General features: G+C 51.1%; 5 protein-coding genes and 2 long non-coding RNA genes across 28 annotated transcripts in view; 2 read left to right on the forward strand and 5 right to left on the reverse strand.

The window, feature by feature from the left end:
• Positions 1-11,021: 11,021 nt before the first annotated feature.
• LOC103562964 (zinc finger protein 709-like) lies at positions 11,022-23,090 on the reverse strand. Of its 3 annotated transcripts, none has more exons than XM_070622472.1 (4): positions 22,405-23,090; positions 17,016-17,142; positions 15,799-15,979; positions 11,022-15,381 (listed from the first exon to the last, which is right to left on the reverse strand). In XM_070622472.1, exons 1-4 carry the CDS (start codon positions 22,405-22,407, stop codon positions 12,924-12,926), a joined length of 2,769 nt encoding a protein of 922 aa, XP_070478573.1. In that variant the 5' UTR covers positions 22,408-23,090; the 3' UTR covers positions 11,022-12,923. The 3 variants fall into 3 exon arrangements, with proteins under 3 accessions (XP_070478573.1, XP_070478574.1, XP_070478575.1); XM_070622473.1 differs by lacking the exon at positions 22,405-23,090 and adding an exon at positions 19,231-19,504; XM_070622474.1 differs by lacking the exons at positions 15,799-15,979; positions 22,405-23,090 and having other exon boundaries at positions 17,016-17,143.
• Positions 22,901-29,611, forward strand: LOC103562959 (uncharacterized). 2 transcript variants are annotated; one of them, XR_011540702.1, is made up of 3 exons: positions 22,901-23,039; positions 24,501-24,634; positions 26,614-29,611. It is a non-coding gene; the product is annotated as an uncharacterized lncRNA (long non-coding RNA). The 2 variants fall into 2 exon arrangements; XR_011540701.1 differs by having other exon boundaries at positions 22,954-23,091.
• LOC103562960 (zinc finger protein 77-like) lies at positions 28,115-47,916 on the reverse strand. 4 transcript variants are annotated; one of them, XM_070622482.1, is made up of 5 exons: positions 47,740-47,815; positions 38,594-38,656; positions 32,411-32,537; positions 31,189-31,369; positions 28,115-30,801 (listed from the first exon to the last, which is right to left on the reverse strand). In XM_070622482.1, exons 2-5 carry the CDS (start codon positions 38,594-38,596, stop codon positions 29,601-29,603), a joined length of 1,512 nt encoding a protein of 503 aa, XP_070478583.1. In that variant the 5' UTR covers positions 38,597-38,656; positions 47,740-47,815; the 3' UTR covers positions 28,115-29,600. The 4 variants fall into 4 exon arrangements, with proteins under 4 accessions (XP_070478583.1, XP_070478582.1, XP_070478584.1 ...); XM_070622481.1 differs by lacking the exon at positions 38,594-38,656 and having other exon boundaries at positions 47,740-47,916; XM_070622483.1 differs by lacking the exons at positions 38,594-38,656; positions 47,740-47,815 and adding an exon at positions 47,431-47,567.
• Positions 47,917-68,536: 20,620 nt separating this feature from the next.
• Positions 68,537-79,472, reverse strand: LOC103542730 (zinc finger protein 77-like). The gene is made up of 4 exons (XM_070622484.1): positions 79,306-79,472; positions 73,219-73,345; positions 72,003-72,183; positions 68,537-71,610 (listed from the first exon to the last, which is right to left on the reverse strand). Exons 1-4 carry the CDS (start codon positions 79,306-79,308, stop codon positions 70,491-70,493), a joined length of 1,431 nt encoding a protein of 476 aa, XP_070478585.1. The 5' UTR covers positions 79,309-79,472; the 3' UTR covers positions 68,537-70,490.
• Positions 79,473-110,539: 31,067 nt separating this feature from the next.
• Positions 110,540-121,072, forward strand: TLE6 (TLE family member 6, subcortical maternal complex member). Of its 6 annotated transcripts, XM_070622490.1 has the most exons (17): positions 110,540-110,635; positions 111,179-111,262; positions 111,762-111,817; positions 112,159-112,204; positions 113,173-113,214; positions 116,931-116,993; positions 117,080-117,392; positions 117,497-117,519; positions 117,808-117,862; positions 117,946-118,049; positions 118,146-118,183; positions 118,769-119,021; positions 119,129-119,379; positions 119,664-119,805; positions 120,185-120,335; positions 120,573-120,649; positions 120,802-121,072. In XM_070622490.1, the coding sequence occupies exons 2-17, from the start codon at positions 111,215-111,217 to the stop codon at positions 120,904-120,906; spliced, it is 1,767 nt and encodes a 588-aa protein (XP_070478591.1). In that variant the 5' UTR covers positions 110,540-110,635; positions 111,179-111,214; the 3' UTR covers positions 120,907-121,072. The 6 variants fall into 6 exon arrangements, 5 of the variants coding, with proteins under 5 accessions (XP_070478591.1, XP_070478589.1, XP_070478593.1 ...); XR_011540707.1 differs by lacking the exon at positions 120,185-120,335; XM_070622488.1 differs by having other exon boundaries at positions 120,185-120,649.
• Positions 121,073-122,713: 1,641 nt separating this feature from the next.
• The window catches only part of TLE2 (TLE family member 2, transcriptional corepressor), a 19,513-nt gene continuing 1,913 nt past the window's right edge, over positions 122,714-140,313 (reverse strand). For 2 of the 11 annotated variants that reach the window (XM_070622499.1, XM_070622494.1), the window contains 17 exons: positions 138,910-138,972; positions 137,869-137,973; positions 137,486-137,669; positions 137,137-137,156; positions 134,931-135,038; positions 133,714-133,758; positions 133,009-133,158; positions 131,453-131,591; positions 130,646-130,806; positions 129,674-129,750; positions 128,642-128,891; positions 127,258-127,505; positions 126,970-127,117; positions 125,244-125,394; positions 125,049-125,154; positions 123,569-123,645; positions 122,714-122,982 (listed from right to left, as the gene is read on the reverse strand). In XM_070622499.1, coding sequence (XP_070478600.1) covers positions 122,936-122,982; positions 123,569-123,645; positions 125,049-125,154; positions 125,244-125,394; positions 126,970-127,117; positions 127,258-127,505; positions 128,642-128,891; positions 129,674-129,750; positions 130,646-130,806; positions 131,453-131,591; positions 133,009-133,158; positions 133,714-133,758; positions 134,931-135,038; positions 137,137-137,156; positions 137,486-137,669; positions 137,869-137,973; positions 138,910-138,972 — 2,079 coding nt within the window. In that variant the 3' untranslated portion in view covers positions 122,714-122,935. The remainder of the gene's footprint in view (positions 122,983-123,568; positions 123,646-125,048; positions 125,155-125,243; positions 125,395-126,969; positions 127,118-127,257; positions 127,506-128,641; positions 128,892-129,673; positions 129,751-130,645; positions 130,807-131,452; positions 131,592-133,008; positions 133,159-133,713; positions 133,759-134,930; positions 135,039-137,136; positions 137,157-137,485; positions 137,670-137,868; positions 137,974-138,909; positions 138,973-140,313) is intronic. The other 9 variants (XM_070622502.1, XM_070622496.1, XM_070622495.1 and 6 more) reach the window with 8 other exon arrangements.
• Positions 123,969-124,389, reverse strand: LOC139083780 (uncharacterized). The gene is made up of 3 exons (XR_011540708.1): positions 124,360-124,389; positions 124,160-124,250; positions 123,969-124,092 (listed from the first exon to the last, which is right to left on the reverse strand). It is a non-coding gene; the product is annotated as an uncharacterized lncRNA (long non-coding RNA).

Below are 140,313 nucleotides of genomic sequence, written 5' to 3' on the forward strand. Positions count from 1 at the left end.
GCTATTACACGGAGTATCACAAGTTTGATTGGTTTGTTCCCAACATAGAGTGGCCTTTTGACTGAGGTGACCACTAGTAGGAGTGAGCCAAATATATTCGTCCCAAATTTGCTATAGTCCATCCTGTGTGTATCGATGGGTGGGGGCTTTACCTTAGGAATTCGTCTATGATCCCTCTGCGACCAGGCGAGTCTAGTTAGTATGTGGGCAGTAGAGTTGAAGGAAAAGGTTTGATTGTGACCAGGGAGTTCCCAGGTGACAGAGACGGATGGCAACAAGGAGACAATATGATTAGTAACAGATGAATCTTGTAGAAGAGAAGAGCTAGAAATACCTTGTGTAGTGAAGAGAAGCATTGCACGCCAGTCAGTGCCCAAGAGGGGAGTGACCCACCGGGGGAGGCCGGAGGTCCTAGACAGAGGCAAGGGTCCACAAACCCAACACGTGGTTTGGTTACGGAGCTCAGCATAATGTTGAGCCCATTTTAAAATGTCTCTGTGCAGGTGTTTGAGGACCCAAGGCCCATTTAGTCTGTTTTCTGCATGTGCCTGGGGCTGACTGACTAATGAAGTGATGTTTACACCAGCTCTCCTTTCCAGAGAAGAAGGGTCTACATTAGTGTCTGTTCAAACGGCTTCAGCTAATCTCCCTTGAAAAGTGGCAGGGTTTTCCTCTGTTCCCTGAGTTATTTCCTGGAGTATGCGAAAATTCACTGGCTTTGTAAATCCCTTCCTCGCCCCCTCTATTAAACAATAATCACGAGATTTCAGTAGGGGCTGTAAGGGCCTTAGGAAGAGGTCTGACAAGGCAGCCATCATCTAATCTGCCAGGGGTGGGTTTTTCTACTGTAGTCGGGGAGCCAGACACATGCGACAAGCCGCTCTGAGTCCAGGATCTTCATTTAGGGCTGTGGATGTTTGAATATAAGGGATTTCAGACCATTTTCCCAGGTGGCACCGAAATAAGTCTAGTTGAAAAATAGTATTAAAATTTAGGGTGCCATTCATGGGCCATTTTTCCTCATTCAGAGTATATTGAGGCGAGACAATATTACAGTAAAAGATGTGTCTTTTTCTTTAGCTCTTTTAGATCAAATTTTGCCCAGATATTTCAAAGGCAACCCCAGTGGATTCCTTAACAGAATTAGAAGCTCCCATGGTCCTAGGAAGCAAAAAGACAAAAGAAGAGAGAGGAGAGAAAAGGGTCTGTTGCCTTGGAATTCCCCCCTGAACCTAGACCACGTCCTACCCGTTGTTCTGCCTGTGGGGTTCCTATAGCAAGGGGCGATGGGGACGTCCCCCGGCATTGCACCCCTTGTATGTCTTCCCTATTATGCCTGGCGATAACAGGGGCCTGGTGAATGGTCCCAGAAATGAGAGAAGAATAGAGAAAACACTGAAGCATTTTCCGCCAGTCTGGGGGACATTCTACCCAATTGCATCCTGAGCCCTTCTCCCAAGAAGGGGTTCCCATACTCAACCAAAGGTTAGAGTTGGGTACTTTCCTTGAACCGGAGTCCCAGTTGGGACTTTCCCGTGGTTCGGAGTGTGGGCAGGACCCACAGGGAGGGATACCAATCCAGCCTTAGGAAAAGAAACCTGCCACGGGAGTCTTGGAGATTGGCAACTGTCCTAATGACTTGAGTGGTCGACCCGCGCCCATGTAAAATTTATATATTAGAGATAGGATTCAGAGGGAATGGGTTAATTCATTCTTCAGCACCCTCAGGCTTAAGGTGCTGATTCTCTTTGAGCTGAATGCCATGGTTTGCCCCATGGAGTAGCCATGGGCAGCAACCATGGATTCATACAGCTGTCCAAGAAGGTTCCCAATGGAGAAGTGAATTTAGATGCATCCTTGAAAGAGGAAGGCACAAGGAAGAAATGCGCACTTACCAGAACTTGAGGTCACAAGCTGGTGAAGCAAGATCGCCATACAGACCCCCAGAGGAAGTGATGTGGGCTTGGCAGGCCGAGGAGTCAAAAGAAGGATTTCTTGGACTCTCAAGGTCTGGCAATAGTGCTCTTTTATTCAGAGAATAGCATGGGGCATGGGGACAGGACCCATGGGCGGTGAAGAGCTGCAATGTGTTCAGGGTAGGGTTAAATTTATAAGGCACAGGTATGTGAGTTATTTTTTACTAGACCAAGGAAAGATCATGTAGAAAGGTCGTTAAAATGGTGTCAGTGCAGGTGCGGCCTGGTTATCGCATGATCGTGTGACGTTAGACACGAGTCAGGTCAGCGTGTCCTACACTTCCTGGTGGGTGATGTAGATTGCCTTGGCCTTCTCTCCGGGGCAGCCTTGATCCACGTCAACATTGCTCCATTCTTCTGTCAGCTGGAATGGATCCTTGTAGGTGTGTTTCCCGCTTGTGGTCAGCCCGTTCCAAAGTTTTAATTTATCACGCTATTGGGGAGAACGCACATAAGGGGCCATAAATCAGGAGAGCATGTGGATCTTTTCAGAGTCCGTGCAGAGCAGCGAGCAGTCACACAGGGGAGGGGCTGGGCCATTTAGTGTAACAAGATGGCCGCACTTCTGCTCACTTCCACACCCACCCCCACCTCTGGGCTTTGAGGTCAGCACTAGCGGCTTTGGGTCCTTTGCCCCATGGGAAGTGAGACCCCACGGCCGCAGCCTGCGCACAGGACTCGTCTCAGCACCGCCACGGTGTGAGATGTTAGAATCCTCACATGCACATTTTACTGCAAGGAAATTTATATCAGATCATGGCTTTAGTCAGTCCTGTTAGCTTAAAAATAGTCCAGAGGAGACGCAGAGAGGCATTGAATTTGGGATCAAAGAATTGCTCTTCGGGGCGCACAGATTGAGGGAGCGACACAAACTGTGTCCTGCGGGGAGAAGGCGGCGCGGCCTCGTAAAGACCAGAGAGGAACCTCTCTGCATCACAGAATGTTCTCTGGAGTTGGCCCCAGAAAGCGGGTCTTGGCTGGTCCTAATTGGTGGCTCAGGCAGCTCCAGGGAGGCAGCAGGCCCTCAGTGGGAGGAGCCGCAGCTTTCTGGCGGAGTTCTCAGAATAATTCTGTCTTCACTCAGTTTGAAAGCTTATGTCCTGCCTGAGGAGGACGTGCACGACTCTCCTTCCTTAATGGCTCCCGCCTCCATTTTAAAGCCCTTCGACAGAAGTGACCTTGTTTTCTTTAAAATTTAACCCTCTTGATGGAGAATTTTTGCAGAAAGCATTGCTGATCAAGTGTAGATTTGTTTAGTCCCACGTTGCTGGTGTTGATGCAAATAATCCTTAGTCAATCTTTTTTTTTTTTTTTTTTGAGGAAGATTTGCCCTGAGCTAACTACTGCCAATCCTCCTCTTTTTGCTGAGGAAGACTGGCCCTGAGCTCACATCCGTGCCCATCTTCCTCTACTTTATATGTGGGATGCCTACCACAGCATGGCTTGCCAAGCGGTGCCATGTCCACACCTGGGATCCGAACCGGTGAACCCAGGGCCGCTGAAGCAGAACGTGTGACCGTAACTGCTGCGCCACTGGGCCTGCCCTCTAGAATGTTTTTATCTCATTCATTGTGTTCTTCATTTCAGCAGTTCTGTTTGGTGTGTTTTTTAGTGTTTCTACCTCTTTTGTGAAGAATTCCTTTGGCTCCTTAATTTCCTTCCTGAGTTCATTGAACTGGCTGAATTTTCTTGTAACTCACTGAGTTTCTCTATAACTATTTGGAATTCATCATTTACATTGAAAACTTCTCTGACTTCAAGATTGGTCTCTGGAGACTTTCCGTTTTCCATCTGGTCCGGAGTGTTAATGTATTTCTTCAGGGTGTTTGATGAAGTGGACCTTTGCCGGCACATAGTGGTGTTATCTGGTCACAGATTCCACCTGCCACCACTGAGAGGGGCAGGAGCTGTGTTTTCTGAACACGCTGAATCTGCTAGAAGTTGTGCCTCTCTGCAAGAAGCTGTGCTGATAGGGCCCATCTGCGTCTGCCCACCTGATCCACTCTGGTGTGGATACACTGCCCTGGCTGACAAGCCAGACCTGGGTGCAAGGCAGGAAGGGATAGGAAGGGCACCCTCTATCACACACGAGGCTGCTGTGCCCTCACTGGTGGTCCACTTGGGCTGCTGGGCTTGAGGGGGGTCCCATGCAGTGGCTGAGCCACCTCAATGTAGAGCACCCCTATTGGCTGGGATGTGACCATGAAAGTGACAGCATTCACAAGGAGGCCCACCTGCTCCCCTGCCTCCTCACGGAGTCATGTGCCGGCCATTATGTGTGGACTTGCAACCTAGATCCAAGCCAATGATGAGGAGGACATCCACTCACCTCCTCCCACTGCTTCCTGGGGGTCCAGTACTCCCACCTTCAGACGTATGGCTGTGTGCATCTCTCAGACATCCTATTGTGCTGTGTGGGTATCTTCTGTTGCTTAATGTCCTTTTGGTTGTATGCTGGGGAGAGACTAAAGGAACAGCCCACTTGGCCAAGATGCTGACAGCACTAAGGAGAAGTCTTTTTCATATGAGAAATGTGAATCCACGAGTCTGTGCCTTTTAATTTTGCAGCACATGGGTTGGTGAAAAGTACCTGGTATGGTCCTTTTAATGGAGCTGCAAAGAGTCTTTTATCTGGTGCCTTTTCCAATAAAAGAAATCTCCAGGTTGAAGTCAATGATTCTTAAGGTCTTAACCTCCTGGAGCTCACCGTGAAAAGAATCAGCTACCAACCTTTCATCCCTTTTAAGTGTCTCAATGAGACCCTGACAGTAATGTAAGATGTCTCCTTTAGGCAAAGTCAGTTCATATATTCCCTCACGTAATTGCACGCGTAGGTTGTTCTGTTATTACTTCAAAAGGAGACAGAAGTTTGCCAAAGGGTACAGATCTAAGATGGAGGAGCACTAGTGGAAGAGCTTTTGGCCATGAGAGATTAAACGCTTCTGAAACTTTCCCCGATTTAGTTTTGAGTGTGCCATTTCTTTCCAGCAATCATGAGGCTTGGGGATAGTAAGCATAGTGGAAATGCTGATAGTTATCAAGCCAAGTTCTGAGGACATGAAACAAGCTTAGTAAGATTTTGCTAGGGGATTTGGTCAATGTTTACAGCTTCCGGGACCATAGTTTTTAAGCGGGGGTGTCAAAGAGTGCCATGCTTGACTCTAGAAATTAAAGGTCCTATTTCTGGTCTTAAAACTGTGGTTCTCAGATCTAGTGCACAAAAAATACACATATTTTGAGAGTCCGAAAGTGTCCCTAAATTGGCACTCTAATTGAGAACTGTCTTTGGTATTGTCAGTCCACTGGGACAAAAATTTACAAGAAAGGACTGGACTTCTCAAACATGAAACCAGTTGGAGCTTCGAGGGTGCAGCCTCAGAAGACTTAGAAAAAGAAATTCCCATAATGACGAAAAGTGTGTAGGCAGAAACAGAGTCCTCACTCACCAAGGAAACCCCTCGAGCATCAAGAGCCGCACCCAGCACGAGGGCAGGTGCACCCCAGCTCCCAAGGAAGGCGAGGACCTCGACCCACAGGAGGGAAGTTGAAGCCTGAGAGGGCTCACAGTCAGGGAGACAGCAGGGAGCACAAAAGGGCTTGCGTGGGCATCTCAGCGATTCTAGGGGATGGCAGTGCGGGATCACGAGGTCATTTCAGATCCTGCTTCTGCCACCAGGAATCTCAACCTCAAAGCAGGAAACGAGTTCAAGAGGAAAAGATTCATTTGGGATCAAAGATTTTCAATTTGGGGTACATAGAATTGGGTGGCAGTCCAAATAGTGCCACACCAGGGAGCAAAAATCAGGGGATTTAAGATAAAAAGGGAATGTTTGCATAATTTGTTTACAAAGAATCTTGATTGGTGTTGGTGGCAGAAAACAAATGAGGGCTGAAGACGCTCAGGCCCTCACCAAGCAAAGCTCCATTCCTGCAGCAAGTCGCAGGAGCTCCTGCAGAGTCCTCGGGGCATTTGCAGTGTGGCCCAGCCCAGAAGTTCCTGCTTCCACTCAGTGAGGACTTGCATCAAGCACACTTCCTTCATGGCCTCCCAGCTCCATTTCAGAATCCTTCACAAAAGTGACTCTGTGTTATTTAACCTTCCACACATCCTTTTTGAATTTTTTAAATTGTAGTAAAATCTAGTAACATCCTTATACGTCAAGAAATTCTGATGGCTCTAACTTCAGATTATATCAGGGCTCCAACCTGGCACATCAGTGTCACAGGTACCAGCCCACTCTGACCCCAGCCTTGAATGACAGTATCATCCCAGTGTCTGTTCTCAAGGTACACAGGGATCTGGTGAAGCTGCCTCATCAGGCCACTTGTAGGCTCGAAGTCACTCACAGCCAGCGTCAGACTCCCATGGCCAGCGAATCATGACACCATGTGAGCACCCCCCCCCCATCACGCTCCTCTGCTGTTCTCCTCCTCTCCCTGCTCCAGGCGCACTGGCCTCTGGCTGTCCCCCTAATATCCAAGGCCCACGCCCTCCTTAGGAACTGTACTAGTCGGCTCGGAACAAAGTCCACAGACTGGGGGGCTGAAACAACAGGAACCTTGGTAAGGGTGTAAAGGAAGGAGTATATTCTGCCTGGCTGTGTAGCCCATTGATAAGCTGGAGGGGCCCTCCAACTTCCCCATTGAGTCAAGTTTCCTATGCCGGGCTTTTCATTTGTTCTTGCTTTTTATTCCAATGCCTCCAAGCTGGGACTTGCTGAAGTCAAAGAGAATGTGAGATTTATTCCAGATGTGTGTGTGTATATGCATATGTGTGTGTTTATATAAATACGTATGTTACTAGTTTCCTAGGGCCACCAATAACAAAGTCCACAGAGCGGGGGGGCTGAAACAACAGGAAGTGATTCCCTCACAGTTCTGGAGGCGGCATTCTGAAATCAGGTTGTCAGCAGGCTGGTTCCCTCTGGAGGTTCAGAGGGAGCATCTGTTCCAGCCACTCGCAGCTTCTGGTTGTTGCCAAGAATCCTTTACCTTCCTTGACTGTAGGCAGGTCACGCCAACCTCTGCCTCTGTCTTCACACGGTGAAGACACGTCTGCTGTGCAGCCCTCTGTGTCCAGATTTCCCTCTTTTTATAGGGATACGGACCATTGGGTTAAGACCTGCTCTAATCTAGCATGAACTCATCTTGACATCTGCAAAGATCTTATTTCCTAATAAGGTCATAATCTGAGGTTCCAGGTGGACATGAAACTCGAAGGGATGCTGCTCAACTCAGTATATGTGTATACAGGTATATATTTTATAATCAATTTAGATATTAACTTCCAGGGTTACATAAAATAGTTATCCTACTGTTCCATTATTCCCTGGAATCAGATATATACTTGCACGTCCATATAAAAAATCTCCATCTCCATCTCCATCTCCCTCTCACCTCCTCACTGTGCTACATTTTCCCATGTTTGATGAAAGGTCAATGAAATCTACAGGTCGATGAGGTTCTGCTGAATGGTGTCATTTCATTATTGGTAAGGCACGGAGATATATGTCCCAGAATCCCTGTCTTCATGATTCTGGGTTAGAATTCACCAACAGCCTCATTCACATCACATTTGAAAGGTGCACATGAAGCAGCCGTTACTCTCAGGGTCTGGACCATACACATGGAGCAATGCACAGCGGCTTGATGGGCAATAGCTTCCAGCTTATTTTTCTGATCACCGGGCCAGTCAGTCAAGTATGTACCCAAACCAGACACCAAATTTTCCTTTCCATTTTCTTAGAGGCCCTGGCCTCCACACATGTGCTCCTGTTCTCTGCAATTGTGGATCAGATTCTAGGGTCAGAGACCCACAGGTGTGGGCTGTGCAAAGCCCCGGTGTGCCCTCCAGGCCCCTGATGGAGGCTGTCACGGTGGTTGAGCTTGACTGACGCTGACTCCCCTCTTCTGGATCTTGCATTATGTGTACCAGATGTTACTTGTACAGTGAACACCCATTCTCTTTGAGAAGATGTGGGGTCTAATTCCCCAACGGACACAGCAGTGTAGCCAAACGGGGGCCTTGTTTCCCTGCTGCACCGTTGAGTGGCTGCACTGCCTGTCCTTCCGCGTGAGAAGTGAGCACCTTCCTCATGTGTCAGGGACATGGTGGGAGTGTCCTGAACTCGGGGCTGAGAACAGGCCCTCAGGATGTGTTCAGTTATCATACTTATGTGTGAATAAAACACTTGTGTACTCAGAAGATTCCACACGTTTCCCAGGAAAGTACTACTAATGCTGTTTTCAAATCAGTTGTATATTAACAAGTGTCACTCTCTAATTTTCCTGGGCTGAGAGATTATGTTAAAATGTCTGCATTTACGGGTTGTCCAGTCAGAATTGCAATTTTCTCAATTTAATTCTTAGCATTCTCATGCATTCTTAGTCCATACGTATACCACGTGCATATGCATTTAAGCATATTTTCAGGCAAATTTTTTACTCTTATATACACAAAACTTTTGTCATTAAACGAACCTATAATTCGTTAATAAGAGTAAGATAATGATTGTGCCAATGCTCACTAGCCAAAGAACAGCAGGATCACACTTGCAGTCACAGATAGTGGGGTGCACTGACTTAGAGCACTGGGGGTGCACACACCGTGCAGGACTGTGGGAATGTCAGTAGGAGGGAATATGACACATGTGACGTGAGGACATATTTGGACAAGAATCTGTCACACGTTCAGCCTTGTGTGAGATGATTGGAGTAAGTGTTCCAGCAAGTGTTCCTTCGCTCTGATTTGATGCTGTCAGGAGGTGAAGGTAATGTGGTCACTGGAGATCTCAACAGTTCTTGTGTAGAAAGCAGAAAGAGTGCAGCGCTGCTAAAACTAGTTGATAAACAGGCAGCCATCACATTAGAAGGAAGTGGAGAAAGTTTGGTCACTAGTGTGCTTTGGCTTCCGTTCCACATGTCGCCTTTTTGTGGACCTGATTATAACTTGTTCTTCCTTTTTTTTTCTTTTTCCTAAAGATTGGCACCTGGGCTAACAACTGTTGCCAATCTTTTTTTTTTTCCTGCTTTATCTCCCCAAACCGCCTCCCCCACCATACACAGTTGTATATCGTAGCTGCAGGTCCCTCTAGTTGTGGGATGTGGGATGCTGCCTCAACGTGGCCTGACGAGTGGTGCCATGTCCACACCCAGGATTCGAACCCTGGGCCGCTGCAGTGGAGTGCGTGAACTTAAACATTCGGCCACGGAGCTGGACCCACTCGTTCTTCCTTTCGTCTCAACCCATCACAGTCACAGATTTCCCCCATCTGATGACAGAGCCGGTGAAACTTTCTGCTCAATGTGAGGAAGCCACAACCCAGCAGTGTCAGGCCAGCTTCCAGGTGTCTGAGGCTGCCTTTGCCATTCTCATTGGCTACGTGAACACTGATATATTTCTTTCTGTGCACGGGGACTGTTTCAAATGTTTTCTGTAAAGTGACTAAGGTAGCATATAAACCTAGCTCCTCCTCGGCAAACTCTGTAAGGTAGACACGTTTGTTGTCTCCTTGGATGAGTTCACTGAGACTATGAACACAGGTGATTTACCAGAGGCCACCCAGGATCAGATAGGAAGGAAGCCGCCCAGGATCATGACACAAACCCCGCCTTCCTTTCTCACAGTCCATCCTCTTACTCTGGTGCTAAACGTTGAGCATCCCTCATAGCCGCACTCGAGGCTCAAACAGTTAGTCTCTACAGTACTCTAGGCCCTGCAGACACTTGCCCATCTGTCCTCCTGCTCCCTGCCACCTTCTCAGGAGCACCTGCTCCCTTGACACTCCCCCAGTATCTCCCCATCTTGGGCTGGAGTGGCTCTGCCTCTCTACGACCTGTGTATAATAAACTACTTTCCTGAGCCTTCCTCTGCCCCCTCTCTGGCCATATATGACAGGCCATCCTCTCAAGGGACAGAGAACATGTGCAGAGTGACAGCCCCCAAACAACATTCAGTGGGCATCTTGCCAAACTTCAGAGTCAGATCCTGAGAGCACAAGAAACAACAGGACCACAACTTGATGAGGGAAACACTCTCTGGGGGTTTAGAAGGGTAGCTATCTGTAGGAAATGTTTGATTCAAGAACCTCATGGTTCTGATAGGAAAAGGCAAGAATAGTCCCATGGAAAATGTCCATTATGAGCTCTGTCCACTGGTGGGGAAATGGCACAGTGTGCTTGTGACCCACACTTTTCATACTGGTACAGTTTAGTGCACCTACAACAGCCTCATCAGTGTGTTGGGGTCCCCATAAGCACTGGTCATGTCGACTGGCGAGTTGACACCAGAGAGGAGAGTCCATCCTGACAAGGGTTGGAAGCCCTTAGGTACAGGCTTCCTCTCGGGAAAGGCTGTAAAGATACCTTTACTGATTGTTTCCTCTCTAAGTCCCTGGGGGCCTAGTCACCTTATACATCCTCTGAGACATGAACCCCTACAAGGTCCATTCAAACTACAAGACGTCCACCATGCCCAGGGCCAGAGAAGGATCCCTGGAGACCATCTGACACAGGGCGAGAAACTGACCTTTGTTCCTGGAGGCAGAGCAAAAAAATTGTAAGTGGTCAGAATGAAGAGACAACGTATGGTCCATTTCTCATCTAGTGGAAACAACACAAGAGAACATTCCTGGACAGGAGCATCATCAATAAATTACCTACCTGTCAGACAGACAAATGGCCAGCGGATATTCAGCACAATTTCTAAAAACAATAAGACAGGGAGAAGATATTTCAACTCCTGTATCAACTTTATGTTAAACCACTGAGTTATTTGGAGAACAAACATTTAGCAGCAGCATTTCCAGGAATCAGTGGTTTACTCAAGTTAGTTATATCTGTAAACTGGAGCTCCCTCTCCTAACTCATTCCCATCACAACTAAGTGCTCACCTCACCAAGAACGCTGGTGGTTCTACTTGTCCACAGAGAACTAGAGAAGAGATGTGTCCAGTTCTGCCTCCCACACTGCTCATCTGCAGGAGCCTGACTCCTGGGGACCTGTAGCTGGAGACCACTGACATAAGCAATATTTAGGTTTTCACTATTAGGAATGAAGAAGTGATTTTAATGAAAACACGTTGGTAGCTGCATACGAAGTAAAGAAAAACACACGAAAGAGAAAAATGTCAAAAGGCACACGTACTTAGTACTATGATCCCAGGATATATACAGAAGAACAGGGACAATTACAAGAATAAATTATCCTCCAGAATGGGAAAGTTTAACATAACCTCAAATTTAATAAAACATAACACTTGTAAGCATACAACAGACTTGAAAACCTAGGGAATGAGCTTTCGAAGAAACAACGTAGCGAGCCATTAAAAAAAAAATTCACATTGTTGTGCATTTACCTGTTGTAAAGCACACATAAAAAATGAAAAAAGTAAGCACTCGGAAATTACATAGAAAAATGGAAAGAAATTAAACATGCAGAGTTTAACATTTAGTTAGCACTCAGCTATAAGAAAAAACTCACAAACTGTCAAATACATTTGTAAATGCTGTTTTCAATCATGGAAGTATCCAGAAAGAAGAAATGCCGGATTATTGCAGCCTTGCAACAATGCAACCAGGGAATTTTATGCTATATGTGGGTACAGCATTGAGTCTGTCACGATGGAGGCAGGAAACAGATCCACTATTAGAGAACAAGATGCTCCCCACAGAATTCATGTCATCAGGAGAAGCAATGGAGATGGAGGGGTTCAAGAATGAGAGACTGCCACAAAGTGTGACAGCCTGAAGTGGCCTGATGGACACCAACGAGCTGCAGGAAAATGCAAGTAAATGTGTGAACCTGCAAACCAAAGAGGGTCCATGATGGGGGAGCTTGTGGGCAAATCTGTGGAACCTGCTGTCTAAGAAGGAGCTGATGTCAAACATGGTGTTTGGTTGGGGCTGTTCCAGACAGGCAGCGCCAGAAGTCAAAAAAGTGTGCTGTGACGCAGGCCTCCTAGGGTCCCAGGCACCTCTGTCTCCTGACGGGACAGGAGAACTGACAATCATGTCTTCTTCACTTCTGCTTTCCAAACCTCATGCGTCTTCCTCTGCTCGTGAACTTTAACTGAGAGCGACAAACAGAAGGACTTTCAGATAGTGCCCCACCTTCCGCAAGGTGACAGCACAATTCAGTAGAAGCCTCTGGACACCAGCTCCATCTTCCTGCCATGAAGTCTCTCATGTGAACTCAAAGCATCGTGATAATTTCCAACCAAGATCAAGGACAATGACCACAGGTCAAAGTATGAGCATAATCAAATGGGACTGTCCTCTTCCAAAACCTTTCCATAATACTACTTCGTGCAAGGAACACAGATGTGGTATTCACTAAGAAGGACAAAATGTGGACTATACATCTTTCCATAAGAAAGATTACAGAGGCGAGTAGATATTCAGTCAGAAAAGCTGCAACAGTTGACCAGAAGTGAAATTTCAAGAATACAAGTGTCACATCATGAATGTATACCAGGAACATAAAGAAAAGTGAGAATCAAAAAACTTTCATCTAAAATTATACCAATTTGCACGACTATACAAAAAACAAAAACCACTTATCCCTGGGTCCAAAACATGTTGTAATATAAATAAGACGAGTGTACACAACTGTACAATTATTTAAGGTCCAAGGTGATGAAATATGTAGTACAGATTATGCATAAATAGATGGATATTTATTATTTTCAGTGTTCATATCAGCAACATGACCTGCGAATTGGTACACTGGGGGTCCCTAGTAAAGATGAGACACTTATAAAGATGAAGCCACACATAACAATTAAAAGGTCTCTTTCCTGCCCTGAGTTTTCATGAAGAAAATAAGTGAACTACTACACTTGAACGCTGCCCCACAGTCTTTCCAGTCCTAAGTGATCTCTCCAGTGTGTTTGCTCACATTTACCATGAGGTTTCAAGCAGAATAAAGGCTTTCCCTCACTCCGTGGATTCAGATTTTACTCTCCAGTGGGTCCTCACAGGAATCCAAGATATTTCTGAGCTTTCCCACATTACTGACATTAATACCCCTCTGCCCATCATGGGTTCTGAGATGACGTTGAAACTGTTGAGGCTGCATGAAAGCTTTCCTACATTGCTGACATTCATAGGGTGTCTCCCCACTGTGGGTTCTGGCATGTAGTTGGAGGCCAGTGTGACGACTAAAAGCTTTCCCACATTGTTGACATTCATAAGGTCTCTCCACACTGTGGCTTCTGGCATGTACTTGTAGGTTGGAGTGACGACTGAAGGCTTTCCCACATTGCTGACACTCATAGGGCCTCTCTCCACTGTGGGTTCTGGCGTGTAGTTGAAGGCCAGTGTGACGAGTGAAGGCTTTCCCACATTCCTTGCATGCATAGGGCCTCTCCCCACTGTGCATCCTCACATGCACCTGCAGGGATGAGGAATGTCTGAAGGCTTTGCCACATTCCTTACATTCATAGCGTTTCTCTCCGGTGTGAGTCCTCCCATGGATTCGAAGTGTTGAGGAACAACTAAAGGCTTTCCCGCATTCCTTACATTCATAAGGTTTCATACCACTGTGAATTCTCACATGTCTTTCAAAGTGCTGAGGCTTCTTGAAGGCTTTCCCACATTGCTGACATTCATAGGGTCTCTCCTCACTGTGGCTTCTCTCATGTGCTTGAAGGGAGGAGCGACGACTGTAGGCTTTCCCACATTCCATACATTCATAGGGTTTTACACCACTGTGCATTCTCACATGACTTTGAAAATGTTGACGTCTCTTGAAGGCTTTTCCACATTGCTGACATTCATAGGGTCTCTCCCCACTGTGGATTCTGACATGCACTTGAAGGTTTGCTGGATATCTGAAGGCTCTGCCACACTCCTTGCATTCATAGGGTCTCTCTTTGCTGTGACTTCTCACATGTATCCAAAGTGATGAGGAACAACTGAAGGCTTTCCCACATTCCCTACACTCATAGGGTTTCACACCGCTGTGCATTCTCATGTGGGCCTGAAAATGTTGAGGCCTCCTGAAGGCTTTCCCACAGTGCTGGCACTCATAGGGTCTCTCCTCTGTGTGTGTTCTCACATGTACTCGAAGGCTAGCCGGATAACTGAAGGCTTTCCCACATGGCTTACATTCATAGGGTCTGTCCCCACTGTGTACCCTCACATGGACTTGAAGGTAGGAGTGATGAATGAAAGTTTTCCCACAGTGCTGACACGCGTAGGGTCTCTCCCCACTGTGCCTTCTCACGTGTACTTCCAAGGACGCAGAATACTTGAAGGCTTTGCCACACTGCTTACACTCATGGGGTTTCTCTTCACTGTGAGTTCTCACATGTCTTCGACGTGAGGAGGAACACCTGAAGGTTTTCCCACACACCTTACATTCATAGGGTTTCTCACCACTGTGAATTCTCATATGCCTTTGAAAACTCTGAGGCATCTTGAAAGCTTTCCCACATTGCTCACATTCATAAGGTCTCTCCTCGGTGTGTGTTCTCATATGTCGTCGGCAGGAGGAGTGACAAGTGAAGGCTTTCCCACAGTGCTGACACTCATAGGGCCTCTCCCCAGTGTGTGTCCTCACATGTTCTCGGAGGGATGAGGAATAACTGAAGGCTTTCCCGCATTCCTTACATTCATAGGGTTTCTCACCACTGTGAATTCTCACATGCCTTTGAAAATGCTGAGACTCCCTGAAAGCTTTCCCGCAGTGCTGACATTCATAGGGTCTCTCCCCGGTGTGTGTTCTCATATGTCCTCGAAGGGAGGACTGAAAGGTGAAGGCTTTCCCACACTGCTGGCACTGGAAGGGTCTCTCCCCACTGTGCATCCTCACGTGTGCTCTGAGAGATGAGGAACTAGTGAATGCTTTCCCACACTCCTTACATTCATAGGGTTTCTCTTCACTGTGTGTCCTCTTATGTACTCGAAGGGATGAGGAAAAACGGAAAGCTTTCCCACACTCCGTACATTCGTAGCATTCCACTCCACTGTGCAATTTCATGTGTTTTATAAAGTTACTGGGACAACAGAAGGCTTGCCCACATTGCTCACAGACAGAAGGTTTCTCTGTACTGTGCGTTCTCATGTGTCGCTGAAGGCAGGAGTAACAACTGAAGCCTTTCTGACATTCCTTACATTCATAGGGTTTCTCCACAAGGTCCGTTGGCACATGAGTGCTTAGGCACGAGACACAACTACAGGCCTGCCCACATTCCTCACATGGATGAGGTTTGTGTCCAGTGTCAGATCGTTGCTGATTCTTAAGGAAGGATAAATCCATGAGGGCTTCTCCACACTCTGTGCACTCTTCCGGTGTAACTCCAGTCGGACACCTCTCAGGCACAGGAAGGTTTGTAATCTGGCTCAGGGTTTCTCCACAGTGACCACCTTCACTGCTTCCGTGGAGACTCTCCAGCAAAGGACTCCTGTTCAAAATAGGAAGCACACTGTGAGGGATTGATGGTTATAACTGATTTCTTAATGATGACTTATTTACAGTTCTTGATTATTTTGACTATTTGTCATTTTCAGTAAATACGTATGTTCTCAGCATTGTCTATAGTTTCACAAAGTAACACAGGCTCAATGCCCAGGCTGAGGACTCAAATAAAGCCAGAACTTTCAGTGTCTATTACACTGGGGCTTCCTGATTATTCTTTCATGAGACGGTCAATATATTATTCTTTTATGAGACGCTCAATATCTACATCCCGTTGACGGAAATTTTGTCTTGTGAAAGTTTTGAGGACACATCTGTCTAGCTAGGTTTCTAATTTTTCCTTAACTTCAAGTCAGTCAGACATTCTGCTGAGACCCCTTCCTCCTGCAGGAATGCCACTCACCTCAAACAACTCTCCTGGGTTTGGTGCTGATCTTCAACGCTATGAAATGGCCAGTTTTCTCCAAAACCAGACCAGGAATCACTTCCTCTGAATCTTACTATTTTCTCCTTACTGAATAATTTATGCTTCAAAATATCCTGCTGAGGACTTGATCCGCTGGCTTTAACTTGAGTGAAACAATCTGCAACAATTCGTAGCATAATTTAATCTCTTGGGAAAGGAATGTTGGGATGAAGAAAAGACAAGAGACCATATGTGGAGTTCCTGCCATAAAGTGATCCAAAAACCCGACCAAATGTTAGAAGACAGAATGGAGAGGTGAAAAAAGAAAAACTCTGAGGACCTCGGATATCAGGGACCTTGGCAGAGTAGAGAAATGAGTCAAAATGGCGGACTGTTCACTAAGAAATACTTCAAAACAGATGGAGAGGGATATGGAGATAAATATTATCAGAAGAGCAAAGTACGAAGGAACTGGGCAAAGGCAGACCCCCCCAATGCTCCCTGTATAAGAGGAGATACAGACGGGGGGCGAGAAGGGATGACAAGTCAGCAGGGAAGCCAGGTAAGTGACAAACGTCACCCGTCTCAAACAGTGCCTGAGTCTCATTTCCAATGGACGTATCCAAACATCATTCCCACCTCCAGAGCCTGTTCCTCCCGAGGGTGGCTGCTCCCCTGGTGTGCGCAGGCACACGGACCCAGATGGAGCCTGTTTCCACTGCCCCAGCTGCCATGGGAGATGGATGGTGTGTGCGGCTGCTGACAGCTCAGGGGGAAGAGCTGACCGAGAGGGAGGACGGAGGGGAACAAATAGTCCATGAGACGGGGCCATACGTTGGTCTTCAAGGCCAGTGAGGATGGATAAGTACCAGGTTAACTACAGCAAAATGACCATGTCAACTGTGTATTAACACAGTGTAACTGACACAGGGGTGGAAACCATAGAGCTGCACCAAAGGGACACCGGAGACTATATTTATGCTTATAATATTAGGACACCTCCACCTTTGGTTCAGGAGTAATAAAAAATCCATTTAATCCATGAAACCTTGTCTTTGTGGAAAAGCTATTTGACTCTAGGTGGTTCCATGGAGGCTTGGACTGTGTCTCTCTTTTTTCCAACATGTTCTCATTTCCTGGCCCAATAAAAAAGGACAAGTGAAAGAAACACCTGTTCCCTCCCAGACTCAGTGAAGGCGTGAAGCCGTCCTCACCCACGGAGGCCAGGTTCCTGCAGGTCTCCAGCATCACGTCTCTGTAGAGCTTCCTCTGAGCACCATCCAGCAGAGCCCACTCCTCCGGGGTGAAGTTCACAGCCACGTCCTCAAAGACCAGCGAGTCCTGAAACAGCCCACACGTTCTACTTCAGCCAGGCCCCATCTTCACCAAGGGGTGTGGGAGGGTGACAGCCAGGGACCCGGACTCAACTCCTAGGACTCCTGAGCTCACACTCTCATGGGAAATGACAATGAATGAGCAACTCAAATGCAGCATGCTCAGCGATGGCAAGTGCTGATGGGAAGCTGCAGCAAAGTGCAACCATGACAAGTGATACAGACTTTACAAACTCCTGGTTCTAAGAAGTATTCTTCCTGAGACACAGCGGATTCTGAGGTAAGGTAAAGACTGAAAAATGAAGTCATCTTTCAGATACCATGGAAATGGATAATGGATTGATCACAAGTTACGTCCTTGTCAGCTGCAGAACTGGAACCAGAACGTCAGGATGTTCTGAACCCTGAGACCTGCAGTGCAGCTTGAGCTGAACACTCTCTCCTTGAAGGGAACGGCATTGAGGGGCTTGGACTGCTCCCTACATGGCAACAGAGCCAGAGGCACGACCCCCTCCCAGGATGAGGTGGACACTGTGGGCAGAGGCGTGGGCCAGGGCTCAGGGGTTGGCACACTTGTTGGGTAAGAGGAGAGCCTGTTCCTGAGGAATCTGTGAAGTCAGCAGGGGCTCTCAAATAATTCCTCGAGTCTCTAGAATTCAAGGAAAATGGTCACACAAGAGTCACTCAAGGATCGAAAAGCAATAGAGCTAAATGTGCCTTTAACTGAGAGGAAAAAAATACCTATATAACAACTTCAGAACACTACATGCTAACACCACACACATGAAATAAGGAGCACTAAAAAATCTAAAGAAAAAAGTCCCAACTACATCAGCTGCAGAGAAGGCCAGGTCACCTCACCTGGGGTAGCCACTGGGGTTTGCCCCACACACCTGATAGGACACTCGTATTCTCACGGTATTTAAAAAAAATCATATAACAACGAAAAATAAAAACAATATAAATAAAATAATAAATGGGCAAGAAATGTGAGGAGACCCATCTCCAAAGAAGAAATAAAAATGGCCAATAAGACATGAACAGATGCTGGCCCTCAGCCAGCAAGAAAATGTAAAACAAAGCTCCAAGCAGACCCCTGTTCACTGACTACAGAAATGGAGCAAGTGCTGGCGGGATGTGAGCAAGGGGGAAGCTCATCCATCGTTCACGGGCATGTAAATGGTGCAGGCACTTTGGAAGACAGTCTGGTGGGTCTCAAAAATGATGAACCCAGAATTCGAATATAACAGCTGCGACTCTCCCTACACCTCCATCTGTTCACCAACCCGGGAGCTCTCCAAACCCCACCCTATTGGGACTTTTACGGAGGCTTCATCACGTACACATCATCAATCATTAAACTCAGTTTCAGGTGTTCTCCCCTCTCAAGACAGTGGGGGCAGGACTAAAAATCCCAAGCTTCTACTCATGGCTTCATCTTTCCAGTGACAAATCCTCCTCCAGGAGCCTCATCAGAACAAAGGACGCTCCTATTGCCCAGGAAATTCCAAGGGTGTCAGGAGCTGGGGGCCGACAACAATGCATGTTTTCTATTATCTCACAAGCCTTTCAACACAACTGGCTCTAAAGAGGATGAATGGCGCCCGGACTTGGAGACAAGGAAAGAACGTCCTTTAAAGAGTAAAGTGATTCAAAATCCTTCATGACTGTTTCCTAGTGGGGAGGGGGCTTTCTATGAAACACTATTCTTGGGATGTCTCTCAGGTAAGAAATGCTGTAAGCTGACAGTTCATGGAGAGATGTGGTGTATTGAATTATTTTCACAAACCTACATTCACAAAAGGTGAACATGTTGTGTGTGAGTGTACTTTATGAAGGCTGCTGAGCTCTCAAAATGGACAAACATGAGGAGTAATTGATAATCAGCACTAATTTATAAGACCTTACTCTAGTGCATGTGATAATGTTTCAAGGTGTATGACTCCTCAAATTATCATGCCAATGGAGGAAAATACTGAGTGAATAATTATTCCACTGCATGCCTCATATTAACAGACTTCTCTTCTTAACTCATCTTCATCTCATCTTTCTCTCTGATACTGAAACAGAAATTGCTTCCTAGACATTTAAATACCTGTACTGGATATTTATACGAAATCCTCCTGGCGTTCCATCTTATTTTTCAAAGGTGAAAATTCCTCCTTAGTACACATATATCTGTTTACACTTGTCTCTTGGTGGGGACAAGAGGTGCTTGGTCATAAGCTCTCTCAGTGGCATGTGGAAGAGGAGGATATCGAGATGAATGTGCCCAGTGACTGAGGACAAGTGCTGGCTCCTGTTGGAAAGATGTGTCTCTGCTGCACACACCAGGCTGGGAGGAGAGCATGCCTTCAGGTGTCAGTTTTCTGTTGTTGGAGACAATGAGTTTAATAAATTCCTATTAAAATAGTTTACACACCAAAAAAAGAAAGAAAGAAAAGAAATTCCTATTAGTCTCCTATTCTGTGTTCTTAGTTGTTTGAGTTTAATAACTAAGGTCTTCTGGATGGTTTAACATAAAAACACATTCAAAGTCTGGTTTCTTTTCAGAGTGTTTTCAAGTTTCTGTTGGCGGAGGTCATCAAGGAGACATAATTGGGGCTGACCCTGGACCTAAACCCAGGCACCTGGGGGCTCCCCGCCCCGTCCTCTGTGCTCGGAATGTGTGCTCCACTTCTCTTCCCAGCTCTGGGAAGATGCCCCAAGGACACAGCCTTGGGATACTGATGTGCTCTTGAGACCATCTGGACAGTATATGTGACAGAGCACAGTTAAGGCCTCAAATAAACGTTAAGATTTGGTGGGTGGGAGCAGAAAATTTACTCATCTTTTGGCTGCATAAGACAAGCCTCTTAAGCTTCCATGCTCGTTAAAACTGCCACGTAAAATCTGGAGTGGTCTGCCCCTTTCTTAGGTCTCTCCCCGTCCTACACACATGGGGACCAATTTCAGTTTCTATCTGGGAAGCTCCTGAGGGTGGGACCCTCAGTATGCAAATGTGTTCCTCACCATGAGCTCTCGGCAATGACAGACAGAGAAACCTCTCCAATGCTGACCTGCCGTACAGGCTAGATCTCTAAAAAATCATGAATAGAGGAAACTAATGCTGTCGTTTTCCCAGGAAAAAATGTTGTAACAAAGGAAAAACTTCCCCTTTATTCATAGCACAATGAATGTGCATGCCACACACAAAAGAATATGAAGATAATCACAGAATCAGATGTTGAGAAAGCTTCCAGAATTCAAATTCAGAAAAAGTGTATTTTGAATCCTACAAACAAGCAGTTCAACAGCAACTTTTTAAAATGAACTTTGTAAATATAGACTTTTGAAACTAATTATTATTACAACTAATTTTATTTAAGTCCTAAAATACATATAATGCAGGATACAAACAGATTTCATATTTCAGGAGTTCACGTATCAGACACCTATGCAGCCCCAACTGGTGGTTTGCTGGTCTCCACCGGCCTTGGCTGGACAGGGGTTGAGTCAGTTCCTGAAAAGTAACTCTGGCTTCTGTTACCATGGTGACCCAGGTGTCAGGGAGATGTTATCTGTGGGAACCTAGTGGGCGTCTGATAATAGATTGCCTAAAGGATAACAGACAGAACAACTAAGGATAGGCAGGCAAACACTAAAAGCTACAATTAGTAGCTGCTAAAAAAACCCAAGTCACTGGCCATGCCATCAGTAACGGCTAACTGTCCACTGGTTTCAAAATGTTACATGAGAAATGCTCAGCCCCAAGGGGAATCAGTACAAACCAATATGGAATCAAAAGGAGATCGATTTCACAAACTCGAGATGGACAAAAGTTAGTTAACTGCAAGTGCTGGGGATGATGTGGAATAAACACGCGTGTCCAACAGTAAGACAGTCGATGCGCACCCTCCTCCACCAGCGTTTCCGAGTAAATGTGAAGTCGTCCATAATCTACAACCCTGAAATTTTTCTGCAACATGTAGACATTTACAACGCATTTGAACTTGGAGATAAAAACAAGGCAGCACTGTGGCAGCACTGCCAACAAAAGGAAAAAATAAACTAGAAATGACCCAGGCCTCACAAGGACTAGAGTGGATAAGGGAACGCAGTGCCTCGAGCCTCAGACGACGCCAGCACGTGTGACACAGACTGGGGCTGAGGAAGCACAGAGAGGCCCTCCATGTGACATGGATGCTGTGTTCCTGGTGATATTCACTCCCTGCAAATTCAGCAGAGGCGGAACCACACACGCCTGGTTGGTGAGGGAACACAGACGGAAAGCCACAAAGAGAAACACAAAGAAGCAGGACGGTGGTCACCCGGGGGAGCAGCACGCTGGAAGATGCCACCACCCAACCAAGAAAATAAAAGCCTTACACCTTCATGTGACACAACAAAAGTCCAGGCGCTGGGGCGCCCTGGGGTCACAGGGCGCAGATCCCGTCAAGGACACACCAGGAGGAGCAGCGCGGTGGGAGCCAGCGCAGGGCAGCACCTGCTCCACAGCGACAAGGACACGGAAGGCAGGAGGTGGAACCTGGTCCTGAGCTGGGCGGGGTCGCCCCGCGGGGAGGTGGGCAGGCGGCCCCTCCCAGGGCGGGAGGGACAGAACCCAGGGCTGCGCTCAGCCCGGCTCCCTCCTCAGGGCGGACGCGCCCCTCCTCCCGGGCCTCCTTCTCAGCAAAGAGGAGCCGCTCCGAGCTCCCGCTCCGCCCCGTATAGACGCTCCTTTCACAGACCCTCTCACCAGCAGGGACCCCCGGGAGCCCGCCCCACGTGTGACCTTCACAGACTCACTCAGCGCGCGGCACACTCGGCTCCACCGACCCCACGCGCGATGCCGCCCGCCTGCCTGCTCCCCTCCTGCCCGGCAGAGGAAAGCCCTTTGCTGGGGGGTTCGGGGCTGGAGGACCTGAGAGCCGCCCTCGGCCCCGTCCCACCGTCTTCGGAACCGAGTCTCCGGCCCCCAGTCCGGACGGGGCTCAGCGTCAGGTCAGGCAGGCCCACCCCGCGGCCGCCCCGCCGCCCCGCCGCCCCAGCCCTGACCGCCAGCCGGGGTCGTCCCGCCCCCTCGGACCCCGCCCGGACAAGGACTTGGGTGGGACCGGGACGCCCACGCGGAGCCGGGACGGGACGCCGGGACCCACCCCGCGGCCGAGGGCGGGGAGTCGGGGGGACCCCGGGGGGCGCAGGGAGACCCCGGCCCGCGGCCGCTTCCAGCCGGTTCCCGCCGGTTCGAACCAGCCTTTCCCGGTCTCGGCCCGGCCCGCGCACTCACCATCTCCGCCCGCTCCGGACTCTCCGCACGTCCTCCCCGCGGCCCCGGCAGGTGACAGCGACGGGACGGGACACCTGGGGCCGCGCGGGGCAGGTGCGCCCCGGGAGGCCAACTGCAGAGAGCGACTCCCACGCGGTTGCGAGAGTGCCCGCCCCGCGCTCTGATTGGGCGGTGCTCCAGCCTGCTGCATTTTGATTGGGCCGTATTTCAGGCGCTCACCCTGCTGGGAAGTCTGATTGGACAATGTTCTGGCATGTCACAGGGCCCTCATTGGACAGTTCTCCAAGACCCTCCTCTGTGCCTTGATTGAGCGATCCCGGTCCCGCCCCAGCACCGCTGCCTCACTCCGCGCGTCGTCGTCCCTGATTGGACAGCGTTCCCGTCGCTAGCGTGAGTGATGGGCGGGGCGGAGGTCACGTGGCTGAGGGAGGCGGGCACGGCGGTGACGCGCCTCAGCGCTCCCTGCCTCGCCTCCTCAGGGACGCGGACCGCCAGCCCGAGTGGCGCTGTCGGAGCACAGGCTCCTGGCGGGGACCTCCTGCCTCTGCCTGCGACTCCGCAGCCCCTCCTCCTCCTCCTCCCGGAACGGGCAGTCCTCAGTTTCCCTGGAGCGCCCCTCCTCAGGACTCGGACCGGTGGGACAGGGGGCGCGGTCACTTGGGTGCTCGGCCCAGGGCGGGACTCCCGGTGGGTTTGTGACCTGGTTTAAGAACAAAGACCCCTGACAGTGACGTCCCCGCGGGCGAGGCTGGGTGGGCTGGGTGTGGCGGTGACCTCTGACGCGGCCCCCTTTGGGGCTGCGAGTCCGCAGCCCGCGGTCCGGGTCCGCCGCCCCGTGGGGAGGGGGCCCGCGCGCAGGACTGTCGCGGCCGCCCGGGTGGGACCGAGCTGCGGGGCTCGCTGTCCGGGCTCGTGGTCGCCGCTCCGCCCGGCGCCGCGGGAGAAGGCGGGGCTGTCGCTGCGCAGCGGGCGAGGGAGCGGCGCGGGCGCCGTGGTCCCAGCTCCCGACGGCGACAGGCGCGACGAGCGCGGGGCCACCCGGGGCTGCAGGAGGGGGAGGGGCCTGCGGCCGTGGGGCTGAGGGGTCAGCGCCGTCTGCGCAGGCGCGCCTGCCCGCGTGTTTCCTCGTGGCCGCGCGTGTGAACTGGGGGGCTGTCGTGTGGCGCGGGCGGTGGGGTTCAGTCCGTGACCCTAAAGGCGGCCGTCGGTCCGGTTGGTGCTCAGCGGGGCGGCGGGGGCGCCGTCAGCGGGCTGCTCGCGTCCGCGTCCCTGCGGCTCTGCCAACGAGCCCGGACACGATGCTCGCGGTGCTCGCGCCTCCCGCCGTGGGCGCCGCCCGGCCCACCCTCATCCGGGGAAGGCTCGCTCCTCCCCCGCGGGTCCAGCGCGAGGCGTTAGGACGCTCAGGGCCGCGTTCACTGTGGGGAGTCGATGGCGGGTCAGGTTCTCGGTCCTGTTACACGGGGTCCAAGTGAGACGCAGAGAGGCCGTGACTCTGGGGTCAGAGAACTGCCGTTCGGGGCGCAGAGATCGAGGGAGCCACACAAACCGTGTCCTGCGGGGAGGAGGCGGGGGCTCGTAAAGACCAGAGAGGGGCCTCTGCATCACGGAATGTTCTCTGGACTTGGCCCCAGAAAGCGGGTCTTGGCTGGTCCGAATCGGTGGCTCAGGCAGCTCCAGGGAGGCAGCAGGCCCTCAGTGGGAGGAGCCGCAGCTTTCTGGCGGAGTTCTCAGAATACTTGTCTTCACTCAGCTCAGAGGTCTATGTCCTGCCTGAGGAGGACGTGCACGACTCTCCTTCCTTAATGGTTCCCGGCTCCATTTTAAAGCCCTTCGACAGAAGTGACACTGTTTTCTTTCACGTGTCACATTTGACCCATTCGATGGAGAATTCTTTCTGAGAGCATTGCTGGTCCAGCATAGAGTTTAGTCCCGTGTGGCTGGGATGCACCTGTCACAGAGAGTCATGACCCACAGGAGGGAGAAACTGCTTTTTCCCTTTTCCTGATGGTAATTCTGAGGAGTCACTTTGTAACCAGGGGGCTGGTTCTAACTGGCCCTATCATATCACTAACAGACTGCGAATTATCTTGCAGGGGCAGGGAGGCGACACTGCCAGTCCTGGAGCTGACGCATGTGCAGACAGGAGGATTTGGACCTAGAATAACGCTCAGAACCAAAGTCGCTCCCCCAAAACAGATCCAAGGACCAGGACAGGACCAGATGCCAGGTGGGGACTTCTTCACTGTGAGATTTCTCCAATGCTCAGTGCCTTCTAGCTCTAGGCAGAGTCAGTGGTCAGGAGACCTTCAGGAGGGCCTTTCCAATGGGGCTCGAGGGCCGTCTTCCTTTGAGGAACCTTCCAGATGACCAGTCCCCAGGCTCTAGACTGTGACTAACAGGATCCTTTAAACTGGAATCTGGGAGAGCTGCTTTAACCTGTTGGTGACAGGCTGGAGTATAAGACATTGGAGACCTACAGTAGCTGTCATATGAGACAATGGGGCATCAGCAGAAGGTCATGTACCAATAGGCATTGTTCTGCAGGCCAGCTCCTGTGGGTGAGTTTGTTTTCCAAACGGGGCACTGCGAACAGTCGGCAAGACCCAGAGCGATACCTTAGGCCAGAGTCCAGTCTGCAGGAATAGAGCAAAACCTCAAATACCAGCAACGGGGCCAGACTCTAATGTCTACAAAGGTGCAAACATGATTCTCCCTACAATGACTCCCATTTTTCTTTTACCAAAGATAGTCACAGGTAAGGTAACTTCTTTGTATTAAAATTTGGCCTGATTATTTATATAAGGGAGAGTTTCTGAATTTTGGAGAGATCAGGTAGAGAGAAAAATGAAATAGTTTATCTTTGTTCACAAATGTATCTTACTAAAGAGAAAAGATTTCTTTAAATCTGTGGAAAACAAAACATTATACACCCCCCCACCCCTCAGTTTATGCCGTCCCATGGAATTAATACTTGTCCTGCTTGAATCCAGCTTTTCCGTTAGTGTCCTCAACTCTGCCCGACGATTGAGGGGGACAGGGACAGGGTTCCAAGGTGGTGTCAAGGTTTTCATTAAGGCTCGTATGATTTGCCCAGTGAAGTGGGTGCTCCATCACTGGAAACTGGCAGATATGACCCACGTGGGAAAGACATTTTCAGACAGTTTCTTTGCCGCTGTGAGGGCATCGGCCTGGTGGCAGGGGAAGGCTCTACCCCATCTGGAGAACATAATCCAGGAACAAGAGCACGTTGACAACCCATATTAAGTCTCAGTTGAATGAAATCCAGCTGCAGATGCTCCAAGGGCTCAGCGGGAGGAGGTCTGAGGCCTCCAGGGCAGGAAGAGCTGTTTTTAATGCACTATAATGGGTGAAGGAATGCAAAAACTGAAAAATGGCGGTTTCCCAGGTCAGCAGGAAGAAACAAGAGGCTGTCTTGAACTTCCAATGGACCTAACTGTTCATTGAACTTACAGCCAGTGTCTGCCCACCTTCATTTCTCTGATCCAGGAGCAGACTGCTGCCATGGTACAAGGACATCACAATGGCAAAAGTCTGGCCACGAGGGGCTCTTCTTTGCAGGGGCAGAATGGACTTTGTCCACATGTGCCACTATCTTTATAGATTGTGCTGTTGCTGCCTTTGCATGAAAGTGAGCCAGGCTTTCTCCTGCTGCTCAGGCTCAGTCCTTTTAGTGTGAGCCTCAACTTTGCTGAAACTCAGTTTCCTTTTATGAGTTTCCTTTCTAAGAAGCACTTTTGCAAAAGCATCAGAGTAAGTATCAATGGCAAAGGACTTCAAAATGGTGCGTTATAATGCAACTGACAAATTTGGTTATTTCTGTGACATGCAACATTTTAAAATATTAACTAGAGTGGTGACTGATAATGTTATATCAAGACATATCAGATTTTTAGGAATTTCAGATAATTTATAGAATATTTATATACCTGTGCAAACACAACAAGAAGGCGGCTTAATGTTACTTCTTATTTCACAATGTTTCCTATAACATGTCAAATAAGCCTAATTAGTTTAGCAAATCTTTTGGAATGTTCCAACTCAAAAAAGACGTCATTTAGCTTATGGTTTGGGGAAGTCTATCAAAAAAAACTTTTGAAAAAGTATATAAAATACTTGGCCATAAATTTTACCCTTTTGGTGGACATGATTATAATGTGCTGTTTCTTTTCTCTTGACCCATCGCAGTCATAGATTTGCCTCATCTGATGACAGAGCTGGTGAAAGTGTTTCTGCTCAACGTGAGGAAGCCCCAGCCCAGCAGTGAGTGTCAGGCCAGCTTCCAGGTGTCTGGGGTTGCCTTTGCGATTCTCATTGGCTATGTAAACACTGACGTATTTCTATGTATGGGGCACTGTTTGAAGTGTTTTCCATACAGTGACTAAGTTACCATATATAAATCAACTTCTTCCTCAGCAAACTTTATGAGGTAGCCACTTTATCATTTCCTTGGGTGAGTTAACTCAAACTGTGAATACAGGTGATTTGCCAGAGGTCACCAAGCTAGGAAAGAACCAACCCAGGATCGTGACAAAACCCTACCCTCTCTGAGTCCATACTCATTGTCTGGTGCCAAATATTGAGTATTCCTCATATGTCATGCACTCTAGGCTCAAAACAGAGTTATTTTCCACACTAATGTAAGCTGTGCAGGCACTTGCCCACAGATCCTCAAGCTCTCTGCTCCCAACCTGCTCAGACACACCCACTCCCTCGGCACTCCACCGGTGTCATCCCTTCTTAGGGTGCAGTGATGGTCTCTCTAGGATTTAGGTATAATAACTGTTTTCCTAAGTCTTCCTGTGCCTCCTCTGTGGCTGCACATGACTAGCGATCCCCTGCTGAGTCAATGACACTTGAGAGGCAAGTTCATCCTGACACTGGTTGGAATCCCTTAGGTACAGGCATCATCTCTGGAAAGGCTGTACAGACACCTTTACTGATCGTTTCTTCTCTAAGTGCCTGGGGGCCTAGTCACCTTATACATCCTCTGAGACATGAACCCCTACAAGGTCCACTCAAAATACAACAAGACGTCCACCATGGCCAGGGCCAGAGAAGGATCCCTAGAGGCCATCTGACACAGAGGGAGGAAGTGACCTTTGTCAATGGAGGCAGAGCAACAGAACTGTAAGTGGTCAGAATGAAGAGAAAAAGCAGGGTCCACTGTCATACAGTGGAAACAACACAAGGGAACATCGCTGGGCAGGAGCATCAGCAATCAGTTACCCATCTGTAGGCAAATGGCCCGTGGATATTCAGCACAATTACCAGCAACAAGAAGACTGAGAAGATGTCTCTATTCTTGTATTGCTTTCACATTAAGCCACTGAGAGCTCTGTGGAGAACAAACATTTAGAAGCAGCATTTCCAGGAATCAGTAGTTCACTCAAGTTGGTTATGTCTGTAAACTGGAGCTCCCTCTCCTAATTCATTCCCACCGCAACTAAGTGCTCACCTCACCAAGAACGCTGGTGGTTCTACTTGTCCACAGGGAACTAGGGAAGATGTGTGTCCAATTCTGCCTCCCACGCTGCTCATCTGCAGGAGCCTGACTCCTGGGGATCTCTGCCTGGAGACTACTGACATGAGGAACATTTAGGTTTTCGCTATTAGGAATGAATAAGACAGTGTAATGAAAAAAAGTTTGTAGCTGCATAGGAAGTTAAGAAAAACATACCAGAACAAAAAAAGTTCAAAAGTTATATATTTAATACTATTATCCCAGAATATATATAGAAAATTTGACACAATTACAAAAATAACTTAATTTTATAACCAATCCTCCATTAATGAAACATAGAACAGCACTTTCTGAGTTTGTGGGTGGCATCCCACATAAAGTACAGAAGACTGGCAGAGATGTTAGCTCAGGTACAATCTTTATCCCACAAAAATGTCAAAGACCTAAACACTGGGTAATCACATATAAAAATGGAAAGTAACTAAACATACTGCATTTATCATTTAGAGAGCAGTCAGATGTAAGAGAAAACGCTCACAAATTGCCAGATACATTCACAAATGCTGCTTTCAATCATGGAAATATCCAGAAAGAAGAAATGGAAGATTACTGCAGCCTCGCAACAATGCAACCAGGGAAGGAAGTTTCCTGCATTTGTGGCTGCAGCATTAAATCTGTGAGGGTGGAGGCAGGAAACAGATCCACTAGTAGAGAACAAGATACTCCCTACAGAATTCATGTCATTAGGAGAAGCATTGGAGATGAAGGGGGTCAAGGATGAGAGAAGGTCACTGTGTGACAGCATGAACAAGTGGCCTGATAGTCACCAAAGAGCTTCAGGAAAATGCAAGGAATTGTGTGAACCTACAAACGAAAGAGGATCAATGATTGGGGAGCTTGTGGGAAAGTCTGTGGAACCTACTGCTTAGGAGGGAACTGACGTCAAACATGGTGCTTGACTGGGGGCTGTTCCAGATAGGCAGAGCCAGGAGTCAGAAAAGTGTGCTGTGACACAGGCCCCTAGGTTCCCACACACCTCTGTCTCCTGATGGGACAGGAGAACTGACAATCATGGCTTCTGCACTTCCACTTTCCAAACCTCATGTGTCTTCCTCTGCTCGGGCACTTCAACTCAGAACCACAAACAGAAGGACTCTGGGATACATGGTTTCCCACCTTCCCCAAAGTGACAGCACAGTTCAGTAGAAGCATCTGGACACCAGCTCCATCTTCATGCCACAACTCTCTCTTCTGAACTCAAAGCATCGTGACAATTTCCAACCAAGATCAAGGACAATGAGAAGAGTCCAATTATGAACATAACCAGATGGCACTTTCCAGATCTTTCCCCAGTTACTAATGTCTGTGAGAAACAGAGATGTGGTACCCACTAGCAACAAACAAGTGTAGAGACACATCTTTCAATAATAAAGACTACAAGGGAAGGTGGATATGGAGTTGGAAGATTCCAGTATCTGCCACAGTGGACCAGAAAAGAAATTTCAACAATACAGGTCTCACATCATCACCACATAGTAGGATCATAATGGAAAGAATCAAAACTTTTTATCTAAAATTATATCAAGTTGCACACGGAAAAAAAAAAAGCAAAAACACATTACCCCTGGGTCCAAAAGATGTTGTACTAGAAAGGAGACAAGTGTTAGAGTAAGTGTACAATTATTTATAGTCTGAGATAAAATATATGTCTTTATATTGAGAGTTTCTCTCCAGTGTGTGTTCTTACATGTGCGCGCAGGGACCCAAGGTGACGGAAACCTTTCCCACAGTGCTGACACACATAGGGTGTCTCCTCACTGTGCGTTCTCATGTGTCCTCGCAGAGAGACGAGATGCCTGAAAGCTTTCCCGCAGTCCTGACATTCATAGGGCTTCTCCCCACTGTGCGTTCGCTCATGTCCTCGCAGGGACGAGAGGTACTTAAAGGCTTTCCCACAATGCTGACACTCATAAGGCTTCTCCTCACTGTGCATTCTCACATGCTCTCGAAGGGATGAGGAACAAATGAAGGCTTTCCCACATTCCGTACATTCATAGGGTTTCACTCCACTGTGCGTTTTCACGTGTTTTTTACAGTATTTAGGACAACTGAAGGCTTTCCCGCATAAATTACAGACGAAAGGTTTCTCTCCAGTGTGCTTTCTCATGTGTCCTCGCAGGCACTTGAGATACCTGAAGGCCTTCCCACACTGCCTGCATTCATAGGGTTTGTCTCCGCTGTGAGTTCTCGTGTGTTCTCGAAGGTATGAGTACCAACGGAAAGCTTTCCCGCAGTGCTCACACTCATAGGGCTTCTCTCCAGTGTGCAGTCGCACATGCTCTCTAAAGTATGAGGGGCGACTGAAGGCCTTCCCACACTCCTGACATTGATAGGGTTTCTCTCCAGTGTGCGTTCTCATGTGTCGTGTCAGGTAGGAGTAATATATAAAGGCTTTCCCACACACTTTACATGTGTGGCTTTTTTCTCCAGTGTGAACTCTCAGATGTCCCCAGAAAGATGAGGCACAAGTGTAAACTTTCCCACATTCGTTACACTCGAAAGATTTTTTACCACGGAGACTCTTCACATGTCTCTTAGATGCTCTCCTAGTATCCTGCCGTCCTTTACAGGGCTTCTCTACAATGTCTGTTTCCACATGAGTGCTTAGGCACGAGACACAACTGCAGGCCCGCCCACATTCCTCACATGGATGAGGTTTGTGTCCAGTGTGAGGTCTTTGCCGATTCTTAAGGAGAGAACAATCCCTGAGGGCTTTTCCACACTTCGTGCATTCACCGGGTTTAACTCCAGCTGGACACCTCTCATGCACAGGAAGGTCTGTAATCTGCTTTAGGGTTTCTCCACAGCCATCACCTCCATTACATCCATGGAGACTCTCCAGCAAATGGCTCCTGTTCAAAATGGGAGGCACACTGTGAGGGATTGATTATAAGTGATTTCTTTATTAATGACTTTACTTACAGTTGATTATTTTGAGTATTTCTCATTTTCAGTGAATGGGTATGTTCTCAGTATTGTCTGTATTTTAACAAAGTAAAACAGGCTCAATGCTCAGGCTGACAACTCAAGTATAGCCATAGCTTTCAGTATCTTACGCATGGGGTTTCCTGATTATTGTTTCACGAGACGCTCCATATCTACATCACATTGATGAAAATCTTATCTTGTGAAAATTCTCTGGGGACACAACTTTTTAGCTAGGTTTCTAATTTTTCCGTAACTTCAAGTCAGTCTAACTGTCTCCTCCAATCCCTTCCTCCTGCGGGAATGCCACTCACCTCAAACAACTCTCCTGGGTTTGGCACTGATCTTCAATGCTATGAAATGCCCAGTTTTCTCCAAAAACAGACCAGGGATCACTTCTTGTGAACATTACTATTTTCTCTTTACTGAATATTTTATTCTTGAAAACATCCTGCTGAGGACTTGATCCGTTGGTTTTAACTTGAGTGCAACAATCTGCAAGAATTGGTAAAATAATTTAATTTCTTGGGAAAGAAATGGTGGGATAAAGGCAAAAAATAAGAGCATACGTGGATTTCTTTTCATACGCTCATCCAAAAATATGAACAAATGTTACAAGGAAAAATGGAGATGAGAAAAAAGAGCAATAGTAAGGACCTCAGCTACCTGGGACCTTGGCAGAGTAGGGAAATAAGTCAAAATGGTGGACTGTACACTAAGAAATACCTCAAAACAATTGGAGAGGGATGTGGAGATTAAATATCAGAAAAGCAAAGTACAAAGGAATTGGGCAATGGCAGACCCCCAAATGCTCCCTTAGTAAGAGGAGATACAGAAGGTCTTCCCAGCGGGCGAGGAGCGATGAAAAGTCAGCAGGGAAGCCCGGTAAGTGATAAACGTCACCCGTCTCAAACAGTGACAGAGTCACATTTCTAATGGACGTGTCCAAACATCATTCCCTCCTCCAGAGCCTGTTCCTCCCGAGGGTGGCTGCTTTCCTGGTGTGTGCAGGCACACGGACCCAGAGGGAGCCTGTGTCTACTGCCTCAGCTGCCATGGGAGATGGATGGCGTGTGCGGCTGCTGACAGCTCATGGGAAAGAGCTAACCGTGAGGGAGGACGGAGGGGAACAAACAGCCCATGAGACGGGGCCATACTTTGGTCTTAAAAGCCAGTGAGGATGGATGAGTGTGGGGTTAGTTACAGCAAAACCACCATGTCACCTGTGTATTAACCAGTGTAACTGGCACAGGGGTGGAAACCATAAAGCTGCCCTCAGTGCCCCAAAGGGACACTGGAGCTGATGCTCACACCTAGAAAATTAGGGGGACTTTTGTTCAAAAGAAATAAAAAGTCCATTTAATCCATGAAACTTTGTTTTTCTGGAAAAGCTATTTGACTGTGGGTGATTCCATGGAGGCTTGGACTGTGTCTCTCTTTTTTCAAACAAATTCCCCTTTCTTGGCCCCAATAAGGACAAGTGCAAGAAACACCTGTTCCCTCCCAGACTCAGTGAAGGCGTGAAGCCGTCCTCACCCACGGAGGCCAGGTTCCTGCAGGTCTCCAGCATCACGTCTCTGTAGAGCTTCCTCTGAGCACCATCCAGCAGAGCCCACTCCTCCGGGGTGAAGTTCACAGCCACGTCCTCAAAGACCAGCGAGTCCTGAAACAGCCCACACGTTCTACTTCAGGCAGGCCCCATCTGCACCAAGGGGTGTGGGAGGGTGACAGTCGGGAACCTGGACTCAACTCCTAGGACTCCTGAGCTCACACTCTCGTTGGAAATGACAATGAACGAGCAACTCAAATGCAGTCTGCTCAGTGGTGCTAAGTGCCCGTGAAGCTGCAGCAAAGTGCGCCCACAACAACTGATGTCAACCTATCCACACCCATGGTTATGAGAGTATTTCCTGACACAGAGCAGACTCTGAGGTAAGGTGAAGACTGAAAAGTGAAATCACCTTTCAGAGAACGTGGAAATGGATACGTGGCTTGATCAAAAGTCATGTCCCTGTCAGCTCCAAGAACTGGAACCAGAACATCAGCATGTTGTCAACACTGTGATTTCCAGTGCTGCCTGAGCTGAGCCATCTCTCCTTAGAGGCAATGATTTCAAGGAGCCTGGATTTGTCCATACATTCCCACAAAGGCAGAGACACGACCTCCTCCCAGATCCTGGGACATATGACAGCTAAGAGAAGAGCCTGGCGTCTGAGGAATTTGTGAAGCCGGCAGAGCCTCTCAAATAAAGAACCAAGTGCCAGAAATTAGAGGAACATGGGCCCCACAAAGAAGAGATGCTGAAGGATATGACGGTGATAGAGCCAAAAGTGCCTTTTACAGAAGAAAAAAAAGCATACCTATTTAATATCTTTAGAGCAATATGTATGACACCACACCAATGCAATAAAGAGCAAACAATTATGAAAACAAATCAGAGATTGCTTAAACAAAAAATATGTTCTCAAAACCTAAAACAAAAAAATCCCAACTACATCAGCTACAGAGAAGGTCAGGCCACGTCACCTGGGACAGCAACTGGGGTTTGCCAACCACACACCTGATAGGGGACTCGTATTCTCACGTATTTCAAAAGTCAGGTGACAACGATAAAAAGTGCCAGCCAGCCATATAAAGACAAATAATAGAATTAAATAATGAGCAAAGAATGTGAGTAGACATGACTCCAAGAAAGAAATACAGGTGGCCAACAACCCCATGAAAAGATACTCAACATCACTTATCATTAGAGATCCACATACAAAATTCAGTATTGAGGAGACACTTGCCAACCCATTCTACGAGGCTGGTATTACCCTGGCCTCTTATCAGAACCAGACAAAGACATCACAACTAAAGAGATCTAGAGACCAATATCCTTCATAAACATAGACAAGAAATTCCCCAACAAAATCCTAGGAAACCAAACCCAGTGAAATATATGTAAAAGGATTCTACACCATGACCAAGGGGGATTCATCCCAGGAATAAAAAAAGGTTGGTTCAGCAGACGAAATATCCATGTCATGTACCTTATTATTAGAATAAGAACAAAAACCACAGATCACCTCAAAACACAAGAAAAAATCTCCTGAAAAAACCCAATGCCCATTCACGATAAAAATACTCAGCAAACTGGGAACTTCCCCAACCAGATAAAGGGCATCCAGGAAAACCCCACACCTAACATTACAACAGACCACCAAAGAAGAAATACAAGTGGCCATGAGCACATGAAAAGATGCCAGACATCACTCACCAGGGAAATGCCAATCAAAACCACAAGCAGACCCTCCTCACGCCCTCCAGGATGGCTATAAGATGGACAAACAAGCACTGGTGGGATGTGAGGAAGGTGGAAGCTCATCCATTGCTGACGGGAACGTAAACGGTGCAGCCACTTTGGAAGACAGTCTGGCGGGTCCTCAAGGATGAACACAGAGCTACCACATAACACAGCAATTCCATGCTAGGTATCCATCTCCCCAAGAGAAGCAACAACAAACATCAACATATAAACTAATACACAGATATTTGCAGCAGCATCAGTCATAATAGCCAAAACGTGAGAAAAACTCAAAAGTCCATCGAGTGATTGTATAAGCAAACTGTGGAATATTGATACAACGGAGCATGATGTGGCAATAAGAGGAATGAAGTACTGGCCCATGGCACCAAATCAGTGAACGTTGAGAACATGAACAGGCTTCAGAAAAGACCACACAGAGCATGTTGTCATGTACATGAAATGTACAGAATAAACCAACGTATACAGATAGAAAATAGAGTAATAAATTGTCTATAATCCAGGGAGGGGGTGGACTGGAATGCGGAGTGACTGGCAATAGGTGCAGTTTTCTTTTGGGGTGATAAAAATGTTCCAGAATCTCTAGAATCAGAATAGCTGATGGCGGCTTAGGAAGATCCTGAACTCACCTGCTCCCACAGAAACAACAAATCTACAGCTCCACGTGGAATGGTTCACTCGGAAAACACCTCAAAACCCACTGCACAGCTCCTCCACAAGAAAGGAGAAAAGGGCCGATGCAGATGTTAAAGAGGAAGAGACGGGATCTTTCCAGAAGCCCACCCCCTGCGTGGTGGCCCACCATCAGGAGGCAAACAGTAGAATTTTCAGGAGGGATCTGGCAAATACAGAGTTTCTCCCCAAGGAGCAAGGGTGGTACCCCACATCAGGCACCCCAATCCTTGAGACCTGCAATGGAGAGATGAGCCCTCAAAATGTTTGGATTTGAAAACCTATGGGGCTGACGTCCAGGAGAACCGCAACGCTGTAGGGAATGAAGATTCCAGTCTTAAAGGGCTCATGTGCAGACTCACTGGCCCCAGGACCAGCACAAAAGCAGCAGTGTGAAAAGTGCCCAGACCACATGTGAAGGATGATCATTTACTCATCTTAAAGCATCTGCCAGAAGAGCAGGAGTCGGCTCGGACTCTCTGGAGAAGGAGGTGCTGGAGGGCACCATTTTCACATTCTCCCTCTATCCCACTAGCACAGGTGGGCATGTCCCTTCATGACTCCCCCAGCCCTCCAAAGCTAGCTGACCAGCGCAGCCCACACAGGGAACACCCCTTGAGCACCTGTATCCAGTGGGGAGGGGCGATTGCGTCTCTGGGTACTATGGATCTGGAACAATCAGCCAGTTCTTGGTGGGCTACTGTCCCCTGGGCACTACACAGTGGACTGAAACACACTCCCAGTCTTCTTGTGAAAAAGGCCTCACTGCTTGTCACAGAGCTTCAGCCTGAGGAGCAGCTTCAGGTTCATCTCACGTCTAGAGGCTGTGTATGTGATCTCAGGGAACAGGCCAAGGGACAGACCTTTGCACTCTCCCTTGGACTCAGCACAGCTCACCAGTGCCTCCCAGAAGGAGCCCATGCACTCATCTGGGGCCCTAAATTGTTTGCAACTACTGCCAGTGGGGACGGCTCCAGATCCTCTGGTCTGGAGGCCAGCAGGCTCTACAACGGCAGGCCCGGAGGACTGTCTATATTTGCATTCCTTACAAGCTGCTGCCTGAGGGTCTGGCTCCCATCAGCCTGAACCCAGGAGCTGGCTGAGATCCCTCCCCTGGAACACTCACAGGTCTCAGCAGACCCCACTAGCTGGGACCCATTGAGGACACATCGGGCTGCTCTGACAATCACCAAGGTCCCAGAGACAACCAAGAGCTAGGACAGGTCAAGTGATAAGGCTCATCTCCCACAGAAGACCACTCCTTCCAGACTCGGAGACAAAGCTTTTCACCTAATACATAGAAACAGACACAGAGTCAAGCAAAATGAGGAAATAATGGAATATGTATCCCAAAAAAAATGATAAAACCCTAGAAAGAGGCCATAATAAAATGGAGACAAGTCATTTACCCGATAAAGAGGTCAAGCTAATGGTCATAAAGATGCTCAATGAACTCAGGAGGAGATTGGATGCACATAGAGATAACTTCAACAAAGAGATGCAAAATATAAGAAAATACCAAATAAAAGAGAGCTGAAGAATACAATAACTGAAGTGAAAAAATACACCAGACAGATTCAACAGCAGACCAGATGGAGCAGAAAAAACAGTGATCTGGAAGAAAGGGCAGAGGAACTCACCCAAACAGAGCTGCAAAAAGGAAAATAAATTTTAAGTGAAGACAGCTCAAGGACTTAAGGAACAACATCAAGCGGAATAATATTCACATTGTAGGGGTCCCAGAAGGAGAAGAGAGAGAAAAGGGGCCAGAAAACTTATCTGAAGAACTAATGGCTGAAAACTTTTCTATCCTGTGGAAGGAAAAAATAGTATCAAGATGCAGGAAGCCTACAGAGTTCCAAAGAAGATGAACCCAAAGAGATCCAGATGAAGACACATTACAATTAAAGTGTCAAAAGTTAAAGAGAGAATCTTAAATGCAGCAAGAGAAAACCAACCTGGTCCATACGAGGGAACCCCCATAAGACTATCAGCAGATTTTTCAGCAGAAACTTTGCAGGCCAGAAGGGAATGGCATGATATAGTCAAAGTGCTAACAGGAAAAGACTTCCAACCAAGAATGCCCTACCTAGAAGACATTCAGAATACAAGGAAAAGTAAAGAGTTTTCCAGACAAGCAAAAGCTAAAAGACTTCACCACTAAACTGACCTTATAAGAAATATTAAAGGAACTTCTTTAAGCTGAAAAGAAAGAATGCTAATTAATAACAGGAAAACATATGAAAGTAAGAATCTCATTAGAAAAGATAAATATATAATAAAAATAAATTAATCACTTACAAAGCTAGTAAGAAGATTAAAGACAAATGTAGGAAAAAGAAAACTAAAATAATTAGTTAAGAGATATACCAAATAAAACGATGTAAAACGTGACATCAAAACCATAAAACATGGGGCCGGCCCCATGGCCAAGTGGTTAAGTTCGCACACTCTGCTGCAGTGGCCCAGGGTTTCACCAGTTCAGATCCTGGGCGTGGACACGGCACCACTCATCAACCCACATTCAGGCGGCATGCCACATGCCACAACTAGAAGGACCCACAACTAAAAAAAAAAAAACAACTATGTATTGGGGGGTTTTGGGGAAAAAAAGGAAAAATTAAAAAAAAATTTTTAAACCATAAAACGTGGAGGGTAAAACTGTAGAGATTTAGAATCTGTTTAAACTTAACTTGATATCAACTTAAAATAGACTGATAAACATACACATATAAGCTATTATACGTGAGCCTCATGGTAACCACAAAGCAAACACCTAAAGTAGATACACAAAAGATAATGAGAAAGAAAGCTAAGTATACCCCTACAGAAAGTCATCAAACACAAGGGAAGAAAGCGAGAGAAGAAGAGAGAAACAGAGAACTGCAAAACAGCCAGAAAACAATTAACAAAATGACAATAAGTACAGCCTATCAATAATTGCTTTAAATGTAAATGGACTAAATTATCTGATCAAAAGACAGAGTGGCTGAGTGAATAACAAAACATCTATATGCTGCCTATAGGATACTGACTTCAGATGTGAGGACACACACAATGAAGGTGAAGGAATGAAAAAAGATGTTTCATGCAAATGGAAACCAAAAGAAACCTGGGGTAGCTATTTTCATATCACACAAAATAGACTTTAAAACAAAGACTGTAGAAAGAGACAAAGAGATTCATCATTACATATGATAAAAGGGTCAATCTAAGAAGATATAACATCTCTAAGTATTTATGTACCCAACAGAGGAGCTCATAAATACATCAAACATCTATTAAGAGGGAAAGTGACAGCAATACAATACTAGCTGGGGACTTTAATACCCCCACTTACATCGATGGATAAAGCATCCACACAGAAAAGCAATAAGGACACACTGGCCTTAAATGACATATTAGAATAGATGGACTTAGTAGATATATATAGCACGTTCCATCCAAAAGCAGCAGAACACACAGTCTTCTCATGTGCACATGGAACATTCTCCAGGACAGACCATATGTTAGGCCACAAAACAAGTCTCAATAAATTTAAGAAACTTAAAATCATATCAAGCATCTTCTCTACCCATAACTGTATGAAACCAGAAACGAATTACAGGAAGAAAAATGGAAAAATCACAAATATGTGGAGATTAAACAGCATGCTACCAAAAAACCAATGGGTCAAAGAAGAAATCAGAAAAATAAATACAAAATACATGGAGACAAATGAAAATGGAAATATGACATACCATAATCTATGAGGTGCAGCAGAAGCAGTTCTAAAAGGGAAGATGATGGCCATACAGGTAAACCTGAAGGAACAAGAAAAATCACAAACAATCCAATTTTACACCTAAAGGAACTAGAAAAAAGAAGAACAAATGAGGCCCAGAGTTAGTAGACAGAAGGAAATAATAAAGGTCAGAGTGGAAACAAATCATAGAGAGACTAAAATGACAATAGAAATCAGCAATGAAACTAAGAGTTGGCTCTTTGAAAAGATGAACAAAATTGATTAACCTTTAGCTAGACTAGAAAAAAAGGGAGGAGGGCTCAAATAAATAAAATCAGGAATGAAAGAGAAGTTACAACTGAAACCAATGAAATACAAAGGATGACAACAGACTACTCTGAACAACTGTATGTCAACAAATTGGGTAACTGAGAAGAAATGGCTAAATTCCTAGAAATATACAACCTACCAAAACTGAATCATGAAGAAACAGAAAATCTGATTAGACAGGTTACTAGAAAGGAGATTGAATCAGTAATCAAAAAACCCTCAACAAACAAAAGTCCAAGATCAGATGCCTTCACTGGTGAATTCTACACTCAAAGAAAATGTAATACTTATCCTTCTCAAACTCTTCCAAAAAATTCAAAAGGTGGGAACCCTTCTACACTCATTTTATGAGGCCAGCGTTACCCTGCTACCAAAACCAGACAAGGACACCACAAAAAAAGAAAACTACAGGCTAATATCCCTGATGAATATAGATATAAAAATCCTTAAAAAATATTAGCAAACCAAATTCAACAACACTTTACAGGATCACACATCACGGTCAAGGGGGACTTATCCTAGGGACGCAAAGATGGTTCAACACCTGCAAATCAATCCATGTGATAGACCACATTGACAACATGAAAGACAGAAATGATATGATCATCTCAACAGATGCAGAGAAAGCATTTGATAAAATTCAACATCCCACATTTATGATAAAATCTCTCAACAAAGTGGGTACAGAGGGAACATACCCCAACATAATAAAGGCCACATATGAGAAGCCCACATCATCCTCAACAGTGAAAAGCTGGAAGCTTCTCCTCTAGGATCAGGAACAAGACAAGGATGCCCACTCTCACCACATTCAACCTAGTATTGGAAATCGTAGACAGAGCAATTAACCAGGAAAAAAAAATAAAAGGCCTCCAAACTGGAGAGGATTTTGGATGACGGTTAGTGGATGACTTCATTTTATATCTAGAAACCCTAAACAATCCACTAAAAAACTGAAGTGATAAATTCAGTAAGGTCGCAGGGTACAAAATCAATATACAAAAACTGGTTGCGTTTTTATATGCTAACGACAAACTATCAGAGAAATTAAGAAAACAATCCCATTTGTAATGGTGTGAGAAAGGATAAAATACCTAGGAACAAATTTAACCAAGGAGGTGAAACACCCGTACGCTGAAAACTCTAAGACATTGATGAAAGAAACTGAAGAAGACACAAATAAATGGAAAGCTAGTCCATGCTCGTGGAGTGCAAGAATTAATACTGTTAAAATGAACATAGTACCTAAAGCAATCTACAGATTCATTCAGTGCAATCCCTATCAAAACACCAATGACAATGCTCACAGAAACAGAACGAACAATCCTAAAATTTGTATGGAACCACAGAAGATCCCATATAGCCAAAGCAATCTTGAGAAAGGAGAACAAAGCGGGAGGCATCGTGCTCCCTGATTTCAAACTATATTAGAAAGCTAAAGTAATCAAAACAATATAGTATTGGCATAAAAACACATAGATCAATGGAACAGAATAGAGAGCCCAGAAATAAACCCCCATGACAAGGAGGCAAAAACATACAATGGGGAAAGGACAGTCTCTTCAATAAATGGTGTTGGGAAAACTAGACAGCCACATGCAAGAGAATGAAACTGGCCCACTGTTACACCATACACAAAAATTAACTCAAAATGGATTGAAGACTTGAATGTAAGACCTGAAACCATAAACCTCCAAGATGAAAATGTAAGCAGTAAGTTCCTTGACATGGGTCTTGGCGATGATTTCTTGGATCTGACTCCAAAGGCAAGGGCCACAAAAGCAAAAATAAACAAATGGGCCTACGCCAGACTAAAAAGCCCCTGCACAGTGAAGGAAACCATGAACAACATGAAGAGAGAATCTACTGAACAGGAGAAGATATTTCCTAATCATATATACAGTAAAGGGTTAACATCCACAATATATAAAGATCTCATACAACTCAATAACAAAATCCAATTAAAAGGTGGGCAGAGGATCTGAAGAGACATTTATTTGCAAAGAAGTCATACAGATGGCCAACAGGCACATGAAAGGATGCTCAGCATCACTCATCATCAGGGAAATGCAAGTCAAAACCACAGTGAGACACCACCTCACACCTGTTAGAATGGCCATCATCAAAAAGACAAGAAGTAAGTGTTGGCAAGGATGTGAAGACAGGGAAACCCTCCTGCACTGTTGGTGGGAATGTAAACTGGTGCAGCCACTGTGGAAAACAGTATAGAGTTTCTTCAAAAAAGTAAAACTAGAACTCCCATATGATCCAGCTATCCCACTTCTGGGTATTTATCCAACAAAAATGAAACAGTATAGCATTATTTACAATGGACAAGATATGGAAACATGTCCATCGATGGATGAATGGATAGCGAAAATGTAGTACATACACACACACATACACACGCAGTGGCATCTACTCAGCCATAAAAATGGAGGAAATCTTTCCATTTCCGACAACAAGGATGGACCTTGAGGGCATTATGTTACGTGAAGTCAGTCAGACAAAGACAAATACCGTATGATCTCACTTATATGTGGAATCTAAAAAACAGAACAAACAAAAAATAAAACCAAACTCATAGATACAGAGAACAGATTAGTGGCTGCCAGAGGAGAGGGCGATAGGGGGTGGGCAAAATGGGGAACGGGGACCAAGAGGTACCAAGTCCCAGTTATAAAAGAAGAAAGTCATAGAGATAGAATGTGCAGCATGGTGTCTACAGCCAATAATCCATCAGGGCCTCCAGCAGCAGGACGCAGATGGCCTGTCCCATTCCCAGCTCCCCAAGGAAACCTGTGCCTCCTCCACAGTCCAGTCCGGAAAGGATCTGGGGCCAGATCGCCCCAGGTGAGGCCCCAGGTGGAGCTCACTGTTCATTGGTCCTCCAGAAAGCAACAGAAGGTGACAGCCCTAGGGGACACTGGAAGCGGTAAGCTTGCCACTCCCATGAAGGGGGTCACTGTCCAACAAGATAAATGGCCTGGGGGCCCAGGAGGCAGGAGAAACCATCCAGAACTGCACCGAGTGGGTCCTGTGTGCCCCGCCCAGTGCCTTCAACAGCCCGGGATGGCACCTAGAAGCCAGATAACTCATGGCGGATGACGGCGGACTGCGGAGACTCAGGGTGTTCCCATCCCTGTGGCTGTGCCCAACAGCGCCACCCTCTTGGAGACCTTGGCCACGGGCCTAGGAGGGTACCAGGCTTTCTTCAGGACCCCCAGCCACTGAGCCCCCACGTCCATTTGCCTTCACGTGCCAGGGGCAACAACAGACTTTTCGAGTGCTTCCCCAAGGCTCCCTGCCCAGCCCCCCACGGGTCACGGGATGGAAGCCCAATACCTGTCCCTCCTCTGTTCCCCGAGTCAGTAAAATGGGCCCGTCTCATTGAGGAGACCGTGCTGGCACGTGGAGACGGCCTCGCTGCAGGACACTGTGCAGGCTCTACTGGGTCATCTCGAGGGAGACGACAGGAGGTGCACCCGCTGGAAGCTCACGGTCCCAGCCCCGCAGTAAGGTTTGTGGAGTCGGGAAAGATGTGCCTTGTCCCAGAAGCTGTGACTGCCCACCCAACTGAGAATGTGAGAGGGGCGGGTCCTGGAGGGCTTGGGGTGGGGGGACTTCTACTGCCCTCCTGGCACGGCCTACGCTCTCAAACCACTTGGTAAACAAACGCAGGTGTGGGGCGGGGCTCAGAGTGCAGGGTGCCACAGAGAAGCAAAGACACTAATGTAACAGAGGAGAGCTCAGCGCGGCCCCAAGCTGGCGGTGATGTGTCTCTGACCCCAGAGGATGGGGGGCAGGCCTGGGGGCAGCACAGGAGGAGAGAGGAACTTCTCCAGGCAGTGTACACAGTGCTCCCCTGAGGAGGGCCTCTCATACCGCAGCCAGCGGGCTGAACTCCGAGCGGTCGGGCTGGAGGTCACTCATGAGCCCGGACGTCAACCCTCTGCACCGACGGGCCAGGTGGGCTGTTCTAAAGGGATGAACCTGTGGCTCGGACAACCGGAAGCCGAGGGTGGATGATGACGATGAGTGGGCCCTGTGGGCTCAGGACGGGACGTTGGGGATGTTGGGTTCACCTGTGAGAGCCTGAGGCGGTCCTCACTGTCTTCTACATCCGGGCTTCTAAGACACTGACCGCCCCCCCCAACCCGGCAATCAGGAAGCCAATGCCCCAGCCCGGGTGCAGCCCCACCAACTGCCCCTTCAGGAGACACAGCAGATCGGGTGCCCAGGAAGAGCAGCCACCGCTGTGCCGGGTGGCATGGCACACTGCCAAGGATGCCGGATTGCCCTTGAAGTACAGTGACTTGGTTAATGCAGCAGCCACAGCGTGTCCTCTGTGTTCTAAACCACGCCCAGGGCAGCTGCCAAAGGAATCCCGGGGCCATTCACCGGAGGTCCCACCAGTGGCAGATTCGCACATCCTTTCTATTGGCCCCTCCCCGGAGGGCGGCTCTAAATAGGCCCTGGTCTGTGCGGACACTGCGTCTGGCCTAACCCAGGCTTTCCTGTCACCATGCAAACCAGGCTGCCACCATTATGCACTCAGAGAAGCTGAGCACATGTACAGGTGCCCTGGTTGAATACACAGTGATTGGGGTCACATTTCAAAGGTCACGATGTGCAAGACTGGGCAGAAGAACATGACACTGGGTGGAGGTCCCACAGGCTGCAGCGTGGGGACAAAGGAAAAGTGGAAGTTCAAGCAGCAGATTAAATTATTAACAGGTGGAACCACCTGGGCCGGGTGCACTGAGGGCCTGTCCTGGGCTTTAACAGACTCGAATCATCGACCAGTAGGGCCTGCTGCCCCGGTGCCAGACTGCGGACCCCCGCTGAAACACCCCTCTGTAAAGGTACAGAAGTCGAGGGACGCAGCCACGGCCCTGACTCTCACTGTGGATCCACGCGCTGCGCTGCCAGAACCCCAAGCCCCTCCGGCCTGGGGGAGGCCTCATCTCCTGGAACGTGCAGTGGGACACCCCCTGGGAAGGCTGTGACATTGCGCCCCTGGGTGAGGGGTACTCCTCAGCCTCCACTGAGACGGCACTCTCCTGCTGCCGGCTGGACCTGTGGACACTCGCTCCCCCTGGCCTGGGACACGCACACAGAGAGGGGAGGAGGCGGGTCCTGCACTGGCACATCCGCCCCCAGTCCCGCTCCTCACCCGGGCAGTGCTGCCTCCCCGGCCAGCGTGTGCGGTGTGACAGCTCAGTCGAGTCCCTGAAGCCGCCCACCTCCCTATCCTCAAGGCCAGGCGGGCACGTCCTTCTCCCACTGGGACCATCATCTGGCCACCGTCTTTGTCCCCTCCGTTGGCCTAGAGGAGGTTATAGCACACAGACAGTGCTCACTAAACTCAGCCAACAAGCTTAAGTGACAGCCAGGAAAGCCTGTCCTCACTGACAGCAGACAGGTCACTGAGAAAGGCTGTCCCAGGGCGACGCTGGACAGCATCACTGCCTCCCAGGAGGCGCCAGCACCAGGACCCCAACAGCAGGCTGTGTGCTCACCCCTGAGGAGCCTGCTAATGTGGCACTTTCACTAACTTACCCAAGGACACACGGGAGCACCCCCGCACTCCAACACCGGCCCAGGGGACCTGAGCCATCGGGGGTTTGGATCCCGGGCTCTTTGGGAGAAAGCTGTCGCTGACTTTGCGAGTCGCTGTCTTAAGCTGTGTTTCCTCCTGCATGGAGCTGTGCTGTTGCTGTGACAGTGGCCTCCGATGCAGCCAGACGGCCACCTCCAGGCCAGGGAACCCCTCTGTGACGTCTCATGCACATTCGGGAAGAGGGGGCGTGTGGGACTGTAAGAGCCACTCAGGAGGGTGGAGTGTAGCAGGAGGTCATCCAGACGATGGGACCGCCCCTTGACCCCTGAGCTAGACCCGGGCAACTGTGGGAGCCAGCTCAGAGCAGCACCTGCTCCCACAGCGACAAGGACACGGAAGGCAGGAGGTGGAACCTGCTCCTGAGCTGGGCGGGGTCCCCCTGCGGGGAGGTGGGCAGGCGGCCCCTCCCAGGGCAGGAGGGACAGAACCCGGGGCTGTGCTCAGCCCCTGCTTCCTCCTCAGGGCGGACGCGCCCCTCCTCCCGGGCCTCCTTCTCAGCAAAGAGGAGCCGCTCCGAGCTCCCGCTCCGCCCCGTATAGACGCTCCTTTCACAGACCCTCTCACCAGCAGGGACCCCCGGGAGCCCGCCCCACGTCTGACCCTCACAGACTCACTCAGCGCGCAGCACACTCAGCTCCACCCACTCCATGCACGATGCGGCGCCGACCCCCAGGAAGCAGCCCCAGGGCCGCCCCACGCCCCCAGCACACCCGCAGGGGCATCTCCCCACCCTGCTCTGTGGCTCCTCTCAGCATCTGCAGCTCCTCCCGCCCTGGGTCTGGGGCTGGAGTCACCGCAGGGGGACATCCCGCTGCTCCCTCCGTCCCCTCCCACGCAGGCCCAGCTTTAGGCCAGCGTGTCCCCAGCCCAGGACACGCACCTGCTCCCAGCACCGTGGGACTTTAAAATGGGACCGAGACCCCGTCCCAGTGTGTGAACGGGAACCGCAGAGTCACTGCTCCCCTGCGTCAAGGACAAAGCAGGGGAGGGAAGCTCCGGGGCACTTTATGGTTTAAGTAACTGGTCACTGCTCATCCCTCTCAGAGAACAGACACGAGGTCACTATCGTCCTCATGACGACAAACTCTAAGTCAAGGAATCAGCACTCAACACGTCTTGGTCACAGGTCACATGTCACAGAATCTGCATTAACCTCTGACGACCAGCTATTAACAGGAAGTGAGACAGGATCACAGTGTCACAAACTGCCCCCTGCATGGCAGTTTCTGTACGATTTTCATGAACCTCTTTACCCCGTGACTCCACCTCCCACAGGAAGGAGAGGAACCGCGTGCACTGTCCCCGCAGTTCTCCTGGAAGAGAGGACGTGCTCTGCAGGGACACACTGTCCCCAGCGGTGTCTCTGGTTCAGTCTCAGAACAACACAAGTCAGCAAAACAGGGCAGAGACCTGATCCCTGACGCCCACATGACAGGGAAGAAAGGAGGGAAAACGGGTCCAGTCCCTTCACCGCTGCTGGAGCTGAGGAAGGAACGGGAGAAACTGTGGGTGCTGGAGGGTCACAGAGGGGGAGCCCACGGGGTCAGGTGGCAACGCTGAATCCTCCCGGAGCCATCGGAAAACATCCATCAAAGGTGAATGGAACCCCACCCCCCACCCTTTTGTGTTCTGAAAACTTACATGCTGCCTGCAGGAAACCCTTCTTCCCCATGGGACTTCCATGAGATGCACAGGAAGCCCCCGTTTATCCCGGACAAGACCAAACAAGGACTCGCCCGAGATCCCCACTCTGGGCCTCAGCAATGATGAGCCCAACCGCTGGGCCCCACCGACGAGCAGAACCAACTCGTGTCGGCCACGCAGCTTCAGCCTCTCCTCCGCAGACGGCCCCTCCGAGGACGGGCTGCTCTCGGGGACCTGCCATCAGCCCCACACCCGGCCTCCTGCTCCGTCCACTCCAGACAAACGCCGCCCAGCTCCTGCGGGTCCTCCGGCCACAGCGCCCCCTCCCGCGGAGCCCCTGCCCCGGGCGCGTCCCTCCTCCCGCCCCTGCGGTCCCTCTCCGGCAGGAAAGTGTGCTCACTGAGCTCGGATGCTTCGTCTCCACCGCCTGACCCCTGCGCACCATCGCCCCCTCCTTCCCAGACGCTCTCGGCCTCCGCGCGCCCCGCAGGCCCGACCCCCGCCCGTCGGAACGAGCGCTGAGATGCGGACGGGCCTGGACCCGAGCCCGCGCTGCGCGACCACGGGGCGGGGGTCCTGAGACCCGTCTTCCTGCTCCCCTCCTGCCCGGCAGAGGAAAGCCCTTTTCCGGTGAGTTCCGGGCTGCGGCATCTGAGACCCGCCCTCGGCCCCGTCCCACCGTCTCCGGATCAGCGTCTCCGGCCCCCAGTCCGGACGGAACCCCACGATCCTCGGCCCTGACTGCCCAGCTGGGGTCCACCCATCCCCCTCTGACGCCTGCCCAGCCAAGGACTGGGGTGGGACCCAGCGCCCCCGACAAGGGGCTGGGATAAGATGTCAGGACCCACCCCACGACCTGGGCGGTGATAAATAAGTGGGGAGCGGTAGGCTATACTGGCGGACACGAGGAAGCCACTTGTAAAACTAATTCGGCCTCACCTTGTTTCCCAAAGCGCCTGCCGTGCCCACGGAGCACGCCCTGTATTTCTGCCCTCACCATCTTCTCCGTCCAGAGACGAGAACAATGCCCTTGAAGATGAAGGAAGATGTAACCTCCCCCTCGGATAAGCGTCTCTCCCCAGGCCAGGAACTGCTTGCTGCGCCCACCCTGCGACCCCCCAGCTGGAGACCACAGACCTGCTCCCTGCTGTGCGATCGCTCTGCCAGCTGGGCGACCTGGTGACCGCTGTAAAAGGGACATTCCGATCATCTGTGACACCTGCTCTCTGACGTATATGACCACTGTGCACACTCACTTCTTTGGTGTCCGTCCTTCGTGGGGACGCAGGGCCCCAGGCCGGTCCTCAGATCTGGGTGACAAACTCACCCCAGCTTTGATCTATGGATCCCTTACGAATTGTTTGCGCCGAAAGTGGGGACTCAGGTGGGACCAGGACCCCCACGTGGGGCCGCATCAGGCCGCCGGGACCCACCGTGCGGCCCGAGCTTGGGGACTCGGGGGGACCCCGGGCCGCGCACGGAGACCTGGGCCGGCCGCAGCTTCCAGCCAGTTCCGGCCGGTTAGGACCTGCCCCTCCCGGTCTCCGCCCGGCCCGCGAACTCACCATCTCCGCCCGCTCCGGACCCTCCGGGTGTCCTCCTCGCGGCCCCGCGGCCCCAGCAGGTGAGAGCGGAGACGGGACTCCTGGCGCCACGCGGGGCCGGTGCGCGCGCGGACGGCACTGGAGGACAGCGACAACCGGGAAGACACGAGCTCCCCCGCCCACATGTCACGTGGACGCAGCTCCAGGCTCCTTTGTGGTGATTGGATGGAATTTTCGTCACTCATCCTGCCACGCACTCTGATTGGACAGGGTTCTGGCACGCACCGGGTCCTGAATGGACAGATGTCCAAGACCCTGTCCCTTGATGGAGCGGCTCCCGGGTCGCGGCAGCGCTCCCGATGGTCCCGCCCCCGTCCTCCCTGATTGGACAGCGTTACAATCCAGGGCGTGCCTGACAGGCGCTGGCGCTGGTCACGTGGTAGGGCCGGGCGGAAGCCTGGGCTCTCGGCCTCGGCGGCTTCCTGCCCGGCTTCCTCCCCGGACTGGGACCGCCCGCTCGGGTCGTGGGCTCCAAGCAGAAGCCGCTGCCGGCTGGCGGACCTGGCCTCATCCTGCAGCTCATCCTTATGTTGGACCGGGAAGTCCTGACTCAGTTTCCCTGGAGTGCCCCCATCTGGAGCTGGGACAGGGGGCCTGGTGAGCTCCGGGGTCAGACGTCCATCTGGGGCTGGAGTCACCGTGGATCGGTGCCATTTAAAAACAGACGCGGAACAGTGATGTCACCACATACGAGCCTGGGTCGTGCTCGGATTGCCTGTGTGACCGCTGACGCTGGGACACCCGCCCCCTACCTGATACTGAGCAACGGGCTCGCTCTGCTCTCCGCGATCTGAGCCAATTAATCCCAATGAGTTAGATGGAGAAAGGAAGTTTAGTTAGATTAGATTAGGGGGCTATTCGGAAGACGGGTCACTAACTCTCAAAGACTCCTCTTCAAGGATTACGGAATCTCGAGGCAGCTGTGTAGGGAAAGGGGGCGATGAGGAGGGGCTCAGGGATGTGGGCTCCAGGCATCACATTTGATGCGAGCTCAGTGAGCCCAGGAGTCAGGGAGATTTCTGGGACTCTCAAGGTCTGGTGTCATGTTCTTTTACCCAGAGAGTACCATGGGGACAGGCCCCTGGGCAGGGAAGAGCTGCAATGGGTTGAGGATAGGGGTAAATTTATAAGGCACAGGCAAGTGCGTTCTTTTTTAAGAGACAAAGGTAAGATCATGTTTAAAAAGCTGTTAAAATGGTGTCAGTGCAGGTGGGGTCTGGTTATCGTGTGGTCGTATAACGTTAGATATGAATGAGGTCAGGACGCCCTATACTTCCCAGAGGCTCGTTTCAATTGGCATGTGGGCCAGGATGCCTTGGGCTTCTCTCCCTGGGGAGCCTTGATCCACATCATAAAATTCCCCTTGAGCCCATTTGCCCCTGAAATCTTTTGGGGACAGAGAGGGTGGTCAATCTTCTGTGACTACTTCCAGCTGTACGAGGTCGCAGAGCTGTCCCTAAATGGGGCCACAGGGGTACAGGCAGGAAGTTCAGTGGACTGGAAGGTTGTGCCCATGGAGTCTAAGGCAGACAAGGTATGCAGATGCTCTGGAGACGGGAGAATCATTTGATGAGAAGTGCTTCAGGAGGCGAAATTTTGTTGACATGCGCAAGACAAACAATGAAATAGAAAACAAATTATGATAAGAAATACAAGCAGTATGATCAACCCAGTGAATAAGGCTTTGATAGTAGTCCAGGGGCCTGGACCTGACCAGGAGTCCAACCAATCGTTTGGGGATGGGGTGGGTCGGGCATGGATTTAATTTGGTGGCTCATCTCAGATAGGAAGCCAGAGATATTTTGATGGTAGTCAGGGATATAGACAACATTCGATTTTTATAATGGCACAAGTGCCCCCCTGTGCTGCTGTCAAGACCTCCAGTGCCATTGGGTTTTGCAGGACCCCCTTACACATTTGGGATACTTCTAAATCCAGCAGCGAAGGGCTATGTTGTGTATCATTCAATGCCTTTGTGGTAAATTTGTTTAGGGCTTCCAGGTGCCAGATGACACTTTTGATTCCTAATTGGGGAAGGAAAATTGACGCAACGTGGTCATCCCAGTGGAAGCCAGAGCGGGTCCAGCGCTGTTGCAGGGTGGGTAGGTCAGCAGGGGAGATATAGTAAATGGAGTTCTTCCTTGCATCCAGATGAAGCCTAGGGTGCATCGTCCAGTCCATCCAGGAGGCAGCCAAGGCCATAAGTTGGAGCCACATAACCACCGAGTGCCGTTAGGGGGTAGCCAACGTGTGCTGGGCCGTTCTGTCCCAGTCGGTCCCAAACCAATCAGCATTTTTTAAGGCTATGATATGAGAATACACATAACGGGGAATTTGTCCCATAGGTCGGGTGCTATTACACGAAGTATCACAAGTCTGATTGGTTTGTTCCCAACACAGAGTGGCCTTTTGACTGAGGTGACCACTAGTAAGAGTGAGCCAAGTATATTCGTCCCAAATTTGCTATAGTCCATCCTGTGTGTATCGATGGGTGGGGGATTTACCTTCAGAACTCGTCTATGATCCCCCTGCGACCAGGCAAGTCTAGTTAGTATGTGGGCAGTAGAGTTGAAGGAAAAGGTTTGATTGTGGCCAGGGAGCTCCCAGGTGACAGAGACGGATGGCCCCAAGGAGACATTATGATTAGTAACAGATGAATCTTGTAGAAGAGAAGAGCTAGAAATACCTTGTGTAGTGAAGAGAAGCATTGCACGCCAGTCAGTGCCCTGGAGGGGAGAGACCCACCAGGGGAGGCCAGAAGCCCTAGACAGAGGCAAGGGTCTGCAAACCCAACACGTGGTTTGGCTACGGAGCTCAGCATAATGTTGAGCCCGTTTTTAAAGAGAATTGTCTGTCATTACAAAAGGAGATAAGAGGAAAATAATCGAGATAGGGCTCGTTTTGTTCTAAAAAGTAGTTCTAAATCACCGGTTTTTTCACAAGAGTAGTCCGGTTGAACAGCAGGATCTGGATCAGCTTTGTCCTATAAAGAAGTCATATTGGGAAATATGAGTCCAAGAAGTATGCTCTGTTAACTCTACAGCTGTGAGGGTCCTTAGAATGACTTGAGGTGCCCGCCGGCAGCCTGAGCGGTTGAGTTCACGCGCTCTGCTTTGGCGGCCCAGGGTTTCCCCAGTTCGGATCCTGGGTGTGCACATGGCACCGCTCATCAGGCCATGTTGAGGTGGCGTCCCACATGCCACAACTAGAAGGACCCACAACTAAACATTTACAACTATGTGCCAGGGGACTTGGGAGAGAGAAAGGAAAAGTAAAATCGTAAAAAAAATAAAAAGTTAAAAAAAAAGAAGGACTTGATAAGGTCCTTTCCATTTTGGGTTCAGCCCATCAGCATGTGTTTTCCAATCCTTTAAATACACCATGTCTCTAATACCGGCTCAACACAAGGTTGACATGAGGGAAGGCATATTGTAGAAAAGAAACCATATTGTAACTTTAACGGACCGCTGACTCACTAGCCCAGATGTGCTCGGTAGATTTGGTGGCCCCTCCCAGTGGCTTTAAGATAACTTTGTTCTTTTGAGCTCTCTGGGAATGTCATGACCTCTGGGCAGAGAGCCATGCTGATAGCCATCATCAATGACAACTGAAAGAGCAGAGTATAGGGCATTGCTCCACTCTCTGCTGCATATCCGGAGAAACAAAGGACTCTCAGGAACTGGGACCAGATGTCTGCCCCACCCAGGGCCCAGCCACCTCCCCCACCTGGAGACCAGCCCCGTATATAACTCACCTGTAGTCTCTGTTCTGGGAGATGGTTATTTTGGACATGAGTCAGCCATCTTCCTTCTTGCTAGTGTAGGGGAGGAAGACATTCCCTCTTCCCAAATGGGGGTTCGTCTGGCCAGAGAACGAATTAGATTCACATGAGAAAATTAAACAAAGATTTATGAGGAACCATGGCCCGGGGCCTTTCTTCCTGAAGGAAGAAAGGGCACCAAAGAAGTGGGGTGCACATAGTGGTTATATACCCCCAAACAGGGTGTTTCACATGTGATTGAAATGTCCCTCCCACAATAGTCAGAAGACTGCCCTGTCGGCACAGCACTTGATGGACACAGCAGGTAGTGGTCTGCTATCTCGGTGGGCGTAGCAGGAGGCAAGTCTATTGTCTGGAGCTGGGTGGTCACAGGTGAGCACAGCAATCAGTTCCTAGCCTAAGAAAAGATGCTTAATCCTTAAAGAAATGCCAAGGTTGGGAGGGGGAGGGAAGTCAGTTACAGGAGGTTACCAGAGAAGCACAATAAAATGCAGATTTAAGTCCTTGCCTTTGGTATTGATCAAGAGTTTCTAGAGAGAAGATCATCTCCTTTCTTCTTCCTGGTACAGAGAGGGAGGCACCTTTACAGATAGAGATTTACCTTACAAATGTAAATGTGTCCTAACAAAGGGCAAGTTCCATTCCTCAAAGCCTCCTTTCCTGTTCCAGTTTATCAAAAGCAATCAGCCTCAAACAATCCTGATGCCAAAGAGACATATCTTGGGGTGGCCAATTTCAGGTCCCTACACTAGCAAGCCGTAATGAAGTCCTCTCTGTCCTGCCACCTTGCCTCCTGACTATTGTCATGTCTTGTGGTGAGCAGACGAGCCCACTTGGCTGGTAACATCTCTAGGATTTACCTGGCACGGTCTATCGGCAGACTGGTTCCGCCTTGGGTACACGATTATCAACACATTCATCCAGTTCCTTTCGTATGAGGCCGGCCTCAGTGGAATATCGGGCCAGCTGGTGGTAATCAGAGTCCAATACTATGTCGGTGGATGGGAAGGATTTCCTAAGGACCTAACCCCAACCTGTTCTGAGGGGCCGTTTTCGTCCGTGGGAGGCCAGTAGGTCAGAGTGTAATCCAAGTTTCCCGGGTTTCGAGACTTAATTTGGAGAGATGTTGTTTAGAGTGTGGTTTGCCTTCTCCACTTTCCCAGAGGATTGTGGCTGCCAGGCTGAATGCAAAGAGTATTTAATTTGTAAAGCTGAAGAGACGCGTTGTGTTATTTGAGCTACAAAGAGGGACGCTGTCACTCTGTAAGGTCCGGGGGAAGGCAAAGCGTGGGACGATCTCCCTCAGAAGGGCCTTTGTTACTGCGATTGCCCGTTCACTTCGACAAGGAAAGGCTGAAGTCCAGCCTGTAAAGGTATCGACACACACCGAAAGATGTTTATGGCCATGACGTGGAGGCACTTGAGTAAAGTCCACTTGCCAGTCTTGCCCGGATAGGGGCCCCGGCGTCGTACAGGCCGTAACAGAGGAGGTGCTCTAGCTGCCCGCTCTGGATTGACTTGAGCAGAAGTGGCGCAAGAGCGGCAGAGCTGCCTAATGGTGGCCTGGAGAGTATTGCCAACGAAGGATTTGGAAAGTGGTTGAGTCAAAGATCGTTTGCGGAAATGGGCAGCCTGATGAATTCCATTAACTGATGTCCATTGGAGGCTTTTAGGTGAGAAAATTTTCCCTGATCGTTAATTAGCCAAGACTGCTTTGTTTCCTGGGTATTTCCCTTTTCTTGAGCCAGGGTTATTTCTCCATTTGTACAAATAGGACTAATGAGGCCCAAAGCAGGGGGAATGGGGAGTCAGCTTAAAAGACTACTTTGTTTAGCTGCCTGTTTAGTTTCCCAGTCAGTGAAGTTATTCCCCTTGCTCTCAAGGGCTAAGTCCTTCCGGTGTCCCCAGCAATGGACAGAGCCACTTGCTCTGGAAGAAGCACAGAGTTTAAAGGAGCCAAAGGGCTGGCCCCGTGGCGGAGTGGTTAAGTTAGCGCGCTCCGCTGCAGGCAGCCCAGTGTTTCGCTGGTTCGAATCCTGGGCGTGGACATGGCACTGCTCATCAAACCACGCTGAGGCAGCGTCCCACATGCCACAACTAGAAGGACCCACAACGAAGAATATAGAACTATGTACCAGGGGGCTTTGGGGAGAAAAAGGAAAAAAATAAAATCTTTAGAAAAAATAAAAAAAATAAATAAAAGAGCCGAAACCTCTGCTCCATGTTCGATAGGGGAGGTCTTTGTGTTGAGTAAACCCCTTTCCTTCCATGTGGCCCCGTGTGCATGCAGCCCCAAGAAGGCATGTTGTGAGTCAGTGTAAATATTAAGAACCATGTCCTTCGCCAGGCAAAGAGCTCGGGTGAGAGCGGTGAGTTCAGCCTCTTGGGCGGACGAATTGGCCGGAAGGGCTTGTGCCTCGAGGACGGGAAGGCATTTACTATGGCGCAGCCTGCCTCACGGGTACCCTGTTCTGCGAAGCTACTGCTGTCTACACAGCAGGTGTCATCCACGTTATCCATGGGGGAGTCCAGCAGTCAGGCCTGCTAGAGTACCCTTGTCCTATGACTTCAGAGCATGTGCTCGAATCCTGGGCAGGGTAATCAGGACCGGGCACAATGTCTGCCAGATTAATCTTGACAGACCCTAAGGATGGCGTCAGGGGAGTCTAGGAGGATGGCCCGATATTTAGTTAGACGTCCTCCAGTCATCCATTGATGTCCCTTAGTTTGTAAGACGGCTTGTACCTGATGGGGAGTCGTGACTGTTCGAGCTTGTCCCATAGTTAATTGAGAGGCCTCCTCAACTAACGGAGCTGTAGCTGCCACGGCCCTGAAGCAGCTTTGGGCCAGCCCAAAGCCACTGAGTCTCGAGTTCTTGAGAAATAGCCAACAATTCGGGTCTCTAGGCCTGGTCCTTGAGTGAGGGTACCGAGGGCCTGGCCCTGCTTTTCACTAGGCAGAGCTGGGGCTGGGGCAGAAGACAGTTGTTGAACGGACTAAAAGACCTTGTCCTCCTTTCGTGTCCATTCCAGAGGTTCCCTATCATGTCCCCTGGTTGATTCATGTAAGGACTTTGCTGTTACCTTGAACTGAGGAAGCCATGAACGAGAGAGTCCTGCCACACCCAGGAAAGTGCCAAGTTGTCTTGTTGTCTTTGGTGGTCCGAGTTCGAGGATAGTCGTTTTCCTATTTACAGAAAGTGCCCCATGTGCTGGGGTTAAATCGTAGCCCAAATAGGACACCTGCTGTTGTGAAATTTGTGTGTTCGTGGGGACACTCGATATCCCCGTTGGGCTAAGAAATTAAGGACAAGGACAGTGTTGTGATCAGAATCCGCCTTTGCGGGACTACAAACAAGAACACCATCAACATATTGTATGAAGGCACCAGCAGGGAGTTCAGCATCCCGCAGCTCCTTGCCTGGGGCACTTCCAAACAAATGGGGGCCACCCCGAAAACCTTGCCGGAGGGCTGTCCTGTCAACTGGGTGGGAAGAGCTTCATTAGGAAACTTCCATTCAAAGGCGAATAAAGGTTGGGAAGTTGCATCCAGAGGAATCCAGAGGAAAGCATCCTTTAAGTCCAGGACTTAAAGCAATCAGAGATTTCTGGGAGCTGGGAAAGTGTAGTGTCTGGGGTAGGCTCGATGGGGGGACAGGAACAGTGGCCTCATTCATTATGCGGAGGTCCTGGACCAAACGATAATCTCCAGTTGGCTTCTTCACAGGCAAGACAGGAGTGTTACAGGGAGATTGATGTCACTGAAGGAGGCCGTGACTGAGGAATTTTAATAAGAGGGGTTGTGATCCTTCGATTGCCTCTGGTTTTAAAGGTTGTTGTCTCTTCTGGGGAGAAGAGAAGAGTCCCGCAGAGTGATAGAGACCGGCTGTGCTGTTAGAGCCCTTCCTGGAAGGGAGCAGTCCCAAACCTGGGGATCAGCTGCTTCCCATATATGGGGTGCAATATTAGAGGGGATCTGGGAAACAACAGAGCTGAAACACACTCCCAGTCTTCTTGTGAAAAAGGCCTCACTGCTTGTCACAGAGCTTCAGCCTGAGGGGCAGCTTCAGGTTCATCTCACGTCTAGAGGCTGCGTACGTGATCTCAGGGAACAGGCCATGGGACACACCTTTGCAGTCTCCCTTGGCCTCAGCACAGCTCACCAGTGCCTCCCAGGAGGAGCCCATGCACTCATCTGGGGCCCTGAATTGTTTGCAACTACTGCCAGTGGGGACGGCTCCAGATCACCTGGTCTGGAGGCCAGCAGGCTCTACAACGGCAGGCCCAGAGTACTGTCTATATTTTCATTCCTTACAAGCTGCTGCCTGAGGGCTGGCTCCCATCAGCCTGAACCCAGGAGCTGGCTGAGATCCCTCCCCAGAACACTCACAGGTCTCAGCAGACCCCACCAGCTGGGACCCACTGAGGACACATCGGGCTGCTCTGACAACCACCAAGGTCCCAGAGACAACCAAGAGCTAGGACAGGTCAAGTGATAAGGCTCATCTCCCACAGAAGGCCACTCCTTCCAGACTGGGAGACAAAGCTTTTCACCTAATACATAGAAACAGAGTCAAGCAAAATGAGGAAGCAAAGGAATACGTATAACACAAAATAACAGGATAAAACCCTAGAAAGAGGCCACAATAAAATGGAGACAAGTAATTTACCCAATAAAGAGATCAAGCTAATGGTCATAACGATGCTCAATGAGCTCAGAAGAAGATTGGATGCACGGACAGAACATCAACAAGGAGATGGGAACTATAAGAAAGTACCAAATAGAAGTGACAGAGCTGAAGAATACAATACAAGGACTAAAAGAACACGAGCAGGGTTCAACGGGCAGAGCAGATGGAGCAGAGGAAACAGTGATCTGGAAGACAGGGCAGAGGAGCTCACCCACACGGAGCTGCAAAAAAACAACAATAAATCTTTTGAAGTGATGATAGCTTAAGGGACTTCTGGAAAATCAAGTGCAATAATACTCACATTGTTTGGGTCCCAGACAGGGAAGAGACACAGAAGGGGGAAGAAAACTTATCTGAGGAAATAATGGTTGAAAACTTTTCTAACCTGTGGAAGGAAAGAAATCCAGATCCAGGAAGCCCAGAGAGTTCCAAACAAGATGAACCCAAAGAGATCCATACCAAGACACATTACAATTAAAGTGTCAAAAGTTAAAGAGAGAATCTTAAACACAGCTAGAGAAAATAACTTGTTATGTACAAGGCAACCCCCATAAGATTATCAGCAGATTTCTCAGCAGAAACCTTGCAGGCCAGAAGGGAATGGCGTGACATATTCAAAGTGCTGAAAGGAAAGAACTTCCAAGCAAGAATACTCTATCTAGCAAAGTTACTTGGAATTGAAGGAGAGCTTTCCAGATGAGCAGAAGCTAAAGGATGTCATCACTAGATAACCGGGTTACAAGAAACGTTAAAGGGACTTCTTTAAGCTGAAAAAAAAGGACACTAATTGGTAACTGAAAGACATACGAGAGTAAGAAGCTCACTGGTAAAGACAAGTATACAGTAAAAATAGTGGGTTAACCATTTACAAAGCTACTATGAAGTGTAAAAGACAAAAATAGTAAAGAAAAATACAATAGTTATGGGATACAAAAATGAAATGATGTAAAATGTGACATCAAAAACATAAGACGTGGGGGGGTAAAAATGTAGAGATTTAAAAATTAACTATGATTACCATGTTATGTTAGATGATAAGGGAATAAGAGAGAAGAAAAGCAAAAATATTTGGTTAATATATATACAAACATAAAATAAGGAAGAAATATTCAAAAAAAAAAGTAGAGATTTATAAGGTATTTAAACTTAACTTGCTACCAACTTAATATAAACTGATCCCTATATTGGCTGCTATACATGAGCCTCGTGGTAACCACAGAGCAACCACCTATCGTAGATACACAGAAAATAATGAGAGGGGGCCAGCTCCATGGCCGAATGGTTAAGTTCGCGCGCTCCACTGCGGCAGCCCAGGGTTCAGATCCTGGGCACAGACATGGCACCACTCATCAGGCCACGTTGAGGCGGCATCCCACATCCCACAACTAGAAGGACCTGCAACTAAGATATACAACTATGTATCAGGGGGGTTTGGGAAATAAAGCAGAAAAAAAAAAAAAAAGATTGGCAACAGTTGTTAGCCCAGGTGCCAATCCTTAAAAAAAAAAAAAGAAGATTGGCAACAGTTGTTAGCCTAGGTGCCAATCTTAAAAAAAAAAAAGAAAAGAATAAAAAGAAAGAAAGAAAATAATGAGAAAGGAATCTCAGGATCCCACTAAAGAAATTCGTCAAACCACAGGAGAGGGAGAAAGGAACAACCCTCTGCACCGATGGGCAAGGTGGGCTGTTCTAAAGGGATGAACCTGTGGCTCGGACAGCGGGAAGCCGAGGGTGGATGATGACGAGTGGGCCCTGTGGGCTCAGGACGGGACGTGGGGGACGTTGGGATCACCTGGGAGAGCCTGAGGCGGTCCTCACTGTCTTCCACATCCGGGCTCCTAAGACACTGACCCCCGACCCCGCAATCAGGAAGCCGATGCCCCAGCCCGGGTGCAGCCCCACCAACTGCCCCTTCAGGAGACACAGCAGATCGGGTGCCCAGGAAGAGCGGCCACCGCTGTGCCGGGCGGGATGACACATTGCCAAGGATGCCGGATTGCCCTTGAAGTACAGTGACTTGGTTAATGCAGCCACAGCGTGTCCTGTGTGTTCTAAACCACACCCAGGGCAGCTGCCAAAGGAATCCCAGGGCCATTCACCAGAGGTCCCACCAGTGGATTCGCACATCCTTTCTATTGGCCCCTCCCCGGAGGGCGGCTCTAAATAGGCCCTGGTCTGTGCGGACACTGGTCTGGCCTAACCCAGGCTTTCCTGTCACCGTGTAAACACGGCTGCCACCATTATGCACTCAGAGAAGCTGAGCACATGTACAGGTGCACTGGTTGAATACACAGTGATCGGGGTCACATTTCAAAGGTCACGATGTGCAAGACTGGGCAGAAGAACATGACATTGGGTGGAGGAGATACAAGGGTGGGAATACAGGCCTAGTCTGGGGTCTTGGGACCACTGTCTAGAACAGATGCCACCTTCTCATCCTGGTTTGCAGATATTTGCATTGGTCAAAGTTGGTTGTCAGACATGCGAGTTGAAACTCACTGAGGTGAAGAAGGCTTTTGTTAGAAAGTTACTTTATTGAGGTCATAATGGTTTATAACATTATGAAATTTCAGGTGTACATTATTATTTATCACTCTGTATAGACACTGTCGTGCTCACTACCAGTAGCCTAATTTTTACCTATCACTGTACATATGTGTCCCTTTACTATTTTCGCCCACCCTCCAACCAACCCCCTTGCCCTCTGGTAACCACTAGTCTGTTCTCTTTGGCCTTGTGTTTGTTTATCACCAACATATGAATGAAATCACGTGGTGTTTGTCTCTCTCTGTCTGGCTTATTTTGCTTAACATAATACGCTCAAGGTCCATCCATGTTGTTGCAAATGGGACAGGTTCACCTTTTTCTCTGGCTGAGTAGTATTCCATTGTGTGTACACCACATCTTCTTTATCCAATCATCAGTTGATGGGCACTTGGGTTGCTTCCATGTCTTGGCTATTGTGAATAGTGCCACATAGTGAACATAGGGGTGCCTAAATCTCTTTGAATTGTTGATCTGGAGTTCTTTGTATAAATACCTAGTAGCTGGGTAGGTGGGTCATATGGTATTTCTATTTTTCATTTTTTTGGAAATCTCCATACTGTTTTCCATAGTGGCTGCACCAGTTTGCATTCCCACCAGCAGTGTATGAGGGTTCCCTTTTCTCCACACCCTCTCCAACACTTGTCACTTCTTGTCTTGGTCATTATAGCCATTCTAACAGGCGTAAGGTGATAGTGTTTTGATTTGCATTTCCCTAATTACTGATGTTGAGCATTTTTCCATGTGCCCATTGCCCATCTGTGTATGTTCTTTGGAAAAATGTCTGTTCATATCCTTTGCCCATTTTTTGATCGAGTTGTCTTTCTGCTTTTGAGTTATATGAGTTATTTATATACTTTGGAGATTAACCCCTTGTCGGATATATGATTTGCAAATATCTTCTTCTGGTTGGTGGGTTTTCTTTTGGTTTTGCTCTGGTTTCCTTTGCCTTGCAAAAGCTCTTTAGTCTCATGTAGTCCCATTTGTTTATTTTTACTTTTCTTTCCCTTGCCTGAGTAGACATGGTCTTCAAAAGATGCTGCTAAGACTGATGTCGAAGAGTGCCCTGCCTATATTTTCTTCTAGGAATTTTATGTCTTCAGGTCTTATCTTCAAGTCTTTAATCCATTTTGAGTTAATTTTTGTGTATGGTGTAAGAAAATGTTCTACTTTCATTCTTTTGCATGTGGCTGTCCAGTTTCCCCAACACCATTTAGTGAAGAGACTTTCCTTTCTCAATTGAAAGTTCTTGGCTCCTTTGTCAAAGGTTAGCTGTCCATACATGTGTGGTTTTACTTCGGGCTTTCACTTATGTTCCATTGATCCGTGTGTCTGTTTTTGTGCCAAGACCATGCTGTTTTGATTACCATAGCTTTGTAGTATATTATGAATTCAGCAATTTTTATACTTCCAGTTTTATTCTTTTTTCTCAGGACTGATTTTGCTATTTGGGGTCGTCTGTGGTTCCATATAAATTTTAGGATTCTTTGCTCTATTTCTGTGAAGAATGTCATTGGGATTCTGATTGGGATTGCATTGAATCTGTAGATTGCTTTAGGTACTATGGACATTTTAACTATATTTATTCTTCCAATCCATGAGCGTGGAACATCTTTCCATTTCTTTACATCTTCTTCAATTTTTTTCAATAATGTCTTATAGTTTTCAGGGTATAGGTCTTTCATCTCCTTGGTTAGATTTGTGCCTAGATATTTTGTTCTCTTTGTTTTGATGGTAAATATAATTGTATTCTTGAGTTCTATTTCTGCTAGTTCGTTATTAGTGTATAGAAATGCAACTGATTTTTGTAAGTTGATTTTGTACCCAGCCACTTTCCTGTAGTTGTTACTATTTCTAATAGTTTTCTGATGGATTCTTTAGGGTTTTCTATCTACTGACTCATGTCATCTGCAAACAGTGAGTGTTTCATTTCTTTCTTTCCAACTTCAATACCTTTTGTTTCTTTTTCTTGCTTAATTGCTCTGGCCAAAACCTTCAGGACTATGTTGAATAAGAGTAGCAAGAGTGGGCACCCTTGTCTTTTCCCTGTTCTCAGAAGGATGGCTTTCAGTTTTTCCCCGTTGAGCATGATGTTAGCTCTGGGCTTGCCATATATTTGCTTCATTATGTTAAGGCACTTTCCTTCTATAATGATTTTATTGAGAGTTTTTATCATAAATGGATGTTGGATCTTGTCAAATGCTTTCTCTGCATCTATTGACATGATCATATGGTTTTATTCCTCCTTTTCTTGATGTGGTATATCACATTGATTGATTTGTGGATGTTGATCCATCTTTGTGTCCCTGGTAAAAACCCCACTTCATCCTGGTGTATGATCCTTCTAATGTGTTGCTGTATTTGGTTCGCCAATATGTTGTAGAGGATTTTCGCATCTATGTTCATCAGCAATATTGGCATGTAATTTTCCTTCTTTGTGTTTTTCTTGTCTGGATTTGGGATCAGGGTGATGTTGGCATCATAAAATGAGTTAGCAAGCGTACCCTCTTCTTGAATTTTCTGGAATACTTTGAGGATAGCTATTAAATCTCCTTCGAATGTTTGGTAGAATTCTCCAGAGAAGCCATCTGGTCCCAGACTTCTGTTTTTTGGAAAGTTTTTGATTACTGTTTCAATCTCTTTACTTGTGATTGGTCTATTCAGATTCTCTACTTCTCCTTGATTCCACTTTGGGAAGTTGTATGAGTCTAAGAATGTCTCCATTTCCTGTAGATTGTCCAATTTGTTGGTATATAGTTTTTCATACTCTTCTCTTATAATCCTTTCTATTTCTGTGGTATCCACTGTAATTTCTCCTCTTTCATTTCTAATTTTATTGAATTGAGCCTTCTCTCTTTTTTCCTTAATAAGCCTGGCTAAGGCTTTGTCAGTTTTGTTTACCTTCTCAAAGAACCAGAACTTAGTTTCTCTTTGGATGATCTATCCATTGATGTAAGTGGGGTGTTGAGGTCTCCTACTATTATTGTGTTGCTGTTAATTTCCTGGTTGATGTCTGTTAATATTTCTTTATGTACCTTGGTGCTCCTGTGTTAAGTGCATATATATTCACAAGTGTTATGTCCTCTTGGTGGAATGTCCCTTTTATCATTACCCACTGCCCATCTTTGTCTCTCACTGCCTTTTTATCTTGAAGCGTGCATTGTCTGATATAAGTATGGCAACACCTGCTTTATTTGATTGCCATTTACTTGGGAGTATCACCTTCCACCCCTTCCCTCTGAGCCTGTGTTTCTCTTTAGCGCTGAGATGTGTTTCCTGGAGGCAGCGTATTTTGGGGGGTCTTGTTTTTTAATCCAGCCAGCCACTCTGTGTCTTTTGATTGGAGAATTCAATCCAGTTACATTTAGAGTGATTATTGATATATGAGGGCCTAATACTGCCATTTTATGTCTTGTTTTCCAGTTGCTCTGTATTTCCCTTATTTCTCATCCCAAGTATTTCTGATTGCCATTTCAGTTTGGTGATTTTCTCTGATGGTTTTCTCATTATTTATCAGGTTGTGCTGTTATTATTACATTTCTCCTAGTGTTCAATGTAACTTTAAATTATCCCTGTCCATCTTAGTCCTGTAACAAGATTTTACAGGACCTAGGGCCATAATTTTTAAATATAAACCCAGCTGGGGTAACGGAAGCTGGGTGATCAGCAGAAGCTTCACACGTTGAGCTTGTGTGAAGTTGATCTTTCACAATGGGAACCTGCCACTGAAAAACCTTACTTGCTGCGACAAGAATAGGAATAGGTGGTGGGCGTCCAGACAACCATATTGGACTCCTCAACCCTTTAGTGAGGGACCCCTCAGGCAAAAGGCTTTCCCAGACTCTGCCTGAAAGCACGGGAAGTCCTGGATCTGGGAAGACTGATACACATGTCTCTAAACACCGTCGAGGAGCAACTGAGCTCAAGGGCTCCTGCAGGTGGTGAGGTGTTGGTCCTGGACGGTGCAGGAAATGGTCCCTGAGTCACTTCAGATCCCAGTTCTGACACCATGGAATGTAGACAGAAATATCTGCAAAGAGCAACTTTGTCAAAGGAAGGCTTTATTGCATTTGCATGGAGAGTTTGCAAACTGGGAGATGCAGTGTTTGGGGCAAATGGAAAGCACGCCCTGAAGAGGGGGAGGCACCGTGAGGGTTTTCAAAGCTGAAACGGGTGAAGCCACAGGCCCATTCCGCAGTTCCTATGCTGGCTCAGCCTCACCCGGAAACCATGTCCTGTGCTCACTGGCTGCTGGGTTAAGGGGAGGCTGTACTGGGCTGAGTGACCCGGATACAGAAGGAAACACTGGGTTTCAGCACAACTTGATGTTTTCCTGAGAACAGAACATTTGACTGCACCTCCTGGAATGGCCACTTGACTCTGTTTTGTTTTTAGGTCCCAGTTAGCCACACAGAATCCATTTCACTTCTCTGGATTGTTGTTTCTGGAGGTTTCTGATTTTACCTCATTACACACACTGTAGCTACAAGTGGAGTTCAGCCCGCATTTCTGTCCGGCCATATTTTGGGGCCCCAACCTGACGGTTATCGAGCCAAGCTCTCAGGACATGAAACAAGCTTAGTAAGATTTTGCTGGGGTTTTTGGTCAATGTTTACAGCTTCCGGGACCATAGTTTTTAAGGGGGGGTGTCAGAGTGCCATGCCTGACTCTTTAGAAATTAAAGTCCTATGTCTGGTCTTAAAACTGTGGTTCTCAGATCTAGTGCACAAAAAATACACATATTTTGAGAGTCCGAAAGTGTCCCTAAATGGGCACTCTAATTCTGAACTGTCTTTGGTATTGTCAGTCCACCGGGACAAAAATTTACAAGAAAGGACTGGACTCCTCAAACATAAAACCGGTTGGAGCCTCGAGGGAGCAGCCTCAGAAGACTTAGAAAAAGAAATTCCCATAACGACGAAAAGTGTGTAGGCAGAAACAGAATCCTCACCCACTAAGGAAACCCCTCGAGCATCAAGAGCTGCACCCAGCACCAGGGCAGGTGCACCCCAGCTCCCAAGGAAGGCGAGGACCTCGACCCACAGGAAGGAAGTCAAAGCCTGACAGGGCTCACAGTCAGGGAGACAGCAGGGAGCACAAAAGGGCTCGCGTGGGCATCTCAGCGATTCCAGGGGACAGCAGTATGGGATCACGAGGTCATTTAAGATCCCATTTCTGGCACCAGGAATCTCAACCTCAAAGCAAGAAACCAGTTCAAGAGGAAAAGATTCATTTGGGATCAAAGATTTTCAATTTGGGGTACACAGAATTGGGTGGCAGTCCAAATAGTGCCACACCAGGGAGCAAAAGTCAGGGGTTTTTAAGACAAAAAGGGGACATTTGCATAATTTGTTTACAAAGAATCTTGATTGGTGTTGGCGGCAGAAAACGAATGAGGGCTGAAGACGCTCAGGCCCTCACCAAGCAAAGCTCCGTTCCTGCCGCAAGTTCCTGCACCTTGAATGACAGCATCATCCCCGTGTCTGTTCTCAAGGTACAGAGGATCCAGTGAACCTGCCTCATCAGGCCACTATTAGGCCAGTGTCAGTCTCCTGTGGCCAGCGAATCATGGCAGGACGTGACCACCACCCCATCACGCTCCTCTGCTGTTCTCCTCCTCTCTCTGCTCCAGGCACACGGGCCTCTGGCTCTCCTCCTAATATCCAAGGCCCACGCCCTCCTTAGGAATGGCACTGGTCTGCTCGGAACAACGTGCCACAGACCAGGGGGCTGAAACAACAGGAAGTGATTCCCTCAGGGTTCCGGAGGCGGCATTCTGAAATCAGGTTGTCAGCAGGCTGGTTCCCTCTGGAGGTTCAGAGGGAGCATCTGTTCCAGCCACTCGCAGCTTCTGGTGGTTGCCAAGAATCCTTTACCTTCCTTGATTGTAGGCAGGTCACGCCAACCTCTGCCTCTGTCTTCACACGGTGAAGACATGTCTGCTGTGCAGCCCTCTGTATCCAGATTTCCCTCTTTTTATAGGGATACTCACCATTGGCTTAAGACCTGCTCTAATCTACTATGAACGCATCTTGATGACATCTGCAAAGATCTTATTTCCTAATAAGGTCATATTCTGAGGTTCCAGGTGGACATGAAATTCGAAGAGATGCTGCTGAACTCTGTATATGTGTATACAGGTATATATTTTATAATCAATTTAGATATTAACTTCCAGCATTACATAAAATAATTATCTCACTGTTCTACTATTTCCTGGAATCAGATATATATCTGCATACCCATTAAAAAATCTCCAACTCCATCTCCCTCTCATCCCCTCACTGTGCTACTTTTCCCATGTTCGATGAAAGGTCAATGAAATCTACAGGTCGATGAGGTTCTGCTGAATGGTGTCATTTCATTGTTGTTAAGGCACTAAGGTACATGTCCCAGAATCCCTGTCTTCATGATTCTGGGTTAGAATTCACCAATAGCCTCATTCACATCACATTTGAAAGGTGCACATGAAGCAGCCGTTACTCTCAGGGTCTGGACCATAGACATGGAGCAATGCACAGCAGCTTGACAGGCAATAGCTTCCAGCTTATTTTTCTGATCACCAGCCCAGACACTCAAGCATGTACCCAAACCAAACACCAAATTCCCCTTTCCATTTTCTTAGAGGCCCTGGCCTCCAAACATGTGCTCCTGTTCTCTGTAATTGTGGATCAGATTCTAGGGTCAGAGACCCACAGGTGTGGGCTGTGCAAAGCCCCGGTGTGCCCTCCAGGCCCCTGATGGAGGCTGTCACGGTGGTTGAGCTTGACTGACGCTGACTCCCCTCTCTTCTGGATCTTGCCTTATTTGTACCAGATGTTACTTGTACAGTGAACACCCATTCCCTTTATGTTGACAAGATCTGGGGCCTAATTCCACGACGGACACAGCAGTGCAGCCAAAGAAAACGGGGCCTTGTTTCCCTGCTGCACCGTTGAGTGGCTGCACTGCCTGTCCTTCCACATGAGAAGTGAGCACCTTCCTCATGTGTCAGGGACATGGTGGGAGTGTCCTGAACTCGGGGCTGAGAACAGGCCCTCAGGATGTGTTCAGTTATCATATTTATGCATAAATAAAACACTTGTGCACTCAGAAGATTTCACATGTTTCCCAGGAAAGTCCTATTAACGCTGTTTTCAAATCAGTTGTATATTAACAAGTGTCACTCTCTGCTTTTCCTGGGCTGAGAGATTATGTTAAAATGTCTGCATTTACAAGTTGTCCAGTCAGAATTGCAATTTTCTCAACTTAATTCCTAGCATTCTCATGCATTCTTAGTCCATACGTATACCATGTGCATATGCATTTAAATATATTTTCAGGCAAATTTTTTGCTCTTATATACCTAAAACTTTTGTCATTAAACTAACCTATAATTCATTAATAAAAGTAAGATAATGATTGTGCCAAAGCTCACTAGCCAAAGAACAGCAGGATCACACCTGCAGTCACAGAAAGTGGGGTGCACTGACTTAGAGCACTGGGGGTGCACACACCGTGCAGGACTGTGGGAGTGTCAGTAGGAGGGAATATGACACATGGGACCTGAGGACATATTTGGACAGGAATCTATCACACGTTCAGCCTTGTGTGAGATGAGTGGAGTAAGTGTTCCAGCAAGAGTTCCTTCGCTCTGATTTGATGCTGTCAGGAGGTGAAGGTAATGTGGTCACTGGAGATCTCAACAGTTCTTGTCTAGAAAGCAGAAGGAGTGGAGCGCAGCTAAAAGTAGTTGGTGAACAGGCAGCCATCACATTAGAAGGAAATGGAGAAAGTTTGGTCAGTAGCGTGGTTTGGCTTCCATTCCATTTGTCGCCTTTTTGTGGACCTGATTATAACTTGTTCTTCCTTTTGTCTCAACCCATCACAGTCACAGATTTCCCCCATCTGATGACAGAGCCGGTGAAACTTTCTGCTCAATGTGAGGAAGCCACAGCCCAGCAGTGTCAGGCCAGCTTCCAGGTGTCCGAGGCTGCCTTTGCCATTCTCATTGGCTACGTGAACACTGATATATTTCTTTCTGTGCACGGGGACTGTTTCAAATGTCTTCTGTAAAGTGACTAAGGTAACATATAAACCTAGTTCCTCCTCAGCAAACTCTATAAGGTAGACACGTTTATTATCTCCCGGGATGAGTTAACTGAGACTATGAACATAGGTGATTTATCAGAGGCCACCCAGGATCAGATAGGAAGGAAGCTGCCCAGGATCATGACGCAAACCCCGCCTTCCTTTCTCACAGTCCATCCTCTTCCTCTGGTGCTAAATGTTGAGCATCCCTCATAGCCACACACGCGAGGCTCAAAACAGTTAGTCTCTACACTAATCTGGGCACTGCAGGCACTTGCCCATCTGTCTTCCTGCTCTCTGCGACCTTCTCAGAAGCACCTGCTCCCTTGACACTCCCCCAGTGTCACCCCGCCCTGGGCTGGAGTGACTCTGCCAGTCTAGGACCTGTGTATAATAAACTACTTTCCTGAGCCTTCCTCTGCCCCCTCTCTGGCCATACATGACAGGCCATCCTCTCAAGGGACAGAGAACAGGTGCAGAGTGACAGCCCACAAACAGCATTCAGTGGGCATCCTGCCAAACTTCAGAGTCAGATCCTGAGAGCACAAGAAACAACAGGACCACAACTTGATGAGGGAAACACTCTCTGGGTATTCAGAAGGGTAGCTATCTGTAGGAAATGTTTGATTCAAGAATCTCATGGTTCTGATAGGAAAAGGCAAGAGTCCCATGGAAAATGTCAAGTATGAGCTCTGTCCACTGGTGGGGAAATGGCACAGTGTGCTTGTGACCCACACTTTTCATGCTGGTACAGTTTAGTGCAGCTGTCCTGAGCCTCATCAGTGTGTTGGGGTCCCCATAAGCACTGGTCATGTCGACTGGTGAGTTGATGACACCAGAGAGGAGAGTCCATCCTGACAAGGGTTGGAAGCCCTTAGGTACAGGCTTCCTCTCTGGAAAGGCTGTAAAGATACCTTTACTGACCATTTCCTCTCTCAGGTCCCTGGAGGAGTAGTCACCTTAAACATCCTCTGAGACATAGAGCCCCAGCCAGGCCCGCACAAAATACAGGACATCCACCATGCCCAGGGCCAGAGAAGGATCCCTGGAGACCATCTGACTCAGGAGAAACTGACCTTTGTCCCTGGAGGCACAGCAACAAAATTGTAAGTGGTCAGAATGAAGAGAAAACGCATGGTCCATTTCTCATCTAGTGGGAACAACACAAGAGAACATTCCTGGGCAGGAGCATCATCAATCAATTACCCACCTGTCAGACAGACAAATGGCCAGCAGATATTCAGCACAATTTCTAAAAACAATAAGACAGGGAGAAGATGTTTCCACTCCAGTATCAACTACCATTAAACCACTGAGTTATTTGGAGAACAAACATTTAGAAGCAGCATTTCCAGGAATTAGTAGTTTACTCAAGTTGGTTATGCCCGTAAACTGGAGGTCCCTCTCCTAACTCATTCCCACCCAAACTAAGTGCTCACCTCACCAAGAACGCTGGTGGTTCTACTTGTCCACAGACAACTAGGGAAGATGTGTGTTCAGTTCTGCCTCCCACACTGCTCATCTGCAGGAGCCTGACTCCTGGGGACCTCTGGCTGGAGACCACTGACATGAGGAACATTTGGGTTTTCACCATTAGGAATGAAGAAATGATTTTAATGAAAAGACGTTGGTAGCAGCATACGAAGTTAAGAAAAACAAACCAAAAAGAAAAATATCAAAAGGCATATGTATTTAGCACTATTATCCCAGGATATATACAGAAGAACAGGCACAATTACAAGAATAAATTATCCTCCAGAATGGGATAGTTTAACATAACCTCAAATTTAATAAAACATAACACTTGTAAGCATACAACAGACTTGAAAACCTAGGGAATGAGCTTTCGAAGAAACAACGTAGAGAGCTATTTTCCTGTTGTAAGTCACATATAAAAAACGAAAGAAGTAAGCACTCGGAAATTACATAGAAAAATGGAAAGAAATTAAACATACAGGGTTTAACATTTAGATAGCAGTCAGCCGTAAGAGAAACTCACAAATTCAAATACATTTGCAAATGCTGCTTTCAATCATGGAAGTATCCAGAAAGAAGAAATGCCGGATTACTGAAGCCTTGCAACAATGCAACCAGGGAAGTAACTTTATGCTATATGTGGCTACAGCATTGAATCTGTGAGGGTGGAGGCAGGAAACAGATCCACTATTAGAGAACAAGATGCTTCCCACAGAATTCATGTCATCAGGAGAAGCATTGGAGATGGAGGGGGTCAAGAATGAGAGACTGCCACAAAGTGTGACAGCCTGAAGTGGCCTGATGCACACCAACGAGCTGCAGGAAAATGCAAGTAAATGTGTGAACCTGCAAACCAAAGAGGCTCCATGATGGGGGAGCTTGTAGGAAAGTCTGTGGAACCTGCTGCCTAAGAGGGAGCTGATGTCAAACATGGTGTTTGGTTGGGGCTGTTCCAGACGGGCAGAGCCAGAAGTCAGAAAAGTGTGCTGTGAGGCAGGCCTCCTAGGGTCCCAGGCACCTCTGTCTCCTGACAGGACAGGAGAACTGAGACTCACGGATTCTCCACTTCTGCTATCCAAACCTCATGTGTCTTCCTCTGCTCGTGAACTTTAACTCAGAGCCACACACAGAAGGACTTTCAGATAGTTTCCCACCTTCCGCAAGGTGACAGCACAGTTCAGTAGAAGCCTCTGGACACCAGCTCCATCTTCATGCCACAAGTTTCTCTTCTGAACTCAATTTATCATGTCCATTTCCAAACAAGTTCATGAACAATGGGCAAAGTCATATTATGAACATAATCACATGGGACTGTCCCCTTCCAAGAGCTTTCCACAATACTACTTCATGTTAGAAACAGATGTGGTATTCACTAACGAGAATGAAATGTGCACTATACATCTTTCCATAAGAAAGATTGCAGAGGCAAACAGATATTCAGTCAGAAAAGCTGCAACAGTTGGCCAGATGTGAAATTTCAAGAATACAAGTGTAGCATCATGAATATACACTAGGAACACAAAGAAAAGTGAGAATTGAAAAATTTTCCTCTAAAATTATATCAAATTGCACATGACTATACAAAAAACAAAAACCACTTATCCCTGGGTCCAAAACATGTTGTAATATAAATAAGACGAGTGTACACACCTGTACAATTACTTAAGGTCCAAGGTGATGAAATATGTAGTAAGATGATGCATAAATAGACAGATATTTATTATCTTCAGTGTTCATATCAGCAACATGACCTGGAAATCGGTACACTGGGGGTCCCTAGTAAGGATGACACACTTATAAAGATGAAGCCACACAAAACAATCAAAAGGTCTCTTTCCTGCCCTGAGTTTTCATGAAGAAAATAAGTGAACTACTACACTTGAACGTTGCCCCACAGTCTTTCCAGGCCTAAGCAATCTCTCCAGTGTGTTTGCTCACATTTGCCACAAAGTTTCAAGCAGAGTGAAGGCTCTCCCTCAGTCCGTGGATTCAGATTTTACTCTCCAGTGTGTTCTCACAGGAATCCAGGATATGTGTGAGCTTTCCCACATTACTGACATTAATACCCCTCTGCCCATCGTGGGGTCTCAGATGACAGTGAAAATGTTGAGGCTGCATGAAAGCCTTCCCACAGGGCTGACATTCATAAGGTCACTCCCCACTGTGGCTTCTGGCATGCTCTTGAAGGTAGTAGTGACGACTGAAGGCTTTCCCACATTGCTGACACTCATAGGGCCGCTCCCCACTGTGGGTTCTGGCGTGTCGTTGAAGGTCAGCGTGACGAGTGAAGGCTGTCTCACATTCCTTACACGCGTAGGGCCTCTCCCCACTGTGCCTTCTCACGTGTACGTGCAGGGATGCAGAATCCTTGAAGGCTTTGCCACACTGCTTACACTCATAGGGTTTCTCTTCACTGTGAGTTCTCACATGTCTTCGACGTGAGGAGGAACACCTGAAGGCTTTCCCACACACCTTACATTCATAGGGTTTCTCACCACTGTGAATTCTCACATGCGTTTGAAAAGTTTCAAGCAGCTTGAAAGCTTTGCCACATGGCTCACACTCATAGGGTCTCTCCTCGGTGTGTGTTCTCATATGTCGTCGGCAGGAGGAGTGAGAGGAGAAGGCTTTCCCACACTGCTGACACTCATAGGGCCTCTCCCCAGTGTGTGTCTTCACATGTTCTTGGAGGGATAAGGTATAACTGAAGGCTTTCCCACATTCCTTACATTCATAGGGTTTCTCACCACTGTGAATTCTCAGATGCCTTTGAAAATGGTGAGGCTCCTTGAAAGCTTTCCCGCAGTGCTGACATTCATAGGGTCTCTCCCCAGTGTGTGTTCTCTTATGTCCTCGAAGCGAGGACCGAAAGGTGAAGGATTTCCCACACTGCTGGCACTGGAAGGGTCTCTCCCCACTGTGCAACCTTGCATGTGCTCGGCGGGAAGAGGAACTAGTGAATGTTTTCCCACACTCCTTACATTCATAGGGTTTCTCCACAACGGCCGTTGGCACATGAGTGCTTAGGCACGAGACACAACTGCGGGCCTGCCCACATTCCTCACAGGGATGAGGTTTGTGTCCAGTGTCAGATCGTTGCTGATTCTTAAGGAAGGATAAATCCATGAGGGCATCTCCACACTCTGTGCACTCTTCCGGTGTAACTCCAGTCGGACACCTCTCGGGCACAGGAAGGTTTGTGATCTGGTTCAGGGTTTCTCCACAGTGACCACCTTCACTGCTTCCGTGGAGACTCTCCAGCAAAGGACTCCTGTTCAAAATAGGAAGCACACTGTGAGGGATTGATGGTTATAACTGATTTCTTAATGATGACTTATTTACAGTTCTTGATTACTTTGACTATTTGTCATTTTCAGTAAATACGTATGTTCTCAGCATTGTCTATAGTTTCACAAAGTAACACAGGCTCAATGCCCAGACTGAGGACTCAAATAAAGCCAGAACTTTCAGTGGCTATTACACCTGGGGCTTCCAGATTATTCTTTCATGAGACGCTCAATATCTACATCCCGTTGAGGAAAATCTTGTCTTGTGAAAGTTTTGAGGACACAACTGTCTAGCTAGGTTTCTAGTTTTTCCTTAACATCAAGTCAGTCTGACATTGTGCTGAGACCCCCTTCGTCCTGCAGGAACACCACTCACCTCAAACAACTCTCCTGGGTTTGGTGCTGATCTTCAATGCTATGCAATGGCCAGTTTTCTCCAAAACCAGACCAGGAATCACTTCCTCTGAATCTTACTATTTTCTCCTTACTGAATAATTTATGCTTCAAAATATCCTGCTGAGGACTTGATCCGCTGGCTTTAACTTGAGTGAAACAATCTGCAACAATTCGTAGCATAATTTAATCTCTTGGGAAAGGAATGTTGGGATGAAGAAAAGACAAGAGACCATATGTGGAGTTCCTGCCATACAGTGATCCAAAAACGTGACCAAATGTTATAAGGAAGAATGGAGAGGTGAAAAAAGAAAAACTCTGAGGACCTCGGATATCAGTGACCTAGGCAGAGTAGAGAAATGAGTCAAAATGGCGGACTGTTCACTAAGAAATACTTCAAAACAAATGGAGAGGAATATGGAGATAAATATTATCAGAAGAGCAAAGTACGAAGGAACTGGGCAAAGGCAGACCCCCCCAATGCTCCCTGTATAAGAGGAGATACAGACGGGGGGCAAGAAGGGATGACAAGTCAGCAGGGAAGCCAGGTAAGTGACAAACGTCACCCTTCTCAAACAGTGGCTGAGTCCCATTTCTAATGGACGTATCCAAACATCATTCCCACCTCCAGAGCCTGTTCCTCCCGAGGGTGGCTGCTCCCCTGGTGTGCGCAGGCACACGGACCCAGACGGAGCCTGTGTCCACTGCCTCAGCTGCCATGGGAGATGGATGGTGTGTGCGGCTGCTGATGGCTCACGGGGAAGAGCTGACCGAGAGGGAGGACGGAGGGGAACAAATAGTCCATGAGACGGGGCCATATGTTGGTCCTCAAAGCCAGTGAGGATGGATAAGTGCCAGGTTAATTGCAGCAAAATGACCATGTCAACTGTGTATTAACACAGTGTAACTGGCACAGGGGTGGAAACCACAGAGCTGCACCAAAGGGACACTGGAGACTATATTCATGCTTATAATATTAGGACACCTCCAACTTTTGTTCAGGAGTAATAAAAAATCCATTTAATCCATGAAACCTTGTATTTGTGGAAAAGCTGTTTGACTCTAGGTGGTTCCATGGAGGCTTGCACTATGTCTCTTTTTTCCAACATGTTCCCATTTCCTGGCCCCAATAAAAAAGGACAAGTGCAAGAAACACCTGTTCCCTCCCAGACTCAGTGAAGGCGTGAAGCCGTCCTCACCCACGGAGGCCAGGTTCCTGCAGGTCTCCAGCATCACGTCTCTGTAGAGCTTCCTCTGAGCACCATCCAGCAGAGCCCACTCCTCCGGGGTGAAGTTCACAGCCACATCCTCAAAGACCAGCGAATCCTGAAACAGCCCACACGTTCTACTTCAGCCAGGCCCCATCTGCACCAAGGGGTGTGGGAGGGTGACAGCCGGGGACCTGGACTCAACTCCTAGGACTCCTGAGCTCTCACTCTCGTTGGAAATGACAATAAAAATGCAAGTGGCACGCAGTACACTCAGCGATGGTAAGTGCTTGGAAAGCTGCAGCAAAGTGCAACCACAACAACTGACACAGACTCATACATGCACAAATCTAAGAATTAAGAATTACGTGTTCTTTTTTTTTATTTTTTTATTTTTTTTAAAGATTTTATTTTTTTCCTTTTTCTCCCCAAAGTCCCCCAGTACATAGTTGTATATTCATCATTGTGGGTCCTTCTAGTTGTGGCATGTGGGACGCTGCCTCAGCGTGGTTTGATGAGCAGTGCCATGTCCGCGCCCAGGATTCGAACCAACGTAACACTGGGCAGTGTGCAGAGGAGCGCGTGAACTTAACCACTCAGCCACGGGGCCAGCCCCAAGAATTATGTTTTCTGAGATGGAATAGACTCTGAGGTAAGGTAAAGACTGAAAAATGAAATCATCTTTCAGGTAAAATGGAATTGGTTTCGTGGCTTGATCGAAGTTACATCCTTGTCAGCTCCAGAACTGGAATGAGAATGTCGATGTTCTGAACCCTGGGACCTGCAGTGCGGCTTGAGCCGAACAATCTCTCCTTGGAGGCAACAGTGTTGAGGGGCCTGGACTCCTCCCTACATGGCAACGGAGGCAGAGACATGACCCCTCCCAGGACGAGGTGGACACTGTGGGCAGAGGTGTGAGCCAGGCCCTGGGACACCTGCTGGATAAGAGGAGAGCCTGTTTCCTGAAGACTCTGGGAAGATGGAAAACCTCTCAAATAACTAATCAAGTCCCCAGAATTCCAGGAAAATGGTCACACAAACAACAGTCATTGAAGGATGTGAAAGCAATAGAGGCAAATGGGACTTTAGCCAAGAGAAAAAATACCTAAATGACTTTAGAATGCTCTGTGATGACACCACACACATGGCATAAAGAGCACTATGAAATCTAAAGATAAAACTCCCAGCTGCAGAGAAGGTCAGGCCACCTCATCTAGCGCAGCACCTGGGGTTTGCCAACCACACACCTGACAGGAGGCTCGTGTTCTCACCGTGCTTAAAGAACTCAGATCACAACCATAAAAAAGAGACAACAATATAAAGAGAAACGCTATAATTAAATAATGGGCAAGAAATGTGAGCAGACCCGTCTCCAAAGAAGAAACAAGAATGGCCAAGATGACATGAGCAGAGGCTGGCCCTCAGCCAGCAGGGAAATGCAAATCAAAGCTACAAGCAGACCCCTGTTCATTCACTGCAGAAATGGAGCAAGTGCTGGCGGGACGTGAGCAAGGGGGAAGCTCAGCCATCGCTCACGGGCATGTAAACGGTGCAGCCACTTTGGAAGACAGTCTGGCGGGTCCTCAGGGATGAACGTCTGGTAAAGCCATGCATTCCCTCTATTTCCATACCCAATACTTGGACGTTAGTTACATTGCAACAGCTTTTAGGAAATATCAATTGGATACGTCCTTTTCTGGCATCCCGACACATTCTCTGAGTCACTTGTTTTCCTTGCTACGTGGTGACTCTTCCCCCTCTTTTACATGCACTCTTACCCCTGAGTCAAAACAAGAACTAAGCCTGGTAAACAAGGCTCTAACCTCCCAATTTTTAAATCGCTTTGATCCAGAAATTCCCTTATGCCTTTATGTGATAAACACACCTAAAAGTCCTACTGGTATCATCTTTCAAAAAGCGGGCAAGGTTATAAAATGCTTGGAATGGATATGCTTGCCCACACACCTCCTAAGGGACTCTACACATATTTTGATGGAGAGGCGGAACTTATCCAAAAGGGACGTTTACGATGTTTACAATTACGAGGCGCTGATCCTCAGGTTATCTTTTTACCTTGCACGTCTTCTCAATTTGATCATGTTATGATGACCAGTTCACAAATACAGATGGCTTTGCAATCTTATATGGGTGAGATTTCTTTTAAATCCCTGTCCCATCCGCTCTTTCGTTTTTGTACACAAACTCCGCTTACCTTCTCCTCGGTTATCTCTTCCCAACCTATTCCTGATGCCTTAACCGTGTTCGCTGACGGCTCCGGAAAAACCGGAAAAGCTGGTGTAGCTTGGTTTGCTAATAACGACTGGCAGACCAAAGTCTCAAACTGCAGAATTGGCAGCTGTGTATCTAGCCCTGTGCACCTTTCCTTCTGTTCCTTTGAATATTCTTACAGATTCCGCTTATGTAGCTAATGCTGTCCCGCTTTTGCCCTCCGTTTTAAACTTTCATCCATAAAACTGGCATCCCCTATAATTCTACGGGACAAGCTATTATTGAGCGATGTCATAGAATGCTAAACGCTGCTCTACAAAAAATGAAAGGGCGAAATGAGTATTATAAGAATGATCCGCAAGGTATTCTCAATCATGCCTTATTTATTTTAAATTTTTTGAATCTAGCAGAGGATGGTACATCAGCTGCAGAAAGATATGTGGGTCAAACTCAGAACCACATGGCCCAACAGAGGCCAGCATTACACACATCTGTTTCGACACAAAATCTTGGCAAAGTGTGGATTAAACGTCCTTATACGGATATCTAGGAGGGCCCTTTTATGGTTAAATGTGGGAAGAGAGGAGCTCTTTGTGTTTTGATGGATAAAGGCATTGAGTGGATTCCATCAAAACGTGCACGGCCTGCTCTGGAATAACCGGAAAATGGACAAACGGATAAGTAAATCAGTTTTTTTCTTTTTCCTCTTTTCTTCTCTAATGCATGTTGAGGTGATTTCAGAGCATGAGAATCTCACATATTGGGCCTTTATTCCTAATCCTCCTCTCTTTACTCCGGTTACTTGGTGGCATGCCCCCTTTGTCCTTTAACGAGTCTGAGTGGACAGGAGGAACTGGGGTACCCCGACAACAGCATACAGGCCTGCACCAAAAGGAAGAAGAACCTCTGGTGATGTATGCTAATGATTCACCTTTTTGTATGGTTTATCAAAACAAAAGTACAACATGTGTCACCTTTCAGGAACAAATGTATTTGTATTACCAACCTAAGAAAGGACAAGAGGCAGCCAATCTAACGTACATTACTGCTATATCAACATCTTACAAAGACAAACGTAACGTCACACAAGTTCCTTTCGTCCCAATTTGCCGTCCAAAAACTGATTGGTGTTACAAACATTACTCAGTACCGTGGTCCCCTTGCCGTACAGCATATCCAAGGCGGGGCAACATCTTTGGGGCCAACACGCTGGATCGGGACCTCATGGACGTCTTTTGAGTGACAATCATACTTGGGCCTTCAACAGATCAAGTCAGAAACCTATGACAGGCAGCGAACACAGCCTATGTGGACCCCTTCTACAACTATCTCACAGTGAGACAGTGTGCAGCCCCCTCACAAAGGAATATGGAGGGTCGGGTTGCCTTTATATCACGACAATTGTCCCATGGTAAATATGAGAATGCAACTGGCGATTATTCACTGACTCTGATTCGAAATGTTTCTGATACCGTTATGATCTGTACCACCCATCCTTATGTGTTATTATGGGGAAAAAATGTCCCCACTATCGAAGAATCTTCTAGTATGTATGTAGTTAATATTTCTCCCCCATATTGCTATCCTGTTTAGCACATTATAAAGTAACCTCGTTAAATGTGACTTACGTAATGGTGTTAAAAAGAAGAGCACACATTTGGTTACCTGTTTCTTTGAATAGAACATGGTCTGAAGAACATGCTTTACATATTCTCCTTGAATCCATGAAGAAATTACGCCATAAGCGGTTTCTGGCTACACTAATTGCGTTCACTGTGTCCGCGGAGATTATCATTACATCGGCCGCTATGGCTACTACTGCCTTGGTTAACAGTGTTCAAACAGTCCATAAGGTGGAGTCCGTCTTGGTAAATGTCACTCAAGAATTATAGACACAGGCGGATATTGATAAAGGGCTAATGTCACGATTGCAGGCATTAGAGACAGCAGTCGAGTGGCTGGGAGAGCAGCAAAATGCATTAAATATGCGTATGAAACTAAAATGTGACTGGCAATTTTCCATGCCATGCGTTACCCCCCTACCATCTAATAGCTCGCTGACATCTTGGCAAGAAATAAGAAAACATTTACAGGGGGCATTTAATACCTCCCTGGCCAATGACATCACTGGGCTACAAGCTCGGTTAGAGAGGCAGTTACAAGAAGTACATAAGCTGTTCCCTCAACAAATATTTCAAGGCACTGAAAATGGGTTACACTGGCTAGAGCCCTCCAATTGGTTCTCGGGCCTCAATTTATGCATATTTGTTAATGCTGGTGTGATTTTGATATTATCCATGTTAATAGTTTATGTTTTACGTCTGCCGTGCTCCCTGAAAAAACAACAAAGTCAACAAGAGCAAGCATTGGTTATGATGGGCCTTCTGGCCTCAGCACAACATGATGCCTTCCTTGCTTTAAAAAACAAAAAAGGGGGAAATGTAACCGCCCCTGATGCAGGAAGGGTTAATAATCACTGGAAAAGGCTTGCCAACAAACTGTGACCTGGAGGTGAGAAGGCTGGTTAGCCAAAGAAGGGTAAGACCTCCAGGGGGAGGCAAGCTAAGACAGGCACAGCTGCCCAGAGCACAGATGGAGACAGGATACCGGGAGCAGGAGGGGCCGTTGCCTAGGAGACCTTGCATGCTCGGAGATAAGAACGCATGAGCACAGCAAAAACGTGATAATATCAAAACAGAGGCCGAGGGAGGGCTCCTTGAGAAATCACTAAGAATTCTTGGCATCCGCTAATTACTTTGTCCAGAACACATGTGTATGTTTAACAGATGTAAGCTGAGTATATGTGGAAACGCTGGTTATAATAAACTCAGAGTGGCCATCAGTCCTCTCCGCATCTATTCTAGTGTGCACATTGGATCGCGACACCGACACCCGGGGGCAGCACGCTGGGAGATGCCACCACCCAACCAAGAAAATAAAAGCCTTACACCTTCATGTAACACAACAAAAGTCCAGGCGCTGGGGCGCCCTGGGGTCACAGGGCGCAGATCCCGTCAAGGACACACCAGGAGGAGCAGCGCGGTGGGAGCCAGCGCAGAGCAGCACCTGCTCCACAGCGACAAGGACACGGAAGGCAGGAGGTGGAACCTGGTCCTGAGCTGGGCGGGGTCCCCCTGCGGGGAGGTGGGCAGGCGGCCCCTCCCAGGGCGGGAGGGACAGAACCCGAGGCTGCGCTCAGCCCGGCTCCCTCCTCAGGGCGGACGCGCCCCTCCTCCCGGGCCTCCTCCTCAGCAAAGAGGAGCCGCTCCCAGCTCCCGCTCCGCCCCGTATAGACGCTCCTTTCACGAACCCTCTCACCAGCAGGGACCCCCGGGAGCCCGCCCCACGTGTGACCTTCACCGACTCACTCAGCGCGCAGCACACTCGGCTCCACCGACCCCACGCGCGATGCCGCCCGCCTGCCTGCTCCCCTCCTGCCCGGCAGAGGAAAGCCCTTTGCTGGGGGGTTCGGGGCTGGAGGACCTGAGAGGCGCCCTCGGCCCCGTCCCACCGTCTTCGGATCAGAGTCTGCGGCCCCCACTCCGGACGGGGCTCAGCGTCAGGTCAGGGCGGGCCCACCCCGCGGCCGCCCCACCGCCCCACCGCCCCAGCCCTGACCGCCGGCCGGGGTCGTCCCGTCCCCTCGGACCCCGCCCGTCCAAGGACTCGGGTGGGACCGGGACGCCCATGCGGAGCCGGGACGGGACACCAGGACCCACCCCGCGGCCGAGGGCGGGGACTCGGGGGACCCCGGGGGGCGCAGGGAGACCCGGGCCCGCGGCCGCTTCCAGCCGGTTCCCGCCGGTTTGAACCAGCCGCTCCGGGTCCCGGCCCGGCCCGCGCACTCACCATCTCCGCCTGCTCCGGACCCTCCGCGCGTCCTCCCCGCGGCCCCGGCAGGGGACAGCGACAGGACGGGACACCTGGGGCCGCGCGGGGCAGGTGTGGGCGGGGACGCGGCCGGACGAGAGCGACGTCCACGCGGATACGAGCGCGCCCGCCCCCGGGCCTGATTGGACGGAGCTCCGGCAGCCCGCGCCCTGATTGGACGGTGCTTTGGGCCGTCCCACAGCCTCGGCTCCTTATTGGCCGGTTTCCCGAGACCCTCCACCTCGGGCAGGGAGGCCCCTCCTCCTCCTGGACTCGGAAGTCCTGACTCAGTTTCCGCAGCCGGCGCGCGGCGTCTGGAGCTAAAACTGGACAAACGGGGGTGGGTCGGTCTGGTGACGTCTGGGGTCAGGAGTCGGCTCCTGGGGAAGTCACCGTTCGTCTGTGCCCTTTAAGAACACAGACAATGACCTGAGCAGGACAGTGTCCGGGTCGGTTTTGACAGACGACCTTTAACACCGTAGGCCCCGCCCATCCTCCCCGCCTCCACGTGGGGGCCTGAGGTCACACCGGGGGCTCCGGGTCCTCTGCCCCGTGGGAAGGGGGACCCGCGGGCCCAGCCTGCGCGCAGGACTGTCCCGGCCCCGCCACCGTCGGGGACGTTAGAATCCTCACGTGTGCGTTTACTGCCAGGAAACGTTCTTTAGATCCGTTTGTGTGTGTCTGGTCTCGGGAACATAGAAAGGAAAAATTCACTATAATTCAAACAGCAGGTACTTGGGCAATTAGAATTATAACTCGGGAGACACGGATTCAGGTAGAAACCTGTCCACGAAAATAATCCGTAACCAATCTATAGATGAAAATTTGGGTGAGTTTATTCTGAGCCACAATGTGAGGACCGTGACCCAGGGCCTTTCTTCCCAAAGGAAGAAAGGGCACCAAAGAAGTGGGGTGCACAGAGTGGTTATGTACCCCCAGAGAGCATGTTTCACATAGGATTGAAATGTCCCTTTTGCAACAGTCACGAGACTGCTCTGTGGGCACAGCAGGTGGCAGGTCTGCTGTCTCCAGCTGGGTGGTCACAGGTGAGCACACCTGTGTTCCTAGCCCGAGGAAAGATGCTTATCCTTAAGGAAATGCCAATGTGGGGGGACGTTGCACCTTTGTCTTAAGGGCCTTTGTTCTTGGCTTTGGGACACAGCAAATATTTAAGCAGAAATACCATGCGTGCTCAACGGCCATGTCAAGCCCTTTTGGAAAAACAAGTCAGGCAGAATTAGTTTTCCACCGAATGGCTTCCTCATAGACTCCAATATATGCTATTGCTCGCCGTTTCTATTTGTCAGGTTAAAGAGTTCTAATATGTGTGATTAAAGCTACCAGAAATTAATAAGGAAAACATATTTGTATTCCAGGAAAGTAAGGTGTAAGTTTTCAGTAAAGAAGCTACAAAGAATGGACATATTTTGTTTGGTTGGTTAAGAAAAATAAAATTTGTCCTAAAGTTCTATCAGGGAAAAAGAAAGGCAGGGGACAAATTCTGAATGTAAAAGAAAGTTCTAGAAGCTTTGTGAAAGAGAAATTCTGAAAAGAGTTTTACGCATGGTCAAGCTGGCTAAGATTGAAATGAATCTAATTAAGTAAATGGGTTTTAGGATGAAAAAGTAAACTGGTACCAAAGTTAGAATTTCACTTTCTCTCTTAAAAGGATAATTTTCTTAAATTCTTAGTCTGCTCTTGATAAGGAGGTTATAAAAGGTTTTTCCTTCTAAGTTTACCTAAAGGACAGAAGATCGATGTTTTGGTAAGATAATTTCCTATGTGCAAAAAGACAGAGGTCTCTATTAAGGTTTTTGCCGTTTCTGTTGTCACTTTGGTTAAATATTATTCAAAACATTGTTTCAGTGACCCTTGTTTCACCGTGACAAGATCAGCAACCCCTTGATCTTGTTTCAATAAATGTTTTAAAACCTTTTGACATTTTTGACAAGCTTCTCCCTCAAAAAAAAAATTCAAGTCCTGAATAAAGGCTTTCCTTTGACTTTGGAGGAAGGAAGAGAATTTCTCTGAGGATTCTCAGAGGGCCCCTGGGACTTCTCAGAGAAATTTGCTCTCTCTTCCTATGAAGGAGGGATACTCATTAGGCTCGTTTGGTGCTAAATTGCATGAGAAGCATTGTCAAGCAAGTGATGACAAACCTTAGGTTCTATTGTGCAGGTAAATATTACTCACTATTTTAACCCTGCTACGTTGCTTCCAACATCACAAGGGGAGAAGACCACGCCTGCATTCTATTGTTTAATTTGGTTTACAGATGGGTCTTACTTAAACCATAAGCAAGGATGTTATCAAGCTGGAGATGCTGTCCAGCCTTGAATGCCTGCTACTTTCTGATGTGGGGTCGGTGAGCCGAGGAGTCGAAAGAAAGATTTCTTAGACTCTTAAGATCTGGCAGTAGTGCTCTTTTATTTAGAGAATAGTGTGGAATAGCATGGGGACAGGACCCATGGGCAGTCAGAGCTCCTGCTGCTGCCCTATGAAGACATTAAATGATACGCAACATAGCCTTTTGCTGCTCGATTTAGAAGTGTCCCAAATGCGTAAGGCAGTCCTCCAAAACAGAATGGCACTGGAGGTCTTGACAGCAGCACAGGGGGGCACTTGTGCCATTATAAAAACTGAATGTTGTGTTTATATTCCTGACTACCATCAAAATATCTCAGGCTTCCTATCTGATATGAGCCACCAAATTAAATCCATGTCTGACCCTACCCTGTCTCTAAACGATTGGTTGAACTCCTGGTCAGGACCAAGTTTCTGGACTACTATCAAAACCTTAGTCATTGGGTTAATCATCTTGCTCGTATTTCTTATTATAATTTGTTGTCTATTTCATTGTTTGTCTTCCGCATGTCAACAAAGTCTCACCTCCTGGACCACCTCTCGTCAAATGATTCTCTCGTCTCCAGAGGCTCTGGATGCCTTGTCAGCCTTGGACTCCACGGGCACAGCCTTCCGGTCCGCTGAACCTCCTACCTATACCTATGGCCCCATTTAGGGACAGCTCTGCGACCTCGTACAGCCAGAAGTAGTTACAGAAGAGTGACCATGGTCCATATCCCCAAAAGATTTCGGGGCCAAATGGGTTCGGGGGGGTTGATGATGTGGATTAAGGCTGCCCCAGCTAGAGAAGCCCAAGGTGACCTGGCCTACATGCCAAACTATATGACCCAATGGACTTTTTTTATGGTATGAATTAGGACCGCCCCAGGGAGAGAAGCCCAGGGCATCCTCACCTACAAGCCGATCTATGTGACCAGATTCGTGTCTAAAGTTATATGACTGCACAATAACCAGACCCCATCTGCACTGAAATCATTTAATGACTTTTTACATCATCTTTTCTCTTTCCAGTAAAAATAAGTCACATACCCATGCCTTATAAAATTAGCCTTAACCCTCAACTCAGGGCAGCAGCAGGAGCTCTGACTGCCCATGGGTCCTGTCCCCATGCTATTCCACACTATTCTCTAAATAAAAGAGCACTACTGCCAGATCTTGAGAGTCCAAGAAACTTTCTTTCGACTCCTGGGCTCACCGACCCCGCATCACTTTCTATTAACTGCACTAACCCAGTAAAAGATTTCCTTCTATAGGCTCAGAAAATTGCTATGGAAGAAAAATAAAACAAATTAAAATATATATAGTTGCAACAAAAGGGAAAAACAATACTTTTGGAAACTTTCTCCCAGTGGCTCATATGGCCTCTACTTGTGCTATGTGCCCAAATCCAGAGAAGCCACTTCATGAGTCACAAGGCCACTTTCCCTTCCTTAGGGACCTTTTGAGGTATGACAATTGGACTTTGTCCAAATGCCACCATCTCAAGGATAAATATATCTTATAATGATCATTGTTTTGAGGCTTTTCCTGGAAGAAGAGCGATGGCTTTCAATAAATTATTATTGAAAAGGATAATTGCTGTTTGAGGAATTCCTCCCGAGTTACACAGTGACTGGGAAACTCATTTCACCGGATAAATAATTGAATCTATTTGTAACGTTTGGTATATATTGCAGCATTTCCACTGTGCTTACCATCCTCGATCCTCAGGATTGGTAAAACAACTAACGGCACAACCAAAACTTAGCTGGCAAAGCTTTCCTAAGCCTTTACTCTCTGATGGCCAAAAGCTCTTGTGCTCGTGCTCCTTAATCTTAGATCTACACTTTTTGTAAACATCGGCTGTCTCCTTTTGAAATAATAAAACAGCCTGTGCAATTAGATGAAGAAATATATGAACCAGCTTTGCTTAAGGGGTATATTACATTGTTGTCGTGGTCTTATTGTGCTGAACAGAATTGAAAGACTGGTAGCTGATTCTTTCACAGAGCTCCCAGAACTTAAGGATCTTGGACCATAACCTGGAGAATTTGTTTATTGAAAGAGACAGCAAATAAAAGACTCTTTGCAGGCCAGTTGGAAAGGACCACACCAGGAGGAGAAGAAGACGGCATCTGCTGTAGACAGCTGTCCCAACGCTCCGGACCAGGCCTGTATTCCAACCTTCTATCTCCTCATTTAAACATTTGTTGTGCCTAAGTTGCGTACCTATTTACAATTTGTTTGGAATGCTATCATACTTACAGTGACTAATTTGGAACAGACTGAACTTGAAGGCCAGGCATTTATGGAGTGAGTCCTAACGGAACTCAGTGGTCATGTGGAACAAATCTCTCGCCTTGGCTACTGCCTGGATGGCTAAGACACTGCACCCTGAGTTTCCTTTAAACACAGGGAAGGAGTCAGGCTGCGTTAAAACCTGTTGCCAACCTCCCTCTCTTTAAGGCCGGATGGGCTTGTTCAGTGTTCCACTGCTATGGCTGTATTTGCAGCTATATTTGCTGCTTCTTTGGGGCTAAAAGATGTCATTATTACATATGGAAGATCTGACTAAATTTACTCAAGAAGCCCTTAATGATAGTCAAGCAGGAATAGTCTTATTCAAATACTGAAATGTCTTTAATGCGAAGGGCTGTCCTTCCAAACAGAATGGCTTTAAATATTGTTACTGCATCCCAAGGTGGTACATATACAGCCATTCAGACTGGATGCTGTGCTTTTATACCTGATGAGTCTTCCAACGTGTCATCTCTGCTAAAGCACACGAAGAAGCAGGTGGATGCCTTATGCGATCCGACACCCAGTTTGATTTGTTTGGTTGGCTCCCTTTCAGTATCGGTTCCCTTTTTCGATCTGGATTGCAATTCCTATTTCTATTACTTCTTGGAATTCTTGTGCTAGTCATACTATTCAAACTAATTGTTGTTTTCTTTAATCAGTGCTGTAAAAATAGCATACAAACTACAGTAATGGTTGCTTGGTGCCTCCAGATGGTTGGCCTATCTTATAACCCTGGACAAATTGCGTTTTCTGATAAAAACTATGCGTAAGAACTCATTTTATTTTTATTTTTTTAAAGATTTTATTTTTTTCCTTTTTCTCCCCAAAGCCCCCCAGTACATAGTTGTATATCCTTCATTGTGGGCCCTTCTAGTTGTGGCATGTGGGACGCTGCCTCAGCGTGGTCTGATGAGCAGTGCCATGTCCGCACCCAGGATTCGAACCAACAAAACCCTGGGCCGCCTGCAGCGGAGCGCGCGAACTTAACCACGCGGCCACGGGGCCAGCCCCAGAACTCATTTTAAACTGTTTTCAAATATGTTGAAGTCTTATCATTCTTACTGTACTTGTTCTATGATCATATGCAACGTAAACGTGAAGAGTCATAGAGAAGCACATACACAATGTCTGTGCAACAATCTAAAATTAATTGGAAATTACATGACCTATGAGATGCTTCCTCTGTTAATACATATACCTCTATGCTTATCCTCTATTTCCCTCCGGACCTGGACGATTGGGCAAATAAATGAGATGAAAGCCTAGCACCGAGGGACACGATGGACCCAGGGCAGGCAGCAACCACCCTGGCGCCGAGGGACAATATTTTGATCATCCATGCTTTCTATCGAAAGATTAGAGATCAAAAGGGAGAAATGACAAATAGAAATGACAAGCCATAGGATATATTGGAGCCGGGCCCGCCCTGTCTGATGGGGCGACGAGCCGCCTGGAGGCCGGCTGAGGAGCGCCCCCACCCTGGGTGTGCCATGCGGTGCGGGCCTGGGGCGGGGGGCGGCGCGCGCGGGGCCCCGGGGGGCGGGCCGGGTCAGGTCGTGGGCGGGGCCGGGCCCCCCAACCCCCACCCCGGCTGCAGGTCGGCCCCGCCAGGTCCCAGCGTTGGGCCTCGGCCAGAAGGGTCAGCCCTGGCCTCCGAGGAGGGCGCGCCGGGCTGGGGCGGACGGCGAGGGTCGCGAAGGCTGGAGGGCTCGAGTGGAGCGGGCCGGGGCCGGGGCTCGAGGTCGGCGTGGGGTTCGGGCCCGGGGCCCGGGGTGAGGCGCGGGTCCCCACCTCCCCAGGTGGCAGTGGCAGGGTCGGGGGAGAGCCCGGGCCCCTCGGGCTGGCGGAGGAGGGTTGCCATATGGACAGAGGCGCCGAGGTCCCCCCGCCGTGTGCCGGCCACACTGGGGAGGCCTGTCCCTCCTTCCCTGTTCCCGCGGAGCAGCTTTGCTGAGATGTCACTGACTGCTGCAAAGTGCGCACACCGTCTGTCAAGACCGTCCCGGGAAGGGAGTCGCGGCTGCCTTGGCGTCAGCATCCCAGAAACAGCTGGGCACTCCGCGTGGCAGTCTCCGCGGCCGTGTGGGGTCCCACAGCCTCATTCGGAGGGCCGCGGTTTCCAGGTGGAGTCCTCCCGGCTTTCGGCGTCCCGGAGAGGCGGATGTGCAGGCCGCCCGCCCAGTGCGCCTCTTTGTAGGCTTGGCTCTCTCCGTGTCTGTCCCTTTTGCTGCTGCTGCCCCCCTGGTGGTGTGACTAGGAGAGAGCCTTGACCCTGAGGCCGCGGCCAGCCTTGCACAACAGCCATGACGCTGTGGTCTGAGGCTGCCAGGCCAAACTGCCAGGAGAGGGCCCGGCAGGGTGGGTGTGCAGGCCTGCACCCTGCAGTGGTGGTCAGTGTGGGGACCCAGCACCAGGCAGCATCCAGGTTCCAGGAGGGTCAACCAGGTGTGATGGACAAGGAGCCTTTAGGGGCTCCAGCTCAGATGCAAGTTGGCATCTGATCCCAGACTTAGCCGCAGCTCCATGAAGCAGGTCCTGCCAGACCCGGGGGGGTTTCCGTGGTCAAGGGTACCCAGGCTTCAGAAGTGGGCATGCAGGGGATGTCAGGGATTTGGCCCCACCCTGCTGCCCCACAGGCGGTCATTTCCTTCTGCAGCTGGCTGATGTGTCCAGTTTGGGACCCTTGGCTTTCCGAGCAGGCCCTGTGGGTTGGTTGGGAGGTAAGGATTTTTCTGGGAACTCTATTCAGTGCCGGTCAGTTCTTGGTCAGCACTAGGAAGCCAGGCTGGGGTCTGAGAGGCAACTTTGAGAGGGGTGAGTGGGAGAGGATGGGTGTCTCAGTCTACTCTGCCGCCATAGCGTAGTATGACAGACTAGGCAGTGTAAACAACAGACTGTTTTCTCCCAGTTCTGGAGGCTGGAAGTCCAAGATCAAGGTGCCAGCTGATTTGTTGCTGGTGAGGGCTCTTTCCTCCTGGCTTGCAGGCGGCTGCCTCCTCACTGTGTCCTCACTTGGTGGAAAGAGTGCTCTCTGGTGTCTCTTCTCCTAAGGGCGCTGATCCCAAGACGAGGCACTGCCCTCGTGGCCTCATCTAAACCTAATCACCTCCCAAACGCCCCCCTCCAAATACCATGGGATTTAGGGCTTCAGTCTATGAATTTGGGGGGACCCAACTCAGTCCACAGCAATGGGACCCAGGAGAGGGGACAGCTGCCTATGCTGGGCAGGCATGAACCTGCAGCCTGCCGCTCACACTGTGAACTGTCTGCTGTGCTCGGGCTCTGTCCTGAAACAGACACCCAGCATGACATTTTCAGATGCTGATAACCTCGTGCAACACAGAACCGCTAACAGGGCTGCCCACCTCGGGAATCCCTAAGACCAGTGGGGCTTTTCCTGCCCTTCGAACTGGGCATCTTCTCTGCTGCTCTCGACAGGATGGGTCCTCTCAGAGCTGTCAGGAGTTCCCACACGTTTGGAGTTTGTTTTCCTGGAAGTATGTGGGTGATTCTGCTGCTGTCATTGGGTGGAGGTTTATAATTTCCAAAGCCAGATAGTGGTCTTGTCCCTTGCCACACACAAGGAGACAGCCTAGGGGAACCCGTATTGCGGTGTCTCCTGAAACCAGGCCACTGGTTGTTTGTGTGCCCCTTGGGTTTTGCCTCTGCCCTCCATCTTGGGGACAGGAGACCACGACCCCCTGAGGGAAGCCCAGAGGGGTCTAGAGGTCGTGGGCTGAAGTGGCATCTGAGTGTGGCACCTGTTTTGCAGCTGGGAGAGGGCCTACTGTGTGCGGACAGCCCAGGTGGCTGGGTGGCTACTCTAACCACCTCTGCCTTGGAGGCAGGAGCTAAGAGTCCTCGCGGGTTGAAGCATCTTGCCCACGGCCACGCAGCGCTAAGTGGCCCGTCTGAGATCTGGCCAGCCCCGCGGCCATCTCCTGAAGCACGGTTGCTGGCAAACCAGCTGGCCTGTTTGCCAGATGGCCTGGCCTTAGGTGGCCTTGCTCACGAGGCATCTTCCAGCTCTTGTGCCCAGCACCTTGCCCAGGCCATGATCCATGGACAGTCCTTGGCCGTGACTGCTGTTGGAGGGGACTGAGGCGTCGCTGGATGTGGCAGAAGGGTCCTGCTTTGTCCGGGCTTCCTGGCGAGGGCTGGGCCCCGGAGACTGGGTTAGGAGGGGGCACATTTATCCCCCTTTGTGGTGTGAGCCAGGGGTCTGCTGGTCGCTGCAGGGTGCACAGGTCTGATGAGCTGCCAGGACTCATTGCTCCAGACATTGTGTGGCAGGAAACCAGGAAGGATGCAGGTGCTCCATGGGCAGCCGCCTGTGGGTGGGGGGCGATGGGGGCCAGGCCCCGTGGTCTGTGACTTTGGGCCCGTTGCTCCCCTCCAGGCAGCTGGGAGAATCTTGGGTCCCAGCCATAAATACTTGAAAATGCATGGTGGCGAGCAGGGTGTGGGGAGGGGATTAACAGCCCGCTGAAATTATGTCCTACAAGGGTCTTACCAGGGACCCTGGCTGAGGCTGATGGAAACCAGAGTACCGGAAAGTGTGTAGACGTGATAACATCAGAGAGAGGCACGCCTCAGAATCACGGGCTCTTAGTGCTTAAAGTGGCCTCAGTGGCATTCCTGCCTGACCCCTCCTAGGCCAGGCACCCGCCTCTGGGGAGCAGCCGCAGGGAGCGGGACAGGGAGCTCATGGGGACCCGGGTCCTGGCGCTGCAGTTGGGTGGCCCAGCCTTGGGGCTCAGGGCTTGGCTTCAAGCCAGACAGGCTTGACTGTCCCCACCCGCAGGAACCAGTACCCAGAAAGGCACGTGGAGTGGATCTGGAGCCTGTGCACAGCGGGGCCTGCCTGTCCCCCACAGGTGCAGGCTTCCCCCTGGGCTTCAGAGGGCGGGTCTGGCCAGGCTGGGTGCAGGGAAGGCTAGGGCAGAGGCCAACCCAGACCTGCGGTCACCACACCCATGGGAGGGAAGCCTAAGCCTAAGGTGGTGGCCTCCCGTTAGCTGGCTGTCACAGAAAAAAAAAAAAGAAGGATATATTGGAGTATATGAGGAAGCCATTTGGTATAAACCTAATTCGGCCTGACTTTGTTTTTTCCAAAAGGGCCTGAGTGTGGCCATTGAGCACGCATTGCATATCTGCTTTAAAACGTTTACTATGGCCAGAAGAAATGGCCTTAAGATAAAGGTGCAACTCCCCCTCCCAACTCGGGCATCTCCTTAAAGATTAAGCATCTTTCCTTAGGCTGGAAACTGATTGCAGCCGCTCACCTGTGACCGCCCAGCTCGAGGCAACAGACCTGCCACCCTGCTGTGTGCACTGAGACAGCAGGCCTATCTGCTGTTTCCATCAAGCGCTGTACCCACAGAGCAGCCTCGTGACTATTGTAAAAGGGACGTTTCAATCATATGTGAAACATCCTGTTTGGGGGTGTATAGCCACTCTGTGCACCCCACTTCTTCAGTGCCCTTTCTTCCTTTGGGTGGAAAGACCCTGGGCCATGGTTCTCACATTTTAGCTCAGAATAAACTCTCCCAAATTTTCATTTATAGATGGGTTATGGGTTATTTTCGTTGACGCAACCAATATATATTTATTTTATTTCATTTTTCTTCCGTAGCAATTTCCTGAGCTTATGCGAGGAAATCTTTTTACTGGGTTAGCAGAGTTAACAGAAAGTAGCAGGCATTCAAGGCTGGACAGCATCTCCAGCTTGATAACATCCTTGCTTATGGTTTAAGTAAGACCCATCTGTAAACCAAATTAAACAATAGAATGCAGGCATGGTCTTCTCCCCTTGTGATGTTGGAAGCAACGTAGCAGGGTTAAAATAGTGAGTAATATTTACCTGCACAATGGAACCTAAGGTTTGTCATCACTTGCTTGACAATGCTTCTCATGCAATTTAGCACCAAACAAGCCTAATGAGTATCTGTCCTTCACAGGAAGAGAGAGCAAATTTCTCTGAGAAGTCCCAGGGGCCCTCTGAAAATCCTCAGAGAAATTCTCTTCCTTCCTCCGGGTCAAAGGAAAGCCTTTATTCAGGACTTGAATTTTTTTTTTTTGAGGGAGAAGCTTGTCAAAAATATCAAAAGGTCTTAAAACACTTATTGAAACAAGATCAAGGGGTTGCTGATCTTGTCATGGTGAAACCAGGGTCACTGAAACAATGCTTTGAATAATATTTAACCAAAGTGACAACAGAAATGGCAAAAACCTTAATAGAGAAACCTCTGTCTTTTTGTACATAGGAAATTATCTTACCAAAACATCGATCTTCTGTCCTTTGGGTAAACTTAGAAGGAAAAACCTTTTTTTTTTTTAATTTTTTTTTTTTTGGATGTACATCATATTTCAAATTCTGGATACATTACATCATGGAAAAACCTTTTATAACCTCCTTATCACGAGCAGACTAAGAATTTAAGAAAATGATCCTTTTAAGAGAGAAAGTAAAATTCTAACTTTGGTACCAGTTTACTTTTTCATCCTAAAACCCATTTAGTTAATTAGATTCATTTCAATCTTAGCCAGCTTGACCATGTGTAAAACTCTTTTCAGAATTTCTCTTTCACAAACCTTCCAGAACTTTCTTTTACATTCAGAATATGTCCCCTGCCTTTCTTTTTCCCTGCAAATACTTTAGGACAAATTTTATTTTTCTTAACCAACCAAACAAAACATGTCCGTTCTTTATACCTCCTTTACTGAAAACTTACACCTTACTTTCCTCAAATACAAATATGTTTTCCTTATTAATTTCTGGTAGCTTTAATCACACGTATTAGAACTCTTTGCCCTTTAACAGACCCTAGTAAACACTAAAAAGGTAGGCAATTGTAAGCTGTCTTTTATCTCAGCATTCTAAACACTCTTCATAATTTCTAGAAACATGCCACTTTACAGTAAAAAAACCAAACTCTTTTAGCTTTTCTGCAATAAGAAACCAAAAGTGGATAAACTTACATTTAATAATTAATGTCCAATACTCTATCTTCTTTAGAGATCATCTGGGTACTTAAGGAATCTTCATCATTTAAATTAACCTAGCAAAACTTCAAAATTTCAAGTTATCAAAGAGATTTTGACAGTTATTTTCAATACACATGCCATAAACTATAATTATTGTGAAAAGTTTGTCTATAAACTCTTATTTTATTTATATCTAAATCATTTGTTCCCAGCAGTGATGTTTAGATTGCCCTCAAAACTTCACGAGACATTAGGCAAAATTAGCTACCATTCTAAGTTATTATGCTGACAAATTTGTAACAGGGATAACATGAGCTTTTTTTTTGCTTTTTTCCCCCCTAACTAGTAAACCCAGGCCGCATGCTTGCATCATACCCAGGGCTAACTCTGGAGGACATGTCTTTTCAATCAAACCAACAAATTTAAATAAGCTTTCAGTTACCAAAGATTAATTTATATCATGTTAACTTAAAAGACGTTTGGATTAGTTCTAGTTAGAAAAACTTTTTGTAAGTGCTTACTTTCAGTGAAGGGAATAGAGCTCTTTAGAAATTGTACCACCCGGAGGTAAAATGCCGCACATTTGTAACGTGCATATAGACACACACAGACACGTACGACAAAGACTTTCCTTAGATTTCTGAGTTAGGTGTGCTCATAGCAGACCACGGTGGAAAAACTTGTTTTCCCAGTTTTTTCCTCTTTCTCTCTTTCATTTGGTCTTAGCAATCTGGCTTGGGATCCCCCTTTGTTAAGCAATTGCAATCACAGCATAAAGCCAACCGGAGTCCGGAGGAAAGGCTGCCCATTCAGGAACTGACCAGGCTGTTTTAGAAGCTCAATTTCCCACTTCTCTTTTATTTTGTTATAAAGTCCGAACAACTTCTAAGGACACTGTAATGGGTCAGAAGTGTGCTGCTTGTGAGTGTTACTCCCTATAGAAAGGTCGTAAACACTCTCTTACGTGCCTCAGTTTCTCCCACTGGCAGTTTAACCCCGCCGTGGGAGCTCGGAGCGCGCATGACCAGCCCTTGTGTGTGCGTCCCCGGACGAGCCTGTAATTAATTACCGTGAATGAGAGTGGAGTTCCCTATGGGACTGCTGCACGTCATGAGGATTGATCCTCTGACGCTCCCGCTGAGGTCCTTAGTCACCTAAGGGCGCCTTTTGGTAAAGGCCGGGAGGAGCTAGTGTCCCTTTTCTTCGGAGCTGAACACGTCCAGTCTCTCATTTCTCTATCAAGCAGGTTGTTCAGACTTTATACACAATTCTTTCCAATTTAAAGCCAAATTAAAAAGGTCAGCCTTCCCCATTCGCTCCAAGGTCCCCCCTAGGCTCCTCTGGCCTAGGGTACGTATCGGTACCCCCTGGGGGCCAGGTTTGTAAAGGCACAAAGAGATGAATCACTGTCCACATGATGAGGATTATTTTAGGCTGGTTACTGCTAAAAACTGCAGACGGGAAGGAGGCTCTGAGGAGTGGAGTTTGCTTGCCCTTTGATGAGAGACATTTGCATTTGTGAAGGAAGTCTCCATCTGTGGGGGTGTCTCCCTCTCTGCACCAGGAGGAAGGGGGGACGACCTTATCTCTGGAAACTCTTAATGGGGACGGCAAGGACTTAAGTCTTGTTTATTGTGCTTGTCTGGTGACCTCATGTAGCTGACTCCCCCCACCACCAACATCCTCCTTTGTCTCTAGCTGAAGATAATATTTAAGGTGGTGGCTTCTGCCATTTACTTAATCTGGTTTGATTCTTATCTAAAAGTTATAAGACCATCCAATAACCAGACCCCCACCTGCACTGATTTTAACAACTTTTTTTGACATATTCTTTCCTTTGTCTTGTAAAGAGACAACTCACATACCCATGCCTTAAATTTAGCCCTACCCTCAACCCACGTTTGCAGCAGCATCCGCAGCTCCTCCTGCCCGTGACTCCTGTCCCCACGCAGCAGCTCTGACTGCCCATGGGTCCTGTCCCCATGCTGTTCCACACTATTCTCTAAATAAAAGAGCACTACTGCCAGACCTTGAGAGTCCAAGAAATCTTTCTTTCGACTCCTCGGCTCACCGACCCCGCATCAATAGAAACTTCTGGAACAGAGGAATTTAGTTAGGAAAACTTTATTGCTCTGTCGATGAAAATAATCCATAACCAACTTATAAATCAAAATTGGGGTGAGTTTATTATGAGCCAGATCTGAAGGCCAGCCTAGCCCGGGGCCCTCCTTCCCCACAAAAGGAAGGGCACCAAAAAAGTGGATGTGCAGAGCAGTCATACGCAGTGTTGGAACAAAGAGCACCCATCGCATGTGATTGGAATGTCCCTTTTACAAAAGTCACGAGGTCGCCGAGCCGGCACAGCACAGCTGTTCACACAGCAGGCGGCAGGTCTGCTGTCTGGATGGACACAGCAGGGTGGGCGCAGCAGGCCATTCCCAGCCTGGGAGAGATGCTTATCCTTAAGGAAATGCCAACGAGGGGGCGGCTGCATCTTTCTTTATCTTAAGGGCATTGTTCTCATCTTTGGGACACAGCAAACGCTTAAAGCAGATCCACAATGCATGCTCACCGGCGACATCAGGCCCTTTTGGAAAAACCGGGTCAGGCCGAATCAGGTTTACACCACATGGCTCCCTCACACCCCAGGACAGCCTATTGTCTGCCGTTGGTTTATCAGCTCACACCCTTTGCAAACCAGACTGGGGAGACGCGGCCTTCAGAACAAATGGAAAGTCCGCTCCGGGAGGGCGGGGCTCATGAAGGCAGAAACCACTGACCGCACAGGGTGATCTGAAAGCCGCCCGATTCCTTGGTTTCCCCGACAGATCCGGGTGTCCTAGAATCACCTCCCTCGGGCTTCTGGCCGTCCGTCAGGAGGGAACGCTCAGGTCCAGGTCCAAGCCGTGGTTTTCTGAGCACAGACTATGTGACTGCACACGGCCCTGGCATGGCCACTTGACTCTGTTTGACTTTAGGTCCCAGTTGGCCACACAGAGTCCATTTTGCCTTTCTCTTTCAGGGGTCCTCTCTCTTTTGTCTGACTCCACATTACACAGGTTGCTTGGCAAGGTTTGCAATTGGTGCTGACAACAACTGCTACTTCTTGGTTCTACGTGATTGGTTGCCCAGGCCATTTCTAAGGCAAAAGTTCTTTTTTTTTTTTTTTTTTTTTGCTGAGGAAGATTCAGTCTGAGCTAACATCTGTTGCCGATCTCCCTCTCTTTTTAGTTGAGGGAGATGAGCCCTAAGCTAACATCTGTGCCACTCTTCCTGTATTTCTTATGTGGGTCATCGCCACAGCATGGCTGATGAGCGGTGTAGACCCGTGCCCGAGATCCAAACCTGTGAACCCAGGCTGCTGAAGTGGAGCGTGCCAAACTTAACCACCACACCATGGGGCTGACCCCAGAGAGTTCTTACCTATAGGAGGAAGCATATTTCTTGAAAGGAGATCAACACGACAACATCAAAGCCCAGTTCAAAAGTGACATCACCCACCTGGGTAGAGACAGTGTGTGGTGTGTGTGGACAAACCCATTTCCTTAATGACCTCGCATTTCTCCGGGGTCTTCGAATTGCAATTAGGGGAACACAGGTTCCAGCAGCAGCCAGAAAAGTGTCCTCTTGCGCATTAAAAGCCAGTCGTCTTTACATAAAGAGATGGAAAGACATTCCAGGCACATGGATTGGAAGAATAAACACAGTTAAAATGTCCGTTCTACCTAAAGCAATCTACAGATTCAACGCCGTCCCAATCGGAATCCCAATGACATTCTTTACAGAATTAGAACAAAGAATCCTAAAATTCATATGGGGCAACAAAAGACCCCGAATTGCTAAAGCAATCCTGAGAAAAAAGAACAAAACGGGAGGCATCACAATCCCTGACTTCAAAACATACTACAAAGCTACAGTAATCAAAACAGCATGGTACTGGTACAAAAACAGGTGCACAGATCAGTGGAACAGAATTGAAAGCCCAGAGATAAAACCACACATCTATGGACAGCTAATCTTTGACAAAGGAGCTGAGGGCCTACAATGGAGAAAAGAAAGTCTCTTCAACAAATGGTGCTGGGAAAACTGGACAGCCACATGTAAAAGAATGAAAATCAACCATTCTTTTTCACCATTCACAAAAACAAACTCAAAATGGATCAAAGACCTAAAGATCAGGCCTGAAACAATAAGGCTTCTAGAAGAGAATATCGGCAGTACACTCTTTGACATCAGCTTCAAAAGAATCTTTTCGGACACCATAACTCCTCAGATGAGGGAAACAATAGAAAGAATAAACAAATGGGACTTCATCAGACTAAAGAGCTTCTTCAAGGCAACGGAAAACAGGATTCAAACAAAAAAACAGCTCACTAATTGGGAAAAAATATTTACAAGTTATTTATCCGGCAAAGGGTTAATCTCCACACTATATAAAGAACTCACACAGCTCAACAACAAAATATCAAACAACCCAATCACAAAATGGGCAGGGGACATGAACAGACATTTCTCCAAAGAAGATATATGGATGGCCAATAGACACATGAAAAGGTGCTCATCATCGCTAATCATCAGGGAAATGCAAAGCATTTCCTTATCAAGATATCACCTTACACCTGTTAGAATGGCAAACATATCCAAAACCAAGAGCGACAAATGTTGGAGAGGTTGTGGAGAAAAAGGAACCCTCATACACTGTTGGTGGGAATGCAAACTGGTGCAGCCACTATGGAAAACAGTATGGAGATTCCTCAAAAAATTAAAAATAGAAATACCTTATGACCCAGCCATCCCACTACTGGGTATCTATCCTAAGAACCTGAAATCAGAAATCCCAAGAGTCCCATGCACCCCTATGTTCATCGCAGCATTATTCACAATAGACAAGTCATGGAACCAACCTAAGTGCCCAGCAACTGATGATTGGATAAAGAAGATGTGGTATGTATATACAATGGAATACTACTCAGCCATAAAAAAGGACAAAGTCATCCCATTCACAACAACATGGATGGACCTTGAGGGTATTATGTTGAGTAAAATAAGCCAGACAGAGAAAGATGAACTCTGTATGACTCCACTCATAGGTGGTAGTTAACATCCGGACAAAGAGAACTGATCGGTGGTTACCAGGGGAAAGGGGGGTGGGGGGAGGGCACTAGGGGTGAAGTGGTGTACCTACATGACTAATAATGATGTACAACTGTAATTTCACAAGGTTGTTAACTATCATAATCTTTTTTTTCTTTTATTTTTTTTTCCTTTTTCTCCCCAAAGCCCCCCAGTACATAGTTGCACAATTTTAGTTGTGGGTCCTTCTGGTTGTGGCGTGTGGGACACCGCCTCAGCGTGGCCCCATGAGCTCAGGTCAAACATCCCCTCTCCCGTCCATACGGTGGTTATTGGTTGTCACCGGTGACATCAATTTACGTTACCCTTCACTGGCTTACTCGAGGACGCCTGGCTCCTACCAGAAAAAGTATATTTTTGCACAGTCCTTCAGCAAGTTCTTTTTCAGCAAGTAATTCCCTTTTGGCAAGTCAGTCAGGTCAGCACGGTTTCATATTTTGAACAAAATGGAGTCACTGCTGACGACTGGCTTCACAGGCTCTAGAAAATTCTGAAATACCAAAGTCTGTGATATCCCCAAGGCAAGAGAACCCCCATTTTAACTGATTTAAGAGAAGGCAATAAAAGCTTAAATAAATGTGGGTTGGGCCTGAAAACTCAATACGCTGAGTGAATTAACCCAAAACACCCAGAGCCTTTCATCTGACAGTTCATTTCAGAAAACAGCCTCCAATCCGAGATCGAGTAAAAGGAGAAACTCCAACATCACTGACCGCTTTAATTATAAACATAATTATAAACACATTTTCTATGGTTGGCAGACAGGTTTTATTCACGTTAATAAAAATTAGGGGGAACACATTTTGGGATGCTTTCCTATGTAGAAAACTAACTTCCAATTAAAAATAAATTATTTTTGATTCGTACACTGTTTAAAAATATGGTTCGTATTTTTTTCGTTCCATGAATGACTAATGAATGCTGCAACTCAGAAAGTCAGCCTGGAATTTAGAAAGCTGACACTTGCCCGGAGCGCGTCCTCTAGCCCCGTGTTCTCTCGGCTCGGAACCCCCACTTACCAACCTCCTTAGTTTCCTGCACAGCTGGTCGGCACTCACGTAAAAAGTAGCAAGTTCACCTACATGATGTGCCTTGTTCCCCTTTTGTGCAAGATGACACCTGAGGAGCCATTCCCGGGGAACTGCCTGGCCTCCTCTTGTTTTCTTCATCTTCCAAACTGGCCCAAACCACCACGGTTCCGAGAAGTCAGGAGGGACGAGAATACCGTGTCTGTAGGGGCTGATGAATGGGCTTTGCTGGTGACCGAGTCTCAGGGCAATCTATGAAGCAGAAACCCAGCCGTGCTCATCCAGCGCCAATGAACTCGTCTTCACTAAAACTCACCTCGTCTTCCTCCCTTTTTCCCATAAAAGCCCTGAGCCCGTCTCCTGTGACAGAGACACTATTTGGGGGTCTGCCTCAATCTATACTCCCCAAATTGCGATTCTTTGATCCCAAATAAATGTTGTTTCTCTTGAACTGGTTTCTGATTTTCTTTTTTTTTTTAGGAAGATTGGCCCTGAGCTAACGTCTGCTGCCAATCCTCCTCTTTTTTTGCTGAGGAAGACTGGCCCTGAGCTAACATCCGTGCCCATCTTCCTCTACTTTATATGTGGGACGCCTACCACAGCATGGCTTGACGAGTGGTGCCATGTCCTCACCCGGGCTCCAACCCAGTGAAACCCAGGATGCCAAAGCAGAACGTGTGCACTTAACCGCTGCGCCACCTGGCAAGGTCCCCTGGTTTCCGATTTTTAAAGGTTGACACTTTGTCACAAAAAGGTAACATGGTATATACATTGCAGTACACCTTGCTTTGGGGTTCAACTAGAGATAAATCCTACAGCTGTTTCATCTCAATGGGCAGCTTCCTGAACCTTCATAATGGGGTGTAAGATGTGTGAAAACGACACCAGGGCAGCCATTTCAGGGACTGCCTTGCACGTCCTGTTGTCTGAACCTCTGAACTGGGCCAAACGGCCAGCATCCCAAGAAGTCAGCAAGACCGAGAATATCCTGTTTGAAAGAACTGGTAAAATGCACTTTTGCCTGGGGACCCCTCGCCTGAGCAGTCAGCGAAGCAGAAACCCAGCCTGGCTTCTCGGCACCAATGCTCGCCTTTAAAATCACTTACCTCATCTTCCCTTTTCACCCCCATAAAACCCTGAGTCTGCCTCTGTCATCGGGCCACTGTTTGTGTTTCTAGCTAAATCTGTGTACCCAAAATTGCAATTCTCCGCTTCTCCTGGGCTAACCTTGCCGTTCGGCTGAAGGCTGACAGGTGGTGTACGTTTATGAACCAGCTCTCTGTAAAGAGACACCGAGCTGCGGACCTGGAAGAAAACAGTGACCATCACAGGTTTGAGGGAAGGTGGAGTTTATTTCGCCCACTTATGGTCTGCAGGCCGGTGAAGCACGAGGAAGGAGTCCTGGGGGGTGTTCCCAAGGGGGAGGGCCGAAGCCCCAGGATGCTGGTGTCACTCCAAATCCCATAGTGACCGGTGGCCAAAAACAGGGTCTGCAGACCTGGTCTGGTGGTCCGACCCCTGGGGTCAGTCTATCTTTGTCTTCATCCTTAATCAGCACGACAGGAACGCTGGTAAAGGGTCAGCTGTAAAACGACACGGCAGGAGTTAGGGATCAGTGGTTACAAGGCATTGCTCACGGTTCCTGTTCTCCTGAGAAACTGACCTCCGGTCAACAGAAAAGCATTTACGCCTCAGGGGCCGGCCCAGTGGCACAGAGGTTAAGTTTGCATGTCCTGCTTCTCGGCTGCCCGGCGTTCCCCGGTTCGGATCCCGGGTGCGGACATGGCACCACTTGGCAAGCCATGCTGTGGCAGGCGTCCCACATATAAAGTAGAGGAAGATGGGCACGGATGTGAGCTCAGGGCCAGTCTTCCTCAACAAAAAGAGAAGGATTGGCAGCAGTTAGCTCAGGGCTAATCTTCCTCAAAAAAAGAAAAGAAAAGAAAAGAAAACACAAAAATCACAGCTTGCAGGTAACACTGAAAATTGCAAGAATTCACTCTGCGAAATCAGGCATGGCAGCAAAAACAACCGCGGCTCCTTTATTCCATCCTGGAGTCTTTTTCTCCAAAGTCCACAGCCATCACCTCTGTCATTCTGCCGCCTGCACTTCAATTGCCCAAGACTTTAATATGATGACCAGCCGACATTCACAATGAATCAGCACTTTAGATCGCACTTGTCACTTGCCAAAGGCAGGTAGTGAGATGCACCTTTACCGAGGTGGAAACTGTGGGGGACTGGAATTGGCCACCCCAAGATATGTCTCTTTGGCATCAGGATTGTTTGAGGCTGATTGCTTTTGATAAACTGGAACAGGAAAGGAGGCTTTGAGGAATGGAACTTGCCCTTTGTTAGGACACCTTTACATTTGTAAGGTAAATCTCTATCTGTACAGGTGCCTCCCTCTCTGTACCAGGAAGAAGAATGGAGATGATCTTCTCTCTAGAAACTCTTAATCAATACCAAAGGCAAGGACTTAAATCTGCATTTTATTGTGCTTCTCTGGTAACCTCCTGTAACTGACTTCCCTCCCCCTCCCAACATTGGCATTTCTTTAAGGATTAAGCATCTGTCCTTAGGGAAGGAACTGATTGCTGCGCTCACCTGTGACCGCCCAGCTCCAGACCAGACAATCGACTTGCCTCCTGCTACGCCCACCGAGATAGCCAACCACTACCTGCTGTGTCCATCAAGTGCTGTGCCGACAGGGCAATCTTGTGACTATTGTGGGAGGGACATTTCAATCACATGTGAAACATCCTGTTTGGGGGTTTATAACCACTCTGTGCGCCCCACTTCTTCGGTGCCCTTTCTTCCTTCGGGAAGAAAGGCCCCCGGCCATGGTTCCTCATAAAGCTTTGTTTAATTTTCTCTTGCTATTCTGTCTCATGTGAATTTAATTCGTTCTCCAGCCAGACGAACCCACATTTGGGAAGAGGAAATGTCTTCCTCCCCTACAAAACTGAGGTTCTTAGAGGCTTAGTAATGTGCCTAATCTCACTCGAGGGCTGATGACGGCTGGGGGCCGGGGCGGGGAACCCAAGGCTGGCGCCCAGCTGAGCAGAAAAGCACGGGATACCAGCGAGACAGTCAAAGTCAGCTGGGAAGATAAGTCAGCGCCCTGACCTTCATCAGGCTGGGAGGACAGACCCGGAGAGAGCCGGCTGCAAAATGAAGTGGAAACAGTGTTTCCTCCAAAGGCGCTCGGCAGCTCTAAGATGTCAAAACAACACCTTTCTCGGAGCCGATCCTGCTTTCCAACTCGCTGGAAACTCTGTCCCTTAAGAGCACACCCTCTGATGGAAGTCGATCAGGCAGGTGTCCACGTCCCCCTCCCGCCTGGGACAGCTGAAGACTAGCTCCCTCTCCAACCCAGGTGCAGGGCTCAGATAAGGGGTTTCCGGACACAACAATCCCCATCTGTCTTATGTCTGCGCTTCCCAAGGAAACGGGACCTGGGTGCAGCCCGCCGTCCAGACCTGACGGTGACCCCTTTGCACGTGGCCGTGCTTTGCTCTGAGCCCACGGAAACCAGGCTGCATTTCCATTTCACCTACACCCAGCCTTCCCCCAAATCCTTCAGTGGGTCTGGGTCTGGCCCTGGCCCTAAGGTCCAGCGGGCCAGAACGCCCTGCACCCCCAACCAAGACCACCGAGGACCAGCCCCGTCCCACCGGCCTCCGCCCGAGCTGGAGCAAGGCATTCGCCTTTTAAATAACCGCGCCCCCTGCCCTTTGAACTATGCCCTGCCCTTTGACCTATCCCCGGAACCACCCTCCCCTTGCCCAGCCCTGTCCGCTGAGCAGAGGCGGGGCCTTGCCCTGCGGTGGACACAGAGACAACCGCCCTCGAGAGCGGCGGGCCGCTGCCACCCGCCGCCGCCACCGCTGCGAGCTCCCGGATCCGCGCTTCCGCTTCCGGGGCTGCCAGGGAACGGAAGACGCGGCAGGTCCGGGGTTTGGGATTGGTAGAGCCTCAAGGATGGGAGGGGCGAGCTGCGTCCTCCAATCGCTGAGCGTAGAAGCGCTAGTCCCCGCCCACTTGAACGCGATTGGACCCAGCGGCGCGCCTGGCGCTGGAACAGCGCTGTGGGCGTGGCTGAGACTGGATCCGCCCAGGGGGCGTGGCCTCGCGCGCAGGCCCTGAGCGCTCAGGTTACCCCGTAAGCGTCAAAGGTCACGTGAGCAATAAATGCTTATTTCCCCCCAACACTTTCCTCCTGCCAACACACTTCTATAAAAATATATTCCCAATGCTGGAATCTATTTCTTCCAGAAATGAGATCATACGTTATGCGTTTCTCTACATGTGGCTTTTCTTAGTAATAAATGCGTTGTAGCATCCTGTCGTGGCCACTGGATGGCGACCTAGCTCATATTTTCACGTCTGTGACTATTTTTGTTTTTTGCCTTGACTACACGCTTTCCCGGAATTCCTCCAGTAAATGCTCATTAAGCATCTTCTGGATCCCAGACTCTGTTCTCTGCACTGGGGAAGACAGCAGGGACACAAAAATCCTTGCCCTCATCCTTCTTCGAGGCCTGTGGGGAAAGACAAACAAAATAATAAAAAGCATTTATAATAAATATAATACATAGCTATAATGTGGACAGCGGAGTGGCTGTGGGCTCCTGCTGCCTCCCCCAGGCCCAGCACCGCTGTTCAGTTCCCATCGCACACAGGGAAGGCTCCACCCTGCCCTTCTAGGGGCCCAGGCCCAGGCTTTTCCAGGTTCCAGGCAGGATGCTCCTGGTGCCGGAGGGGTGGCACAGGGTGACGGAGGAGGGGCTGGGGCCTCTGTGGGCAGGTACCTGGCTGTGAGCTGCTGTCTCAGACACCTGGAGAAGTTCAGGTGTGTGGTGGGTGGAGGCCAGGACGTGCTGGGAGAGCGGGTTGGAATTGCATGAAATGAACAGGTTTCATTGAGGGAGAATCGCAAAGTCTCACAGGTCTTCCCGTCTGTCTATTCAGAATCAATAATTCCATCATAATGCAGCGTACGCAAATCAATTCAGAATGAATCATAGCCCGGAATATAACAGTTAAAACATCTAGAAGAAAACGGATGAGAAAAATCTTTGTGACCTTGGGTTCGGTGAAGATCTCTTAGTGAGGACACAAAAAGGGACAAAGAAAAGATCACAGAGGTCATTAAAATGTTACAGATTTGCTCTTTTAATGTCACAAAACAAGACAGCAAGCGACAGCAAGGAGAACATATTGGCGAGACATATACTGGCAAAGTAGTTTCCAGAAATATATAAAGCATTCTTTCAGTGGTGAAAAAGCATGACCACAGCGGGCCCCCGTCACCCTCAAAACCACCTGGGTTGCTGTCCTTTGGAAATACCCACTGAAGTATTTTGAGACGAAGGGGCCTGGAATGTAATTGACTCTCAGCGTTAAGGGGGGAAATAGGCATAATTTACATATACATATTCACATATACGCAGAGAGAATGATAAAGTGAACGGGACAAAATATTAACGATGGGGAAACTGGAGAAGGGTCTATTCGGGAGTTCTTGGCCCTATTCTTGCAACTTTTCTGTAAACTGGAAATTACATCAAAATAAAAAGTTACCCACAAATTGTTTCCTAGTTTGTATTACAAAGCTTATAGATAGCCAACCGGTGATCGAATATGAGTGATCAATTTGAATTGTTTGCAAACACGTGCTTCCATCTTTTTTTTCCCTGTTTCTCTGATTTTATTGCTGTGTTTTCCAAGAATATAACCGGCAAGATGACTCCTTGAAGGAATTTGAGAATGACTTATTTGTGATTGAAAACAGATCCCAAACAAAGCTGCTTCCCTGAATCACCCAGAAACGTTTTCTTTTCGTTTTTCATCCCAAATTTTATCCTCACGTTTATTTCTGTAAAGCAGATTGGACAGCGACGAGGAAATTCATCCATTTAGCACCACACGATCGTCGTTCGGAAGCTGCGCCAGCGTATTGTCGCATTTTCTCTTCACAGCCTCTCATGTTATTGGCCTTCCCATCGTGACACTGGTTTCTTACGTTTCTATTAGTGCATCTCTTTAATTAACTTAGTCAAAGCAATGACATTTTTATTGAGACGCTTGTAAATTCACATGCAGGAAATAATACAGAAAGATCCCTTCTACGTTTTGCCCAGTTTCCCCCACTGGTCACATTTTGCAAAACTGTAGTACGATGTCATAACCAGGGTCTCGACGTTGAGACAATCCATCCACCTTAATTCAGATGTTCCTTTCACTTAGACTCATTTGTGCGTGTGTGTGTGTGCACGCGCGTGCATGTGTGTGTACCAAGTTCCATACCATTTTGATCTCCTGGGTCAGTTTGTGTATCCAGGCAAGATACAGAATGATTCCATCACCACAAGGATTTTTATAAAAATCCTTTACCCTTTTATAATCACACCCACCGCCCTCCTGGTTCTGCCGTCACTCTATCCCCCCGGCAGCTTTTGAAAAGGACACATTTTCCTAGGAATCCCCTGGCTGGGACGCCTACTGAACCGAAACTCCCGGCTTGGGCTCGGAAATCTGCCCTGTTCACAAAGATGCTCGCTGGTTCCAGGGCTGGGACAGGAGGCGGACGGGCAGAACCTGGACCATCTAGTTGTGCCAGGAAGCCAGGGGGCAGTGGAAACGTAATGAGCCGTGTCCCAAAAGCTCAGAAGCCAGCTCGGGCATCTGTGAGTCCACACTGATGATAAACAGATGAATAAACTCACAGGGGAGAAGGAAAGGCTCTCGCTCATAGCAGAACGACAAGGACCCACCGGCAAATGTCGGGGCGCGGTTGACAGAGACGCACCCTCATTTCGCAGCCGCCCTGGCAGAGACTGCCTCAGGTGAGAAGCAGCCGTTGTAACGGCTTCTGCAATGGTTTCCGATGCTTCTCGCTTCCTCTTTCCAAGTTAATACATTGCTGTTCAATGGTGACAAGTGCTGCGAAGACAAAACCAGATAAGGGGACGAGAGCGAGCCTGGGGCAGGTGTCGGGGTGCCATTTTACGCAGGGAGGGGGCCACAGGAGGCCTCTCTGAGGAGGGGACATTCGAGCTGAGACCTGAGGTCCTTGAGGGAGTGAGTCACGATGATATCAAGGAAAAGTGTTCCAGATGGAGGGAACGGCCTGTGCAAAGGCTCTGTGGTAGCATTTGAAGAACAGTGGGGCGGCCTGTGTGGGTGGAGCAAAGGGACTCTAATCAGAGGGGCGGCAAAGACCCTCTGGGCCTTCAAAAGCCATCTGAAGGGGCCGGCCCGGTAGCGCAGCGGTTAAATGGGCACGTTCCGCTTCAGCAGCCTGGGGTTCGAGGGTTCGGGTCCTGGGTGTGGACATGGCACCACTTGTCAAGCCATGCTGAGGTGGGTGTCCCACATATAAAGTAGAGGAAGATGGGCATGGATGTGAGCTCAGGGCCAGTCTTCCTCAGCAAAAAGAGGAGGATTGGCAGCAGATGTTAGCTCACGGCCAATCTTCCTCAAAAAACAAAAAAAAATAGGAGGGCGGATGAGGAGACAGCGGTTGGTGTCATGAGCTAGACCTTCCATCATCATGTGGGATCGACGGTGGCCACCACTGCAAGTCAATGGACAGGACGGTTCTCGACTGTGATGGCCACAGTGCATCAGAACCACCTGGGAGCTCGCTGGAAACGCACATTCTTGGGCCCCACCCCAGACCTCCTGCCTCAGAAACGCTTGGGGTTGAGGGCCCAGTGATCTGTGTTCTTAAGAGGCCCCCAGGTGATTCTGACACACACACAAGATTAAGAACCACTGACTTTACGACATGATGGTAAATATTCTAAGAAAAAGGAACACGTGAGTGACTCCGAGGAGCCCCACTGAGAACCCAGTCATTTTTCATTTGAAATCTTCGGGTTTTCTTCTTCTTCTTCTTCTTTTTGAGGAAGATTGGCCCTGAGCTAACTGCCGCCAATCCTCCTCTTTTTGCTGAGGAAGACTGGCCCTGAGCTCACATCATGCCCATCTTCCTCTACTTTATATGTGGGACGCCTACCACAGCATGGCTTGCCAAGCGGTGCCATGTCTGCACCCGGGATCCAAACCGGTAAACCCCGGGCCGCCGAGAAGCAGAACGTGCGCACTTAACCGCTGTGCCACCGGGCCGGCCCCTTTGGATTTTATTTGTATTGTGTTATTTTGTGTTTAGAAGCAATGCACCAGTGTATTTCTTTGGTGGGACATTGTAAGTGTCAATAGGTGGCAGATAATAGAAAGATGGAGAAACAGAGAGATCAACTAAAGAGACAGGGTCCCCAGCCACCACCAGGACCCAGACCCATTTGTCTCTGTGATCCCAGCGTCCAGTCTCAGAGGATGGGCACAAACGGACCAGGAGCGGGACAGCCTGGCCCCTGATAAAGGCCAGCTGGCTCCCGGCCACCGGGAGACCCCATCTCAGAAGGAAGAAGTTACAGCCACGCGAATCCCTAATTTAAAAGCTTTCCCACCATGAGGATGTGGTGCCCCTGGGAGCCTCCTACCCGGCTGGTGAGAGTGGAAGATGGTGCAGCCACTCTGGGAAACAGCCCGGCAGCTTCTGAAAAAGCCAGACCCCTGATCACAGCACACCCACCAAGGCGACGCTCAGGGATGCACACAGAGACGTGAAGGCAAATTCCAGCCCACAGATCTGTACGCGGATGCTCACGACAGCTTTACTCAAGACCCGCCCCAAATGGAAACAACCTAGATGCCCATCGGTGGGGGAACGGATCAGCGAAATGGGGTCCATCCTTGCAACGGAATACTAATCGGCGACAAAAAGGAACGCAGTGCTGATACACGAAAAAACACAGACGAGCCTCAAAAACATTATGTCAGTGAAGAACGGCGGACGCAAAAGACCACATCGGTTAGGAGTCCATTTCTATCACATTTTTAGAAAAGGGAGATGCCGTCGGAGACGGAAAGCCAGGGATGGGAGGGACATTCCATTCCATTCCAAACGGACAGGAGGGACATTTCCGAGGTGATGGACGTTTTCTAAAATTCATTGTGGGGATGGCTTTGGGCAAATTTCCTAAAAATCGTGGAACCATGTGCTAAAGTGGGTGACCTTTACCTCCATGAACCTGGCATTGAACTTTCCGCCAGGAGAGGGCGCCGGAGACCACAGATTCAGCTCAGAGATTTGTGGGGTCCCCTGTGTCATGTGTTGTCCCCGACCCACCCCCCGGTACAGGAAACAGCCGGGACCCTCTGGAAGGCCTTCTGCAGTCTCCCCACACCTAGGGGGGCTCCCCGAGACAAAGCCACCGCTTTCATTGGGCTGACGCCGTTGGAATTAACCATTGGCCACCTTGGAATTTGCTGGGAAGCCCTGGGCAGCCTTGGATGGGCCTCAAATGACAACCTCAGCCCCTGATGGGGGGATGGAGGCCAAGCCACCTTGGACCCCAGGCTGAGAAAGAGACATCGGAGGAAAATAAGCACATGAGGAAAAAATGCACGAGGATGGACGCGTCTCATCCCTCAGCTGTCCCCTGGCCACGCGTGGAGAGCAGACGAGAAAGAACCAGATGAAACGACAACATCACTCAGGAGAGCAGCAGACAGGGGCGCAGCCTCGCGGAGAAGAGAGTTTTAGGTTGAGTTCTGGAAGGCAGGTGGAAAAGAATGGCTGAAACGTAGATCATTGCTCAGCAGCCACCCAACGTGGGACCGGCGAAGACGCCCCCAAATTCCTCAGCACCAGAACCCGCAGGAGATGACAACCGTGTATCATTTCGAGCCGCTGAGCTTTGGGGGACAGCCTGTTTCTCAGCAGGAGCTGACTAATACATCTGGACGCCTTTAGAAGCGAAAGCTGGGCCCAGGAGATGCAAAACCCACTTCTGCATCTTCCACGTCTTGCATCTTCCTCCAAGCCTGGGTCCACGGGGTGGTCCGGCCTAACGCCACGACGTGGGCAGTTCCGTGGCGGGAACCGAATTCAGATCTGCGCCTTAGGGTGTGGGGGTTATAAGGGTACCTCCCGGAGCAAGATGACCTGGCTTCCAATCCTAGCTTAGCCGCCTAGTAACCGTGTGACCCCGGGTAGGTCAGTAACCCTCTCTGTGCCTCGGTTTTCTCCTCTGTAAAAGGGGACTATCAGGATTCATGGAGGATTAAGCGAGTGCTCTAGTCACTTAATTTATCTTTTGAGCCCTGTAGAGGGTAGAATTGTGTCCCCCCCAAAGACACATTGATGTCCTGACCCCCGCTACCTTGGAAAGTCATCTTATTTGGAAATAGGGTCATTGTGGAGGTAATTAGTTAAGATGAGGTCACACTGGGGCCGGCCCGGTGGTGCAGCAGTTAAGTGCACACGTTCCGATTCTTGGTGGCCCCAGGTTCGCCGGTTCGGATCCCAGGTGCACACATGGCACTGCTTGGCAAGCCATGCTGTGGCAGGCGTCCCACATATAAAGTAGAGGAAGATGGGCAAGGATGTTAGCTCAGAGCCAGTCTCCCTCAGCAAAAAAAAAAAAAAAAAAGAGGATTGGCAGCAGTTAGCTCAGGGCTAATCTTCCTCAAAAGAAAAAAAGAAAAGATGCGGTCACACTGGAGTGGGGTGGCCCTAAATCCAATGACTGATGTCCTTATAAGAAGAGGGAAGTTTGGACACAGACACACACAGGGGAGAGGGCCACGGGGAGATGGACACAGCCGCTGACATGATGCAGCACCCCCAGCCCAGGAGCGCCCAGGATGGCGGCCACACCAGGTGCTGGGAGAGGCGGAAGGACCCTCCCCTGGGGCCTCCGGAGGGAGCATGGCCCCACTGACCCTTGAGTCTGGACGTCTGGCCTTCAGAACGGGAGAGAACAGATTTCTGCTCTTCTAAGCTCCCCGGTGTGTGGTCATCTGTCACAGCCGCCCCGGGAACCCACAGAAGCCTGTTTCCACCAGGTGGCAGAAGGCAAACCCCAACCAGTTCTGGATAATTCAATAAATTCCCTGCCCCCCAGGGCCAGGTCTAAGCTCAAGGTGGTTCATGTGGCGTCTGGGAGCCAGGGCAGCTGGGCCATCCCGGCCTCGAGCATCCCCCAGCCCGGCCAGCGTCCCCGTCCTCCTCCCCTCGGTCATTCTTCCACGGTCTCCACACCAGGCTCCTCTCCTGGCGGCTTTCTGCAGCTTCTCCCTCACTTGGGTCACGTGGCTATTGTTTCTTGCCCACGTGGGTCTCTGGGAGGTTCTGGGGATGGAGGAGAGAAGGGGGGAAGGGTTGAAGCCTGTCACCACCTCCTTGTTGTCACTCCACAGCCCGCTCTGCCCCCAGGATTTTCTCTTGAGCCCTCTGCCCGGTCCACACCCAACCCAGGTGACCCTGGGGCCTCCGGGGGGCCGGGGCCGAGGTCTCCAGGGCCAGCCCTGGGAGTCTCAAGCTTTAAACCTCTCTTGTCTCAAAGTTTCCTCCAGACTGTGGATTTCCCGGCCAACCCCAACAACTCCAAAGCCAGGAGATCTTCACTTCCTCCTCTGCCATCTACCGTGTCCCCCGTCTCTTCCCCAGGCTCCAGGAGGCTGTGCCCCTGCTGGCCAGGCCAGGGCACGCCAGGGTCAGCACCCGTCCTGGAGGGCACCCAAGATTCCAACCCCACAGGCGGGGGCTCCCGACCAGTGAGCACGGCACCGCTGCTATAAAACGCTTCCAATTTCTACATGGACCCAAAATTTTCCTTTTTTAAGAATCTCTGATCTGTGCTGTCCGGTGCAACTTTCTCCCGTGACAGGAATGTTCTGGATCTGCCCTGCCCAGGGCAGGCGGTCGTCCCCAGCCACGCGTGTGGCTGCTGAGCAACTGACACGTGGCCAGTGCGCCATCTGAGGAACTGAGTTTTTAATTTTATTTAATTTTAATTCGTTTTAATTTAAACAGCCACTGGTACCCGGTGGATACCCTAGGAGACGACACAGCCTTGGATAAGCTGCTGGGCCCAGATGGAAGGCAGAGGAGAGCCCAGCGGCCAGAGAGAGGCAATGAGCAGGCTGAACCATAAATTAAAAAACCCTTCAATTAAGGGCCGGGTGAGGGATCATGGGTGAAAACCTTTTTGGCAGCTCCTTCGTGGCAGCTCCCACTTTTTCTCCTCCTGGACCAGCCACAAAACCTGTTCCGTGTCTGTGTCATAACCTCCGGGATTACACACCCCAAGAACAGAACCCTTCATGTCATGCGTGCCTGTCCCCATGACAAAAGCACAGAACAGGGGCAAACTGGAGAATTCTCAGCATTATACAAATTTTGAACATAGCAGAGTTTATAGCCACCGAGATTCCAAGATTAGCTCCAATCCAATCCACATTTGGAGAAAAAATAAGAAAGAGAGAAGGGGGGGGTGCATTTTTAAAAAGGACATCAAGGCCTGACTGAGGTGGCGACCTCTGAGCACATTGCTGAAGGTGAAGGAGCCAGCCGATGACTGTCAGGAGGGAGACTGTCCCAGGCAGTGGAGGAAACAGCCAGTGCAAAGGTCCTGGGGTGGGCAAAAACGCAGCCTCTCATTCCAAAACTCTGGACTGACCCTTCACGTCTCGAGGAGGCATTTGAAACGGGCCAAAAACAGAACTCTTGAAACCCTCCACATTCTCGCCTCATCTGACATCATCCCAGGCCTAGGACACCCACGGGCGCCTTCCCACCGTGGCCTTGAACCCGGAAAAAACGGTACCAGCCTCAAGGCCTTTGCAATTCCTGCTTTCGGGTCTCAGAGCTTCCGTCCCTGAGCTTGGAGGGGTCAGTCGGGAAAATTCACTGAGGAAATGCGGAGCCCCGGTCTCAGCTCAGAGGAAGCATAAAAGGGAGCTGAATGTTCCGCAGAAAGGGGCCCTAAAGCTTCCTTTGCATTGCACGTTATTTGACATTGAGGGAAAAGTCACAGCTCACATCTAAGGACAGGAGTAAGATTCCGCCCCCCCACCAAATCCCAGCCCCCACCCCCAGCCACAAGCCACTCCGGGGCATGGCTACAAATGCCCAGGCTTCTCCCCAAACAACGCAGCAACACGCCGCCCGGCCCCTCCCCAAGCTGCACCCTCTGACCCCAAGCCCTTTGCCCTTCCGAAGATCCTCGCCCCGGCCAGGACCCCAAACCCGCCCGGGGCTCCGCACGCTGCCCTTCCCCCGCAGCGGGAGCGCAAGGGTTAAGCGGCGGGCGCCTCGTGCGCTGATTGACAGCCCGACGGGCGGCCGGGGCGAGCCGGCCAATCAGCGACGGCGGCCGCAGCCCACGTGGGCGAGAGGCCTCGCGATTGGCGGGCGCCGCCCGCGGCCGCCCGCGGAGCCCGGGCCCACGTGCCGCTGCCGCGCGCTCATTGCTCGGCTTCGCGGGGCAGGTGGGGCGGGGCGGGGCCGGGGGCGGGGTGGGCGGGGCCCGACGGGTCAAATAGCCCCCCCTCCTCCGGGAGGGGGGTCGCGGGCAGGCGTTTCCTCGGGGCTTGAACTCGGCAGGCCCTCGCGGCCTCCTCGCTGCTCCTCCTCCGGGGCCTCCAGTCTTGGGGCGGTGGGTAGAGCCGGCGGGCCTCCTGGAGGAGCCCGGGGTCCCCGCGCTGGGGCGGAGGCTGGAGGGGCGTCGAGGCAGCGGAAGGGAAGTTAGGAAGGGGCTTCACGCTGCAGGAGTGATTGGGGTGGGGAGAGGTCTGTTTCCTCCTTAAGCCACCCTGCCAACTCTTACTCATCCTACAAAACCCCTTTCCAATGATGTCCTCCCGCGTTTTCGGAAATTGGCTCAAAACTTAAAGTTAAGCTGCGGTGTCCTTCTCTGGGGGCCCCCAGCCCTGACTGCTCCTGGCAGGGAGCGCATGCGTCCAGCCCCGTCTTCATCCCCCCCCCTCCCGCCTCATAGGGTGAGGCCTCTGCGTCCCCACCGTTAATCGGGGCAGCTGGAGGCACTAGAGTGTTGGATGAATGAACATAGGAGGTGGGGAAGGCAGTGGGTGCGGGGGGCTCAGGGAGGGGATGGGGGGCCCAGGACTGGGTCCTGGAGGGGAGACCGGGGCTGGTGACCTGTCGCTGCCACAGGATCTCACATCTCTATTACTTTTAGAGTCTCTGGCTAAAATCTTTGAGACACGACCGGAAGATGACCTCCTGGGGCCGTCCCAGCCCCCAGGGGCCCCCTCAGAGGACGGTGAGGAACTCGGGGTGGCATTAGCCCCTGGGGGGAGGGGAGAGCCTGGGGGCTGTGCTCACATCTAGTTCTCCTGCTCCCGATGGAGGGGACAGGGACGCTGGCCAGGCCTTTAAGCTGTGGATACTAACCCATCGTCCCACCTGACAGGGGCCAAGGCTCTTAATTAAACCTCTTATCAGCCAGGTGATCAAACACGTAACTACATCAACTATTTGGTTAATAGTTTACAAGCAAAAGCCTCCCCCTCCCTCAGCCCTTCCTTCCCAGATCTGACCATTTCTAACAGTGGGGGCCGGAGGGGGGCCCACTCCTTCTGTGAAGGGCCGGAGAGTGGAAATTTGGGACTCGAGGCCAAGATGCAAGATGGCAAGCTCCTCCGTGGGTACTTAAGGAACCAGAGAGCAAGCAAGTGACCTTCGGGCGTTAGGAGGTCCCGTCCTGACGGCAGGGCTGTGGGAGGCTGTGGGGTTGGTGACCCGTCCCGCAACCCTTCTAGGCTCCGGGCCTCAACTCCCAGGATGTCCTGGACCAACTCAAGCAGCAGTTTCCCAGGTGAGGGCGATTCTCGGGGGGTGGGGGGGGCGGGTGGGTATAGGTCCTGCCTTGGCCCTAACTCCCCCCCAGGGAGAGAATCCGGTCTCTCGGGGGCCCAGAAGCCTCTGCCCCCAGTACAGCATCCATGTGGGGGTGGGGGGTGGGGGGGGGCATTAAAAATCTTGCAGTAAAATCATATTCACGTTGACACCGCCTTAAATGTGGCTCCCGAAGGGACTGACTCCCTTGCCAGATGGACCCCCATTCCCACCCTGGGGGGCATGCACGAAGGCTCCTTCTGGGGAGGGGTCTGAGCTGCCTCTTCAGCGGGTCTGTCTCCCCTGCCCCCCCCCCCCCAGGATCCCCCCTCACTTGACGACCCAGATGGAGCATGTTTACTACTTGGTGAGCCACTCGGGGCCCCCTCCGGAACATCCCAGAAAGGCAGTCCTGTTCGGCCCCCTCCCCTCCTTTTCCTTCCTTTGGCCGACTGAGCCACTGGAGGTTTTCTCCACGGATGCAAACCTTGCTGCGAAGACTAGAGCTCTCACACTTAAAGGGGGGCTCCTGGGGCTGGCAGTTGGTCCTGTAGGATCACGGCGTGGAGCCGGAGTCCCTGCCCTCCAGGAGTGTATGTTCTAGCGTGGGGTGGTCTTCTAGAACTTTCCGCCATGATGGGCCTGTCCCATATCAACAGAGTCCGATGCGACACCCGCTAGCCGCACGTGGCCCCTGAGTATTTGTAAGCGAACTGAATTTTTGACTTGATTTCATTTAAACAGCTGCCCGTGACTAGCGGCTGCCACGTTGGACGGGGCAGCGCTAAGGGGAGGAGAGAGCGGGAAGTGGAGAAACAAGTCAGAAAGTGTAAGCGCTTAAAGAAACTAGAAGCCGAGGGGAAGGACGTGAGCGAAGATTCTGACCTACAGGTCAGGAAGGGCTTCCTGGAGGAAGAGGCGTTCACAGGGAGATGGGGAAGATAAGCAGCTCCTGTCTCCCCTGGAGAGAACGGGGAAGGGTATGCCAGGCAGGAGGAACAGCCCGTGCAAAGGCCCTGGGGCAGGACTGCACCTGATGTGTTGGAGGAACAGCAAGGAGGCCCGTATGGCTGGAGCAGAGGGAGCGAGGGGGACAGAGGGAGGAGAGGAGGCCTTTGACCTTCACACTGAGAATGAAATCCAAGGCTCTCCCTAATTAGCTCCCACTCTGAGTGTACGAGGTAGTATCCCATTTGATGAGAGTAGGGACCAGAGACGTCGAGTGACTTGCCCGAGGTCACACAGCTGGGGAGAAGCACAGCCAGCCTTCAGATTCTGGACCCTGGCCCGCTTCCACCGAGCACCTCCCTGTGTGATCACTCTTGTTCCTTCTAGTTCCAGAAGATCCGCCAGGGCCTCCAGGAACATCACAAGCAGGTGAGTGACTGACCAGGAGCTCGGGGTGCGGCTGCCCCTCCTTGAGAGCGAGGAGGAGGGAAGGCAGGTCATGCGGGGCCTGGGGGGCAGCGAGCGGGACTCGGCTGCTCCCCCGAGGGCAGGGGGAGCCTGGAGGGCTGCGGGTGGAGGAGGGCGATCCCTGTCCTGGAACCCCACAGGAATGAGGGGACCCCACATCCTGGGAGCATCTCCTCTCCTGAGCTCTTCCTGCCCGGCCTCCCTCGGGGCCCCGCGTGGCCTGGACCAGGCCGGGCCGCTCAGCGCTCGGCGGGTCAGCTGCTGCGGCTGGGAAAGCCTGTTCTGTGCCAGGCACACCTGGGTTGTCATCTTCCGTGTGGCGGAGAGTCCACCAGGGCCAGGCCCACGCTCGAGCCAGGGGCGGGTCGGCACGGGGCGCCCTCCCCACGCGGCAGCCGCCTCCCACCCCTGCGTGACCTCCCGCCACCTGGCCCCTTTCTCCTGGGTGTTGGCAGGACTTTCTGCCTGTGCCAGATGTGACTGGCAGAAGGCCAGGGCCATGTCTGCAACTCAGCAGGGCCTGGGGTGGGCAGCGCAGGGAACAGAGAGAGACAGATCCAGAGCTGGCGGGGGGGGGGGGGGGAGCAGGAAGCAACCAGAACACGGTTATTCATTCAACAGATATTTCTCCGTCACCTGCTTGCCAAGTGGTGCAGTGGGCACCGGGGGAAACAGCAAAAAAAGAACACAGACAAACCCCTGCCCTCGGGGCGGGAGGAGCTGGGTGAACAGCAGTGTCAGATGGTGAGGGCTGAGCGAGGGGGGGTGGATTAGAGCAGCCCAAGGCGCTGGGGGTGGATTGCCAATTCAGGGTGGTCAGGGAAGGCCGCTGCGAAGGTGACATTTGAGCAGACCCTCGGAAGGATGTCAGACGAGGAGTGTGGGTGTCTGTGATGAGGGTGGAGGAGGCAGAGGACACAGCCCGTGCAAAGGCCCTGGGGCAGGCCCAGGTCTGGGGTGTTGGAGGAGCAGTGAGGAGAAGGCCCGTGTGGCTGGAGCAGAGGGAGCGAGGGGGAGAGTGGGCAGGGAGGGGACGGCGCAGGTTGTGGGGGGCCGCGGGGAGGACTTGGGCCTCTCCCCCTTGGGAGGTGGGAGCCTGGAGGGCTGCGGGCAGAGGAGGGCGGGCCCTGACTCAGGGGCTCTGGGCGCCCTCTGGCTGCTGCAGGGGGGATGGACAGCGTGGGGCGGCGGGGGGGGGGGGGGGGGGGGGGCGGGGGGCGTGCTGATGGGGGGGTGGGGGGCAGGACAGGACTGGAGGCCCAATTAGGATCATCCGGATGTGGGATGCTGGGCCTTAAGACCAGGTGGGTGGTGAGAAGTCATCAGATTGTGGCCTTCCTTGGGGAGGACCCTGACAGTACTTGCTGGGTGTCAAGATTGGGGGGCGAGGCCCCAAGGTGGGCCACTTCCGTTGCTGCTCATCCCAGGAGGTCACCCCCACCCCTATCGGGGATGATCCCTGGTAGCCTGGCTGGGGCCCCTCCCCTCCCCCTCCCCCTCCCCCCTCCCCCACCCCCACCCCCACCCCCACCCCCACCCCATAGGCGATGATCCCTGGCGTCCTGGCTGTCGCCCCTCCCCCGTTTTCCGCTCCCGTTTTCCGGCCTCCGGGCTGAGCATGGACAGTCCCAGCAGGCGGCCCCCTGCTCCCGCTGCCACCGCCGCTGCCACACGCGCTCCCCGGGGAGGACCAGCCAGCGGGCGGGCGGGAGGCACTTTTCAGGCTGAGTGCATTAAAGTGCCAGTAAATTGCGCATTAACGAGCCAGGGCGAATTGGGGGAGGCTCCCCTGGGCCCCCCCCCCCACCCTGCGCTGCTGGGAGGCCCAGCTGGAGGATCCATCACGCGGCCCCCGGGAGGCCTCCGCAGCCCCCCGCCCTCCCTCCCTCCCTCCCTCCCTCCACCATCCGGTTCGCCTCTGGGCAGGGAGGCAGGTAAACAGCCTGGCCCGAGTTTCTGCTGGTTTGGGCAAATTGGCTTCCATTCTCGGGGCCTCCGTTTTCCAGTCTGCAAAATGGGAACCCTGGGAACCGGTGCCTGGGAACCAGGACCGAGGGCAGTGGGCGCTCACCCCACCTTCCTTCATCAGTCGGTTTCTTTGTGAATCGAAACGTCCTCCCCGGTTTTGGAAGCCACCCTGGGCCAGCTGTGTTGGGAAGATGGGGTCCGTGCATTGCATGAAGAATAGGCATTTATGACCTGCTGACCGAGGGGACACGAGCCACCCACACGGGGTGGCGGGGAGCTCCCCCCAGCATCGACCTCCCGCTTAGGGGAAGTGAAAAACCCCCCCGGGGTCGTTTTGACTCAAGGCACCCACACAAAGGAAGCAGGGTCCCCAGATTTATGGCTTACAGATCCCAGGAGCACAGGGTGCCCTGAGGGGGAGCGCCAAACCGTCCCAGGAGATGGGGAGCAGGGTTCCTGCTGAGGTGGCTGGGGGGCTGCTTGCCATGCAGCATGGAGGGGAGGGTGCCTTAGGGAGGCCCGTGGGCGCTGCCCCCAGGGCCCTAGGGCAAGACCAGATCTGTGCCATCCTCCAAGTGGCACCAGCCGCATGAAGCTGGCAGCTGCCACACAAGGCAGACCTAGAACGTTCCTCACGTCCCTCTATTTCGTCTGGCGCTGGACTAGGTATAGCCACACACACGCACCTTTCCATATAGTCGCTTATCGTGCGTGACGAGGTGGTGGCGCTCCCCACTGCGAATTCTCCAGAGTCCTGACCACCAGCTTCCTGCCTCATTTCGTGGGGTCCTGGGTGGGAGGCTGGCCTGTTCTGGGGACCCACCGCTCCTGGGTCTCGGTGCCGTCCAGGTTGGCAGCTGTCGAAATGTGGCCGGTGGGCGGGAGGAATTGCATTTTTAATTGTGCTGGACTTCATGTTTAAGTAGCCGTGTGTGGCCGGGAGCCGCTGTGGTGGGCGCGCGGTCTCGTGGACGGAGAGGTTAGAAGTCGAGCTGGTACGTGTGTCGAATAAGTGCTGTGCGGGAAAAGTCTCAGGGTGTGTGGCGGGAAGGCGCATATTCTAGAAGGACAGACAGGTATCCTGTGGGTGGGTAGAAAAAAGAAACTAGGATTGCTCACAGTCCTTTCTATGTCCCTAGAAACTGTTACATTTGTAATCAGCTCCATTTTAAATATAAAATACTATAAGTGACCCTCCCACTGGGTCCCCTGTTGGCCTGTTGCTACCCACGCCCCCCCCGCCAGAGGTAACCATCGGTTTTTTAGGATCTTTCCAACATTTAAGCCAATTCGGATGTCACCCCCACACACGGGGACGTGTGGAAACACCATTTTGCCGCTTGAGGCCGTTTTAAGCACGGGGTGGCCTTCAGGCTTTCGCTTTCAAACATCCCAAGGAAAGCAGCTGGGCTGTGAAGCCAGGTCGGACTCTGTCTGCTGTATTATGACGGTGACTGGTCATTAGGGTTGGGTTTTATCACCTGCCACCAAGGCTGGCTTTATGCTGAGTGTAGGACAGAGGGCTCTGCGTTACCATGCATCGACACCAAAACCGGGTAAAGGCCCGTCTTACACACAAATCCGTGCCAGAAGGTTCAAGGTGGGGTGTGTCCCCATTTTGCACAAGGGGACAGGGGCTCACGAGAGGGATTCGTGCCCATGGCTGTCCGATTGTGGGGGCTCAGCTGGGGTGACGTTTCCCGCTCCAGGCAGAAAGCTTCCTACGGATCATGGAGACCTGCGGCCAGCCTCTGGGCTTCCAGGCGGGGGAGGTAGGATGCTGGGCCCTCGAGGAGGGAGGGGACAGGCTTGGGACAAAGGGCACGTCCTCGTGCCCCTTACGACCCCGTGCTTCCAGCTCCAGGACAGCCAGGTCTGCCCTGGTGAACAGGCCGAGCAGGACTCCTGGAGGCCGGCCAGCTTCGAGGCTTCCTGGCCCCCGGGGGGCAAGACTCCACGGCCCTCTAGTCTCCAGGGGCCACACTTCGAAGACGTCATGACCTCAAGGTCATCCGACTGGCTCCAGCAGCTGGACGGTGCCCCAGTCTGCCAGCTCGACGGGCAGCCGTCCTGGGACCCGGAGCCCCGGTTTTGGCAGGATGTTCTGACCGAGCAGCTCTGGCAGATGTTTGCCTGCGCCCACGATAGGGTGGACCAGCCGAGACACAGGAGTGAGTGCCCCCGAGGGGAGAGGGGTGGCCTCAGGCCACGTCGGGGGACAGCACGGGCTGAACTTGTCATCCTGCGTCTCCCTTTCCTCCTCCCGTTGTCATAGTGATGGAACAGGCGCCAGGCCTGGTGAGTAGCTGGAATCCGGAGGAGTGGGCGCCTGGGCTGGTGGTGATGCTGGCTGGGCCCCTGGGTCGGGGCGTTTGGTTCGTGTGGGGTTGCTGCACTCTCTCCTTGGCACCCTTGCCCCTTGGATGCCCTCGGAGGACTCAGGACCGCGTTGCAGCCCCGTCTGGGCGGGAGGACGGACTCGGGCAGCTGGTGAGGGCACGCTGCCCAGGCCTCCCCGAGTTTTTCTAGTTCTAAGGCCCGGGCAGGTCCTCCGGGCTGACCAGCTCGCCCCTTTCCTGCGGGCAGGAAAGCGAGGCCCCAGGACCACGCTGCTTCTCAGGAGGCGAGCTGCACACTGGAGGTGATCTGGGTAATGCCAGTGGGAGGGGGCAGCCCGCCCTGGGGTCCCCTGCCTGCCACTTACCCGCTCTTGTCTCTGCCCAGTTCTCAGCCCGCCTGTGCCCTCCCCCGGCTCCCTTGAGGGTTCCCGAGAAGGTGGCACAGGGCTGGGCCCTGAAAGATGGGGGGTGCTCTCCCGTGTGGCCCAGGTGAGACCCGGACCTGAGCGGCACCCCTTATAAAGTCCAGGGGGACCAGGTGGAGGGGGCCGACGGGGCTCAGCCATGATCCTGGTCCACCCACAGGAGCCTGCTAGACGAGCCTATCGATTTTTGAAGCCCATGTGAGTACCTGCACGGCCCCTTCCTCTGTATCCTGTTGTCGCAGGTAGAGGGGACCAGAGGTGGAGGTGTGTCTTTCTCCTCCCCCTTCACCACGGTACTGTCTTCAGTGACCGGAGCTGGGGGGTCTGGGTGGAGATATGCGAGTGGAGTTACGTTCGTGCCGACATCACTGCCCCTCCCTATGTAGCCAGCCCTGGGTTCAAGAGCTTTGGGGAAGGAACTCCCATGCTGTGTCAGAGCTGGATGCAAACAGTCCCAACCTTGTGTTTTGAGGCTAGGGGAACCCTGATAGGGGCAAGAAGACTTTCCGGAAGAAGGGGCATAATGGTTAGGACCTTGATGGATGTGTAGGAGTTTTCTGGGATAGGGCAAAGCATTCCAGACAGAAGGCAGTGGTGCTGGGTTATGGGAGAGGGAGAATACTTGGAGGGGTGTGGGGAGGACCTGGGGTAAGTATACTGTAGTGGAGAAATGAGGCCTGAGAGAGAACCCCAGCATCTGAAAAAAGAACGGAGCCCCTCTGGGGCTTGATGGGTGCCCCCCGCTCCGGGAAGGCTGGTGACCCCGAGGCCTCCCCTCCCAAGATGCTGGGAACCCGAGGACTTCGAAGACACGTGGAAGAGGCCGGATGCCTCGCCCTGGCAATCCAAGAAGTTGGCCGTCCCGCACAGAATGGAGAAGATGCGCACGCTGAACCATGGGGAGCCCGTGCTGGCCACGGCAGTCAGCAGCTTCACGCGGCACGCGTTCACCTGCGCCAGGGGTGGCGTCAAGGTGTGGAGTTTGACGGGTCAGGTGGTGGAGGACAGGTTTCCAGAGAGCCACCTGCGTGTACAGGTGAGGGTGGGGCTGGGGGCGGAGCTGGCCCCCTGAGGGGCTCGGCTGGCTCCTGGGGGCGGGGCTTGTGGGAGCAGGAAGCTCACCTGTGCCCCTGCCCATCGCAGACCCAGGGGGCCTACCTGCGCACCTGCCTGCTGTTCTCCAACAGCACGACCCTCCTGACCGGCGGCCACCACCTGGCTGGCGTGAGCGTGTGGGACCTGACGGCGCCGTCCCTGCACGTGCGGGACGAGCTGCCCTGCACAGGTCTCACCTGCCAGGCCCTGGCCGCCAACCCCGTGGACAGCCTGGCCTTCGCCGGCTTCACCGACGGCACCGTCAGGATCTGGGACCTGCGGGACCAGAGCGTGGTCAGGTGCAGCCCGGGGGTGGGCACGGCTGTCCCCAGAGCCCCTTCCGGCCTGGTCCCCTGGGCAGGGGTCCGTAGTCTGTAGACCAAAGTCCCTTCACCTGCTTAAACTCACGTTTAGGAGAGTCCAAGACTCGGGTTCACATCTTGGCTGGGCTGCTTCCTCGAAGCCCAGTCGTGGCACTTTTTGTCTGCCTCAGTTTCCCCATCTGTCAACCAGCTGTGGCTGGGCGGGTGGTGTTTCTAGTGCCCAAAGCTCAGAGTTTCAGCCCCGACCGCCTCCTGGCCAGGGACCTGCCGGGCCCCCCGAATGGAGCCAAGAGCATCGCCGTCAAAGACCAGAACGTCTGGACGGGGGGTCTGGACGCCTGCCTGCGGTGTTGGGACCTGCGGGCAGCCGGGGAGCCCCGGGAGTACCAATTCGAGTCTCAGGTGTGCAGGCTGGGATGGGGCCTGCTCAGCCAGGTAGCAGGTGCTCCTCAGACTAGAGAAGGAGGGGGATGTTGGCAGAAGAGCTGGGGGGTGGTACCCCAAGTTCAAGTGATGCTGGGAGGAAGACGAGGTCATTAGAAACCTCCCCTATTGTCCAACTACAGATGCTTTCGTACCTGTATCAGCTGCTAGGGGACCCGTGTAGTCTGTGATAACCCCTTAAGGTAGAGAGGACACGCCCATTTGACAGATGAACACACTGGGGCCCCGAGATGTGAAGTTGCCTGTCGGGCCCCCTGGGTGGGTCCCCGGGGCCTGCCTTCTGGGCCAGGCAGGGCCGTGACCAGCTTCCTCCCTACCGCCTACCCCCTACCCCCAGATAATGAGCCTGTCCCCCAGCCCCCGGCAGGACTGGCTGCTGCTGGGCATGGCCAATGGCCAGCAGTGGCTGCAGCCCACCTCTGGGGGCCAGAAGCACCTGGTGGGGTGTAAGGACAGCACCATCCTCGGTCTCAAGTTCTCCCCCTTTGGTGAGTGGCTAGGCTTGGGGGGGAGTCCCCAGCGGCCCCCAGCCTGCCACAGGGCCCTGCCGCACTTAGATCAACTCCACCCGACCGTTTCTGACCCCCCGACCCCCCACGTGCTGTGTGAGCAGGAGCCACTCTCAGCGATGCACGAGGGAGGTGGGGGGCTCCCTCCGTGTCTCAGATCCCCAGGGGTCTGGTCCTCGGCTACCAGCTTTCCTGGTGCCCTCTGTGTCCTTCCAGGCCAGTGGTGGGTGAGCGTTGGGATGGACGACCTGGTCAGCATCTACAGCATGCCCACAGGGACCATGGTGTTCCAGGTACCAGGGTGGGGCAGGCGTGCCCCCATGTTCGGGGCGCTCCGCCCGGGGTTCCCAATGCAGAGGCCCCAAAGGGACCACATTAGAACTGACAGGCAGAGTTTAGGGGCAAGGGTGGGCGAGCCCCCCTGCTCTACTCCTGACCTCCCCAGATACCCGAGACCTCCTCCATCATGTGCTGTGACGTGTCCCCCAACAACCGCCTCATCGTCACGGGGTCCAGGGACCACGCCTCCGTGTACCAGATCACGTACTGAGGGCCTCGCCCCGGCATCCCAACTCGGGGCCCTTTTTCCCTGTTCTTTTCCCCTAGTGAGGGGGTGGGTAGTGGTGGAGGGGGTGGTGGGTGGGCTGGCTTTCGTCCGCCTCGCACGACTTGGCCCGTGGTGTTTGTCACGCGTAATAAAGCAACTGGAAAAAGCAGAGCTGGTCTGGGTCTGCGTCCCGTCCCCCGGCCGTCCTGTCGAGGTTTGGAGGGACTTTGTCCAGCGCAGCTCTCTCAGATTTTGAGTCCACATTCTCTGCATCTGATCAAAGTCACCGACCCCCACTGTGGGGGGCAACTGGGTGCGGAGGACGCTCCTGCCCCGCTGAGCTCATCTCTCCTCGTCTCTCGGAGCGAGGTTTCCAGCCACGTCCTGCACAATTCCAGGATGATGTTCTCGGTCCTTCCCAAGACGACGGCCCCTCAGACCACGGCTTCTCATGCTCCCATCCAGGGGCAAATCTAACCCCCAGCAGATGTCTGGGGACGTCTGTGGCTGTCACACTGGGGGAGCTCCTGCATCGAGCGGATGGGGGCCAGGGATGCTGCTCAACGCCCCCCAGCACCTGGGACGGCCCCGAGGGAGTGACGTGGCCCCGATGTCAGCTGTGCCGGGCGGCAGAAATTACTTTACAGCCATAGCTCTTGGGGGCTGGCTGCTCGTCCACCCTCCCACCAGGGCCCCGAAACAACCCTTCGTTGGCCCTGTCCTTCAGGACAAGGAATGTCCAGACTGGCATCAACCGGTCTAGTTTCCTTAACCAGAGACTTATTCTGTCTCCATAATGTGCCTTCAGAAACGCCGCTGGGTCTGACTTGTGTTTCCAACAGGGACCCGGCCACTCCTTCCAGAAGGTTCCCAACAGCAGCCCTGCTTCCCCCACCCCAGCCCCTTCAAACCCACAGTGGTCCTCGTGGCAGCCCAGAGAAGCTTCCAGAACCCAGATCTGATTACGTTGCCACTCCCACTGGCCCCTCCCCACCCTGGCTCCCATTTCCTCGGTGGGCTCTCTCTGGTTAAGCTGGATCTGGAGACCTCGCTCCTGCCCTGCCCTCCTGGTTTTTGGCAGGCCCAGCTCCTCACCTCTGAGCCTTCGCACATGCTGTTCCCTCTGTGCCCAGCACAGTCCTTGGTGACCCTTCCCAATGGCCGTTTCCCCTCCTTTAGCTCTTGGCTTTGACGTCACCTCCTCCGGGACTGTGACATTGGCACAGCACCTTATGGTGAGGCCGGACATCACGCACCAGCTTTTAGGAACTATCTCTGGGCTCAAGGAGACAGGAGACACCCCGAATGCTTACGTGCTCCCTGATGTTCCCCAACCCTTGGAACGTGGGCAGTGTCTGAGAATGTTTGTGTCCAAAGGGGGGTCCTCTTGTCACAGACACATGGCACCTTGGGGCCAGGGATTTCAAAGCCTCGTCTCTCCTGCTCTGTTGGACCCCGAAGTGGCATATGGAGGTGGTGCGACCTCCCCCATCTGGGAGCCCCGGGTGTCTGCTGGAGTCAAGCCCCCGGGCCCCGCCATGGGCGTGACAAAGAAACCTCTGTGGGTTCAGCCCCCAAGATCTGGGGCTGTTTGTTATGGAGCACAACTCAAGCCACGCTGCCCAATACAACACCCGTTTCTCGAGACGCATCCTGCAGTATTTCACGCAGAGGGGATCGTCTCGTTGTCCAGAGAGAGAGGAGGAGGAAGGGAGGCCACTCGCTCACAGCCACACAGCCAGAAAGTGGCCGTTCTGCAGGAGTAGCGCCCAAGGGAAGTCACAGCCCCCAGCCCCACACGGAAACGCAGTTCTGATAAATACATTTATTTCCCCAAAGGCCTCCTGCCCGCTCGGCCCACATCCGGCAGGGGAAGGTGGGATTTCGGGGTCCCAGGGATGACTGGAGGGGGTGGGGTTGGGGTCTCTGTCCCGGACGCCCCTCCCTCCCAAGTCGGGCGAGGGGGGCGTCTCAGTAGACCACCTCGTACACGGTGGCCTTCTTGTCCCCCGAGCCCGTCACGATGTACTTGTTATTCCCCGAGATGTCGCAGCTCAGCACGGAGGACGACTCCTTGGACTGTGACGGGGGCAGAGGAGAGCAGGGGAGACGTGAGGCGCGGCCCATGCTGCCCCACGTTCAGAGGGAAGGGACAGGCCACCGGGGCCGGCGCCTGTCCCCAAGGACTGGCCTACACTCCAGGCTGGGCGGGGACAGGACTCAGGACAGGGGAGCCCAGAGTGGGGAGCCAGGACCCTCCTAGCAGAGGAAAGGAGGGTCACACGTTTCCTGGGGAAAGGGCCTTTGAAGCCCAGCCTCTCTGGAGAGACGGCGATGCTCCTGGAAAGGGCGGGACCTCCGTTCTCTGGACAGCAAGAGAGGGAACTAGAGCACTGCCCTTTCCTGGGAAGCTCAGAGAGGGTGTGCACCAGGCACGAGGCCACACAGCACAGCAGAGGGCTAAGAGTTACAGCACGACGACCTACGCCAGTTCGGCAAACTTTTTCTGTAAAGGGCCCGATGGTAAACTTTGGGCTTTGCCTAAAGTCCAAATAAGTCTCTGGCCAGTAAGTCCAGAAGCCAAATAAATCTATGTCACACACGCCCCACCTCCTGTGCTTAAGCCTCAGTGCAGGCCCTCGGCCCGGGCTCTGACCCCCAGCACCTGGAAGATGCTGGCTCCATACGGCGTCCTCCAGGCGTTGAGCAGGTTGTCCTTGCCGGTGCTCACGAACCACCGCCCTGGGGAGGAGAGCAGGAGCGTCCGGAGGGGACCACAGGTGGCCGGGGCTGGGGCCAGGTCGGGCGTGGGACAGGCTGGCTGGCCTCTCCGCCTGCGGGCCCCTCTGCCCTCATCTGGGGGACACGAGGCCCCTTAGAGGACTGAGGCTCCATCCTTCCCCCATTCCCCGGGTGGTGACGTCAAGGCCCCAGGGGCTCCATCTGGCCTTCAGGAAGGGGGAGCCCCCAGGAGAGGGTTTGCCGAGGAAATATGGGGGGGCCCGCTTAGATCTGAATCTCAGAGAAACCACAGGTCACTTCAGTACAGATATGTCCCAAGCATTTCATTATCATCACTATTTTTTAATGTATATGCATCCCATGCAATATTTGAGACATACACTAAAGTATGGGACATATTTATACTAAAGTTTGGGACATATTTATACTACTAAAGTTTGGGATATACTTACACTAAAGCTTGGGACACACTTATACTAAAGTTTAGGACACATTATACTAAAGTTTAGGACACATTATACTAAAGTTTGGGACACATTATACTAAAGTTTGGGACATACTTATACTAAAGTTTGGGACACACTTACACTAAAATATGGGACGTACTTATACTGAAGTAGGGGACACACTTAAAGTTTGGGACGTACTTATATGAAAGTATGGGATGTACTTATACTAAAGTTTGGGACACACATACTAAGGTTTGGGACACACTTATACTAAAGTTTAGGACACATTATACTAGTTTGGGACATATTTATACTACTAAAGTTTGGGATATACTTAGACTAGAGTTTGGGACACATTATACTAAAGTTTGGGATATACTTACACTAAAGTTTGGGACACACTTATACTAAAGTTTGGGATATACTTAGACTAGAGTTTGGGACACATTATACTAAAGTTTGGGATATACTTACACTAAAGTTTGGGACACACTTATACTAAAGTATGGGACATACTTATACTAAAGTTTGGGACACACTTATACCAAAATATGGGATGTACTTATACTGAAGTATGGGACACATTTAAAGTTTGGGACGTACTTATATGAAAGTATGGGATGTACTTATACTAAAGTTTGGGACATGCTCATACTAAAGTCTGGGACATATTTATACTAAAATATAGAACATATACTAAAGTTTGGGATATACTTATACTAAAGTATGGGACACACTTATACTAAAGTTTGGAGCATAATTATACTAAAGTTTGGGATGTATTTATACTAAAATATGGGATGTTCTTATACTAAAATTTGGAATATACTTACACTAAAAAATATTTTCTTAGTGTAAGTCTACCCCCATGCAACATATGGGATAAATTTGTACTAACGAATTAGTTGCTTTTTAGTATAAGTATGTCTCCCATGCTATCTGGGATATACTTACACAAAGAAATGATTTGTCATTCCGTGTAAGCACAGTCCATGCAATGCTTGAGATATACCAACGAATGACGTGTCGTTTGTCCCAGATTCAGATTTCACTGGGCATCCTGTTTGTTGTCGTGTGGGGGTTTTAGCGGGTTTTGCTCTGTGTTTGGGGACCCCGGCCCCCCCCCCCGCCCTGCCCGGGCCGACGCACCGCAGGAGGCAAACTTGAGGGAGAGCACGCAGCTCTCGTGCAGGTGCAGCTGGTACTTCTCGGGCTTGCGGACGTGCAGGATCTCCACGTTGCTGCTCTCCATGCCCACGGCCAGCCAGTCCTGGTTGGGGCAGTGGCCCAGGGAAAAAATCTGGGGGGGGACAAGGGAAGAGGGGAGGTCAGAAGCCCTCCTGGGAATTTGGGGGACGCCCAGGACGAGGGGGCTGGGGGGAGGGGAGAGGTCCAGCGCTGTCCCGCTGCAGCCCCGGAGTCGTGGAGAGGCGGCTGGCCCAGGGCCTGGAACACAGCGGCAACTGCATGTCGACTCATTAATATTAATCAAAACGACAAGGGCCCCCGGGGCCGTATCCATTATCTGCTCCCAGCGCACAACAGCGGGAGGGGAGGAGGGGGAGGGGGAGGGGAAAGCCACGCGAGGCGGGTCGCTTCCCTTGAGCAGATGGTGGAAGGGAAACTGAGGCCACGTCTCACTCAAGCCCACACAGCAAGTCCATGAAAGACCAACCCGTGGGAGTCCCAGCCTGGAACTTTCTCCACCTGCCACACCTCTTTTTACTTTGATCTGAAAGGACTCAGTGGCCTCCTCGTTCTGTGCGCCCCCCCACCCCCAAGCAAGGCACGAAGGGGAACAAGGACCCCTTCCATCCTAACCTCTCGAAGTCTTCCTGACCCGGACGACGCGGCCGGAGAGAACCCTAAGTTTACAGCAGGGCGAAGACTGGGAGATTCACATGTTCTCTCCTGGCCGTGGATAAAGACAGGGGGCCTGGTGGCATGGGAGAGATCCACATGGGATCCACCATGATCCCCATATGTTTTGGGGACAGGCAATGGACGACTCTATCTGCCTGCACCACTGATTTCCCTACCAAGAAAAATTCGAGCTAAAGAGAAGAGAGGGGAGAACAGAAAGAGTTTGGGAACTAGCTCCTTCCAGACTTCAAAGATAGGGGCAAACTGGAGATGGGTTTTGAAGGATGAATAGGAGTTTGCCAAGTGGAGAAAGGAAGGGAAAAGCATGTCAGCCAGAAGAAACAATAAGTGGGAAGGTCTAGAGATGTCAGAGGGCAGGGGAGACTAGAGCATGGAGGCCTTAAATGACAGCCAATGGAGCTCGCACCCTGCCCCCGAGGCAGTGAGAGAGAGGACCTGGGTCGAGAGTATCTGAAGACCTGTCCTTGAGTCTTTGCTCAACCCAGAAGAGCCCCCTGATTCTGTCCAGTTCCTTAACCACATCCTTCAGCCTAGAGTCCCATAGGACCCTCCACAGAGAGCTCTCTGTGCCCAGCTCCTATGCCGACCTCTACCTGTCCCCCCAGGTCAGCAGCACCCACATGGTGAGTTCCTGGGGGCCAGTGGGGAGCTCTCAGTGGGGTGAAGAGATTGAGGACTGGGAAGAGAAACCAGCTACCCAGGGAGAGACAAAGGAATGGGGGAATGGGTTGGTGAGAGCATGGAGGAAGACGACCCGAGAATCTTAGTGGACCCACAGCTTAATCTAAATCAGCTCCTTTGTGTTGTCCTTTGACTAGATTTGAAGAAAAAAGGGGGAGGCCTGTTGATTTGTCTGAAGGACAAGAAAGATGGACACAGATAGTAGTGTTTGGTGCTGCCCAGCTTCTGGAAGTGGGTGCCTCAGGGAGAGAGGAAGGGAGGCCGGAAGCCTGGAGCTTCTATCCCCTTCCCGCCAGACCCGGAGCGGCACCTGGGAGCTGAAGTCGTGCTGCTGCAGCTGGCGGCCCTCCCGCAGGTCCCAGCAGCGCACAGTGTTGTCCAGGCCCCCCGTCCAGAGCCGAGTGCCATAATCGGAGATGTCGATGCAGCTGGCACCGTCCGTGTGGCCCTGGAACTGCCTGGGGGGAGAAGGGCGGGGGCATCCGTCCTGGAGCTGGGGCTGCTCCAGCATCCTCCCAGGCCACGCGCCCGCCCCGCCCCCAACACTAAAGGGACGGGCGCAGGGCCGGCCCGAGGTCACAGGGCCCCCGCCACCCACCTGACCATGGTCTGGTTCTGCAGGTCCCAGACCACGATGTTGCCATCGCTGCAGCAGGAGAAGCAGACCTTGGCGTCGGGGCTGACGGCCAGCGCGTAGCAGGCGGGGGCCGACGACGTCAGCTCGGCCTTGATGCGGGGGGTGGGCGCCGCCAGGTCCCAGATGGACAACGTGCTGGCCTCGCCGCCCACGATCAGACTCCGGCCGTCCGGCAGCAGCTTGCAGGACCGGATGTAGTTGTCCCGGTTCTGGGAGGGGGAGAAGCAGGGGTGGGGTTGACCCCCGGCCAGGCCTCCAGGGGCCAGGAGATGAACTCTCACCCTGCCCTTGTTCACTTGGCCTGTAAGCCCCGCCCCTGTTGGCCTCTAAACTCCAGCCATTGGCCTGTAAGCCTCGCCCCATTGGCCTGTAATCCCCACCCCATTGACCTGTAAGCCCCGCCCCATTGGCCTATAAACCCCACCCATTGGCCTGTAATCCCCATCCCATTGACGTGTAAGCCCCACCCCTGTTGGCCTATAAACACCACCCATTGGCCTCTAAGCCCTGCCCCTGTTGACCTATAAACTCCACCCATTGGCTTATAAGCCCCACCCCTGTTGGCCTATAAACTCCACCCATTGGACTGTAAGCCCCACCCCATTGGCCTATAAACTCTACCCATTGGCTTGTAAGCCCCACCCTGTTGGCCTATAAACTCCACCCATTAGCCTGGAAGCCCCGCCCCTGTTGGCCTATAAACTCCGCCCATTGGCCTGTAATCCCCATCCCATTGACCTGTAAGCCCCACCCCTGTTGGCCTATAAACTCCACCCAGTGGCCTGTAAGCCCTGCCCCTGTTGGCCTATAAACTCCGCCCAGTGGCCTGTAAGCCCTGCCCCTGTTGGCCTATAAACTCCACCCATTGGCTTATAAGCCCCACCCCTGTTGGCCTATAAACTCTACCCATTGGCTTGTAAGCCCCACCCTGTTGGCCTATAAACCCCACCCATTAGCCTGGAAGCCCCGCCCCTGTTGGCCTATAAACTCCGCCCATTGGCCTGTAATCCCCATCCCATTGACCTGTAAGCCCCACCCCTGTTGGCCTATAAACTCCACCCAGTGGCCTGTAAGCCCTGCCCCTGTTGGCCTATAAACTCCACCCATTGGCTTATAAGCCCCACCCCTGTTGGCCTATAAACTCCACCCATTGGCCTGTAAGCCCCACCCCATTGGCCTATAAACTCCACCCATGGGCCTGTAAGCCCCACCCCATTGGCCTATAAACTCCACCCATTGGCCTGTAAGCCCCACCCCTGTCATCCTATAAACTCCACCCACTGGCCTGTAAGCCCCACCCTGCTGTCCTATAAACCCGCCCCTCGGCCGCAAGCCCCGCCCTCACCAGGCAGTCGAGCTGGGCCACAGGCGTCTTGGCGCCGGGCTGGCCCACGTCCCACACCTTGACGCAGCCCTTGCCGCCGGTGTACACGTGCTGCGTGGAGCCGCTGATGGTGACGGCGCACACCACCTCGCCGTGCGCCAGCGTGTGCAGCTGCCGCGCGTGCCGCGGGATGCCGGCGCCCACCAGCGCGTCCGACGGGAAGGGCACCGGCTGCATCTGCCCGTCCGCGGACACGTGGAAGGAGTAGGCCCTGGTGGGGGGAGAGGGGGCGACAGCGCCCGAGGGGCTGGGCCGGGGCCTCCGCACCCCACCCCGCAGGCCAGGAGGGGCCTCCCCTGCCTGGGCCCCCCATGCATTTAGGAAAGGGACCACGTGATCAAAGGTGGCGTGGGCCAGTCAGCAGTGGTGCAACACAGGAAGCGGTCCAGGCCGTGGCCTGGTGCGTGGTACCCAGGCGCTCCGCAAATATTCGTGGAAGACAGACAGGGTCCAAAGAAGCCTCTGAGAGTTCCAGAGGATGCTGTCCAATAGTGGCCACCAGCCCCACGGGGCCAGATAAATTCAAATACATTTAAATTTCCTTAGCTCCACAGGTCACAGTTCAAGGGCTCAAAAGCCACACGTGGCTGATGGTAATCTCATGGGACAGCAGCAGGTGAAGAGCATTCCCATCACGGTGGAAATTTCTATATGGATACCTGGGGCCGGTCATTCTCTGGGGGGGGGGGCCATCCTGTGCACTGGGGGGCAGGGGGCAGGGGGGATGAACAGCATCCCTGGGTGCCACCCACTAGAGGCTAGAAGCATTTGGGTGTGACAACCAAAACATCACCAGACATCGCCCAAGGAGCTCTGGGGGCAGAATCGAGCCCTGCTGAGAAGCGCTGGTCTCGACTCGGCTGGTTACGTACCTCTCTCTCCAAAGACCCCCCGCCCCGGGAGCTCCCATGACCTTACAGAAGAGAATTTTCTGGAAAGGCAGCAGGGACCCACCCCCCACTCCCCCCAGTGTGAGCCCCACCCCGTACTCACGGCTTTCCCCCGGGGATGGCGGGCAGAGACGACGACATGGATGAGCCTCGAAGATGGGGATGAGACTCGAATGCCATCTGCCAAGATGCCAAACGGGGTGTCACGGGGCAGGGGACTCAAAGCCACGTCTGCCGTCTCCATGCTCACCTGCCACATCCCTCTCTGTCTGTCAGAGGCCCCCAGGACCCCAGAGGCGGACGGATCCTGAAGCATCTTCCGTCCCAGGCTCAGTACAGCGGTTGGCCGACTACGGCCCCCTGCTTGTTTTTGTAAATAAAGTTTTATTGGCACACAGCCGCACTCATTCATTTAAATGTTGCCTATGGGGCTTTGGGGCTATAAAGGCAGAGCTGAGTAGTTGTGACAGAGACCGACTGGTCTGCAAAGCCGAGAATGTCTACTGTCCAGCCCTTCACGGAAAACTCGCTAACTCCACATTCCCGGGGCCTGGGATCTCTCCAGTGACAGGCGGTTTTTCCCCCCTGGGGGCATCCTGAGCCACTTCAGGACGGCGCCCTCTAGCAGCCATCTGTCCCATACCGTCCTCTGGGGCCCGCGCAGACCCTGTCTGCTCCCTCCGCCCCAGCTCCTCCACAGGGGACATCACTTCCAGTTCTCTCCCCGGGCTAGTCTACCAGAGTTGTCACTGTCTCTGGAAAATCAGGGCTGACAACTGTACAGCATCTGCCAGGAGGCTGAATGGGACCCTCGACTCCTACGGCTGGGGCTCTCTGTTCCCCTTAATGCAGCATAATCGCAGTCATTTTTTCCAGTCACAGGTGCTGATCTGGATTAAGCTTATGGAGCCACTGAGACCCTCAGATCGTTTTCCCACACGCACTTGCCAAGCCCAGAACTCCCCTCCCTTTCTCCACAGCCTTGTTTCTCCTGGTGTAACTGGTTTCTCCTCCCAGCTCCCAGCCCCCGGGGCCCTGCGGATACCTCCTCCCATCTCCCACCCCAAGGACTCACCATGGGGGAGCGTCCATACACCACAGAGCCGCTGACCTGAGGGGACAGGTGGAGGCTGACGTAGGAGCTGGGCACAGAGAGGTCCCCATTAAGAGCGCTGTGGGAGCCCAGGCTGAAGGACGTGGTGAAAGGACTGGACAGAGTCAGGGGGCTCCTCAGGCCTGAGTGAGAAGAGGCAAAGACAGGTGTCTGGACATCTTGAACCCAGATCCTGCCTTGGGGGCATGGTGCCAGCTCCTTGGCCTGTCATTCAGGGCTCCCATGCTCTGGCCCAGCATCCACATACCCGGTCACCTCTCCAGACATTTACAAATGTTGTTCCCTCTGGCTGACACGTCTTTCCCTTTCCTTCTTCAGTTGCTAAACTCCTATTCATCCTTCAAAACCCAGACCCAATGTCCAGCAACATCTCAGGAACATCCTTGAGCCTCCCCATCCCACCCCACCCCTAGCTTCCAACCTTGCCCGTTTTGGGTCCCTCCCTCTACCCCAGCCCTGACCACACAGGGCTGGGAGTTTGAGGTCTGAGTCTCCTCCCCCACCATCCTTAAGGGTAAGTCCCAGGGCTGATTTCTTTTTGGGACCCCAGAACCAGCACAGAGCCTGGCCACCAGACAGAAAAGAAGAAAACTGTCAACCCCATATGAATGAGGGGCAGACAGGCTCAGAGAGGTTGAGTCGCTCGCCCAAGGTCACACAGCCGGTGTGTATCCAAGGCTGGCCTCACACCCAAGCCTGTCTGACTCCAAAGCTTGCCTTTCCGGTGCCCGGCTGGACTCCGAACCTCCTGCCTCCCCGGGCGCTCACCAATACTGTCCGTGCAAGGCGCTGGCTTGGTGGCGAGCTGGCGGAGGTGACTGGCCGAGCTGGGCCCGGGGGTGGATGCGTCCTGGGGCGGGGAGGAGTCGCAGGATTTGGAGGCGGGAGTGCTGGCGGGAAGATCGTTCTGGGGACAAAGGGCGCAGCTGAACACCACCAGGTACTGGCACCTTGCACCAAGGATCGGGGGCCGAAGGCGGATGGGAGAAGGGAGCCGGGACCCCTGAGGGGGGCCAGGGGGACCCCTGTGACCGCAGGTGTGCACGTGCCGGGGAAACGGCCCCGCAGCTGGTCCCCGGGACACGGGGGCCGTGGCACTGTGTCTGCACACATCACAACGCCAGGCGGGCACCGTGCAAGCGTTCGACAAGGTATGCAGTGCGGGGACACGGGCAGGAACGCAGGTGTAGACGGACCCACAGCCAGGCACGGAAGTTGGAGGCTGTCAGCACCTTCGGGGACAAGGATGGGGAGCCCTGGGATGGGCTCATGAAGCGGGGACCACACAGCGGGCTCCCAGATGAGGGAACAGCCCATAGGGAGGGGCGTGTCCCCCACAGCTGTCCCCCCACCTTGGGGACACTCGAGGAGAGGGAAACGGACCTCCACACAGGGCACACTCTGTCCTCTGGGCATTCTGCCATCACCTCCTTCGCCTTTCAAGAAACTTCACATCCGCCCCTATCTTTCCGTTACACAATCACACGTTTTGTGACAGCCACGCTCGCACCCCCACGAGGGGGATGGATGGGGACAAGGCGGGGGGCCGGGGAGGGGGGGCTTCCGGGGGCTTCTTTGGAACACAGCCGCCCCTCCCCCTCCCCATCTCGCCGGAGCGGGAGGAGGGCTCTAAGATGCCCTGGGAGCCCCAACCTTGGCGGTTACCATAGCAACCTGCTGGGAGGGGAGGCCTAGAAACCGACGCCATCTCCGGGGGAAGCAGGGTGGGGGGGGCAGGGGTCTGGGGAAGATTTAGCCGGGAGGGGGGGGGCCGGGGACAAATGCAGCCGACTGGCGGATGCCCAGGGGGAGCGCGTTCAGGTGGTCCCCGCACCTGGCATGAAACGTAGGGAGGAGCGAGGAGGAAGTTGTCCCGATATTAATCATCGTCCCTTGCGGGGGACAACAGCTCAGGTTGGGGCTGGTGTGTCTCTAACGCCTGGCAAAGGCCTTAACACTTGCAGGCCTGGCGTGGGCCTGGGAGCTGCCAATCCTACAGCCTCCCTGGGTTTATTTCAGTGGGATTTCCTACTTATTGCGGGAGATCCTGGTTTCCCCAGAGGAGGGTGAGAGTTGCCTTTTAATAGGTATTTACAAAGTTGCCTTCTGCTATTTCTTTACGTGCAACCGAGTGACTTAGGAAAAACTACCTGGATAAAATAAAGGGGGTTTTTAGGAACGGGTTCAGAATAATCACCAAGGCAACGCTGGACCACACACCCTGGCTGATGGCTCCTGGCCCGCCGCGTCTAGGGTGGCAGCATCTGTTTCCAGGCCCCCCCGGGATGAATAAAGTGAGTTTCAAGGCCTCCCCTCCTCCTTACCAGGATGAGCTCCTTGGTTCTGGGGAGCGGTGAGCCGCGGCTGGAGGCCAAGGACGACGGACTGTCCACGAGGTCGCGACGGGCGGGGACGCAAATGGGAGCCTTTCCGCAGGGGGTGGTGGCGGGGCTGGGGGGTTCCGAGGGTTGGTCCTGGGTTTGAGGAGGTGACATTGAGTGGGGGTGAAGTGGGTGAGGAAGGAGAGCCCCTCTCTATGTCCTTCCTGAATCCCATCTCAGTCTCTGGACTGGGGCACCTACGGCCCACCTTGGGGGGTTATGAAACTTCCCGGAGCCTCAGTTTACTCCTCTGTCAATGGGTTTAGTGATGGGACCCGACTCTCTGAACACACACAGCAAAGACGCCATGAGGGCTGTGCTGTCTTCCCCCATCAAACAGAGTGGGAGAGTGAGGCCGGGCAAGGGGGCGTCACTCCCCCAAAGTCACACGCTGAGCCGGGGCTTGGAGCCACTCCTGCTGCCCATCTCCAGTGCTCCCTGGGCCTCAGTTTCCCCATTGGTGCTCCGCAGAGGAGGTGGGCCCGAGGGGTCCCGGTATCCCATACTCCCCTTGGCCCCACACCATCCCGGTCCCAGCCATCCCGCAGAGAGGGGCCCAGGACCCCACTCCCTCAGGGGCCCCCACACTCCGGAAAAGCATGCCTCTAAGGCCAGAGGTCAGAGGGCACAGGCTGGAGTCCCGCTCACCTCGTCCACCACCAGGTTGTAATCGCTCTTGTCTTCGTCGCTCTCCTGCGGGGACACGAGGGAGAGCTCGCCCTGGCCCGGCCCCCGCACCCCTGACGTCCCCACGGGAGGGGAGCCCACGCCCGGCCACCCGGGGGTGATGGGGTCTCTGGGGCCACGGAAGCCCATTCGCTTGCTTCCCAAGGAAGGTGGGTCCCTCGTGCAGAAGGACGATGGAGACAGAGCCGAGGGCCCAAGGCTCGCCGTGCAGCCCTGAGCATCCCCCAGCCCTCCTGGCCTCAGTTTCCCCTTTGTGCAGTGGGCGGAGAGCCAGAGACCAGGAGCCATCCACACCTCCTTCCTGGCTCTCGCCCCACAGAGCCCATCAACCTCTCAGGATTGTCCGTCTCCCGGGCCCGCCTGCCCACCTCCCATCCCCACGACCCCAGCACCCACCTTACTCCCTCCTTGGGCTCCCAGCCTGCAGCCCTGACCCCTCCAGGCAGCCCTCCAAGCTTGCCCCAGGGAGATCTCCCTAAGACCCATCCCCACGTCTGCTCCACATCCTTCTATGGCTCCCCATTGTCGTCAAGGGAAATGCTGACATGCTGGGCTGGAAGACCAAAGGTCACAGCCTGGAGGCCGCCTCCGCCCAGTAAGCGGGTTTTCTTTGACCCCTTGTCCCCAGCTTTCTGACGTTTATAAAACAAGCTATTACGTTTAGAAAAAAAAAAAAGATTAAGGGCTTCTCAGGGAAACAGCAAGATGGGCCAAAACCAGGCCGCCGTCCACTGGGCCCAGGCCACAGCTGCCCCACCAGATGGGACAAATGCCCCCCGCTGGCTACGGTCCTGGCCCCCACTTTTGGCCTGGCACCTGGGGCGCTGGAGTTTGAAACTATAGATGCAGGACTCGCTCTGACAGTGAGAGAGGAGGGTGCCAGAGACAGCTCCCTGCCGGAGAAAGTGTTTTGTGCCCAGATGGAGAAACCGGTTTCGGGAGGCACGGAAGGGGAGGGAACAAGGGGACAGAAGCCAGCAGGTGGGAAAATGGATGCGTGGGCCAGAGGCTCGGGTCTCCTCTGATTGGGCAGCGCTCCGTGAGCAATGGGGAGCTATGGAAGGCTCTGGAGTGAGAGTCACACGCAGAGCTGGGCTCTGCAAGGCTCCGAGGGGCAGGGCCGGGGGCAGCTCTAGGCCACGAATGCCCACCCCAGTCCTCCGCCGGCCACCACTCACGTAAGGTCCCGACAGATCCTTCTCCTCAGCCCGTGGCTTCCCGTTGCCCCCAGGGCCAGCTGGTCGCTCCTCTTCCACCACACTCTCAGGGGGTGACGGGGATGCGCTCTGCAAAGAGACAGGGGCCAGGCGGGCAGAAGGGTCAGGGCCCTGGGCCCCCACACTGCCTCCTGGCCCAGCCAAGGCCGAGGGTCCCCCTGACTGATATTCCGATCCGGGCCTCAAGCTTCCTGTTTGGAAAATGGACCTTCCAAGGGTCCTCACGGTGCTCAGTTCTCGACTGCCCAGCAAGCTCCCGGCGGGAGTGACGGTTCACCCCGTTGTACAGATGGGGAAACTGAGACCCACGGGAATGCGGGGCTGCACAGCGACTCAGGGGCCGAGGTGGGGCTGGAAGCCAGCCCACCAGATGCCAACGGCACAGCCCTCGAGGGTAGATGACAGGGACCCAGGGCAGGGCGGGGGCGAAGGCTGGGTCAGCTGGCCCCAAGACACACCCCTAGGGTCGGCCTGCCCCCGTGACCCTCAGGCAGCTTTCCCCTTCTTTGTCCTCGGTCTCCCCATCTGCACAAGGGGGCTGCCCGCACGGTGACTGCTCGAGCATTTTATTTGGGGAACCCTTTCTCCAGCCGAGAGTTTATCTTAAAGCCCAATTTACTGGAGAGATAAGAAATCCAGTGCAGAGAGCTGCCTGGATATGCAAAGACACACACACACACACACACACACACACACACACACACACACCGAGGATTCAGAGCCACGTCGAGCACGACGGGGGTGGTTGGGAAACAAAGCGTGCACGACCAGAGAATGGAAGAGCACGCGGCCATCTAAAAAGAAAGTAGAGATGGGATGACCTGGAAAGATGGCCACAAACAACGCATTACTGAGGTGAAAAAGGGCAAACTGCAAAATAGCCAGGAGAGAGGCAGTTTGCTGGGGCTCAAATCCCAGTTTGGCTTCTCATTTGCTGTGTGCCCTTGGGCAAGTCACTTAACCTGTCTGTGTCTCAACATCCTTTTCTGTAGAATGGGGATAGCAACAGCACCGACCTCTTAGGGTTGCTTGGAAGATACAACGACGTCACAGCCACGGAACACTTAGCTTAAGACAACGTCCACAGTGAGTGGCTAACTGTTATTTCTATAGTAATGATCCCATTTTTGCACAGATAAATACAGAAACACCTATTATATATCAGGGTCTCTACCCCTCCGCACCGGACATCAGGCCTGGGTCATCTCTGGGGGGCCGTCCTGGGGGTTGTGGGGGGCTGAGCAGCATCCCTGGCCCCACCCACACGATGCCAGGAGCTCCCCCAGTGTGACAACCACAGATGTCCCCAGACATGGCCCCGTGTCCCCATGGGCAGCACTAGTGCAAGTTGAGATGAGCTCTAAGTGCAAAACGCATTCAGATCTTGAAGACTTAGTACAATAAAAAGAATGTAAACTCTCTCCTGAGTAATTTTTTAGGCTGATTACAGGCTGAAATATTTTGGATACATTGTTACATAAACTAGAGTCTTGAAAGTCCATTCACCTGCATAGAACCACACACACACACACCCACACGCGTGTGCACACAGACACAAACAACGAATGCATGCAGAGGCCCGCCTGTGTGTCAGTTGCACACGTCTGTTGCACGCATGTCAGTTGCACGCTGTGTCAGTTGCACACATGTCTGTTGCACGCATGTCAGTTGCACGCATGTCAGTTTCCTGCCTTAGATACTGTATTTCCGTTTCACAAGATGCTATTTTTGGGGGCAGCTGGGTGCAGGGACCTCCCTGTGCGTTTCCTTGCAACCTCCTGAGCATCTGCAATTATTTCAAAATTAAACAATTTTCTAAAAACGACATGCGGGGCTCACATCACAGTTCTGTCGGGCAGCGCTCTTGTAGATAATAAGATTAAAGGGATGACGGATGAACGTACGAATGGAAGGATGGAAGGGACGCCACCACGGGCATGCATCCATTTATTCAATCGGGGGAAAAAAGCTCCAAGATTGAAAGACGTAAATAAATAAAACTCCAGCCTGATTTGCATCTCCCGCCCCAAAAGGGCTCCGGCGACACAGTTTGAAAGCGGGATGTGGGTCTCCTTCCGAGGCCCCTATCGGTTCAGAACGAGCAGCTTCGGTCACATGCGGATACAAAGCAAATGTCACACAAGTCCCTGGATGCCCCTCAACTTACCCTGCTCGGGGGTCTCTCCACTGGCGGGTTGCAGGGGAGAGAGAGAGAGACAGAAGGAAAAGAATGAGGGTTTCATGTCCCATGATGCCAGAAGGTACCGCCCTCCACAGTTTGTAAAGCGCTCTTCCCAGCTCAGAATCTCCCTTCTCCTTCCAACACCCTTCCTTTCCTGCACCATTCAGATAGGTGCCCAGAGAGGGATAGCAACTTGCCCAAGGACACACAGCCAGTTGGGAGCAAAGTTGACCTCCATGACCCTGCAGGCCCCCTTATTCATTCGCTCACACTTAGATGAGTCTGGCACCCCACCCCGTATGCCCAGCCATGCCACCCTGCGCTGTCCACTCACCTCTGGACCCCTCGGCCTCCACGCCTGCCCGGTCCTCCTTGGCAGCCGCGGCCAGCTGAGCCTGGGCGGCCAGCGCTCCAGACAGGGCCAGCAGCCCCGTGGCACTGCCGCCCACCAGCCCAGCCGGGCGAGGGGTGAGGGGCACAGGGGGGGCGTGGTGGGACAGCGGCTGGAGCTGCTGCTGCTGGAGAGGAGGAGGGTGGGCCGGGGGCGGGCAGGGAGCGGGGACAGGGTCCAGGCAGAGGGGGCGCCCCTGGGGTCTTGAGAACGGCCAGAGCCCTGGCCAGCTGCCCATCCAGCACCCCCAGCTTTAGCACCGACTGGGTGCAGGGACCTGGGGGTGGGGTCTCCCCAGGGCAGGGCCAGGGCCCAGGATGACTCACCCCAATGAGGCTGTTCAGCTCCCCCACGGTCACCTGCTTGGCCCGCTCCACAGCCTGGAGCACCTGCTGCTGATGCTGGGGGGTCGGGCGGGGACAAGAGTGGCACTGCCGGGGCACGCGTGTGTGTCTGCAGTCACTCCTCCCAAGGGTCTCTGGACCCTCGTTTCTTTTGGTTTCGCCCTTCCCACTCTGGGCCACCTCGTCCCCACCCTCAGCAGATGCAAAGGTCCTGAGGCTGGGAGACTCTTGGCGCATTCTCAACATTCTCAACGGCGGGGCTAACTTTTGTTTGTTTGTTTGTTTGTTTTGAGGAAGATTGGCCCTGAGCTAACAGGCCTGGAGGGCTAAGTTTTTAAGTTTCAATAAAGTGCCCACACTGTTTATTGTCTTTATCCGTCCTAGTTCCATCTTTTTTTATTGTTGTGGTTACAACTATATAATAGAAGAGTAACCCTTTTAACCCTTTTTAAGCGCACAGCTCAGCAGCATGAAGCACATTCAGGTTGCTGTGCAACCATCCCCTCCATCCGTCTCCAGAACTTTCCATCTCCCCAAACTGAAGCTCTGTCCCCAGGAAACACTGACTCCCACCCCTCCCCCAGCCCCTGGCCCCCCATCCACTTTCTGTCTCTGTGGATGTGGCTCCTCTGGGGACCTCCTGTGAGTGGACCACACAGTGCGTGTCCTTCTGTGTCCCCCTCACGTCACTGAGCATCACGTAAGGTCTAACTTTTATCAGGTGTTTATTAAGCACACAGCATCATCCACAGCACTTTATATACATGAGCTCATCTAAACATCTCAACAGAGGCACAGAGGGCCAGCAGCTTGCCCAAGGCTGCACAGCCAGGATTTGGATCCAGGCGGCCTGGATACTGGGCTTCAGCCCCGACTCCTCACCCTCAGGGAACATCTCCCTCCACCCCAGAAGCCACTGTCCCAGCCGGTGCCCCCCAGGCCACCCGGCAGAGCCTGGGCCTGCAGAATCCAACAGCCCCGATCTTCCTGTAGCTGCCCTGCCGCCCCACCGGGCCCGCTCACCTCCTGGGTCAGGAAGGGGACGATCTGAGCACAGATGCCACTGAGACGCTTCACGATCTCGGCCTGGCGGGAGGCAATGGTGGTGGGGGGGGGGTGCTCGAAGGGGCTCTGCAGCCCCTCGGCTCCCGGACAGCACGAGCCTCTGTGAAGCTGGGGTTGGGGGGGGGGCGCTGTCACCCGCAGGCGCAAACAGGGTGACAGAAGCCAGCGAGGCACGGGCTCGGGGACAGACAGAGGGCCTGGCGAGGAGGCTGTGCAGCCGGAGGATGCCCAGGGTCGCCTCACCACCCCCCAGAGACGCCCAGCAGGTTCCCAGGAAGCACAGACGCCCAGCGCAGACCGGACACTGAGAAGCTTGGGGTTCATGATACGCAAGGCGAGGGGGCCTCCACCGGGAGTCCAGGGGGGCCGAGCCCCGGCTGGGCCCACGTCCCTCTCTGACTCTCGCCTACAATTGCAACCTGCAGCCCGGTGAGATGCCCACACAACATACCGCAGAAAGGTTTCGAGATGTCATAATATAAGAAACACGTATTCGGTCTCTGTCCCCACTTCCGGGCACAGAGCTCCTAAAGGCCTCGGGATTTCTGAGTGACGGGGCAAACAGGAGCATCTTTTGCTGTTCCTAATAAGCCCCCTTTTCCCCCATGTGAGTTCATCAGAGAGCTGGAATTTTCAGCCCCACTCCCCGACCTCCGGGGAGGGGAGAGGGGCTGGGGGTTGTTCCCCACCAACGGCCAATGATTTCACCAATCGTGCCAAGGTAATGAAGCCCCTATTAAAAATAATCCTAAAATACAAGGTCCGGACAGCTTCTGGGGGGTGGCCCCCGGGCGGGTGTGGACGTTCGGAGCCCCTTCCTCCTACCTCGCTCTGAGCATCTCTTCCACCTGGCTGTTCCTGAGTTATATTCTTTATAATAAACAGGTGATAGCAAGTAAGAGCTTTCCCGAGTTCTACAAGCTGTTCTAGCAAATTCTAGGACCCAAGAAGGGGGTCATGGGAACCCCGGTTTATAGCCGGCCGGTCAGAAACACAGGAGGCTGGGACTTGGGGCCGGCGTCAGAAGCGGGGGCCTGAACCTGAGGGGCCGGGCCCTGAAGCTGTGGGGTCTGCAAGGGCTCGGGGTCAGGGTCGTGTGTCAGAATCGAGCTGAACTGTGGGACACCCGCCAGGGCCGGAGTCGGAGCGTCGGCCGGCGTGGGGAAAAGCCACACATTTGCCGTCGGAAGTACAGAGAGGAAAGGAGAGCCGGAGTGGTTTCACTTGCGGGTTTCCTCCGGGCCAGGGGCTGGGCCGGGGGTGCCCACAGAGCCAAGGGGAGGCCGTGTGGGTGCGGAAGGCGGTGGGGTGGGCACCCCCTACACCCCACAACCCCAGCCCACTCCTCTCCTCTTCCCACCC

This window comes from Equus przewalskii, chromosome 6 (assembly GCF_037783145.1).
Source record: "Equus przewalskii isolate Varuska chromosome 6, EquPr2, whole genome shotgun sequence".
Classification (NCBI taxonomy): domain Eukaryota; kingdom Metazoa; phylum Chordata; class Mammalia; order Perissodactyla; family Equidae; genus Equus; species Equus przewalskii.

Excerpts from the sequence above, each read along its gene's own strand:
- LOC103562960 (XM_070622481.1), bottom strand. Across the intron at positions 31,370-32,410 it reads CAGGAACCTGGCCTCCGTGG|ATTGTTGCACTCAAGTTAAA; the intron begins GTGAGGACGGCT and ends CAATTCTTGCAG. Across the intron at positions 30,802-31,188 it reads ACCCAGGAGAGTTGTTTGAG|GAGCCATTTGCTGGAGAGTC; the intron begins GTGAGTGGCATT and ends CATTTTGAACAG.
- TLE6 (XM_070622488.1), top strand. The coding sequence starts at position 111,215 with ATGACCTCCTGGGGCCGTCCCAGCCCCCAGGGGCCCCCTCAGAGGACG. Across the intron at positions 111,818-112,158 it reads CTCAAGCAGCAGTTTCCCAG|GATCCCCCCTCACTTGACGA; the intron begins GTGAGGGCGATT and ends CCCCCCCCCCAG. Across the intron at positions 119,380-119,663 it reads CGGGACCAGAGCGTGGTCAG|GGACCTGCCGGGCCCCCCGA; the intron begins GTGCAGCCCGGG and ends CCTCCTGGCCAG.
- LOC103562964 (XM_070622472.1), bottom strand. Across the intron at positions 15,980-17,015 it reads CAGGAACCTGGCCTCCGTGG|ATTGTTTCACTCAAGTTAAA; the intron begins GTGAGGACGGCT and ends GAATTGTTGCAG. Across the intron at positions 15,382-15,798 it reads ACCCAGGAGAGTTGTTTGAG|GAGTCCTTTGCTGGAGAGTC; the intron begins GTGAGTGGCATT and ends TATTTTGAACAG.
- LOC103542730 (XM_070622484.1), bottom strand. Across the intron at positions 72,184-73,218 it reads CAGGAACCTGGCCTCCGTGG|ATTGTTTCACTCAAGTTAAA; the intron begins GTGAGGACGGCT and ends GAATTGTTGCAG. Across the intron at positions 71,611-72,002 it reads ACCCAGGAGAGTTGTTTGAG|GAGTCCTTTGCTGGAGAGTC; the intron begins GTGAGTGGTGTT and ends TATTTTGAACAG.